Here is a 144,179-nt window from a genome sequence, read left to right on the forward strand (position 1 = left end):
GCAACATTACCCTTTTCTTAATTCTGGTTTCCTGCTGCAGTTCCAGTATGCTCTTTCTGCTGAGTAACAGCAAATACTTTGCACCTTTTAAGTCCGCTTTCTGCTCAGGAGTAGAAAACATGAATGATAGACCTGAGGTTGCTGAAGAGAATCAGGCAGGAATCCTTTATGAAATTTACCCAGTACCATGCCCTGGAAAGCCTTTTGTATTCACAAGATGGCCAATAACAGTTACAAAGAGCAGAGAGAAGAGCTGAACACTGCTCATCCAGAGTAAAGTTGTTCACCGTTTTCCAAGCCCCTCCAGATAATGCTCATAAGGAAAGCATGCTGCATCTTCCAAAGACTGGCATTTGCTCATGGGTAAGGGCATTGGGAAACTGGCATTTTTGATGAAGTGAGATTCCTGAAGGGAGGGATTTATTCCCTGCCATTTCATAACCTCAGTTCCTGCACTAAGTGCAAAGACTGCATAAAACACCAGCTGAGGATGGTTTTCACAGCTTTACATTTGTGCTTCCAACCACTTTGATTTCATGTGTTTCAGGCTGATTATTTTTGTAAAGTGTCAAGTAATATCAACAATCACTAAAGTTATTCTCACTTAATCATTGATTTCACTCACTGGTGAAAGCTCCCCTCACAGGGACCCTTGAAGGGCTGAAGTGAGATGCCTTGTAAGAACATTGTTTCTTTCAAGCATTCTGTTCTTCTGAGCCTCAGTTAATTGTACCCATGTTACTACAGTTGTCCTAACTCAAAGGTAGTTAAGGGTACTCAGTTATTCGCTGGACTGTGAATAAAGCTCATAGCTTTTTCTAAGGTGAAAGCAATTAGCTCGGAAACAAGCAATTTCCGGGTAAGGAGGTAAAAACCCTGTGAAAATAATTGATGATAGGACTACAAGTAGAAACCAGGTCATCTAGTTCTTGGTACTCTACCTAAAGTACGAGATTATTCTTCCTTCTGTGCTTTGAAATGTCATTCCATTAATCAAGTTAAATGTACAGTGGATTAATGATAAGAGTGTGTTCTAGCCAAATTATTTCCCTTTTGAGGTTCTGTCATTGTAAATGACAATATTATTTCAGTAAGCTTTCATATTCTTTGTAACAATAACAAAAATTTTGGACAATATTACAGATATTCATCAGATTCTTTTAATGTAGATCTGATTTACAAATTGTTTGTTTCCTTTCTTCTGTAGATAGATGAATGTATTATTGGTGAATAAATGTTTCCATTATCCAATTAGTTATATAGATAGTCAAATAATGTTTCATTATGTGACCTATTCACATTTTTCCATCAATTGATACTACAATACTCATGAGTAATTATTTTCATTATTCAACTAGGTCTTTAAATGATCAAATAATATTATTAAGTTAAATTCAGTTATTATCAGCAAATGAAGCAATGAGTATTAGAGTATTGTTTTTCATTATTTTCTTCAATGCATTTACCTTTGCCATGAACCTACTTTGAGAAGTTTTCTGTAAAAGTAAGATTTTTTGTACGTTCACACCACATTTCATCTTCAATTTAACAGTAAGATAAATTCAGACCGAGCAATAAACCTAATGGGCTGTAGGACAAGAAAAGTACTGCTGTCCTCACATCTCCACTGTTGGTATGGAGGTTGACCATTTCCTCTGAACCGTGATTCCGCCTGTGGTTTAACATATGTTCTTTTTTCTCCACTGTGAAGAACTGTAGACAACCATCTCAATAAATAAATTCCCAATATTTGTATGTTAGTGATGTTAATGTTACTAGTCGGAATTCATTGTTCAGCCTAAAGGCAGGTTCATTTGTAAGTTAGTCTTCTTTTTTTTCTTTTTTTTTTTTTCCCCCAAGCCAGTTTCCTGGATTTTTCCACCTCTACTTTTATTGGTATATTTTCTTTTCAGTCTGACATGGTGTTCAAAACCTGCTGCTATAAATGTGAAAGAATATTAGTATAGACACAAGAACGCTGCAGTGCACTTGACAGATGGAAAAGGTTTACGGTGAATCTATCATTGCCCTATGGTGGAGAACAACACTATTCATAGATTAATGTTCATTTTATTACAGCCATATCTTACCCTCAATCTGTGTGTAGAACTCTCTCTGAAGTAATTTTGATCTGTGTGCATCAGTCAAGGGTAGTACATGACACTTCGGGCCACATTTTCAAATGTCGGCACTTGGCATCTGGAAATCCTGTATCTTGCTTGCCCAAAATATTTATTTATTTATATGTGCAAATATGGGTGGTTACAGGATGTTTTAGTGAGTGAGACAGTTAAGCTGGTGGGTTTGAAAAATTCACTGATTAACTATTTGAGTTAAGCAGCTAAGTTCAGGCACAGGTTTAAAGCAGGTGTGCCTGATTTAAACCAGTTCTACAATCTTTCCATTCACAACTGCATTGATAGCCATTTCTACTTGGCTATACCATTTCACTAGGACAGTACGATCCTCTAGCTGTTTAGCTCAGGATAATATCTATTGTACAGCAGGTTTTTTTATATATATGCTTATATATATACACCCAGTTAGCAATACCACATTTCTGAACAAAGTATTTGGACCCCATGAAGGCTTACGTTAACAATTATTTCTGAAGAGTTTTGTAAAATTTGAGAATCTGATAATTTGTATTGTTTAGATGCAGGTAACTGCTGTTTATCACCATTGCTGATAACTCAGACCTAAGATAATACTGGTAGAAAAGGGGTCCTGATACAAGTCTGTGATAATCTCATATTTATAGCATACAGCCAAGTGGCATAACAGTTTGCTCCACACTTCCTCAGTATGACCTCTACACTTCGTGAAATCAGCCATGACATAGGATTGTATTCTTCTGAATTGATATTATTAGAAAAGTCCTCTAACTGTTGAGATTTGAGAGAAATAATTTACCATCAATATAATTTCCTGTATCTCCCTTTGTGATGCTATAATGAAGAAGTTATTACAGTTTGGCCCTTCAGCCTATGACAGATTGAATTTTCCATGACTTGATGATGTGACAAAGTCATTGCTAAAGGCAAATATACTTTGTAACTGATAAACTAATGCAAATTAATTTATACTTCAAGTGAACTTTATAAAAAGGCTTCTTAGTTTATTTTTTAACTCAAATTAAAAGCCAGGCAATATCATAATTTAGTGGTCTCAAGAAAGCAATAAGTACAATCTGTGATGTGAAAAGAAGTATTACTGCAGGATTAGGGAAGTTTCAGAACTTTAATCTTTTCTATACTGTTGAACTATGATGATGACCAATGTCCTTTTAAGAAAGAGAACTGGATGCAAAAGTAATTTTCTCTTGTCGTGTTCATACAAAGAATCTGTGAATTATTGCTCTCAACAACAAAATCTGCACCGAGATCGTCAATTCACTTATTTCCTTGCCTTTAGGCCAGAACTCTGGACAAGGGTTTGGTGCTGTCACATATCCTTTTCCATCTCATTTAAGTGATCTGGCCTCTGTTTTGGGAATGCATTTTTATTGTGCTGTTAAGCCCTGTGTCCCCTACATGAATATTTCATATATCTACTAAGTGCTTTTGTTGAATATATTATCCCTTGGTTTTCTTTTTTCTTTTTTTTTTTTTTTTGTCATGCCTGTTGCCACAAATAAAATGGTAATCATGGCCTAAGTATACATGAATAATCCTTTATGGGATGGGAATTTTCAGATGCCAATAATAGCTACTTTGTCAGGTTTTGGCTAGGCTATTGAAAATGTTTAAACAAAATCTGTCCGTCATATTACGTAAGCATTTTTCTATTTATATCTGCCTTTACCAGTCCACAACAAACATAATGAGCAATAAATGAAGCAGTGGCCAAAAGACACGTTTATGACTCATGCAGATGCCAAGGGACCATCCTAATAAGGGCACTGCTTGGCATTTCTGCTAGCAACAGACCAGAGTGTAACTCTTATTTGACAGTATTTTATAAATTTACAGTTAAAGCCCACAGACTTTACTCATCTTAATGTAAAGTAATGTTCAAGCTTCAACTGACTTATTCCACTTAATATGACAGATATCAAGGGGCAGGCAACCCTGGCAGTTCAAACTAATATTTTACATCCAAAGCACAGCATAAACAAGAACAGACTTTGTCCTGTACTGTGGTAAAAGGAAAACATGTGAGTGTGCCCATTTGCTACTGTTCAGACTTCATCCTTTCCATTGGACCTAAACTAAATTAACATTGCACTTGAGCCATACCTTCTTTCTAAGAATTAAGCTTGGCTATAGTAATGGCAAGGATTCATAACATCATTTCACCCATTCTTGTGATGGCTAGAATATTTCCCAACAGTGAATCTGCTGATGGTTTATGCAGATTTCATCTACTGAGCTGAAAATATATGTGCACCTTCCAAAAGAAATTTTGAGATGAGGATGAAAATGGAGCAAAGAGTGAGTTCCTAAAAGGGCAACAAGAGTACCTTATATTGTGTCAGATAGCAGATGGTCCATGATTTTCTGCCTATGCAGAAACCTCCTTCCCAAGTACGCTAACCAAAGGTTTAAAAAGAATGTGCTAGGGAACTTTCAACTCTTCTTTTTCTCCCATTGGCTCACTGGAATAATGAGCCAAATGTACAGGTGCTCCAGGGGATGTTCTCGGACTCTCTGGATGTGGAGAGCCTGACAGATGAGCAGATTTACATAAGCTTTCTATCCTGTTAGATATTTCTTATTTCCTAAGCATAGTTATGTGTCCTTTTACTGTTGGAAACAGTGCCAGTCTCCCTCTTCAGAAGGTGCTGCAGGAACCACTTCACCGTTATTCAAAATCAGGGTACTCTTCTCTGTAAAATGAAAGCTGTATGTGCAAGGCTTAGAAGTAATACAGTGAGCTTGCTAATGTGCAGGTCTGAAATAACCTGTTTCTTGGCTAGACAGAAGAAAGTTATGCTAACCTTCTGAGTCCTCCTCCATCGGTACAGACCAACTTCAGACGAAGTCAGTTATACGGTAATACTTCTGTCTGACAGATAAAGTGCTTTGTGTAAAGTCCACTTGTGCTGATACAAACTGCTCCGTTGTTTCCCCGTACTTCCAATGAGACCAGCCTCCTTTACTCCACATGCAGAAGCCCTTTAGCAAGAAGTTTATGTGAAGCTGTGTGGTAGGATGTGATCTTTTGTTAGACAGGGAATCAGCTAAGCTGGGTTGTTTGCCAGAGAAGAGCCCGTATATTTACCACCATGCACATTTGGAATTTATTGACATCTCTACTTCAGACTGGAGTTTTGCAGCCAGTTTATACTAAAAGCTTGAAGCATGCTGAGTTCAATGGAAGCTTTTTTCACTAAAACCCGAGTCCCCTATCTCAAGCCCTAGGTGTTTATTTGTTCACTTCTCAGAAATAAGCATGATAAAAACTGGTTTTAAGGATGAGGAGAGGCTCCAAATCACCAAATGACATTTTTATCTATATGTTTTATTTTGTATTTATTTTTCAATCATCTGCATATTAACATTTGATTAGCAACTGCTTGTTTGAGAGAGCATATCAGGTTATCTGGCTGGAGATAACAAAGCATGTTTTCCACAGAGGCTTCCAGACTAGAGGCTACACAGATGTGCCTGAGTTAAAAGGATCTCACTGTCTACTTTGAGAAGTGTAGATGGCTTCTGTATTTAGAGAAAACTCATCTGAAGCATCATAAAATAAAATGTACGGAAAATATAATATTCTATAATTAAGATTTCTAATGAATTGCCTTGTTAATCCATACAGTGTATGCATGTTGCAAAATTTTCCTGGCTTAATTAGTGCACTTGCTGATTATGTTTATTTCCTGATGTACACACTGATTAAGCATTGTCCATACAGTGAGGCTTGAAGCGGGATCAGTCTACAAAATAGTACCTAGTCGTTTAAATGGAGACTCAGAATGCAAATAGATCAACTTATGTAAAATTAAATTAGTTCTAATAGAACCCATTTTGACTGAGCAGCTGGTGACACATTATAAACAGAATTCTCTTGTTATGTGGAATAAAGGGCTTCTGCTAACAGATGCTTATATACTTTTAAGCCACAAAAAATATCATATTATGTTTAAGGTCTAAAGTTAATGAAAGAAAACAAGTTCTGAGCTTGTTAGGTAGCGTTTCTGCACCGGGTCTCAGCATTGCTATTTGAATAGTGTGTAAGGTCAGCTAGCTCTTCGCAATGTTCCATGTGGGAACCTAAAAGTGAGTAACTGCTAAATCATTAGTCTCACAGCTAGCACATTAAACTTGTTTTCTTTAACAAGCAGTGGCTATCAGCTGACATTTGAAAAAAAAAAACTATTAAGATGTTGATATTGTCCCCTAAACCCTGAATTATTTTGTTCTTTTAATAGAAAGTGACTACTTTGTCTTTATCATCATTTCAGGCTGGTTATAACACTCAAACTAGCCATTAAGAGTTAGTGGTGTGCTGTTCCTGGTCAATACTTGACAATGAACTGCACTTTCATCCTACGAATGCTGTCAGCCACACTGAAATGTGTTAAAAGTCCCAGTGACAGGCCTTTTCTTAGGGACAGAAGGTCTGGTGGACTCTGTGAAGGAGGTAGGTGTGTTTTAGACTCCTAGATGTACAGTTTATTTGTGGAAAGTTTAAGCCTCCAAGACAAAAAAAATAGAATAATTTCAACAGAACTAAGTAATTAAACAAGTGAGTAAGACATTAAAGGCCTAGATGTGTGTTTTCTGACTTTAATGGATTTAACTCTGATGGTGGATTTATTTGAAGATGACTTTTTGTGAAGAAGACATTATACTGGAACTTATGGGCTCTTTGATTCTCGTTCTGTGTTTGATAGTGATTACCCCACCAACATTTCTGTCCTTAACTGAATACAGCAGCTGCAAATGAATGTATACAGATGCTTTAAACCATTACAAAATTAGCTAAATCTTTAGTAAATTATTTAGGAAAACAATTAATCAAAAGCTCCATTTTTACTCCATTCCTGGTGCATTTGTGATTTTCATTTTGGTTTTCTGTCAATGGCACCTACTAAGCAGAATTAAAAATATCGGTTGATCCATTCCCAGTCTGGCAGTTTTTTCTGGTCTTACTCAATTTTAATTTAATATCAGTGGACTCTATGGAGTTAGAGGTCTACAGAGCTTAAATCATAATATGTTAGGCAACTCTTGCAGAACCTAGATGAGTATAGATAGATGCAAATCATAGTGATTTAAATCTCTAATTCTCACTATCATTTGAATAAATGAGCAATAAATCTTATTCATAGAATTACATTTGTACTTATTTTCTTAATGTAAAGTTGAACTTCGAAGATGTGAATTTTCAACTAGCGTGAATATTATACATTTGCTACTTCTTTTTGACAACCTGAAAGATACACTAACTTCACATTTAAATAGTATCATCTGAATGTACATTTCTTCAATTACCTGTTTTATGCATTTTGTTTGAAAAGGAAAGGTGACTTTTTTAAAATTATTTTTTGTTTTTTATTTAAGGGACTTCATTATTTACCTTCATAATTTGGACCATGTTATTTTTGAATGGAAATGGGAATTCAATGTGGAACATATATAATCAAACATTGCTTTTACATTTACTACCTAAATTATGGTGTAGAAACGCTATAAAAAGTGTTGAAACATTCTGCATATCAAACTGATTTATAAAAAAAATGGTATAATGTGATCCATATGTGTTTTAATGTTTTATGACTAGTAAATGGTCTTTCACATGTTTATTCACACTAGATTTGAAGAGAAAAATAAGTTTTACTGCTTCTTCAAGACCTGATAGATTTTTTTTCCCACTTTGAATGCCCAAAACAGAAAGAAAATATTCTTTCTGGATATGGCATGATTCCAATTTTCTTTGCTAGTAATGTAAAAGCACCCTTTTTCAAGTGTGAAATGCCACATTCTTTTTTTCTGAACAGTATACTTCGACAACAATATTACTGTTTTCAGTAATATTTGAAAAGAATAAGTTTAGCGTGAAAAACAATACCCATGATAAATACATGGTAACAAAATACACTGTTTAGGCAGTAATGTTAGGAGACACTATTGAATCAGGTGTCAAAATGCAGTGTGGATTATCTTTCAGATCTTTTAGGTGCTAAAATATTTTTAAAGTAAATTTTGTCTTCAGATACAGTTCTTTATTCCATCCTTTCAATTAAAAAATGAGAATTAAATTTTTAAACTAATTTCCTCCATAGTCACTTAAGATTTTAATAGAGTCACTTAAGACTTTAATACCATAGAAATGAATTAAAATGCGAGTCTTTTAGAAATACTCGTTGGTATATTATAGTTCTACTCCAAAGAGTTTTTGATCTATGAGGAGAAAAACCCTCTATTGTACAAGTGAAGTTTTTTGCCTAGTGTCCCTGAAAAGGTGAGAGACTTTATACTCAGTAGGTGTGCTTGGAAGTATAGTAGGCTCTTAATTTTACTGCCTTAATGCAAGGCTCTTAAACTTGGAAGGATGCTCTGACTTGTCAGTGTAATGAAAGCATTTAAAAGTTTTAGGTTCCCTAATCATACATATAACAAAAATGCTAGCTTGGTGAGTTTTTGCAGATATTAATAGCAATGGAATAGTAGATAAGAATGGAGTTGAATCTACATCAAAGTTTTGGAGACCAGGGTATATTTCTGGATTTATATGCACTTAAATTTTTGCTCCATGGATGTTCATTTTATCAAATCTCACCTCTTCTGCACTCTCCTCCAGATACTGGAAAAAAAAAAAAAATTGGACTTTTAAATGTTTAAAAACAATCTAAATTTTCATATACATAATCTCATTCTTTTACATAATCTTATTCTTTTACTTGCTGTTGGTCATTTTTCAGCAGCTTTTAATGGTGGTGCTGCATCCAGCCAAAGAAAAAACATTTAATGCTAGTTAAACCTTTGTGCAATAGAAACTGAGGCTAATAATCTCATACCTGGGCACTGGTTATTATGATCACAGTTTACATTCCTGACACTGTCTCTGTGGTCTCCCCCATTTTATGCCCAGAAAAAGGAAAACCAGCCAGCACTCATTCCAGACTGAAATTTAAACAGCCAAGAATCATTCTACCGTTAAGCAAGAAGACAATACAAAGCAAGCAAACTAAATCCAAATATATTTAAATTGCTGCTTTAACCTGCATGGCCTTTTCATATGATTCATGCAAAAAGAAAAAGAAAAAAAACAAAATTAGGATCACAGCTCTGACAAAGTGCAAAGCTTCATATTTTTTTCCCCATTTCTAAAATATGCAGTATCAACTGCAAAATGTCGGTGTGCTAGATCAAAATTAAAACCACATGAAGTGAAATATCAAACTTCATGCTCAAAAGAACTAAGAAAGTTCCCGAGACACAACCTTAATTTAAAGAAGCAAAATTACAAGAAGTCACGCAGAGCAGTATTCTCCTCCTCTCCTTGGAAATGTGCAGCTCTTTATTATGGAAAGGCAGTAGCCCCTCTATAGTTAGGGTTGCAATCAACTTCCATTATAAAGCCCTATTTTAGCCCCCTGTAACTTTGGCTTGAAAAATTGGAATACAAATTGCCATATTTTCTCCAAAAGAAAAGGAGAATAGATGAGGATTTTTTGTTTATTTGGTGAGGTGGGAGGATTAGGTTTTCTTTTTACTTTTTTTGCATGAAATTGAGGAAAAATTGCTTAACAATTACAAAGTTTAAGTCACTAAGAAAAAATTAACCTGATCCAAAATTTTAACTTTTTTTGTTGCTACTACATCTGCCCTCATTAGTTGAACGATTTGCAAATACTTCAGCAAAACAGTGCCATTGCCTTTTCTCTATTAGGCGGGACAGGCCTAATTTTTCTCCTGATGATGACAGTAAGAATAATTTGCTGGTGGCTTGTACAGATGTAGGATTAGGCAATCTGATCAACATTTTCTAAAGCAATTCACATCTGGTAGTGTGGTGTACACCTCAAAGTGCAGTGAAAAGAAGGTGTTGATCTACCTGGAGTTTCTGAGCAAGTGTTTAGTTTCTGGAGCTCTTCACATATTCTTTCTTGAAATTTCCAGCACAGAGGGAATGACTGAGTGTTAAACTAAAAGACTGCTTTTAGAAAGGCCAGAAGAAAACATACACTTAGTTACTGAGAGCTACTGACTGCAATCTAGAGATTGCCTAATGACACTGTGGTGCACACTAGCCACTCCCAGCATTCAGCCTTATTTATCATGCTTGGCTCATTTCCTAGGATTAGGTCCAGAATAGCCTCTGGCCATGTAGGCTGTTCAACAAACTGTGTAAGAAAAGAAAGCAAGTATAGTCTGTGGAAACATACTTTCCTCTTTTTTCAGATAGTTGTTATCCCATGCTGGATCTAAGCATTTTAAATTCTTTATGATTAAAGACCTGGCATTCTTGCAGATCTCATTGATTCACTGAGGGGAAAAAAAAAAAAAAAAAAAAAAAAAAAAAGAAAGGAAAGGGAAAGGGAAGGGAGGGAAAGGGAAAGGGAAAGGGAAAGGGAAGGAAAGGAAAGGAAAGGGAAAAGAAAGGAAAAGAAAGGAAAAGAAAGGAAAGGAAAGGGAAAGGAAAGGGAAAAGAAAAGAAAAAAAGAAAAGAAAAGAAAAGAAAAGAAAAGAAAAGAAAAGAAAAGAAAAGAAAAGAAAAGAGAAGAGAAGAGAAGAGAAGAGAAGAGAAGAGAAGAGAAGAGAAGAGAAGAGAAGAGAAGAGAAGAGAAGAGAAGAGAAGAGAAGAGAAAGGAAAGGAAAAGGAAAGGAAAGGAAAGGAAAGGAAAAGAAGAGAAAGGAAAAAATATTCTTACGGCTTTCCCTTACTTTTGTGTAAACTGTTTAGAAACGGTTTATAGTGCTATTTCTATTCTATTCAAATGATCTTTTCAGTATTAGGGAGAACAAGGGTTTTCTGCCCTGAAGGCTTAATTGTATGTATAAAATGTTGCAGATGTGTGCCTATATGTTTAAATAAAATATGCATTTGTGTATAAATACTTGAAACTGGAGATTATTTTACATATACCTATTTATAAGGGTTTGAATAGCCCAGAGTTTGTTGTACATTGCATTATAATATTAAATATTGTAATTATTTAATGTATTAGTATGGAATTTTTAAATGCTAACAAGATGCATAAGAATGTAAATTTAGATCCAATTGTGATCATATGCTCCCAATATTGCATATACAGGTGAATCTAACTCAGGTTCTTTTCATGTGATGCTTAAGATGTCCATGTGAGATCACCGTGTGTCTTATGGTATAACTTGACTCTTTGAACATACTATAGTAAAGTTATTCAAAGTTTAGGAAGACTGTTGCAATATTGTTAAAAAATAGACTATAAATTTAGAGATTTTAACAAACATTGAAATCTGACAAGGTTTTAAAAATAGAATAGAAAAATCTGCACTAGGAAGATGGTTCTCCTGAGCCAATCAGACTGTTTTCAGTAGGATATATGTATAAAATAAATCCTAAAACTTTAGGAGCAGAAGGAAAAGTATTAATCCTGTGCCAAAATACTTGAGAGTGAAGAAGGAAAAAGATGCCAATATTTTCTCTCTTTATATCCACACAAGATATTTTAAAAGATTCTTTTTTTAACTGGCTGTTTTCATCGTGATAATTAATGTTCAGACCCATTTGAATTTTGCTTTGCCATTCAAAATTCTTAAAACCTGGGAATGCTAAGATCACTGTTTCTACAATGTCATTAGGCTTTTCTTTGGATAATAAGTATGTGCTGCATATAAGGAGAGATGAGAACAGAAAATGATGCGCAGGATTTCCTTGAAGGAAGCAGCTGTCAGGGATCAGGTAAGACATCACTGGCAATAGCTGTTGGAGTTTTGAGAGAGCAGCAGAAGAGGTTCCCTAAGCGCTTTCCAAGACATGGCTTTCAGAATTAAAAAAAACCCAAACAACTCTGAAGAATCATAGGTGGAAGGCTAGGGAGATGTGAGGACAGGAACTTAGGCTAAAAGGCAGGCGTTCAGCAGATGAGTGTTTACCTCTTGACTTCTCTAATTTGGAAAACGGTATGTGAGCAACAGAAACAAAGGCAGGAGCTTGCCTGCGGACACGTCTGTATCAGGGAAGGGAAGTTTCCCAAAGAGAACCTGGAATGTTCCTACTTGGATGGCCATAGGCGGGCTTCAGTGAAAAGGCTGTAGGGAAAGATATGAAAAGAACTGTGGGAAACACAGAGTTTTCACAGCTCAGGATGTTTATACAACTGTGTTGAGTTTTGTACTTCTCAGGACTACATGGATAGCGAGACAACTGAGAATTGTGTTAAGAGTTCCAGGGCTCATTTGCTCTGTTGGAAAGAATGATTTTCCCCGGCAAGATTTAGTCTGATGCTACAAATACTCATGAAGTGTTCAGAGGCTAGCACTGGAGCTGTTAGAGGTGTCACCCCACTCACGATATTCGTGATGGTGTGTGAAAGGTAGGAATGACACATACAGACACAAATACATAAAATAGGCATCAATCAGATCAACAGTTTAGAAATCAAAAGTTCTCTAAAGTAAGGTTGACCTAAACAGAGTCATTCTACTTTTTGAGTCAAGATGTAGAATAACTTGAAAACTACTAAATTGACATGATCTGACATTGTGACTCAAAAGAATTTTTCCGGCTGATCAGCTATCTAAATTGCAAACAAAAATCTGGTACTATCCATGATAGAAAGTTTCTTACCACAACAGCAATATGATTATTGTTTTTTTATTTATGCATTTAATAATACAGTGATTAGGAGAAAGATGTGTTTGAGGGCTTTTTTTAATTAGCAGCAAGAGCTGAGAAAATTTGTTACTCTTAATATTTAGTCTTATTATGGGATTTTTTGGAAAGGCTTAATCCATATTTGACATCACCTACATGTAATTTTCAGTGCTTATTAAATAAATGCTTTCAGTTACTTATTAAGGCTATATATTAAAGTAAATAAGACTGCAAAGAGAAAAATATTTTCATTTCCCAGTTTTAGATCAGCCTGAACTTCATAAAACTGTAACTCAGACCAACAATATTCTAATCTCCCTTTCAGTGAGGAACAATCCCAACAACAAAACCCATTAAGGAGGACTTTTTTTACATCCTTTAAATGGAGAGTTGTCCACAGTCCCTTGAGTATTTTTACAGAAAGCCTAAGAGAACTACTCACCTGCACTAAGAGGCTTTGAGAAAACTCACCTGAAATGTCTGTTTCCAGCTTTCTGTGGTAGAATCTATTGGCAGGAAAGGAGTACTCCAAAATTTGCTGTCTTTCTCTAGGGTACTGTTAAGTAAACATTTAAGAAAATAGATGGCTAGAGAGAAGATGAAATCTTTCTGTTATTTCAGTGAATATAGAGTATTTCATAGAGAACATGCTGAAAACCTTTAACGCTCCCATGAGCCAATACATAATTTTATTTGGATAATCATTTTCTTGTTAATATTAGGTCAGGTATCTTTTCTTCTTCATCCTTTTAATTGCTATAAATTGACACTTTTGAAGTAATATGTTGTACAAACATGGTTAGTACATTTTTGAAATGTCATTTCAAAGTTGAATGCTTAATGACTTGTGGTTTTTCTGCTATGTGTATATCTGGCAGTTTTCCTCAGGACGAGCCTGCTAACATAACTCACTCTAGGCTGATTTATTATTTTTATTCAACCAGGTGCTATATGGGTTTGGCAACTTTGGCAATGCTATTGTCTATAATGATTCTGCACTGGTGCTTGATGATGCCAATGAGTGCAATGAATTTACTGGCACCAGCAGAGAATATTTCATTCCCTTATCTCTTCATGAAGAATCAAGCTTCATCTCCATATTGCTTGTTATCCAGTACGTCTCATGTAATCTCTGATTTCTTTGATAGCTCTCCATTTCTGGAATATTCAGTTATGATTCTGCTTTGCTAATAGCTGTTCTTAGAAAAAGAAATATATCTGTTATACTGAAGATCCTTTACAATATTAATTTCACTGTTTATTTTTCCTCTCATTGGGTCTCTTAAGCATCATAAATAAGTTTTGTCTCTTTAAAATAGATCTGGAATATCATTTGGCAAGATGTAGGAATAGAGAGAGTATGTGTATTTCTGCAGAGGAATGAAAACTTTTTTTTTTTTTTTTTTTTTTTTTTTTTTAAATTGTAGCAGTCTCTTCTTCCTAACTGGGAAGATAAGCTAAATTCAGGTAAAAACATTGAAAGTTTTAGTACTATTTAATAAAATATTAATAGTACTAATTTAAAGTTCTGTGCTGTTTTTGAAGTTTCCCCTGAACTTGAAGAGCAGCCAAATAACTGCTGCACAGTCTGCAAGGAAATTTTCCTTCAGTCTTTGCTGTGGTCTGTCTGGTATATCGCAAAAATTAATTTACAGTTTTGATATGCTCTTTGAAGAGGATTTTATTTATCAAGACTATAACAGACTATAAAAAGTCTTGTACCTCAGCATTCATATTAGATCTGCCCAATTTCTTACCACTACAAGTCTGAATGGTAGATACTGCATGTTGCAGTGCACATTTATTTCATTGGTGTTTCTGCAACAAGTCATTGTTCTCCTATTAGATTTCATTTTTTCCTAAGTGAACAGTTTGAGGATAGTTTAACCCTTTCTTTATCCTTTCCTTGTTATTCTTGTAAACTTTGAACCTTCTGTTCCTTAGAGGGTCAAAATAGGATGACTTTTACAACTGAAAGTTTTGCTAACTTGAAGAACTTACATTCTAAGTACGTATTTTGGATTTTTAAAAATAAATTCTCAACAGAAGCAATCCAGTCTTTGCCAGTCAGTCATTACTTACTGGATTGTAAGCCATGTAAAAAGCAATGTTAAATCTGAACTTACTTAGGATTAATTTAATGACAAAGATTTTTTTCTTACTTATACATCTCAGTGGAATGTAAGAAATACCTTCCAAACCCACTTTTCAGCAAGCAGTTTTTAATATCATGGCTCTACAACCATATAGATAAGTACAAGACAGGAAAAGATAATCTGTATCTACACATTTTACTCATTCCCTCATTCCATGTTCTTCCCATGATGTGAGAGGGTCTGAATAGCTCTGTTAAAAGAGCTGTACCTTTAAGACAAATGAAACAATTCACAACCCAGCACTGTACTTAACACTAGAAAATATAAAGACAGTGACCTAAATGCCAATCTCACTCCATGATCAATTAGGGCCATGCACAGCAGATCAAAAAAAAAAAAAAAAAAAAAAAAAAAAAGACCAGGAAAAAAGCTCCATCTGGTTCAGAAGACAGTGGCCAGTCCCATAAATAACACAAGCTGTCAGGAAAACATCATTCCTATAGTACTCTTTGTATTGGCTTTCTGTCCAACTACAGCTCCACTACAAGGAGTTTCAGAGCTTTGCATAGGCTTGGACCACACTTATCTCTTCAGTTCACCATAACAGCCACATTCATTAGTTATTCCCAAATTAGCACGGTGGAGAAAGAAATGTACAGAAGTAAAGAACATGACCATACACAATTCTAGAATCCTACTGCACAGGCATGCACACACACAGACATATAAAACAACACACACGCGCGCACACACACACACAATACCAAACAAAAACAACAAAAAACCCAAACCCAAACCCCAAAAATAAAAGAAAAAATCCAGGCTTTCATTTTGGCCAAGCTTTTCTGAAACAGGACCCCCCCCATCAGTAACATTACACTTGGAAAACGTAATTGCAAATTCCACGTCATAGTATGAGGTAAAGATGAACAATAAGCTTTACACTTGTTCAAATTTTAAATATTTCTGTTGGTAGCTAATAAGTAGTTAGCAATACTAAAGAGAGAAAAGAAACACTTCTGGTTTTTACTTGGTTAGAACAATTATACATTATTTTCACATTCAGAAGATTTTTTTTTTTGTAGTGGTAAAGGAAAGATCATTCAGTACTGAACATTCGTATTCTGGTAGCATCTGTTACTAGGGCAGAAGGTGAGTGCTGGGTGCTGTACAAACATGTGATAGATAACTAATAGTTCTGGAAGTTTAGAATATTAGTGCACGACAGAAATGTGCCTGCATTTTTTTTTAGATGGAAGCTTTACCTTTGGAGAAATTGATCACTGGAAATGCTAATAGAGAACACGAACAATGTCGAGGTGGTGTTGAGCCCTGCCAAAACAGGAACAGGATCCACAGACCAGCACTGCCTCTGGAGTTTCCTATCACTTGTTTCAAGTGTTGTCTCACCAGCCCAGTTTTCCTCTGGGGGGTGTAATGCCGCTTGATGTCTCCTCTCCGGCTTCAAATTTACGTGCCACTTGTGTTCAAGGTGTGTGGGCTCCAAAAAGAGGAGTGAAAATGACTTTCAACCATCTCATCAATTTTGAGAAATTTTCTTGTGTGAGGGGGTAGCAAGCTTCCTTGATCCAGTGCTGGGGTAAGTCTCTAGCACACAATGGAGCCACCACTTCCCAGAGTGTTTCATCAGCTTTACTTAAACATTCTCCCCTCTTCTGCAGAGGGAGACAAAGGATTCTCCATTTTTCTAAGGTGTCCCCTGAGGAAAAGAACAAAAGACACATATAGTTTCTGTACATGCAGTTTCTTAGTTGAACATACAGTTCATAGCTGAACTTTATTTCTGAGGAATGAAGCCGTTACTCACATGCTCACAATATTAAAGGACCTGAAAGTTGTGACATGAATAGGGTGAAGAGGCTGTGGATATTTTGTTTGCTCAAAGGTACAATGGTGATCCCCAGTCCTTCCTGTCAATCTGTTGAAGATTAATAACAAATTGCTGCATTTATTTCTTCTCCCTGGTTTGCATTTAGAAGATGACACGCAGAAAATTCACTTTGAAACATTTCCTTAAAGGCACATGATAAATCCTTATGGAGAAATTCACAGCCTGAAGAGAGCCTTGTGCTTGGGTTCGATCGTGACAGACAGCAGTGGAAACACAGTGCTTGGTGCTGGGAACTAAGAGACCATTATGTGTGCAACTCACAGTGAGACCATGGCAGAATAAAGCTCCCCCCAGCCCCACCCAGAAGTGTGGCTGCCTTTGTAATTTTAATTGGTCTGTGTTTGTGGAGTGGGGCCTCTATTTACTTATGGCTTGGGGCTTGTGTTTACCAAGCCTGGTGGAGGCCAAGTGTCATATCACTGAAGCTTAGTTCCTGCAAGCTCTCCTGCTATATCTTGAGGCACTTTTCTTTTCAGTATCTGTGCCTGTCTAATTCGCGAGCTTCTGTGAAACAAGCACAGGAGGGTACAAGGCCTACAGGGAGGAATTACACCTAATTACTCAAATAATTGCTAGGCTGTTGCCTTCTTAGTCACTGAAAATAATTTCCAGGTCCCTGGCTTTTATAGATAGTCTTCTAGAGGCAGGAGGACACAGCCCCCTTTTTAACTCAGCCCATTCACTCACAAAATCAGAACACTCGAGCCTGCAAAATTAATAAGCACCACTTCCATTACATATATTTTAGGTTGTTGTTGCCGTGGCGATAAAGTCAGGGACATTGAATCTCCTCTGTTGAGCCATTGTTATCATCCCTGGCCATCTGCTGCAGAGGAGTGATATTCCATCTCATTTGCATGATGACTGATATATGGGAGGTTTGGAAGGACATATGCCACAGCAATCATGTGATGAAAATTAAAGTGAAAGTTTTGGGCCCAGAGCCGAAAAAAATCTGTGTATGCGCATGAGGCTGTTGATGTGCAAATGTGAATCATATTGAGAAGGTTTGAATAGGGAGGTGTGACGTAAAGAGGGGACACAAACGCAGGTGCTTATCTCTAGGCAGTCAAAGGCACTGGATGTCATATCATGGGAACTACCTTTCAAAGACACAGCTTTAGTGAACAGTTCAGCACACAAGGGAGGAGAAACATATAAGTTTTGGAAACAAAAATAAAGTAAGTTTAACAACTTTTTCACACTATTCTGAACCCATTGATGTTTAAGCAACTTGTACTATTAGTAACTTTCTGTCTTTTCTATTGTTTGTGCTCTTATTTTGCAAAAAGCAAAAAATCCTGTCCCTATATCACTGTTAAAAGCTTGAGAGATTTGTATTAAGAAGTTTGAGGGGTTTTAATCTGTGTTTAAAATGCTCTCTGCAAACTTTTCTTTTTGTTTAAACGACACTAATGCTGTTTCTTCCACAATGTATGCTTGGTCATTATCTTAAATGCTATTTTGGGCCTCAATTAAAAAATAGCTACTTGTAACTGCTTTGAGAAAGCTTTCTGAATAAAATGTCATGGTGTAATTGCATTTATACTGCCTCAGTAAAGCCTTTGTTCATATACATTTTAGAATTGTGCAAATTTGCAGCTCTAGCTATTTGATTTGAGGATATGATCACAAGGACACTTTTCCTCTCGTTTTGAAAAGTTATTGAACTTAAATACTACCATTGAAAAAAAGAGAGGGGGAAAAAACGAGACGGGAGAGGGACCAGTGTATTTGTAGGAACTGTTCGATAGATGCAGGTTCAGTTGCAGTTATGTATTACACACCAAAGCTTTCTTATGATGTTTTAGAATGCTTTAAAATCATGTGCAATGTTTTTTAAATGAAGATTGTTGATCAATATATTTAATAGCATTACTTTAAATGAAAGAGTCTTTCAAAGTGTGACATTTCAGTCCTTTAAATTATTTGGTATGCAGAGAGTGAATTGAGAGATTCTGATTAAAAAGCGAACTGTACTTTAGAATGAATGTTTGTGTCAGGAAAATCTTTAGAAAGTTAAATGACAGTAATATCAGGCAAGGTTGAAGAATGAAATGGACCTTCTGGGACAACATTTTGCAGGAGGATGATTTTTATGAAATAGCATTTGATGCTAGAGAAAGTCTGTTTAACACTGATCAGCAATAGCTCTCTCTCTCTCTTTCTCTCTGACTTTCTTTTGTCTTTAACAAAGCACTTAGTTCAGATGTTTGTCTTCCTTCATATGTAAATAGCAAGACAATCTTCTGCAAGATGCTGGGAATTTTTCATTTAATAGATTATAAAAGCACAAATCCCAGATTTTATCCTTAAACTGTATGGAGTGAACTTTGGCAGTTAAGGCTCTTTTTAGTATTCAAAATGACCATTTATTATCTCTTTTGTCAATTAAATTAGTTAAGTTAATTGCGTAGATGTGTCTTCTTTGGTTTGGCTGTGCAATGGTTTTGTAATTCCTGGGGAAAATGACAGCATTTGTGATGAAAGCTTTCTCTGAGACAATAATATATTTCTGCTATAAGGTGGCTAACAGATAATCCAGATTCAGAATGAGGAATTTCTAAATATAGACTTTACCTCCTAACTTCCCAGTTTGAAGCATTTTATTTTTACTTGTAAATATCATCTGCGTATTATAGTACTTTCATGCCTGCAGGCTAAGATTACCAGTCTTCCTTTTTTTCCTCCTCCTTCTAAATATTCAATTACTCAATGGTAATTATTATTATGTGGCCTTCTTGGCTTACTGCATTATTAGATTAATATAGATTTCTTGTGCCAAATTAGCGGAAATCACTGTTATACACAACAACAAATCACTTTTTTTTTAGTTTTATTTACTTTGTTGAATAACAGGAAGACTTTGACATCATTCGGTTTTATTCTTCAGACTTTTAATATGTCTTTGAAAGATGAGCGGGAGAGGGCGTATTTTTGGTTTGCTGCTTTTTTTTTTTTTTTCCCCCCAGGTTTCTAATAAGTAGAAACTTCAGTTAAATTATAATTTAGTTCATTCAGAGATCTATAAATAGGGACATTGTGAATGAAATTACTGTTAAAGTCCCCTGACCTCCGGTTATTGTTTCAGAGGTGTAGAGCAGAGGTAAGAAAAACCGAAAATGAAAGAAAAGGAGCTGTCCAGGGTACTGCAGCTGATTAATATTTCCTGTTACTGTACAGAAAAAATTCTTTACTGAAGTGTCCACAAAACTGCCACCATTTGCTACTGGCTTTTTTCCCCCCTAAAAACTAGATAAACCTTATATTGAAGTTAACTATACAAAAAATTTGAGCATGAAAAACTTATTTCAGAAGCATGTCGTGTTTCTGTGAATTACAAATACAGCTACAGAACACAATGACTTTCAGAAAAAACCTAAATTTTTATGCAAAGGTTTTTGTCAAAGTTACAGACAATAAAACTTTTCCAGTCTAAATTAATCTTTGAATATAACACAAATGGTTTCTATGGTAGTGTCGCAATGTAAACAAAACAAACAAACAAAAAAACCCCAGATCCCAATCTTGCATTACTTGATTGCTTTTGAAATGAATTCTTGTCCTTATATGACCTGAAATGTGCGGTTACAAAGCTATAGAAATCCAAACGATCATATTTGTTTGATATGAAATGAAAAAAATAGTTAAATTGAAAGTTTAACATCATGAAATTCAAAATCCCAAGCGGTATATAAACATTAAAAGAAACTTTGGACTGCTAATCCTAGGAAATGAGTTTTATGGATTGAATTCAACAAGGCTTCAGAAATGGTTCCATCTGCTGCCTAGCAGCTGGTGAAAGGATAAATTTAATTCATTAATTCATTTGGAAAAAAGGATCCAAGTAGTAAAGACTTCATTGCTCATAATGCTCATAGGTGGAAATCAAAACTGAAATTAGGTCCAGTTGATCATCTTTGATAATGAGGAACATTTTCTTTGTTATTGTTATAATGATCTTGATCAGGCAGTTGACAATATATTGACTATATGCTGTTAACCGATATTTTTATGTCTCAAAAACTTGAGAACCATGCTGAAAGCAGAAGTCCTCTTCCGGAAGGAACATCCCTACTTTGGGAGTTACAGATTATGTTGGTTTAAAAAGCTGGAATGTTTCACTAAAACAATATTGCTGCTTTTCTATGAATATTTGCAACTTCTTTCCTATTAAGTCAGTTTAAGTATACAAAATAAGGTACCATTAAAATTAGAAGTCACCATATTAATCCAAAACTAGAATGTCAAGTGTAAAGGGTTTATTACTTTCCTTTACTTTTCTATTAAAGTCACAGGCTTCATCTTTTCTTTCCTGTCTTCACCCATTTTCTTTTCATAATAAGTGCAAAACACTTGTACAAGAGTAACAGCAATATTGAAATATCCAGAGTTTCAAAGGCAAATTAATGGGACAAATGCTTCAATAATAACTTGACATTTAAGTTCTAGATATAAAGTTATCTAGATTATCACAACCTCCAGAAACAGATTAAAAAAAAAAAAAAAAAAAAAAAAAAAAGTGATTGCCTCTGCTTCTTTAATCTAAATCACAAGCAGTGAGTGCAAAGTTATCCAAGGCTTTCGAACCGTGAGATGGTCAAAGGCTCTTGTTCACCTTATGTCAGGCACACAGGTAAACGTGTGCCTTATTACTTTCTGAAGGATACACAGGACTGATGAACCTGTTATCCTGAGACCGGTTAAATATCTGCCAATGCCTATTTTCAATGTTTCTGCTTGCGATGGTGATTTCATGAATGATATTTGGCTTTTCCCATTTCCTCTGTAGCCCATAGCTCACTGTGGTGGGTTTGTTGGATTTACTATAAAGGTTCTGTTCGCACCCTGTGGGTTGGGTTAAGAATTAGGATTTATGCATTTACTTCTACTGTTGCATTGTTTATACAGCTTTGGTTTAGTTTTGATCCCTTTTTTTTTGCCTTTGAGGCTCTTCCACAGTGTCAGCTGCTGACTGATAGTAGGAGAACGGCCTCGTGGTGTGAATGAAAGGGACCTAGCGGTTGGTAAACAGAGATAAGGAATAAATAGAGCACAGGCAAAAGGAGATAGTTCTGTGGGAGCCCAGATTGCCGCCAGTCTGTTCAAGTGAGATGCAGTGCCTGTCCTTTTCCCAGATTAAATTAGTGTGCGAAATCTCCAGTGACCTCCTCCCCTTCTCCCCATACTCTTTAGCCAAGCTGAACAGCCTCTGCTGTAAAGTATTCATTTTATCCAGGGACAAGTTGGACAATAGAACTCTCCCTGTTACTTATGGACAGCTGTCGTGATTCATAGGGCTTTTCAGCATTTCATTTTTCATAAGAGTTAAAAGGATTTTACCTTGTAACTGACGAGAGGTTAGAAATGCAAAGACACCAGCCCTAGGGTTGCCTGTAGTAGGGAAGTTAAATAAATATCACACAACCCCCCCACCACACACACACACACACATATCCCCTCCCCAATGTGTGAAAGGCTGCGTGTTTTGTTAGTGTTGCTCTTCTTATTTAAAGGGGTTTAATTGTGATAACGTGATTACACTGAAGCATGAACTGCATGGAGAAATTAACAAGCAGAGACACAGTGATATGCAGGGCCCCCAAGGTTCCCTAAATTAAAGGTGACCAGTGCAAACCCAGCGAGTGCCCTCTTCCCTTCTTTGCCCTTGCTTTTGCCTACATCTCCTATCACTTTATTACCTGCAAATAACTCCCAGGAAAGAGTAAACCCTCATGAGATACCTCTGTGGTCCCGTAATTTTTTTAGTGATTTACTGCAAATATATTCAGCATTTTGACTGATTAAATAGACCTTCGGCAACCTTGAGGGTCACTGTGTAGAGTATGTACATAGAAAATGCATCAGCCCATTGTACCCTGGCAGCTAATGAGATTGGTCGTTAAGTAAATGACACAAAGCCTACAAAAAAAGCTTAGCAGCTCACTAGAGTATCACAGAGTGTCCCTGCACACCACACAACGACACAAACAGTGGACTAACCTAGCCCACCCCTGCTTTATTCTACATCACTGCTTCCCTGATGTCAGCGTGAGAGGCAGAACAAAGGCTAAAAGGCACACGGTAAGTCAGTCTGACAATTATGCCCTAGGGAGAAAGTAGAGCAAATCTTAGCCTAACCATGGGGTTGAAAGTCCGTTTCTAGACAAGTAGGTCATAATGAAGGGATTTTTCCCCCCCCCCGTCACTTCACGAAGGGGAGAAAAATGTCTCTGGAATCAAGGTTGAGTTTGTTTCTTGTTTGTTTGTTTTCTTTTCTCTCTGTCTGATGTGGCAGCTTACAAAAGTTTCTGGAATTCTGAAAGTAACGTGAAACAGTATGTTTTGTGAACTGGATATTGTAATTATAGTGTGATGAAAGAAATATTCTTTGTAAGAACTGCCTCACAATAAGCACCACCTCAGATGTACATTAACATTTGACGAACTTTACAGACAGAAAGTTTCTTTTTACTTCTCTGTAAAAATCTGCTGAAAATGTGTTATATGTATGAATACAGATTTCAATCCACTAGCCAGCTACTTACACCCCTAAATACCTGGTACAGTTTTTACAACTCTGCAGATATAAATGAAGTTGTTACTACAATTTTGTTAGGTTTTTTTGTTTTGGTTTGGTTTGGTTTTTTTTCAAACAGATTTTTACATGATGTCTCTCTCAGTGTTGTCTTTTATGTGAGCTGAAATTGAAGAGTTGAAGATTTTCTGTTAAATAGTTACACAGTCATTACCTATTTTCTTTGCACAGCAGAAAAATATTCAGCTGGTATCTTAGAATAGCAGTGCCTGTGTATCCAATGATAAAATCTTTTCTAGCAGTGTTTCAGTTTAGTATCTCAGGACCCTTTATTTTGCTGAAAAATGGCAACAGGAAGTTGCCAGAAAGTCTTGTTTGCATTGCTAAAATGTTTCTGTCTGCTTTGCACTTTGGAGGCTCAGGGGATGTTAGGTTCAAACCAACATGATATTATTGCAAGATGCCTGTGTGAATTAAGTAATGCTTCTCGCTCCTGCCCCCCCCCCCCCCAACCACTGAAAATTATATGAACGTGATGTTTTAAGAATGTTTCCTCAAATACAGACAGTTAAAGAAGTGAGCTTTAGCTATCAGCCTGCATTACAGTTGTTTTTTGTTGTTTTCTTTTCTTTTATTTTGGAATAGTTATTTAATTTGGGAAAACACTTGTCAATATATGTGTATTTAGATGTATCAGGATAACCTGTTCGCTTAAAACTCTTCATAGGTCGCAGAAGTCAGTTCACTATGATATGTCGCTTATCCAGGGATGTCTTTTTTACTGCATAGGCAATAAAAGTATCATCACAGCTTATAGAAACTAAGATAAAATGTGATATTTTAACATAAACATTTGGTGATTCCTTGCAAAGGTGTGTGTCTGTGCATGCATATATATGAATCTGCATGTGCATATTTATGTAAAAAGTCTACATACGCAAAAAAATATGTTCGCCCATATAGTATCCCAGTTTATTGAAAATCAGATCCCAGTTTATTGAAACTCAATATATATTAAGTAACAGTTATGTTTGCATTTCCCAATATTTCCAGCTCAGGAAATTTAACAAGGAAGTAAACAAACTCTTGTAAATTTTTCAATTTAATTTTATTTTCCATATTTTTAAGGTGTGTGCATCTTAGCCAATTGTTTTCCTTATGTTATCTCAGAAAATAGGAGATATGCAGGAATCAGAAAACAAGCTTGCTTTCCCAGCTAAGTCCTATAATTCATACCTAATTGCTAGATAAGTAGAGATTTAGTAAGCTACAGAGTTACAATACAGTTCTGCTTTTAACTTTGCTAATTGATATTAAGTTTTCAGTTCATTTTAACAGGTAAGATTTGAGGATATTTTATGTTCAGGTGCATCACTATAGCTTTTAAAAAAGAGCACATCTTACACACAGGCATCTTGCTTTTTACATACCTATGTGAATGAGACTAAATGTTATTTTGTACTTCAGCATTCACCACATTAATGAATAAGTTCAGCTGTCCTTTATCCTATTAAAAGTAGAGAGTGATTTCATAGGGGTAATGCACATGCAGCAGTGCTACAAAAATCATACGGCTACTGTAATCCGACAGGTTGAGCCACAGTAAGTTTCAATAGTTTTTCATAGATTCATTATTTTTTTCTTGTCTGTCATTTCTTTAGTACCCCTAAGAGAAAAGGCAAAGAAAACTTGATTTCTGATAATTAATGTTGTTCATCTGATTTCCCTGAAAAAATATGTAACACACCAGATTTTTAGAAACCACTTTTCAACAGACTTTTTGGACCTCAATTTCCAATATGAGGCACATACCTTTATGCTCCGTTCCAGGGGACGCCAGTGTGGGCTGTGCATGTGGATCTGAAAAACTTCATGGCATTATACAGTTGATTTGAATAATTCTAATTCAGTTTTTTGCATGCTTATAGATTTTCAAGCCAGCAATCCCAAAATATCTGATATTCCTGATAAGCAAGTATCTCCAAGGTCAGTCACAGCCAATCCGCCCAAAGGCCCGGCTCTGTCGCTCCAAAATAAAACCTAGCAAATAACATACAGAGTAAACTTTATATTCTACTACATCCGTATCTATTTGGAGCATCTAGACCAAAATTTATGTGTTACTTAACTGATTAATTTTGGAAGTATACATATATGACTGGGACTGGGTCACTTCTTGTAGTTTATGTGCCCATAGTTGTGGATTATTAAAACTGCATAAGCAGAGTCAGTGCTTCTGAATTTAATTATCTTGAATCACTTCAGACTAAAGATACTGTTTAATTAGTGATAAAAAAGATTGTCTCCCTCTTAACTTCTTTTAGTACTTACATAAAACCTCTTTGGAGGAGAATTGCTCTCATTTATGTTCATGGAAGACTTCAAATAATATTAGCAACTTTTGTCTTTCTAAATTACAGATTTCTGGTTCAGAAAAGGTGATAATCTAACAGTAAAAGTTACTTCATAATGAAAATGGGGCTTACCATCTTCGGTAGGTGAACACTTACAAAAGCATTTGTACATACGAGTGATTCCACTGAGGTGAAGTCAATGGCTCACTTCACTAAAGTAAAGCAGGTGTGTAAGTGTTTTCAAGACAAGAGGTTCATTGATTTGCGTAATAGATTCAGGTAACAGTTGCTAGCTCATTTTTCAGATTTGGCTTCATATGTGAACTTTTCTCTCCATTCAGAAACTTTGGTTAAAAGGAGTTTGCTTTTCATTTGAAGACATGTATTTGAACTCTGCTCCATCAGGTGTTAGATTACAAAAAAATGGTTTAGAACTTTTCCAAAATATCATTTCCAAAATATCATGTGAGCATCGGAGTTCCCGATTTCTTCTTAACAGTGTTTCTTCCGGTGATAGCAAGAATCACTACATCAGTTTCTTAATTCTCAGGGGAAAATTTGACACTTTCATTGCTCCCCCCCGCCCCCCCCCCCCACTTAGAGAACATGTACAGCATCTGGATTGCACAAAAAAGTAGTAATGGCTCCAAAGGCACCGTTATGGACTGTCAGGTCAATAATCCTTATGCTAAGAAGGATTTACATGAAACAGAGTAATGGCTCTGTCATTTCTGAAGTAAAAATCCACTTTTTAATGAGCATCAAAATACTGGTTTGCACGTTTCACACCAGAGATATTATGGTAGTTAAAAAACCCAACACACATACCTTCTTCAAATAAAAGTTCACATTTAAATCTTTGAATAAAATAATGTTAAAACACCATAGGTAGGCAGATACACTATCTCAGAAGGAGACTTTTTTGAAAAGGTACTTATTATTGTTCTCAAATATTTTCTTCTTTGCTATATCAGAAGAGTATAAGGTATTTCCATCATATCTTCAAATAGCATTTTTATTATGCAGTCCAGAAATAGATTTGGCTTAGGGGCCCTTTTGTTTGTTTTGTTTAATTTTTCTACTCTGTGATTTTAACCTACTTCAGGCAGAAGTTTAACACATTCTAACATACACAATCTAGATCTTGTTACAAAAGTTTGAAAGTAAGGACAGTGGTCATAGAAATCCAAGACTGTGATTTCTGTAATAATTTATTTATAGATATAAAAGTCAATTTCTTGTGATTAAAAAAAAAACAAAAACAAAATAATTAATAAATTTCCCACATTTTGTGAAAATATATTTTCTTCGCTAACAATGTGGTTAACTCAGCCTCCATACAAGATATGGAAAGTCACCAAATCCTAAACAGAAAGGACTACCATAGCTCTACAAATGAAGAGACTGAGTGCACATGACATTTTCATTGTATCTCTAACATTTTATAAAATTAAACACCATTTTGAAGTATGAGTCTAATGGGAATCATCCTATATAAAAGCATTAGACATTTAGTGAACAAAGTGCCACTGAACACATAAATCACTCTAAATAACATTGACACTTGGTCTAAAGAAACATATATCTGAGGCTCAAGTGTATGGTCAAGCTACTTTATGGAGAGCCTTCTCATTATTTTTGTGAGAAACAGTACTGTCTACAAAAAGGGTTAAAGAAAATGCATTCTGTTGCATCTGCTTACTAAATCCCTTACTTTAGTAGAAATTCAAATTTTGTAAAGATTATTCGTTTTATTGATGCATATAATTATAATCACAAGCCATCTGCTGATTTGGCAGGCATGGTTAAAATTCTCTAACTCTCATAACCTTTCAAGTACAGTGCCCTTGGGACTCTATTTCACTTTTATATTTTGGAAAACATGTAGGGACAAACAAGAGAGGTCATCTGCCGAAAGTCAGACCTGTAAAACATTAAAAGAATAAAGATCGTGATGACTGCTCTTGTTTTAATAGCAAAGAAAGTATTTTCTATTTTATTTCTGACTTCAGGAAGGATTACACTGGTTTCCATCACGCACTTTGGGAATTTGAATTTTTTCTAGGGATTAAAGCTCTCTCCTAGCACTCCTGGGATCTGGGTTCCAAGTCTAAACTAAAAGAACAAATATTGTTCAGTTTGGTTGTCACAGGTGAATTAAACATATTTGACCTTGGCCTTAATTTTTCGTTTTATGCAATTCCCATTACATTTCTATTTGAAATGTTTTAACTAACACTCTCCTCTTTTTTGTTTTGTTTTGTTGTTTTGGGGTTTTTTTTGGGGGGGGGGGGGGAAACTTGCTCGTACTGAGTTTCACAGAGAGACACCTATCACATATTCACATATTTAGCTTTTTCCAATGAAACTCAGGAGAGCATTTAAATTTTGAGGGCTGTATACGATAAGGCATAAAAAGAGCAGCTAACATTCTTTGCCCCAGTCCATTAGAAATGGATGCCTGTATTTAGATTAGCCTACCATCGAGGTGGTTAGCCACAGTTACAAATGTTTGGGCTTTTTGCTATGAGAAGTCTTGTTCTCCATTTGCTTGTGTCCTTCACCATCTTCAGGCAAGATATTTTTTATGTTTAACAACTCTTCCTTTTTGTTGTTGTTGTGTTACATGTGGTGTTACTCTGCTCCTTGTAGTAGAAAACATCCACAAGGAAAAAAAATCTAGGAGGTGCTCTCTATGTCATAATACAAAAATGGTCGCATTTCACCAAGCTACTCTGAGTTAGGAAAAACGGTGTTTCAGAGAGAAAATACGTGAAGGTGGAAAAACTTGGTGCGGAATGGGATAGTCCGGTGACTTCCTGATATTAGCAGAAGGCAAAGACAACCATCCCTCAAAAGAACTGTCCGGCTTAATGCTGTATTGACGGGTATCTCGCAGGAACAAAAGATGCATCTCTCACTTCTGTTTAATTAGTGTATCTGAAGGCCTGTATACAGCATGCATGCTGCTTTACTCCTTTTGGAGGTTTGATTCTCACCCCACACCCTCATTATGACAAGCAGGAGGGAAATGCACATGTTTGAAAGTGTCTTCACAGCTGAAACTAGGGAAACAGGCCGAGAGTAGCTCTGGTTTATTTCACAACCAATTAAGTATGACATCTGTTGAAACTCAGGAAATAAGTCTCCCTTCCCCCTGTTCATATACTTACTTAAGCTGCCAGTCTTTTGTTTGGATATGGTGAATTTTACTCACAAGACTTTTTTTTCTTTGGAGTAAATACACAAAATAAAGAAAACAAGGCATAAAATTTATTAACTAGCTTTCTCTGAGTGCATGTGAAAAAGCCGTGCTTGGCACTCATAAATCAAGCATATGATTGTGTCAATAATTCTTTGCCTAAACACTCACCTTACATGCTGAAAAAAGGGCATGTTTATGGCAGGCAATGTAGGCACAATAACATTTTCATTTTTAAAAATCTGGCTCTTGTTGTTGGCTCCCTAAGGCCAGCAAAAGTTGTTAGAAAGAATTTGGATTTTAATTTCTTTAATTTTATGGTTTAAAACTTGGCACTGAACAGAAGACATCAAATAGAACAGGGCATGTGGCGTTATGTATGGTTAAAACAAACCAAAAAAAGAAGAAAATGCAGAGCCACTGTCACTGGTGACATGAGGTTTCTCAAGTATACAATAGTTCATATACTAAACCAAGGAAGAAACACATATAAACAGCAAATTTAGACTTAAGAAAACAACTGTATTCAATATCAGATAATAATAGTTCAACCTGAGAGACACTTCCCATTTATCAGACATCAATCCATGTGACGTGTTTACTTATCAGGAAAACTTTTATTCCTTCATAGAATATTGTCCAATCCAAACATTAAAAAGATGGTATTTCAGTCCGTACCAACTGTTAGAGTTCAGTTTCCCTCTGTTGTGCTTAGAATTTGATTGTCTTCATTCTTCCATATCGAGATAGAGAAATATTTGGCATATCGTGCTGACCTTTTTCTTTCTCCGCCTCTTGACAATGAATTCTCCTGTCATTCTGAAGCCACACTGCTCATGTCAAAGCTGTGGCTAAGTCTCCTTTTCTTTAATTTACGCCATCCACTAGTGCTCTCTTTTATTTGTTCGTCAGCTTTGTTTTGTTTGCCAGTTCTTTCCTACAAGGACTGGCACTGCCTCCGTTCCTGGAGGATGGTTCCCTACTTTATTTCTCTTGCTTTTTCATCCCTATTTTAAAATACAGCTCAGAAGCCATGTAGGGTACATGTTATTTAAGCTGTAAGACGCCTCTCAGCGATTGCCATAGATTTCTGGGTTAGGAATCCTCTGGTGAAATGTCCGTCTGCACAGTGGAAGAGTCTAGACCTGAGCCAGTCGTCCAGATTCCCTTTAGAGTCAGTGGAAAGAAAGAGACGTTTCCTGGATGCAACTCATCTCACCCTGAAGTAGATGTATGAAATAAGACGTATTACACATCTACACAGCGGCAGAAATGCCTGCAGGTTGCCTAGAGGCTACTCAGAGACTACGGGAAGCCAGCAGTTACTACCTCAGAAAAATGGATCTGCATTTCAGGCATGTAAAGTTAGGGAGGTGAATCCCGTCTTTCCTGTCCAGTGTACAAACTGGAATTGATTTCTTCTTATATCTTGTCTCTACAGAAACTTACTATTTCTCACAATTTCATATAAGACAGTGATTTGAATAATATGGCATACCTTAGACCAACAGTTTCGTCTTGCATATACACGGCATTGATGAAATTTGATGTGTACTCAGGTATTAATGGAGAGCAGAATAGCAAAACCGAATATTGCTGTGCAGCTCAGAGGACTGGTTTTGCCTCTGAAATGGGATATTTACAAAAGGTAAGGGGGCAATTCCCTGCTTTATTCTTATATTTCCTTTCAGAAAAGCTTTTCTTTTGTCAAAACTAATTCTTAAAAGACAAGAAGAATAGAGCTGTAAAGATTTAACAATATCCATTCATTTCAAAATACAGTAGAGATTTCTACATTAAACCAATTGGATTTTTTTAAACACTGCTGACAGAAGCATTTCCAGACTCAGCTGTACATTTTCTTTCTCCCATTGGTCACTACACGGACTCTGTAGGCACTTTTAGGGGTGCATCTGTGATTTCTCCTCAGGCTTTCAAGACTGTTTCTCAAGCTTCAAAGTAATAGAGGGATAGATTAGATGATGGTTTTGCACTGTTTCTGTGGGTGATTATAGTGATTCAATGTTTCTCACGCTATCATAAAAACTACAAGCAAGCATTCAGTTTAAAATCTCAGTTACTATGCATACTTTGCATAGATTTCAAGTATTTTTTTCCATGTTTGAAGAGATTTGATAACACAAATTTTGATTTTTAGAGGTTTATTTACCATAGTCCTAGCTTTAGCACATAGGTGTGGGATTTTTTTAAGAAAAAAAACTTTATCTTTTAAAGCTCTAGGGACAGGTTCTCCAAGTTTCTTCAGATTGAGACAAAGTGTTTAAATTGTATTTCTACATGGACAACTCAGAATTCCTTCAGGGATCAGAGCTGGATGGAGCTCCACTAAGCTGTGCAAAACTTTACATAGTGGATGGTCCCTATGGAACAGCATGTGGCTATACACTACCCTAATCTACACCACGGGAGACACAGATTATTGGCCTTAGAAGCATGGAGCCATAGGTGTCTCTGACAGTCCTTTGCCTTTTCATACCCTTTCCCTGAGGGGTGGATAGCCACAGTAGTAAACTCTGCTATAAGATTATGCTCAGCTTGATCTAATTTTGTACCAATGAGTTTTACAAAGGGTTGGTGACTATATGTCACTTCCACAGATGAGACTCAAAGTGAATGAAAATCACGCCCAAAATTGTGCGCATTTAAAGTTCATTATGGTATAAATTGACACCACTTCAATAAACATAACACTTCAGACTTATCTAACATTTAACGTTTATCCTGAAAAGCTTGACCTGCTCACATATAATATTCTCAGAGTTTTCTTCTCCACAATCAACATTTTAGTCATTAAAAAGTGTCTTCTTAAATATCCCTACCTCATTTTGAATAGTGTGAGAAAATAAATAGCTTTAGCCCTGAATACTTTGGGCTCAATGTTATTTATAGCAACCACATTAGTAATATCACTTATTTTTATTGTTATTAATGTGTATAATGTGCTACTATGTTGTGATCACAGGGAATAATACTATAAAATTGCAGAAGTGTAAGTTCCTTTCAGTCGATAAGTGCCAGCCTTCAAAAAGCAAGTTCAGCATTGTGGATACCCTTCAGGTCACACAGCTTGCTTCCCTGTTTATTTGTAGGGTTTTCAAATTTATTTGTAGTTGCATGATAATCCCTATCTTTTAAATTTAGAATTTGCATGGCTATTTTGATGATATTTTAAAAGTAAAGAAGTCAAGTTTTTAAGTGGGCACAGTAGAGAAGACATCATAATTTTGGCCCTAAATTTTTCAGAGACACTATTTGGTATGTCTCCTTCCTCTTGAACCTCCAAGAATGATCCCCACAGTAGGACTCTCATCAACACAATGGGCTATTTAGAGAAGCTGTCTCTAAGCATCCCAGCTGCTTCAGTGCTGTACACTGAAGTCTACTTCTAATAGAGAGCTAGGAAGCTCTGTGGCTGACAGAGTTCAAGTTAAGTAGACTATCCCAGGAAAGGGTGAAACTCAGTGTAAGGGTTAAGTTTTCCTATTCACCAAATGGAGAGGATATGTTACCAGTTTTCCTGTCCGTGGATGAAGAAAACATCTTGAGAACTCAGGAAAAGAAAAGCCAGTAACATATGAAGACCTATGAGTGGAAGGAGAATGCCCATGGTATCCTTGAGAATTTTTCATAATACTAAGAGTGAGTGAGATATGTTGTATTGGAAGAAGGAATAATCTCTTGAGCAGAGGGAGGATCTGAGACAAAACAGGCATTACATAGTAATAGTTTTTCCTGGCCTGACCTGAGTGATCAGAAGTTTCTGTGAATCATTAAGCCCAGTTAATGCACTTTCAGGAAATTCACTGTCACATAAAATTCCAAAACCAAGCAGGAGGTTGGTTTTTTTGGTTCTAATAAAGCAATAAATAAATATCTATCTTTTAAAATACAATAACCACAGAGTTCATATTTTCTCATTGCTCGGAGTGTCTGAGATTGTCAATACAGCTTGCACAACTTAAGGTGCCTGAGACAAAGAGGAGTTTCCTTACAGTATTATTCAAAGGAAATGTTCATTTCCCAGGTGATTATTCAAATGGTCCCTTGAAATCCCATGGTGCTTTTGGCTTGATATTTTCAAAAGCAAATTTATCGTATTTTGAGCTGCCAATCCTGCAAGGATAACCTGGACCTGGAAAGCTTAAGTTTCTTCCTCCAGCATCATATTCAGAAGACCATATTCATGCCTTAGATTTGTCAAGTACCGTTACTTCATATGACAGCTAGCAAGGAATTCAGCCTCAAATGATATCTTCATGAACAGGCCTGTTGGAGATACAACTGCAAGTAGTTGGACTTATTCTCACATAACATGTACTCTATGGTGTTCCTTTGGTGTGTGGTGAAAATTTACGTTCTCTGCTAACACCTACAGATCTTACCCCAAGGAAATCTGCTCTGATCAGGGCAGCCTCCGTATAGACAATTTTAGCATAGAATCATGTTTTGAAAACAGTGCCAGCTTAGAGTCCTGCCGTCAGTTACATTTTCTGATTGTTGACCCAAACAGGACTTGAGCTCTGGAAAGTCTGTCACAGGGCCCATCTTTAGCCATAGTCTTTGTGGCCTCCCATGAGAAAGCTGGAGTAACTTCTGGTGACTAGGTGCTTGCTGCTGCTCTGGAGGAGCCCAGGCCCTTACTTTCTTAACAATAAAAGGAATCTAGGTGTGAGTCCCCTCCCTGTTATTAAAGTTAGCCTTTCTAAATACCCCCCCCAAGTTTTATACAGTCCTTAAAGAGAACATATAAAAGTGACGTATGAGGATCACTCTTGATCTTACACGGCTATAAAGAATACCTCCTATTCACCCCAGCTAGAAGATGATGTGTTCTATTTACTTGCTATTGAATTACCTTCTAGAATTATGTAAAAACATTAGCAGGTTACTGAAAGCCTTAAATCATTGTCTCATTAGAGTTTACCATAAAAATAATGCAAACTCTTTCCTCAAGTGCATTAATTTTTGCACTACTATCTGTTCTACTGCTTAAAACAATATTTTATAAAGAAGTTTTCTAGTTCATAGACCAGCAAGCTATAAATAAGTATTGTCACCCAACAATCAGGTAAGACAAGCTGGATAGATACATGAATCTAATCTTAATTGTATAAACTATTATGCAATATTACAAAAAATGAATTTATATTAGTTTTCATGTCCTCCGATTACTAGTCTTGTTGATTAATTCAGTAACCTTGAGAACACAGCATTGGCCTGAAAAATGCAGTTGTCTCCATGAAAAGAGACATGGGAATGGAAGGAGTTTTACGTTGGTTTTTTTTTTTCTTTTAAACTGCTTTGCAAATTTTTTTCACAACAAACCTCACCGATATGTAAACAGGGCTCTAGCTACTGTGTTTGTCCACAGCTAGAGCTACAGATGAACACAGTGTAGTTGTGTGATGACAGGAACAGCTGACTCATTAGTAGAGAGCAGTGAAAGGTAATTAACCCTGGGAAAAGTACAGCTGCCATGCGAGCTGTTCCTTTCTGTAGGATCTGATTAGAAATTAGTGTTAAACCACTGATTCTTTAAAAAAATGTCATTGATAATTCTCTTTCTCTCTCAGGTGTGGCCCCTAAAAGGGGCCTAGGATAGAACTAGTGTACAAAAGGTCTTCTATCTAAACAGGCCTTTTCTGAGAGAAGTACACACCTGTTTGGCTGCTTCTGGACTTTACTTAACCATGGATATTGTCTCAGCTTTGATTGTTTTGAGAACGCTCTCCAAGTCCACGGGCAGTGCAGAGGATGCATCGTCAAAATGATTTAAGGTAGAACATTGTTGTTTGCCATAACAGCGCCTTTCGTGAGGCTGATCGTTTAAAAGTCACAGCTACTACTTCTTGTATCAGGACATACTTCCAACGCAAAATGATGCAGACCTCTTCAAAAGAAAACAAAATTCTGTCTCCTGGGGAAGGTGAGCACAGCATATGAAAGAAGGCTTATGCCCTGAGCGCAAAAGCCACCCTCCAGCCCACCCCTTTTGGTGCACATCTTGGCGTGTGAAGTGCCTGCAGAAGAGGCAGAACCCATGGTTTAAGGTGACATCCAAACAACAAGCCAGCCTATTACATATATATTCAGACACCTGATACAGGCGTACTTATCAAGAATGCCATAACTATCAACTAATATAGCAAAATTCCATTAATTTGCTATTGAAATTTCTAAACTGCTGTTTATTACTTACAGCTGTCATATCCAAAATAGTTTTTAATCATCTTACTTTGTAAGATCTTCTGGCCAGCACTGTATCTTTGTATACCTGTCTGATTAATACCAAGTGTATGGGAGTGCTTTCACATGCAAATGACACGTATTATTGAGGCCCACCAGAGTGTTGTGGTTGCTTTCAATGGAGCCAGGCTTACACTAGGGAGTCTGAAGGGTAGCTGTGCTTAAAGTGATAAAGTTTTAAGACATCTCTTCATAGGATATTTTTTTATCTTGCTCAAGGCAAATTTGCTGCAATAGGATGAATAATGGATTAGTATTATTTTACCAATATAAAGTAATATTACAAAGATATGTTTCTGAGGTGTTATTTTTAACTCAGAATGGTTTAGTGCTACAATGGGCCATTTTCTTATCATGCATCTAATATGCTCACACTGAAAGAAACTCTTCTCTTTCAGTTTCTTTTAAATGAAATACAGTGCTTGCTGGGTACCATATTTGAACTTATCATTACCACAAACACATATATATGTATATACACACAATATTTTTATAGAAATATAGTTATAGATAGGTAGATACAGACATAAATACAGATATAGACAGAGATAGATAGATAGATAGATAGATAGATAGATATACACCTTATTGAGATTTTCAACATTGAGAGCAAAAACATTCAAAGCAAAATGATTAAAGATATTTTCTAGGAGAAAGTTTCCCTTTATAGGAAAACAAGTGAAACAGATTTTTAAGGTAAAGACCTGACATACCAAGAGTACAGTTAGCTCCAGATTGTCTAATATGTTAAGAGAGAACAGAAATATGTTTTAAATTATTTTACGATTCATCATGCATTACTTAGTACCCATTCTTCTCAGAACTGTCCTTTTTTATTTGTACCTTTTTTTTTTCTTTTCTTTTTTTTTTTTTTTTTTTAGTAAAAAGGCTTGAAGAGAAAGAGGAAACATTTTTTTCTTGGGAATTCCAAGTAATAACATACTCTTGAAGTATCAGGTTGAGTTTCAGAGGAAGTAAAAGCATGAGCAGGCTATTAAATTGATGAATGCATGAGGATGAAAATAATATTCGCTACCTTAAAGCATGGCTAGAAATGCAGAAAAGCACTTCACAGCACTCTACATCGTTACCCTCATTTAGCTGAAAGGTTAAGAGACTTGCTGAAGGTCACAGAATAGATCAGTGGCAGAGACAGGAACAGAGTTCCAGAATCCCTTTTTTCCCAATTATTTGCTCAGTCATGGTGTCTTCCATTTTATGTCTGTGACAGAAGACAGGTGTCATTTTAGGAAATAACCTTTGCCCCATTCTAGAATCATAAAAGGCTCCAAAAAGAGAATTTAAACCACCATCTCTGGTGCCACTGACCTCTTAATATAACTTTCAACAGACTGAACACCCTTTTCCTTGCTCCATGCACCTGATCCAAACATTTGCTGAGCAAAACCTTTTCAGACAGGAAGTCTGTCCCAGTGGTCATTTTACATGCACATACTGGTATCTGACAAATGTTAGCAATTTTATTTTTTTTTTTTTTTTTTTGCCTATTCTTTATGAGTTTGATTTTCAAAGTGGTATTTTTTGTTCTTGGTTTGTTTTTTCCTGTGCTCTTCAGCACATTCCCAGGATCTTCAGGGCAGTGCAGTAGTACAAGGAAGCCCCATTATCTTTAGCAGTTAAGGTCATTACAAGTCTTTTAGATGGTGGCAGACTGTACTTCACATGGCACTCTTGAAGTTAATGAACATATGTGATTTGCATGTTGAGGGAAGGCACACTTCTTCCTTTGTGTGACTTTGCCTTTCTTGGGACATGTCTGTCATACTTAATGAAGAGAGCTTGTTTTGCAGAAAGGGGAGGATGAAGGCATAGGATAGCAGAATGGTGGTTATATTTCTTTTTATAAAAATAGTTTGTATTTTTAGGTTCATTGTTCCTTTCGACTCCATGTCAGAGAACATTCAATGAGCTAATTAGCCATGGGTTTTGGCCAGCATAAGAACTGTTATGTCCTAATTCTGGCTATTAAATCAGTCCCCCAAAAATTGGCTGGATCAATCAGAAATAACAGGGAAGGAATATAGTAACCTAGATTAAGCCTGTAAGTATTTGAGAAGTGACCACTTTTACTGAACCTAATCAGCTCCAGCACTTCTGTAGATGTTCAATGCAACTGTAATAGCACCCCCATAAAATTGCCCTTCAAACTCATTGAATCCTAACTAGCTTGCTGGACACCATGTGCAGTACAAGGACTGTAACGGTGATGGCTAAACACCAGGCCTGTAGCAATACCAGAGCTGGACCAGAATCTTCCTGATGTTGAAGGAAGCTGAAACAGAGTAATTAAAACAAGACAATTTCACTGCTCTTAGTTATACTGATGTGTGCGCTGAGGTGTCTCCCGCTGGCCTTAATCCTGTGACTGCTAAGCACCCCTTCGATGAGCAGAGCACGATCATCTTTTGCCAAAGTCAGTAGTGGTCGTGTCCCCCTCCCCTCCAATACCTCACAACAGAGATGACTCCATGCAGGAAAAGTCATCCAGGCTGAAAAAGAGTAAATACATTTTAAAAGAAAACAAACCCTGTGTTCCAGAGTCGATGACATATGCTCTTTGAACTTTCTTTTAAAATTACTCTGAAATCATAAGGTTGTTACGGTGTGGTTTTACTCAAAATAATGCATATCATTGTAACACAAGCCTTGAAGTTAAGTGGCTACTTTAATGAAACATAGTTACCATAGTTACTGCAGGAGAACAGAGAATAACTTTTAGTTCTTTTGAAGCTATGAATTAGTTTAAAAAGAGGAAAAGGAATAAACAAGCATGCAGAAGTTTATTATTCAGTGTTTCATGCCTGATCAACTCGAAAAAAGAAAAAGTCTCCCTAGACTAGGGCATTAACATTTTCCAGCTGAAATCTATAATTGCCCATCAAAAAAGACAAAATCACATTTCAACTCTTCAGTATGTCTGTTTCTGTGTTTTTTTCCTGAGTCAGAGAAGAAACAGATTTTTCCAAAGTTCTGCTTTCAGCATTTTGTTAATAATTGACATTTTACAGCATCTTGGTTGCTAAAGAAAATAATGTCCTAAAGGCAGTAATACACTGATTGCTAAACACAACTCATGAAATCTATGGTCTAGCTCTATTATTCATTATAAACCCTATCTTAAGGCTGATGAGAGGGAAATGAGAATTTATCATAGTGAAGATGTCTTCTAGGACCAGCTTCATTGTTTTTCGGTTTAGCATTGAGATGTGCTCTATCCCTGAAGTGTTAATGGAGGTCACTGCTGTTGCTCTCCTTTACTGTGTCAAAGCAAAGGAGTTCCTACATAGTTGACTATTGAGAAACAAAATTATGTTCTTTCCAGTATATCACCTTCAGCTTATGAGCCTCTAGTGCTGCAGTGATTAACAGGACTTTTACAAAGTTTCTGTGTAGTTACAAGGACAGCTTCAATCTTCTGTCATTTTTTTGCATTAGCTATGATTATGCTTTTACCACCAAAATGCATTTATTTTAAAGGTAACAATACAGACTCAGAGAATAGCTTATGTTTCATCTATATTTATCAGCACTCACTGTACATTTGTGTCTTCATTACCAGGAAATATTAAGGGACATTGTGCCATCTATTCCTGTTTACAGTTTATTATGCAGAGATAGGAAACACTTAGCATGTAAAATGAATGTAGAAATTATTCCTGGATAGAAACACGGACATTTCCCACTCGTTGGCTCTTTCTCCTCCATCACCGGATCAGAGTGTAATTGTCAGTAATCAGGCCTGCTTGCTGCTGATAAAACCACTCTGAATGCTAGCAGCCTTCTTTGTGTGATGACTCAATTATTCCAGAAGTGCCTCATCAAATCTGCCCCATCAGCTGGGCTAATAAATAAGGAGAAGAAACTGGCCCCCCAAAGCAAATTATAAATCCATTTGCATTAACCATTTCGCTGGTCCATGATCTAGGCAGAAATAAGCATGGCAGATTGTGTTAAGCTTATTTGAATATGTTTATAATGTTTACAGCATGCAACCTTTTTTTTTTTTCTTTCTTTTTTTTTTTTCACAAGGTGTTGGAATTATCGGTCATGAATAGCATCTAAATGCAGTTATGTTAATTACAGCAAAGCCTCAGGCATCTTTGAGGGATAGTTTGTTGCTTAAATCAGGTGAAAGTTAAACCCTTCTGCTAGGCAAAATGTGATCTTGCACATGGCGTTGGAATTACTGCCATGTGTAAAAGAGAGGATGAGTGCAAGGGACGTGTCTTTACAGGTACTGGAAGGACAACTGCCTGTGTTACAAGGCTGTCTTGTACTGGTAACATGACCTCCTGCTCATCTCAGGGTAGAACTAAGTAAGATAAAGTTTAGCCTTGTAGTTGGGAAAGAAAATGCAATCGTCGAAGCAACAATAATTCTGTTTCCTGTGTACTCTGCATTTAACAAAACAAGTGTAAAGAGGGGTACTCTGCCCCAAGGAAATTCCTTTCTGAAGCTGAAATGCTATAAAAATGCTGTTTCCAAGTAGACTCCTTCAGATTTCCAAGACTGCCCATGTGTACTGCAGTGAGGGTGTTGAAGTGATGCGTCGGAAGGTCAAATGAAACTAATTTGTTTACTCATGTGCTGAACATTACACATGTGCTTAAGGGTCTCACTGAGGTGACCCATACATTTGTGCAGAACTTAATGTGTAAAGTTATGTACTTCATCCTGTGCACGATAAAGATCTGACTGCAGTCAAGAGCTCAATATATCTTAACTCTCTTGTAATGGCATCTTTTGCTTTCACATATTTTTTTCTCAAATACTAAATATGTTGCAGTATTTTATATTGAGAAAGATAAATCACTGTCACTGTAGAAACACGAAAAATGTTCAAGGATCATAATGGTGAGCACATTAGATTTTGTTTCCTTAGCTGTTACTTCCATTCTGAGTTACCGAATCACAAACTGTTGTGATCATTCATTTTCATATTTGCAGTATATCAACTAGTGATGTCGTAAATGAGAGAAAATCAAATTCATCTGTTGGAAATTATATCCATTATGCTCAAAAAAAAGTTCTTAGAGGTCTTTTACAGATGTAGTACTGTCTTGTGTAGTGCAATTCTGACAGAGAAAACAACCTGAGACTTCTGGTGAGATAATTTTTAACGGTAGAATATGTGTTTTCTCACTGTTAATCCTGAGGAACTCTTTCGTAATCTGACCTGAATTAATGGACTTTTATCCATAGACAATGGGTCAACAAGAATGATTTCTTGAACGGAATTGTCACACGCATCTGATGTTGAGGATCAGGGCCCAAACGGTGATTCACATCAGTATCCCGGTATGACTCAAGGATCTCAGTAGGATGGCACTTCAGAGTCAGTACAAAATCATGTTGCACTGGAAATGGCTATAAACCAAAGAATGAATTGCAAAGGTTCCAGGTGACTTCACTGAACCATTACACTGACAAATCAAGCAACTCATTTATTCCATCTTTGTGGGTTTATAAAGTTTATTATTCTAGTTGAATTGAGATGCTGGATGAAAAGGGTGGAGGTTTTCTTTGTAAGCAGGTAAACTTCACCTTCAGGATTAAAAAAATTCTGTTCAGACATATAGGGAGAAGTGTAGGCATAATTTGCTGTCTGTAAATTCTTTTGAATTCTTTGCTAAAACAGATAAGTGAGTTAATCTATGCTATGAATAGATTGGGCCAAATGGAGACACACAGGGACTTGAGGGGAATGATCCCACCAAAGAGCCTTGGAATAAGTTAGTTCTACCTGATTTCAATCAACAACGATCTTATCATCAAAGTCTCCAATAAATTAGATAGATGTTCTTTATGGGCTCTTGAGGTTGAGATCTTAATTATTCTGGATGGCATTGCAGGTTTTATCTGCACTTCTTGCAAGGCCTCAAAATTTGGCCCATGGTTAATTTTATAATTCATAAAATATACTAAAATAAAGTTTTTCTCAATAACTTATTACACAAGATCTTGATGTTACTGTGAAATCAGCAGTAACTCTTGTTTGCTTCCTGAAGTATCAGATCCCAGCACTTATATTGTAAATATAAGTTGCTTCTTGGAGTGCGGACAGGGGTGACACATAGTTTATATTCCATTAAGGGTATGTCACATCCCATGACACAGCATAATCCTACACACCCTGTTTATAACATGACAGATGCATGACATTGTATTAGACTTCTTATGAAACACCATTATCTTCAAATGTGGGTACTCACCCACGAATCAGCTGTATGGCAGCCAGCACCCTGTTATGTGAAAGAAATAGGAAAATAGCACATTTAAACTTATTAACCAATAACTTCTGTTGTAATTAAACACAGGAGAGGGGTTTAGGCTTTGTGCTTTATATAAAAGTCTTGCTTTTGTCCTACTGTAGCACCCTCTGCTTTACAAAGATAGCTGATGATGTCGCACACAAGGCAGATGGGAGCAAACTAGCAAATGGCACTGTTGCATGGAGTTTTCCAGTACAATTTTAAACCCACCCCACCTCAGCCCTGACCCAGCCCAGACTCCTTTTCTTAAAAGGAGGATTTTCAATGTATTAACTTATTATGTAAAGTTAAATGTGAAAAGTTCTGTATATTTTCCTCTCCTTTGTGCACTTTTCCAAGTGGATCTCAGCTGTGCTGTCTTAACTCTCGGTCCCCGAGGATGAGAGAGACAGCAGATGGGGTTAGGGCAGAGGGCTGATGCTTCTGACAGCAAACGGCCTGGTTGTTGAGTGGAAGCTGTGAGCGTCAGGAAGCTCCTTTTCCCCAGAGAACCAACTAACCACTGAAGAAAGTTGAAAATGAGCCCTTTGAGAAACGCTATTAAAAGTAGTAAAAAATTGCAATTGTGCAGATGATGTGCTGCTGTGTGGTTATTCGGATGCTAATGAGTTTGACATTAGGGAACTCAAAGGGTTTACAGCTACTCCCTTATGTGATTTTGTTCTTTATTGGCAATCTTTGAGAAAATAAATGAAAAATATATTGCTAATAAATACATAACATGATAGGATTTTAGACAAAAAGCTGCTAAGTTTTAGGCTTTAGAAAGGCTCACCATTGTAGCTATTCTCAGGGGTCTTTTGTTTTAGGTTAGTGTGTTTTGAACAAAGAGGAAGAGGTAGGTAGAAAGCTTTAAGACTCCTTTTGGTTTTTTCCATGGGTGTTCAAACAGAATAATGGGGAAAGAGACCTTTGAGGATAAACAACGTCTTTTTCCAGCAACATATTGGCTAGAAAAATGCTTAAAAAAATCTTTTCGGTATTGGGCTGGTTTGTTATGGGTTTTCTCCCTACTTTATCATCTTACCTCTGTTGTCTGTTTTGCTATTTGATAAAAGCTTATTTATTTTAATTAAAAGTTGTAGATGGGATGCAACTAATATTCTATCTATTGGGACTCAAGCAGAAATTAGTCACTCAATAAACTCTAGCTTCCCTGAGAATCTGTTTACAGTAAGTCTTTTCAATTTCAGAAATGTAATATTACAAATTTTACTGACAAAACTTCATCAAATATCATTAAATGGATAAAGTTTCACCTTCAAGTTTCAAAAGTTTATCTGCAAACTTAGTCATAAGTGGAATATGTTCAATGAATAGATCTATTTTACTTAATACACGGGACACTATTTGAAAAGGACCTCTGAAGTTGCAAGTGATAGGAAAATTTTTGCATTTTGGTCACTAGTGGCAGGAGTGATGCTAAAATAAAGCCTTGCCATAATAACTGCTCACAGCCAGATTTTCCCAGGTTGCAAGTGCCTACAACTTTAAGTGTTCAAATGGTTTGGGTATTCATTATTTCCAAATACAAGGCTCTCAGTACTGTACTCTCAGATATAAAGTTCTGCAGCTCTTCTTCCCTCGCTGTTACTGTTGATTTAGTGGGAGTTTCCTCAAAGAAAGGAATAAAAAATGAGCATATCTCTATGTCAAATGTCAAGGGTTCCCTTCAGTTTGTTTATGGTGAGAACACTATCAGTCTGCCAAACTTCAAACTGATATTCAAAAGAAGAAAAAAAGAAAACTGAAGGGTTTTCTGCTATTATTAAAATATTTTAGAATGCTTCCCATTTATTTCACATCATGAGCCATCCTGCTCAGCCAGAGGGGTTCTGATGCAGTAAAAAAAATTGACTAAGGATTTCTGCATATAGAAACTGTGGATTTTTGTCCATGCAAGAAGAAAAACTTTTCTTAGAGCAGGTCTATTTCGTAAGCTGTCAAAAAGGGCATTAACAATATAAAGAAAGTACCATAACAAAAGAAAAATTGCTGTTCTTTCTGCCTTTTGAAGCATCATTGATGCCTCTATACCACATCTTTGAAAAACTGCACAAGAAAAAAATGCACTTGGATTATTTGCCCATTTGATTTAAAGAGTGTCCTGTTTCATCTACTTTTTAGTTAGTACAGTTTTCTGTTTTCTTTTGGGATTTTTTTTTCGTCGGTGGGTTTTTTGTTTGTTTGTTTGTGGTTTTGTTTTGTGTTGGTGTTTTTTTTTGGTCCCGTCCCCCCCCCCCCCCCCCCGAGAATGAATTTCAGGATTATCTGTTAAATCAGGCAAGACATCTTGGGCTGAGTGACGAATTTGGTCCTTTGGAATCTGTACATATTTACACCCAGAAACATGCAAAAGTTGGATAATTTATTTACAAAAATGAATCTGAGTCAATATATATCTCTAGTACTAGAATACTATGTGGTTTCATGTGTAGTGTCTCGTGCTCTAGGACTATTTTTCTCACATAACATCCACTATTTTAAGAACAGCAGTCCAACATTCAGGTATAACAATATTGAACAATTGAAAATGATATAAATCTTTGTAAATACATAGAAATTCTAGTTCTTAAGTTTCAGAAATACACTCTGTTAGCATTACATACTGACAGAAACACAACTATCTTTGAATCCATATGACTCCAGTGGTGAGAATGTATTTCATAATGCACCGCTTAAATTTAATCTGTAAGGGATAGCTTATTTGTGAATTTTATTTTATTTTATTTTTTTTAAATAATGCTTATTGAGGTTTTCTAAACTATATATCAGTTGGGTGGGACAAAAACTTTGGTGTATTTGTAAAAGATCTCAAGGTGTAAAAGTGGTTTTTTTTTCTTTTTGAATATTAACACTTTTTTCCTTCTAAAAAATTATATTTAATACATAGTAGCCCAGGAAATATTGACAAGACATTGAACTATGTCAAAAATATATTCCAGGGAAAAAAGCATCCAGAAAGTAGGATCACACATCAGCTTGTGTTGAGCTGCATTTCAGTATGGTAGACTATATAATTTTTCTCTACATTTAAAAAGCTAGCAGTTGCCCCTTAATTTCATAAAGCTGTGACTCTGCCCTCTAAAGCCTTGGTAAAGCAGACTAATAGAAATACTTGGCACACGTTGGTTACCTAAGGGAATAATAGAACTATTTGCTGTAGTCGTTTGGCAAAAGGACATAAACATATGGCTTTGGTTTATATTCAGCACTGCCAGTTGTGCAAAGTTGCATGGATGAAGTATACAACAGCAGTGACAACTCAGAAATCAGAAGTGAGAATCAAAATAAATCATCCTCATTACAAAGCTATTCAAGCTTGCCTCTGATTTAAGGTTTATCTTGTCGCTGCATATTTTCAAGTAGTGACTTAAATATAAAAATCATCTACTTCTCAAAAATATGTATACCATTTAACCACATAATAAAATGCCAAAATATTGATGATTTATGTGTGTTATAAACATACTTTAAAGTTTGCATTCAGTAGATGTACTTACTTGTTTTAATTCCTGAGAAATGAATACATCTGAACGAATTATTTCCATGTTATTCACTTTCTCCTAGAGAAATCAGGAATAGCATTGTGTAAAGTAAAGCAAAAGTTTTGGGGGAAAAAAAAAAAAAAAAAAAAGAGGAGATGACTCCTTGATTAAGAATAATCAAAATCACAAAACAACGCATATTTTCAGTAATAGTCTTTAAGAACACTTTGTAAACATTTTTTTCTCCTTTCTGGCCATCAGCATGCTATTAAAAAAAAAAAAAAAAAAAAAAAAAAAGAACAAGAAACTTTAATCATGGTAAAAGCAAAGTTCCTGAAAATTTTGTCTTCATATTTTCTATATTTTTACTGCCAGTAACCAGAATATAAAAGCTTTATCTAGAAGTTGCTATGTGTATACTTTGCATTTTCTTCTCACCCTGTATTTCTCACTGTCAGTCTGCCATTAATACTTCATATTAAAAAAAGCTGTCATCGAGTGTCAGAAAGATGCAGTCAGCACAATTATATACAGAAACAACCAAACAGTGCTCCATACTTCTGGACAGGCTGTTGGAATATCTTCTTGGTCTCAGATTTATTTTTAAAAATATTTTCCTTTATGGCAATAGTCCCTTTTAATGTGCTAGATTCTTAAATGAGTTATTGAAAAGAAACATTAAAAAATGAGTACCAAAACCACTGACAAGCTTGCTCTGAGGAAGAGGCACACACAGTTTTGTGTCACCTTTAGGCACAGTACAGCACAGACAGATTTGTGGTGCTTAGCAGCATCTGACTTCAACTCTGAAGTTTGCGGCTTGTGTTTGAGATTTGAGGATGGATTTGTGTGCCTTAAAAATCATTAAGGTTTTTTGTCTGGCTAAGTTTATTAGTCTAGTGACAGATGTAGGTGTAGCCTCTATACAAACTGAAGTAGTTTACAAATTAAAAATAGTAGAGAAAAGCTATTCTTTTCAGTTAAGTTTTGCCCTAGAGAAGCTGTTTGCCAAGTTTCATTTTGAAAATCAGACATAACTTTTAGTTGGCAAATCACACTGAAAAGTCAACTTTTATACCCCTTACCTGTAGATAAACTGGTGATTTCTTTTCCTCTAGCTAGTTACATAAAAGAAAACAGATTGCTGCTCCAGGAGTGTGAAACCCACTCTGGGAAAGTCATGCTTGTACAAAGATTACATCAGAAATTAGGAAGTGCACAGCTCTTACATTAGCTCTTTCCAGGAGGTGCATTTCATTTTTACCTGTGTCAGCAACACTGGCTTCCCCAAGTCATAGTTTATTTCAAAGTAATATGTTGTGAAACTATCTTACCAAGATAGCAGTATCAATTTCGTTTCTGAAATTCAGAATTAAAAATGTACAAGTACACTGAAATATTTTTTGCTATCATTATTATTATTGGTTTTGTTATTATTAACATTTATTGCACATGCTCTATTTTCAGCCATTAGTCATATTCTTGGATCCCATTATAATATCAGTACATGCACATGTGCACAGAGAGACTCCAGGCACACAAAAAACCAAACTCAGAGCCAAATCCTGATTCTCTCACTCAGGGAAGTATTTCCAGGTGCTGCTCTTGAGTTCACTGACTGCAGTGGAATGTTACAAACAGAAGAAGTAATATTTGGCTTCTCCAGCCAGGAACTCTGAAGCTTGCTCAGAAAGTTTGATTGCTCCTATTCCACCAGTAAATTCATCTGGAGAATGATGACTATCCACATAGCAAATTATTCCAGTTTCAGCTAAGCAGAATTTGTACTAGCGTCAGTGACTCCAGTCAGTTTTCTGTGATCTAGTTACTGACTTACCCTTACGTCTCAACAAATATTGAAGGAAAAGTGGAGGGAGGATCATTTTGATATTCCTGCAGTCAGACAGAAAGCATTCATAAACTTAGTGAGATATCTTGGAACATGCTTTCGGAAAATAATTTGACATCAACATCCTCAGTAAATTTCCAAATCACAGGAATATGGCACAACTGAAGCAATTCTAAGGCAGGCATTTATTTCTTAGCCTGATTGCCTAATGATCTGGGACTGCATTGCTGCCATTGCTCTGTCACTGTGTTTCTAACTGTGTATATCTCCCACTCATTCCTTTTGAGTAGGTTAGCTAGTTTCAACTAATTTGGAAAAGAAAATGTTTAGATGGGTTTAAAACCCATCAAGTCAGAGACTCTAGGTATAAGACACAAAAATAAAATGAAATTAATTCCACTATTCACTTGTCACTATTTTTGTGAAGCTTCCCCATCAAAAATATGGGACTGTAACTCCAGATAAAATTTTCCTGGGAAGCACTTAGATATTATCCCGATGGTCCTGATGGCTAAAAAATTGATAGTGAGACATCGTGTGAGGACTTTGTGCAGACATGACCTTTCTATTTATCCCTTATGGCTTCTTGTCTCAAGACAATGTACATTCTGGGAGGGAGGGCTGACCATCCCCAGCTTTCAGACCATGAAGCACCTTCCAGAATCCATCCAATCTTTAGAGTACACAGCAGTAATAAGATATGTCTCTCGAATTAACACCTTGATAACAATTCCCTCTAAAAACTTGGGATGGAATTTCTCACTTAGAATTTAGTTCTTTTGTTGTTTCATGGGTGATTTAAGAGTTTTAATACTTCTTGCTGACCATCTGTGGCTGTAATTTCATGTAAAACAATCACTACATAGATAAAAATCAGAAGTGAGAAACTTTGTTCACTTTTTTCAGTATCAGGCAGTCTCTGAAAGAACTATCAAAATCCAAAGATATTACATTTAAATTTTGAGCAAGAGAAGTCTTATTGCTGACACACTTACTTAAAAGATTTCACAGTTTTATTCAGCTACTTTTGTATAATTTTCAAGTTAATGCATGCGACTTTTTGTAAGTTAAGTAGTTTTTTATGCAACACAGACATGATGATTATTTTAATGTGTGGTATGCACCGGGCTAAATAGTCCTATAAATTTTAGGTTTGAGTTGATTAAACATCTCTCATAGTTTCCAATTATTACAAGGAAAGAAAATCAATAGAAAAATCACCTGCATTGATTTTATTGTTGGTTTTCACTCATTGTGCAGTTTTTAAATATTCATCGCAATGCAACGTGCGATTTAGACCAAAGTAACTGCTGTTCAGTAGAAGCAATGGACACTTTTTGTTTCATAATTAAAAGAGCAGCACTGTGATTGGTGTGGTATTTATTATGAAATGATGACAAAGGAGTACCAGTGGTTTTAATAGTTTTAGCTTACAGGAGCTGTTGTTAATTTTGTCTGTAGAGTTGCAGGTGAAATAATGCACAGTGGATAAATAGTCTATATTGGTTTAACTGAACATAATATATAGTGTGTTCTGGAGTTGTTTGTCTCAATAGACTATAGTAATCAAAAGTAATGAACCTATTATGTGCAGGACCTTGGAGAGCATAGAATGGCAGTAAAAGTGTGGCACATAAAAGGTTTATTAAAGGAAATTAAAGTCCATCATTGCCACACCTGCTCCCCTATTATAAGTCTATGGCAGGTCAGTGCCTTCAATCACAACTCAGCATCAGAGAACAGAGCCATGTTTCCCATTACCATTGCAGTCACATTGCAAAAACTCGTTCTCCAGGTTTTAAGGATAGTAACAAGTAAAGGCTGCCATCAGCCCCGCTACGTAAACACAAACCACTTATGTTCCTTCCCTGCTAATAATCAACATCAGATGTAAATTTAAACAGAGAAAAGATATCATTGTCTGCCTTTGAGATGCATTTCAATCAATTTATGCTTTCATTTCAGATATCGCTAACCTGTGTTCTAGAATTAGACTTCTTCAAGTACACAAATACCCCTTTCAAATGCTTGTGTTCTCTCCTGCAAATAGGTATTTTGATTCCAGTAGCTGTATATAAGGTGTAAACGTAAAAAATGACAAAGAGAAAAAAAAACCTAGGAAAGTAGAGAAATGTTTTTTCTCCCTTAGAAAGGCTGAGTTTACTCTTTTTCTTTCTTAGGTCAAATTTGTCATATTCTGCATGTTCTTTCTGATAAGGCCTTCAAAACATCTCAGTTATCTGAGTCATACAAAGCTAAAAATAAAGCATCCTCAGATCTTCGAACTCTATAAATGGGAAAAAGCACAAACAGAGCTTCCTGCATCTTCCCTCAGTGGGGCAAATCAGTTCTGCTGATCCTGAGAAAGAAAGAGTAAAATAATAGATATGTTCTTCTGATGACATGGGTTTTTATCTGGCGACCTTTAGCAGGGAAAGATGCCAAGCATAGACAACTTCTACTATACACAGAATGCATTTACCTATTGCCCAACACAGTTATATAAATCAGATGCTGGTGTCTGCATTTATTCCTGCATATTGATCTGAGAAGCACATGGGAGTTACTTCGTCTACAATAAGTTTGATCACCACCATTTTGCAAACAGGGAAAGTGAGATTCAAAGCAAAGAGAGATAGTAAGATACTACCATAGACTGAAGAATTCCAGAGTTTCTGATATTTTGCTTAGACAAAAATTCCTTGTGAGAGAGTCTTTCTTACATAAAAATTAAGAGTTACCTTTAGAAAGGAATTTGCCTCCCTGGATACGGTCGTAATTACACTATTGTACAATCTGCAGTATGTCACTGCAGCTCTCCACACCAGAACGTGAAATCTTAATCCCTTTGAATTTCAGGGGTTTGTAATAAAATCCATGGATTGAAAACCTGCCCCTACAATTATGGGTCTGGGCCAGATCCAAGACCAGAAGGTGCATATTTCCAGTGCTGGTTTAGATGTAGCCAAAAGTGTCATGAGAACAGCTGATCTTGAAAGGTCTCTCATATTTTAGTTAGAATCTTACAGTAACAGCTGACTTTTGTGGGGGGTTGGATTTTTAGTTGGTTTGTTTTGTTTGGGTTTTTTAATGTGAAATACAAACCTGGACACTAAACTCTCCCAAAACCTCATACAAATCTGTAACTGTCTCTTTGACCAAAACTTCTGTAAGAAGTAGTTGATTAAGTGGTGAAGTATTTCAAAGTTGTACATGTTCAATTATGCACATTCAAGCAAGAGGTTTTCACATTTTAAGGATGAAGTTGTCAGAAATGCAGGTTTCAACTCAGCTATTAAGATATGCTCCATTTACAACAATAATGCATAGTGCCTGTAGGCATTGTGGCTTTCTGGGACCTTTTCTTCCAGGAGGTGGATGCACTCATACAGCATTGCTGTTTCTAACCTTATGCCTTCAGCTAACACCTGTAGACCTTGTCATTAAACCTTACAGAGTCACTCATAACCATCACTTTATTAAACAAATCTGTGTCATTAAACGTATCTCCTAGGTATTTACTAGATATTCACAGATGGCTTTTTGTCTCTTTGACAAGATTAATAAGGCATGATTATTCTTCTTTCTATTACTGTCTAGCCTTTGGAAATGTAAAAAAAAAAAAAAGCATTGGAGACTTTTTTTTTCTCAATGGCAAAAGGAATGAATTAAAGACTTTGTGTTAATATTACAGATGGATGCAGATGGGGAAAATAAAAAGCTGCGCACACGCTCAAAAGGAACCAAGGGTGAGTTAGCAAGCACATTCCATGACCCTGTGCCCTGCACACCATGAAATATGATAGTTCTTGTGCACAGTCCCTAATGTGCAGTAAGAGAGTGTGTAGCTTCCTTAGGGCTGCTTTTTTAATCAAGGCAGGACACAGACTGCTGGCATTAAGAGGCACGATGTTATTAGCTATGGTTTAAAGAAAAGTAGAAAAAATCTACTGTATGCTATTTTCTTTGAGCTATTTCTCAAAGAAAATAAAGGTTATGCTTTTCATTATGCAAACAAAGATTTTCCATAGGGACTAGAGCTAGACAATATTGAATGGAAGCTTTCAAAATAATGTACAAAACTTTGTCTCAGCCAACTGAATGTTTTTCTGTCTATTGCCATTAATTATCTATGAATTAGCTGCGTAAATGGTCCAGAAGTAAATTTCCTTCAATCAAAAGGTGCAGGTGTATGCGGCAGAGAAGAAGCCTGTGCTTTTTTTAAGTACTGGTTGGAGCTCATGTTTCATTTTGCAAAGTTATGACATAGTTGTATTTCCTAGCTATTCCTCTCTTTTTATAAGGAACAGATGGAAATGCAGTACTGAGAGATAAACAGGCCCTTAATGATCTCAACATCTGGAAAACATGATTGACTAGCAATACAGCCCTTCCAGGAAAATAACTTTTTTATTTTAATTCATAACACTTTTTGTGACTCTTGATAATGAGTGAAAAATGGAGATACGTAAAAATAAATGTCAAAGTTTTGCCTGCCCTGCGAGCATGTTTGCTTATGACTATTTTCAGAGATGCAAAACACCCATCCTTCACTCCCATTTTAATGTGGATTGTGCACTCTCAGGATTGTGCAAAACAGACTAGTTTGATTCATTGTCACAACTCAGTAGTTCTGGATTGTTAATATTGTGCCTTCAGCTTTGAGTTGTGTTCAGAATGAAAAATTAAAGGGGGTTTGGCTTAGTTCTCTAGTTTCAAATGACCAAAGAGGTGAAAAGTGATAGACTTCACTTAGGAAAAGACAGGGGAAAGGGGTGGGAGTGCCACAAAATGCCTGCAGATGAGGGGGTAAGTACAGACAAACCTTTCTAAAAAACATAAATATTCTCATATCAAATCTTTGTAATGTTGTCTGAAATCAATGTAAAATTCATATCTACTTCAAAAGTACCAGAACAGGGCACTTGAAAAAGGTTATTGAATAGGGAAGTTATACACACCTCAGGATTAGAGCATGTCTTCTCTGTTGGTCGGGACTGTGAGTTAAAACTGGCTGGCTGGCACAGCAGACTTTAATTGTAGTTAATATGGGATTCATACCCTTTTCACTCAAAAAGCTAATAACACATTTTTAAAACTTATGTATTTTCTTTCTCTATATTTTTTATACACATGCACACTCATCTATAGGAATTAATAGATCAGGAACATTTTCCCAGAAGTAGAAACAACAAAAGTTGCTTGTTCAATGTGAGTAATCCTTAGAACCACCTGTTGGCTTTGTCAATATGCTGTATATCCTTGTGTGGGCAGGTATTTGTAAACACCAGCCTTTGTCATTCCTAAATTGAATTAAAATTCAGAAAAAACAGAGATTTGACATTCTATTTGCAATAAAAACAAGTGCCTTCTCTTTTATTTTTTCTTACTACTTTTCTTATTATTTTTCTTTTTGCTCCACTGAACATCACACTTCAGGTTTTATGCATCCTAAAGTAACTGTGAGAATTATATGTTCAGTTAACATTGGCCACTAGTAGCTGCAATTCTGTGGTTAGCATAAATAATCACCTGTGCTTTGATAGCTGCTCCTCTGTCATCACAGATAGGCAGGTGCAAGGTTGCAGAAAGCACAAGTCTGGAAGTGTAAACTAATTCATTCTTTCCTGCTTTTATTAACAGTTCAAGTGGACTCTATAGCTCAAGAGCTCAGGTAAGAACTCACGTTGTTAATTTTTTCAGTTTTATTTTCTGATTATAAGTTCATACCAATGGTATTGCTATAAAATAGAGAATCTAGCAAATGATGCATTATGTAGAGATTTAGCATAGATCTGTCAAAGGATACTTGATGCAGATTCACTTTTTAAATATACCAAAACTAAAAGCAAAATTTTAGCATTAATTATGCAAGTGTAATCAGAAGTAATGCAAAGTGGGCAGAATTCTGGTATGCTGTCTTTATCTTCAGCTTGTGTTACAACACACAACAAGAGTCCAGTTTCTGATCAGTCTTCAGTCTTCTTTTTCTGTAATATGTATTATAATATTTTAACATCTGAACATTCTAAGAGATATTAACCCTTATGAGGTTTTGTTGGATGGCTTTTATAAAACTGATAGTCTCTGTATACTAAAGTGAATTCTAAATGCACTAATGGTTCATTCTTCTTCAAGCACTTGCGGAGGTTCCATATTTTATTGAAGTAGCAGAGAGTACTGTTCAAATTCACGTAAAGCATGACAGTCCATTTAAAACCATAAATTCTGCAAGGATATTTCAGATCACCAATAATCTAGTAAAATTTTAGCATGACTACTTTAATCTTACTAATGTGTGTGTGCATTACCTCCCAATAACTGTTCAAGAGCTTAGAACAAATCCTAGAAAGACTGGTAAATTATTCAGTACCAAATCTTAAAAAAAGAACACGTGCCATCAAACTCAAGTTTTCCCAGAACAAGTTCACTCTTCGTGTCCCCCAAGGAAAATATTTACAGGTAGTTGAAAATTCCTAGAGTTATTAATGAAAATTACAAAGGACTGCAGCTGCAATATAAATACTGAGAACATTTTTGCAAAAAACTCCCAGGAGTTTTTCTTAAATTCATTTATTTTGCCTATGCTCACTTTTCTTCACCTGCTAATGAGCTGGTTTCTTAACCACAGCAGACATCTGAAGTATGTGCTTGTGGGTTCATCTATCTAGGGAACAGAAACATCATCATGTGATTTATTGGATCAATCAAAATGCCACTCTCTCTTAAGATAGGACATGACATATTTACAGGAAGTTATTTGCAGTGAGGACATACAATATTTTAAAGTTTTGTTTTATAATAAAACTGAGGAAATTATAAGCTTGTTATAGATATTCCATGAACAGAAGTGGAGGCTAACTTTTTGATAAATTATTCACAGTGAGTCATTCATTCAGCTCTACTGTGAACCTCATTTTTCTGTATGGCTTCAGTTTCCTGAGATTTAGTGCTTCTCCTTTTTCCTCTGTGCATCCCTAATTTATGCACCAGAAGGATGCATTAATCCGAAGAGGCAGCCATCCAAAAATGAGGATGGTCCATGTGTTCCTAAGAGAAAAATGTTTGAAAAATAGAGGATGTGCAAGTTTCTGCAACATCAGGGAAGCTGTAATTTATGCATTATCAATTACTATAGCTTTTCCCAAGCAATTTTGCTTTTCCCTGTGAAATGCATGCTATCTTAGGAACTACTGTGTAACAGATTACTCCCGCTATCAGAGATGTGGACTACGTCCATAAAGAAACACTTTGGTTTAAAACAGCGAGCTAAACAGCCTGCAAAGCCATTGCCCATCCTTAACTTGGTATTTGTAATTTCTACAGTACCAAATTTCATATTAGGTATCTCTGCAGTCAAGTGGCTTTACTGGCATACAAGTCAAGTGATCAACTCTTATGAATATATTTGTTTATGAAAAACTAGAGGAAGAGAGACAAGGGCTTCATTTTGGAAATGTAGCCTACAAACTGCATTCCTATTACTCATACCCATATTATTGTGGAAAAACTATTGAACATCCCTCAAGAATTAAAGGCTAAAATAGTCTTTTTTCTTCCCAGGATACAGATATTGGAACCACTGTCTTTTTTGACCGAGGTTCTAAATGCTGTGTTGGCTGAGAAATTTAAATCCATGCTTAATTAATTTCCCCTTCTCCCCTGGCTTATCCTATCTGACAAAGCACTTTTGCACTCCTTATTGAGTTTCTGTTACAAAGTGCCTTGGGATACTTCTACATGAAAGGCACTACATAAGCTTACATGCTCATATTGTATTGTTATTAGTTTCATAACATTGATTGGTTCTAGAGCATTTGTTAGCCTTTTCTTATTCTGCAAGTTGTGTTTCACAAAAGTAGAGAATGAAATAAATGGAAAGAAAAACAAAGAGCTGCATTCACCAATTAGATTCAATAATGCATCAAAATTTGTCTCTTCCAGATTTCATGGGTTGCATTCTTGCTTTATGGAATTCAATGCTAAAATATCTATTGATTTCAAGAAAGCCAAGATTTCACCTAGGAATCTGGCTAATGGTTTTGCTATCATCCATCTTCTGAGAAACGGGATAACCTTTCTGCATAAAAAGTGTATTTTCATAAAAACTTCGTGTTAGTGACCAAGTTGGGTTTTAATTTTTTTCTGTTTAGTAAAATAACTTAAAATTCTCTTGCACTGCACTGAGTTTTCAGAGGATAGTACTTTTCTTCTAGATACTGAGCACCTCTACACAACTCCTATTTAAGTGTCAAACTTGCACCAATTTCATGTAATTAAACGTCTTAAGGAATCCCAAATTTCAATATCATACAAATAATTTTCTTTATGCATGATTGTTATTAGTACTGCTGTGATATGTGTTCAGATTTATAAAGGGTTTTTATGCTGTATATGCTGTAGTGTTGAAGCATAATATGCTAAACTTAATAAGTCCTTCAAAACAGAACTGTTTTTCCTTCCAGTCTTAATTATTTACTTATGAACAACATGGTTTAATTTTTTATTTAGGCATGTAGTGCTGTGGTGATTTCATTGGTAGCTAAACTACCCACAGGAAGAGATTAATCTTTTATCACAACCTAAACATAACAAACACAACATGTGGTAGAAGTAAGTTCTGAAGCCAGGAGATTTCTGTCCCATACATTCAAGTTTGGGCATAAGAACTCTGTTGTATCTTCTGCAAGAAGCAGAAAGAAGAGGTCTTCTCTTAGATGATTTAGTCATGAACCACTGAAAGGACCAGGACTTTCAGCTGTGTTCAGGATTAGAATGAAAACCAAAGGGAAGTGAGGAATATTGGTGTGATGTATTCTCATTATTGTGTTCTATTTAACAGATGGGATACAGTACGATGAACCATCTGTAGGTTATGGAGTGGCATCTGGGTCAGACTAAGGAAGAGCAAATTGGATCGATCAAAGCATGGGATTACAAAAGCATAGATCAGTTTGGCTAAGTCTATGTCTGAATAGAAAGGGTACCTTTTCAGGGTTAGAAACAGGTGAAACCAAGTCTTTCTGGCTTCTGTCACTAAGGATTAATGAAGACACCACAAAGCTCTGGTGCTTCAAGTCATGGAGAACAGTCCTGCTCCTTGGTAGGAATAGTTACACTTCCCCTTACTCTCTGTAGTGTCGGATCACTTCTTCAAAAGGACCATTTCTTCAAAAGTAAGGAACGTTACTTTTTACCTGGAACTCTTCTTCCAGATGTTGTGAGATATTTTAGATATTCAGATAGGTTGAACTATTCAGTGTGAACATATAGAGATGTGAGTGTCTTGAATATTTTAGCAGAGAGAGAAGTAATAAAGCAGAAATGTCTGAATGTCTCTTTGATAGGAGGAGTAACTGAACACTTCATCCTTAGCTATTGTCTCTTGATTAGGAGGGTGAGAAACCAGACAAGCAACTCTGCAACCAATGGTACTGAAGTATTTCAGATTTATGTTACTAAAATGTATTCCTTAACTTTATACAAAATGTATATGAGGTGTGTCAATATAAGTAACAGTACTGACAACATACTAAAAAGTATTTTGCTAACTGAAGTAGATATTACTTATTCTGTAATACTGAATATTTTACTGGTTTCCTCTAAGTACTGGTAGGTGATATGTATCCAATTACACCCGAACTCTAGTTTCAGACAGTGATGGAATGAAGGTAGACAGTTTGGTAGATAGAAGATGATTTGGCCCCTCAGGAAAAGTTCATGGCGTGAAAGAAACGGGTTGTGTATGCCTAGGTGCCTTTAGAAAGGAATCATTAATTAGTAACTCTTTTTCTGAGGTTCATAAAATAAGCATGTTTTTAAGAAGCATTTGTATGAAAAGAAAGCAGTAGTCTGGCAGATGATCTGAGAAAGAGGTGAAATCATTACTTAGATAATGCAAGAAGTGGGCACATGAAACAAAATCACACAAAAAGGCTCAAAGATGTTCCTCAGTAAGAACTGAGATTATGATTGATTGGTGTAGCTAACACCTTCACAGTACTCATATCCCAAAGCACTACTTAAAAGTGAGACAGAGACTGAGAAAGCTCTCTGATCCTAGACTGCATCTGGAAAAACTGTCAGGTTTGTCCTTAGGGCTTGGCTTCTGCTTCCACAGGAGCTGGTCATAGACGCTGATTTTCTGGAAACTGTTGGGAAAAAGCACGTTTGTCATAATCCTGAATAAGCACTTTTGGAATAGAACTGACGTGGAGTCTTGCATTTCCTGGTGACTCATCTGTCTGCCACTGACAGAGAATGTAGGACCCTCACAGTCCCTAATGTGCTTTGCTGAAACAAAGTGTGTTCCCGAGTCCAAATAGACTTAGCACTAAATGCTAAATGAAGATGGTTAATAATTATAACTACTGCCAGAATATTTATCCTGATTTCATGCAGACATGTCTGAACTTGACAAAAAGTCATTTTTGCAGTTGAAGATGGGGTGTTGGCAGCGTACCTTCCCAGGTCACCTCCCCAGCATTCCCTATGATGGTAACTGGCTGGGACAGAGTTGTGCTACCCTGTCATTTAAATATTTGTCCATGATACCTGAGACAAAGATCTGTGTCATGCTGTTTCTATTGATAACTGATCTTCAGTTAAACAATGGGCATTAATCTTAAGAGTACCTATTCCCAAGGTCTGGTAACAGAGTGATGAGTAAAGAGTATCTGCTGCTTGCTTTCTAGCTTGGGAAAGGAACTTCCTCCCTGCCCTAGCCATTGTGGAAATTGAAATGGTTATGGGGCTTTGAAAATATTAACCTCTGCCTCTTACTCCATGATTTCTGGTATAATCAAGTCTGTCATGTTGTCATCAGTCATACTTTCTTAACTTTCCAATAAATCTTGCTCATTTCTTATTCTTTTCTGACAACACTTTTAGGTTCTTAAGGAATTTAGACTGGCACGTTAGTCAGTACTCTCCTCAAAGAACCTGTGGAAATCTTTTATGATAAGGAAAAATGATTTTGTAATTGATGTTTGATAGAAAACATTTAACAGTCAAGCATAACAAAGACTGAACAATCAATACATGGTGCAGTTTACTGTGAGGCAAAGGCAAGTACATGCTGGTCACAGAACTAATAAAATAATAGTGTTGGAATTCACCTATCTTTATTATTGTATCCTGTATGTCAACCATTCTCATCATAACTAATAAAAAAAAAGCATTAATGTAAATGGTAATGGCAATCAAATTTATAGGTCTGTAGTGTCTAAGTCCCTCCCTTGTTTCCTCCTTCATCTTCCAGTCCCCCTCTAATTAGCCATCAGATAGTGAAATCGACAGTGCTGTCATTCCTCCTCTCCTCTCCTCTCCTCTCCTCTCCTCTCCTCTCCTCTCCTCTCCTCTCCTCTCCTCTCCTCTCCTCTCCTCTCCTCTCCTCTCCTCTCCTCTCCTCTCCTCTCCTCTCCTCTCCTCTCCTCTCCTCTCCTCTCCTCTCCTCTCCTCTCCTCTCCTCTCCTCTCCTCTCCTCTCCTCTCCTCTCCTCTCCTCTCCTCTCCTCTCTTCGCTTTCCTTGAGCTCTGATGAGTTGATGGACCTCAGGCTTTTAGTCCCACATGCTTTCATACTTTAGAAACTGGTTGTTCTTTCAGTTCAGTTTAGCCAGTAAACAAGAAACAGTAAACAAGAAACAAATAAACTCAGAAAGAAATTGTAAATTCAAATGTTTTCCACCTCAAGTTTTCACATTCATGTGAATGGATTAAGGCTTGCATTAAATGTTTGGAACTGGTGTATAGAGAACATTAAAGATCTTTTTTCCATTAAGATGTCATTCTTTGAATGAGATTATAAAAGGTAATAAGAACCTCCAGTCTTAAAACCATTGTCATTGTTTCTGTGAGGAGAAATAATGCCATATAGTTCTGGGTGACCACAAGTACTAACTTCAACATTTTGCAGGTAACTCTGAGATTGACAGTTATTTGACTTAACCATTTAGTGAACTGTTCTGAATAACCACTAAGATGGTTGAAATAGGAACTCCCTCTCATAGTCCTTTTGTGTTGTTGGAGTTGTTAATTATGATGAAGCATTTGCCTAATTCCTGTAGATATTAAGACCTTTTGATCTATGCACTGTGACCTCTACCTGGATTTATTCAGAATATTTAAAAGCTGCATTTCATGTTCAGATTTCAATTTTAGGTTGCTTTAGCTGATACTTTATGTGCAGTTGCTTTCTAGGTGACTTTACAGCTTTCTTCAATAACAAATGCATGACATCAGTTTCTAGCATATTATAGGCCTCTTTTAATGTCTACTATGTTCATTTCTGGCCAACATCTGCAGTCTCAGAGTTACTTTTCTCTTTGTTATTTTATTTTATTCTGATTTTAAAATTTTTGTACTTAAAGCCTCCATTTGATACTAAAAACCCCAAACGAAACAACAATGGTTATTTAGTTTCAATGTATGTTTTTCTGTAGTAGTTTTATAATATATGTCAAATCCACATCACTTTTATTGTGGCTGCTAGACTGGCAGATAGTTATTTCCAGTTTTTTTCTACCTGAGAGCTTGTTGCATCTTAGAATGTTCCTTGCCTTGAACTAAAACTTGTACGTTATTTAATATATTACAGGAGTCATTGTCTTCCCTATCACAAATTCTGTGTTCATCACCACACAGTAAATGTTATCCTCCCTACTCTACACAGAAATTTAGAGTTGCATGTGCCTTAATGCCTTCTGCTGGGTGACAGAATGCATCAGAACATTATATCCCCAAATGGTTGTTTCCTCTTATGGCAGATCTTTTCTCTGTAGATGACCAAAAGCCATATAGAGATTGAAATGCCAACCGGTGACTTCTGCTTCACATATACATTAATCATCAGTTAAATATTATGGCTGGCTGAATTGCTCTGTCTGATATCAAGGGTGGATTCAGCCAAGCAAAAGCAAGCCAAAACAGACTGTGGACAGCCTGGAGATAGCAAGGAAAGGAAAAGAATGCAGCCATGGGACCTCCTGCTATACCAAACGGAGGTACTGGCTCCTGACGATGAATTGCTTACAGTCCCATTGTCTGTTGTCAAAAAACCAACAAAAAAATAAAGCTTATCTTCTTTATGTCTCCTTTAACCAGGCTGTAGTTATCAGTATGCTTTTTATTTAAACATTTACTGGCGTTAGCAGGCTGACTACTCATGTGCAAAGCTTTCTGGATGCAAAGGTTGTGTGGATGATCTGTAGATTTGCCTAGAAACTTAATCCATTCTAAGCCAAATTCTTGGCTTGGGTCCCACTGGAATTTATTGACCTACTGAACCTGGACAGATTGAGTGAGTAAATGGAAAAGAGACTAGGGAGGCTGGATTTGGCCCAGATCTTGGCCGTTCATTCATATTACTGATTTTAAGAACTTCTTGAGCTCCACGCAATAAAAATTGTTTCCCCCAAATTGGCTTTTACTAAAAATAACTTACATGTTAGAAAAGGGTCCAAACATACAACTCTAGCCATATCGTGGTCTTGTTCTATGAGCTATAGAATGACACCATGAAGTAGTCATCCATTTCATTAACATAGTATTTCAATTAGAGGGTATGCAATATTTTTTTATATGATCTGAATATACTCATGATCCTACAACTGAAAACATAAAAACGGATAAGAAAATTTAAATCTGTGCTGTCCTTTTCTGAGTTGCTTTTCCTATGGGGAGAACCCTGCTAAAATAGTAAACTAGAGTTAAAAAAAAAAAAAAAAAAGAAAGAAAGAAAAAAGGAAAAAAGAAAAAGAAAAAAAAAGATGTTTTTTTTTTAAAAAAAAGCCATTTCATGAGCCTATTGCAGTCTGAAATCACGGTCCTTTAGCCTCAGGCATTACAGTGAGCTTGAGGCATGGGTAGATTTCACCATAACTGCATGCCTTTTCCTATGTTATTGCTGACTTACCATTGCTCCACTCTTTTTACGTGCTTCTTTTTATTTGCTCAATCATTTCACAGTCCAGTTGTTCTTTTTGGTCAGGTGGCCTATAACATTGAGTTTACTGTCTGAAACATCTCCAAGCTCAGTACATAATGACTCAACACCATTACACATTTGTCCCCAGCCTCTTCTTACGGGGGCTAATAAATCCTCTTTCACCAACAAGGCTATGGCAGCTCCTTTGCTTTTCTTATATGTCTTTTTTAAATAAAATATATCTTTTAATACCATGCTCCAGCCAGCTTTCAGTTATGATACCGTATTTTCTCAACATTATTATCTGTCCAGTTCTGTTCCTTTTTTCCTAGCTAAACCTTTCATTTGTATATATAGACAGACACTTTAATACCCTCAAGTTACTGAGCTTATTTTGCTCTATATTAGTGTTCATAAATACAAATTTCCCTTTTATCTTTCTTCCTATCTATACGCCATGTGCATTCCTTTCATCTTGGTTCAGCCCTGGACTGAACTTCTCATAACTCTGACATTTTAGAAAAAGAGCATTGCCTGTGTATGGAAGCAAACTTTTCTATTTGTAGAAAGCCCTTTAACCCTGGAATGATTGCTACAGTGCACAGGAAAAGCCCTTGTCCCTTTCACAGATACAACCTGTAAGCCGAGGGTATACTTTTGTTAGAAAGCGGTAAAATGTATTTTTTTGTGTTGTGTGTGGGGTTAAAAAAATACAAAACATTCAGATTGTCTTTAATTATCACTGGAGTAAGTTGTGCTAGTTCTGAACTTCTATTACAGCCAATTCACCAAGTCTAAATGACAGGTTCTTTTTTTAACACATTTTATTGGTTTAAGTTTTTACCATTTTAAGGTTTAAAAATATTGATGGAAAGAAATTACTTTTACGTGATGAATTCTTTCCCAAATGCTTTTTCAGGAATTCCCAGCTGAAGCTCTTTTCCAGATTATTTTTCATCACCTAGGCTGAAATCACTGAAATACAACATACTCAGTCATGGAGTCCAGATGTTATAGATTGTCTAAAAGTTACTGTGGCTTGGCTTACTTTACAAATACAAGAAAACATTAATGTCAATAACCGTGACTCCACATTAGCAATCAGGGCAAATGCATGTTTAGCTTCTTGTCAGTGATGAGAACTCAGTGGTCCTTTCGAGGTCTAGCCTGCAAAATTTCTTCTGTGCACATCAGAGTTCTGTTAACACATGATCTTTTTTTTAATATTTTCACATAAAGCTGTAATTTTTCATCAGCATAATGTTTGAATATATTTTAATGCTTACAGAATAATAGAATTATTTTGGTTGGAAAAGACCTTTAAGATCATCAAGTCCAACCTAGCACTGCCAAATCCACCACTAAACCATGTCCCTAAGCACCACATCTACACATCTTTTGAATATCTCCAGGGATGGTGACTCAACCACTTCCCTGGGCAGCCTGTTCCAATGATTGACAATCCTTTCGGCGAAGAAGTTTTTCCTAATACCCCATCTAAACCTCCCCTGGCACAACTTGAAGCCATTTCCTCTCATCCTGTCGCGTGTTACTTGGGAGAAGAGACCAACACCCACCTGGCCACAACCTTCTTTCAGGGAGTTGTAGAGAGCGATCAGGTCTCCCCTCAGCCTCCTTTTCTCCAGGCTAAACATCCCCAGTTCCCTCAGCCACTCCTCATAAGACTTGTGCTCCAGACCCTTCACCAGCTTTGTTGCCCTTCTCTGGACACGCTCCAGCCCCTCAATGTCTTTCTTGTAGTGAGGGGCCCAAAACTGAACCCAGCACTCGAGGTACAGCCTCACCAGTGCCGAGTCCAGGGGGACGATCACTTCCCTGGTCCTGCTGGCCACACTGTTTCTGATACAAGCCAGGATGCTGTTGGCCGCCTTGGCCACCTGGGCACACTGCTGGCTCATATTCAGCCAGCTGTCAATTAATACTCCCAGCTCCTTTTCTGCCAGGCAGCTTTCCAGCCACTCTTCCCCAAGCCTGTAGCTTGCATGGGTTTGTTGTGACCCAAGTTCAGGACCCAGCACTTAGTCTTGCTGAACCTCATACAGTTGGCCTTGGCCCACTGTATATAAGAATTATTTAAAAGAATTAGAAAGAAAATTCTTTTTTTTTTCCTGATTTAACTCAGTCTTTGATTGCCAATGAACAGTAGCTCATCCCTTGATTAGAATTTTCTCAGTTGCACAGTCTTACTTCTTGAAGTTCTTCAGCTAGTCAGTGTGTTGTCACCTATAAACTGCAAAAGCAAGCAGTTGCTTCTGGACATGTGCAATTTCCTCACATGTGGAAAATTTACAAATCTTTTTCACTTTTACTTTTTTAGGTAGGTAGAATGGTCGTTTCATTTAATCCATGCTCCAGTGTGTTCCACTATTCAGGGAGAAATTAATGGAGATACAAAACATCTGTAAGCATTCTTTCATATCCCACTGAGTAGAACAATATTTGGAAATGGGAAGTACATTGCAGGATGAAGCATCAGAATACAGTGCTGTAAAAATTCTGAGAATGTATGTAGTCCATACAGCAGACAAGATACAAGATATTGTGTTCTAAGAATGAGATTTGGAGGGTACAGAGATGGGATGAAGTCATGAGAGCCTTCTCTTGAGCTGCCATTCTCATTGATGAAAATCATCACATCAAGTATCTTCCTTAAAAAAAAAAAAAAAAAAAAAAGGATTGATCAAGTCCTTCTTTGATACACAAGTAATTTTCTTTATGCCCTTTGAGAGACTTTACTTAGTTTTGCATCTAGCATTTATACGGAATGCAGTAAACTTAATTACTGTTTAGTTGTCATTTTTCCAAAATCATAAACCTTGTAGATTTTATATTCCAGTATCCATGGTCTGAAGTGATGCAATTTACTTTCTTCCTTTTAGAAAATATTTTACTCTGTCTATGTATAAAATCTGACTTATCCATGTCTTTTAAAAGTACCTATCTACTTTTCTGAATCTGATGTGTATATATTTGTATATAGTCAGAATATGTGAATTCTTTCATATTCAGTAAGCAATTCCAAGGCACCACCCTTGGACACCACCCTAGTCCTTGGATGCTGAACAGTTCTTGCAGGCCTGACTGATGCTGTGGATTTTCAGTCTTTCTGTGGAGACTCCAACTTCTGGCTCTGATGAGACACTGTGTTAATACCATCTTTCTGTCTGTTCTCACTTTTAGAGCAACCTGAGGTGAGAACACTATCACTCTCGTTTCCACTGAGCTATAAAATTTACATGCACTCTTTGCAAACAACAATGGTTATTTAAGGAAATGGAACATAAATCTGACTGTCTTAACCTGAAGACAAAGTAAACAACTGAGTCACAGTTACTTTCCACCTTCCTCCCAACCACTGCTGTTCATCTGAAGTTGCTGTAATTAACAGCACTGATTTGGGTTCTCAATTGCAATGATCAACTAACCAACACTCTCTTACTTTGGACTCTGGAATTCCAGCACCTTTCATGAACCTCCAGCGTTCATGGTTGATGTAAACAACAATGTCAATGTCATTTAAACAGACATGTGATCCATAATAGGAGCAAATCATCCCCTTTCTGTATCCAGTGCTAGTAATTTCTCCTGTTCATCATCGGCTTATGAGGAGCTCAGGATTTTTGTGTGATTTTGGGGGATCAGATACTTTCAGCTATTGCCTAAACCTTTGGAAGCCATTGTGCTAGAAAGTTAGACAGAATTCAGTTCATCTGTTTCTTGGAGAACTAGCAGACATAGAAGAGGACTAAGGTGGGGAGACATTCAGAATGTTTGTTCCTTTTAGGTACCTCTGATTCAGTACAATCTTAAAATTCTTAGAAGAAAGCCTGACCATGACAGACATTGACCAGTAAGCTACTGGTCCATCTGTGAATGGCAAGTGTCCCTGAGTCTTTGAAGATCAACTTTTCCCTCCTGTAAGGAAAATGTAGTATTTGACTTACATAGTGTCCTATGGCATCTGCAAGTTTGTGAACAAAGCCTTATCAAGGCATAAAGCAGGAGGCAATGTCTTTACTCACAATATGATTAAGGAGTAGTTAGGCTAACCTTCTCCCTTTAACTACTGGTGTGAAGTTAAATGGTTCTGTAGATCAGAAGATGATGCTTCCTTTAACTGTAATTCAATCATCTAACACTTACTTTTGTAGTATAGTCAAAAGGCAATTCAGGTTAAAAATTTAAAATCATTTTCTCCACAAACTAAAATGTTCCACTAATTATTCTTGCACAAACTGACATGAGGAGCGGGCTCCTTAAATAGCTTTAGACAATAAATGTACATGCTTTGATATTCAAAGAAAGACATTTATTTTCTTTCTTGAAGCTAAGGAGTATACATGAGATGCAGTGTGTTCTGTTCTTATTATTTTATATGGCATCCATTACAGGCATTAGTAAATACCAGTTGCCAGGCTAAATGTACCCCTGGTTTTACCCACTATGGCAATTCTTAGCTCTGTTATCATGCTTTACCAACCACCGGGCTGCTGTGAATAAGAAAAAAATCCCAGAGATCTGGAAGTCTTGCCAATAGATTAACAACAAAAAAATCCTCGCTGGCTACAAAGTGGTTAAAGGTCAGGTTAAAGGCTTGACAAACACATCACTTAAATGAACCAATTACAAAAAAAGACAAGCATGACAATTTTCAGCAGTAGGAAAAGCTTTATGTTGTTAGAACTGCTTAAAACCTCTCTCTTTCTTCTGAGGCATTGTTTGTGGTGGGGCTCAAAGCGCTGTTCTGCCTGTATGCTACCAGTGTCTGCCCACACCATCCAAGATATATTCTGAGAAGAAATAAAGGAAAGAGAAGGACCTATTAAATTTTAAAAAGTTAAAAAAAAAAAAAAAAAGTATTTAGGTGTGAAATACATATGAAAGATTTATCATGTTTTTTTTTTTCCAACACATGCAATCAGGTCTTATATGTCTTAGATTTTAACCTCTTGGTTCACACTATGATAACTGACACAGGACTGGTTTTGGTAACTAAGTCATTGACTGAACAAATAATATAAAAAATCTGCTCATTATAGATAGTACTAAAATGATTTATAATTCATAAACTTTAAGTACAATTAAATTGGGAAAAAAAACATGTATTTCCTTTGGACTCATAACAAAAAGAGCTTCTCCTGTTTTATGAGCCTCAGATTACCAAATAACCTTGACAGCTGAATCAGTGTTCCATGACAACAAGCAGGCCATTGATAAATAGCAACAAAACTATTAGACGTTGAATTTATGAGATGAGTAATAGAGAAGCTAAATTATAGGTTTACCATTTGACAAACTACAGCTTGACAAATCTGTACTAACGTATGTGTGTGTATGTGTGAACATACATTAGCAAAAGAGAGAAATAGAAACTTTTTAAAACAAAGGTGAAATTGACATGCCATGAATGTTACAAAGGCATAAATATATTCTTTTCATAGTAGTTAAATTCCCAAAGTCCATTATCAAATACTTAAGAAATCATGTGTAAGTATTTGGAAAAGCTACCACTTGTGAAGTTGTTTTTCTCGTTTTCTGTTCATTTTTACTTTTAAGCACTGCAAGGTAGAAGAGAAGAGGAATTGCTGGAGCACGGCAGATCTTTAAACTGGCTCTTGCAAACTAATAGATTCCAGTTAAAACTCAAAAACCAGCAGTGTAAAAAGTTACCAGCAAAAGCAAGAGTATATTCTGCTGGAGTTGAAACATATCTTCCTGGCCTATGGAGAACAATTTGCACTTCCTAGCAAAGAAGCAACTGTGTTTTGTCATCTTCCTGTAATCAGCGTGGAAGGCATCAGAAATTATTTTACTTAAAGTTGAATCTCATGTATTCACTTATTTTAAAATGATGGTGTTCTGGTTCACTTAAGATAGAGTTAATTTTCTTCCTAGCAGCTAGTATAGTGCTATGTTTTGGATTTAGGGTAAGAAAGATGTTGATAACACACCAATATTTTAGTTGTTGCCAAGTAGTCAAGGACTTTTCAGCTTCTCAATACTGCCCTGCCAACAAGAAAGTGAGGCATGCCCAAGAAGCTGGGAGGGGTTGCAGCCAGGGCAGCTGATCCAAACTGGCCAAAGGGAAATTCCATACCATATGACGTCATGCTCTGTATATAACTGGGAGTTGGCTTGGAGGCAGCGTGGCTCAGGAACTAGCTGAGCTCCAACTCCAGGTGGTGAGCAATTGTGCTGTGCATCACATGTGTTGATGATGATGATTGTTGTTATTATTATTGTTATCATCATCATCATCTTCCTTTTCTGTCCTGTTAAACTGTCTTTATCTCAACTCACAAGTTTTATCCGTTTCTTTTTTTCTCTCCCCCATCCCACTGTCGGGGGCGGGGGGAGTGAGCAAACAGCTGTGTGGTTGTTTTAGCTGCCTGATGGGTTAAAACATGACAGCTGCCATTCACAAATACGAATTAAGAAACTATTGATTGTATTTTCTTAGAAATAAATTGTGCATATTTGTCCGCACTACATCCATCCCTGATGTCTGTTATATGGGCATCATTTCCAAGGGGACGCTTATACCATTGTGATTCTGACTTTTAATATGATATTCCTGTTGTCTTCTATTCATAAACAGAGAAATAACAGAGAAGACATAATATATTCAACTACAGCAGGTGTTTAGTGTCCAGTATTCCTGATGCCCGTAGCTTTTTAGCTTTCAGAAGATCAAGAATATCCACTGTGTTTAAGATGCATATGGTAGAATTTTAACATTCTCCCTAAAATGCAGATCTTCACATTTCCATGTCCTTCATGTTTGCAATGATAGATTGCCAAAAAGGTGCTTAGCCAAAAATGGGTATTTTTTTTAACAAAAAGCTCAAGTTAGTCATATGCTTTCATCCAAAATAATCAGAACCTGAGCCAATTTAGTGCACATAAGATACCTTGGAAGGATTAATTTATGTTGTTTAGCTTCTAATATGTGTAACCAATAAGAGTTCCCTGCATACATGGATTTTTTGCAAATCTTGCAGCTAAGTCAGTGAGCCAAATACAAAATCCAACACCTAAGGGCATCGTGTAGATTTGTAATGCACCCTGGGGGTGCTTAAGGTCGAGAAACCATTGAGTGGATTACACAGATTCATATATGTAGTTTTTTCATCTCTGACAGATATAACATGAGCACTATTATGCATACTACATAAATTTCTTAGAATGCTGTGTGAGAGAGAACAATGAAATCATGCCAAATCACTTACACAAAAAGTTATTAAAAAAAGATTGACAGTTCAGGCCTGTAGTGAGTTGTTGTATGATGTAACATCTATATGCCATACAGATCAACTGTATGGCAGCAAAGGCTTTGCTAAATATCTGTAGAAGCAAATTAATATGCAGGTCAATATGTGGATTTTACAGGAGTTGAAAGAAGTATATCAAATCTGCTAAAAGTCTTCCTCTGGGTAAGGCCTTTCCCAGGGGACGGCTCACCCTGTTTATCAGACAGATCTAGTTTTAAGTGGCATGAATTGCCCTTTGGAGGAGCCTTTTTCCAGAGTCTATACAGAGACCTGGGAAGAGCTTAAACGAGGCATTTATGGCTGGAGTTAATGAAATGAAATCAACACTTCAGGCCGATATTGAAAGAGTATTGCAAAACGTTCTGAAGGTACAGTGTGTTTCACACAAGTTTTGTGCTGTTGAACTCAAGGTGCGTGATTGGATATCCATACTGATGTAAAGGTAATGGAGCCAAAGGCGCAGGGTGTTGTAGACTAACTGGTGGTGTATTTTCTCCTTAGTTGTTTCTCTGGATTATCAACCCAGACTACAATTTTGTTCATCCTTTCCTGGGTGTATTTATTTTACTGTACAGAAGGGTTTAGATTAGCATATGCTTACTTAGGATTAAGGATATTGGGTTGTGGGATATTTGGTTTTGTTTTCCTCCTCATTCCCCTTCCCCTAAACAGATATTGGCAGAAGTGAAAAGAAATGGGACTTCCCCGAGTCCTGAACTTCGAGTACGAGCTAAAATTAAATATCCACAAAACAAAACTTGCTGAAACTGCAAGTGAATTAATATTTTGTCAGTTCTCACTTTTATATTTAGAATTAAACTAGAGGATGGTGCTGTTTTTTAAACAATTTACTTCTCACTTCTCCCACTTTTTTCTCCATCATTGCCTATGGATCATTGCAGCGCCTACAAATGCTCCATGGCTAAGAAGAGAAAAGCTGAAGAGCAGCTATCAGGCGTTCCTGTCAACAAAAGGAAGTCCCTGCTAATGAAACCCCGTCACTACAGCCCCAGCTTAGAATGCAAAGAAGAAAATGAAGACAGGATGGATTTACAGGAAGAGTTCAGTGTCCTCGAAAGCAGCTCAACTCCAGGTAGTTGTGCAGTGTGGTTCCGCTTGAACCTGAATTCCACAGGAAGGGAGATATGAAGCAGTATTTTCAATAAGGATGCAAAATGTGTTTGACTTCTAACAGAGTTGGAATGGTGTATTTCTGTCTAGGTTTAACCATCATACTTCTAATTGTTTCGTAGAATAACTCCTCCTGGAGTCTCTTAAATGCTTTGTAGGTCATACAGAGAGACAACTACTGCAGCAGGTCAGATATGGAGCAGCATCTGCTTCTCCACTAGCTCTGTCAAAGAACAAGGTTAAGCCCACCACTGAGAAAAAAAAAAAAAAAAAAAATTATGAAGAGCAGATTTTCACTGAAATATATAGAGCTCTTAGGAAGGGAAAAAAAAACCCAAAACCAACCGCTTAGCAAAACATTGTTGACTTTAACATTTAGCAATTTCATGCATGTGGCTGCTACGAGTGTTCTGTTTAACACGATTATTAGACTCAGCACTTTTGTACTTTTTATTCCAACTCTGCTAAGCCAAACATATCCAACAATTTATAGAAACTTCTACAACATGTATGCTGCAAAATATGAAAGAGGATGGGCGGACAGAAAGGTATAGCTACAGTCTGTCTTTATTGCTCTTTCTTTCTAATATATGTTTATATATATTCAAGATGAACAAAGAATATCAAACTAAATTGGCTGTCACATATTGTCCTGCACAAGCTCTTGATCGGGCAAGTGAGAAGAAATCAGTGGAATACATTCTGCATTTGTTTTAAAGGGAAGAGTCATCATTAGATAGCAAAGGTCAAGAAAAAAGCAACGTGATCTGGCCCTGGGAAATTAGTTATTATAGATACTATGAAAACAGAATGAACTTATATTCTGCACAGTTGCTGGTTGTTACAGGAGTTTAAAAGTAATTTGTTTTACACTCAGTTTCGTGTACCAATTTCTTGAATATTTTGGAAGGACAGCATGCTAGATAATCTCATCTAGGCTCCCTCTCCCACAAAAAGTTGGACCAGATAATCTTTCAAGGTCCCTTCCAACCTGGACTGTTTTATGATTCTGTGATGAACTGAATAAACTGATATAAATTAGGAATTTATATCTCTATTCACTCCAAATAGAATTTCCTTAAAACAAAATAAAGTTCCCAAATTTTATATATATGGACACTATAAAACAAACAGAAGAAGGTGGCTGCCTTTCAGACTAGAGAGTCAAATCCTGGTTCTACCAAAATCAGTGGAGGTCTTTGCGTTATTTCTATACAGCAAAGATTTCAGCCAGTTGTCACTCATAAGTCTTCTAGGAGTCTCTTCCAGGGGGTCTGCATCCCATCAGTGTGAAAGCCTAGAAAGGAGCTCTCCCTTCAAACAACGTTAATTAACCAGGTGATACCCAATGTCTCTGTCTTTTGGGTGACATTACTAAGCTAAATTCATTAAGAAAAAAGCTCCATGGTTCTCAGTGCCTCTCCAGCCTGCAAGGAATATTTCCATCTCCTAACACCAGAAATCTGAAGGGAAGCTGTTTGAGTAAGGGTTCTTGTATGGTTTTGTTGTTGGGATTTTTTTTTCAGTTTGTTTGTTTGGGGATTTTGGGGTGTTTTTTTGAGATACATCGATTTTAGCTATTTTTTCTTGTATTGATTCAGCCTGGTTCCTGGCCATCCAGAGCTGCCCACCATCATGTGTTTTTCTTTCCCTTTTGTCTGTCCTCTGCACAGCTTGAAGACCTTGCTGAAGGAAAAGCAATGTGATGGGTGTAAAGGTAGAACTTATGCTATATACAGATGAATCTAAGTTATCTAACTGGTTCTTTTTTCTCTAAGAAAAGGCAAGTGTTGGGCCAGGTCCAGTGATATAAATGTAGGTGAACCTATTTGCACCTAGCCCTTCAGTCAAAAGCAAAAAGTCACCTTAATTCAAAAAGATATATTTCATACCATTGAGATTTCTCCTCTCACACACACACCTGCTTGTGTCAGTGATAATGCAACCTGTCCCTTTTGCATTAATTTTTCCAGCTACAAAACAAATTTAAGCTTAAGCATACAGCTGATCTGGGTATGTAGGTTTATTTGTAATTTCTTAGAGTAATATTGCTCATTTTATTATAAACTCATGATTCTTGTTAGTTGATTGGTTAATGCTTCAGTTCATGGATTGATGCAAGTGTAAACTAAGCTGAGTTTTTATTATTTTTAAAGTAAATTTACAGCCTGTGGAAGTGAAAAGCAAAGCTGGGACAGCTGAACCATTAAGACTGGTTCAACAACAAGTTTTTAAACATTACATTTAAAAATCGCTGATAATTTAAGAAGCAAAAATCTGCTATTATGCATTTGTATTATTTTTTCAACTTTCACACAGAAAAATAACTGAAAAGACCTGTTACTATTAGCAATTTTTGTTTCGTTTGTTTTGTTTTGAAGGGCGGGAGATTTCTTTTAAAACTAGAACTTCTTACTTTTTGAAATGACCCACTGATGGGATTTTGGTTTTTTCCAAATGGCAGAAGAGCAAATAATAATACCCCGTTTGACTAAAGTTAGTTGTAGAGCCAAATCATCATTCTTACTTGCTGAGATGTGAAAAGACAGCAGACTTCTTTATTCAGAATACTGCAATGTGTGTGGTACTAGACCAGCTGCTAAAAAGTTACACTAAGGTTTACAGGCATTTTTTTTTTAAACACAACTTTATGCACACAGTGCACAAGGCCACCTCTCCCTGCATGCGTCCAATTTTCTGAAGAAGAATAAGAATTAATCAATATTTTCTTTTAGCATATAACAAACAGTTGAACCAAACAATTATGTAAACTGGAAATGACCCAAAATGCTAACAGTTTGGCAGCAGTAAAGTGAAATGCATTGTGGTGCACATGTGCATTTTTGTCCCCCTTTTCCCCTCCACAATAATCTGCACTTAATAGGAATATTTTAAACTATGTAGCTAAGCAACAGAGGTAATTGTTGCTTTCTAGAGCTTTTGTTAGGCACTCTAACACAGCCCAAATATGCATAATTAGGTATAATGTCTATAAATCATTATTGTACACATGTGGGTAGTTAAGTGGATTGAGAGAATAGTTCAATGAATTGGACATATTCACTGAAAATGCTTTTTATTTGTTTTCTGTAGTTCATAATACTTTAAAATTATCATAACCCTTTACACTTTCTCTTAATAGCTCACTGTGTTATTGAGAGAAACTTCATTTGCATTTTAGACTATGCTTAATTTATTATTTAAACCTGGAGTTCTTCTGATTCAGGAGAGGACAGACACATCTTATGAAATAGTCTGTGCTTGTTTATTCATCCTCCTTTCTAGGAAGTAAAATGTTAAATTTTTCAGTTTATGTTGAATAGATCCCAACAAAAGAATGTACCCTATAATCAGCATTATTGAAGGGGCTAGTGTTGTGACTAAATTCTTCCCTTCATCCAAAAATGCTTTTAGTTACTATGGCAATATTTACTTGATCCTGGCAAACCAGTGTTGATTTTAGAGAGATAATTACCAGAAAGGAAGATGATGGAGATGTATTTTTGAGTGTCCTTGTCAGAGGAAATGTTTATAAAAAATTAAATGAGATACAAAAGGCATATTGTCTTCCACACCGACAACCTCTCCTACATGCAGCCTCTATTACCTGCTGGCTGCTGCTTTTCTTCTGAAGAAAGATGTTTATAAAGACAGGATGCACTTCAGTGGTGTCTTTAACAAGTCCTTTATGAGTCTGTACATAACAACCATTTCTGTTTGCCTGTGCATGACCTGATCTATCACTTAATGTGGCAATTGCAATGGTGACCAGGAGCTTGCCCTTTGTGCAGTATTGAGGTTTTTTTCTATCAAGGTCTTTCATGGGATCTGGGGTGACTGGAAAAGTAATTAGGGTCTATTTTGGGAAAATATTTGGGAATCTTAGATGAAAGAAAAGTAAAAATAGATCACAGGAATTCTAAAATGTGTGTGTGTGCTTGTATATATATGCATATATTATCTATATTGTGTGTATATACAAAGCATCTATCTATATATGGCACATTATATTTATATGAATGTGTGTATGTTCTAAGATAACATATGTCTTCACCATCAGTGAAAAATGGCAACATATTTATTTCTCATATAGCTTTGGAGCTATAATATAGACATAATCTTAGAAGGGCTTTTCCTGATGCTACAAGCAGTCGTTTCAAACACAGCCTTGGTGAATTCAATCATTTCAGAGTACCTTTGAGTAAAGAAATGGAGATTGGTAAGTAAATATCTTCATATCACTTCTACAAGATACAAAAAGCAGTTACTCTTACATATTGTTCTCTCTTTTTTTTTCTCTTTTTTTTTCTTTTTCATGCAGAGGAAAGTACTCCAAAATCATCTGAGGAAAACCCTCATTCAGGTGGGCAAGAAAATTCCAGTCAAAGAAAAGATAACTACTCCAGCTATCAAGATGCCATGGCCAAATCTTTGATGAACATGGGAAAATTATCAAAAGATGCACCCAGTCAAACAGTGGCAGAAAATCTAAATGATAGCGGCATTCAATCCTTAAAAACAGAAAGTGATGACACTGATGAATGTTACATGATTAACTCAGCTGAAGGAAAGGAAAAAACTGTTATTTCTGACCCAAAATACTGTTCGTCTGAGGAAAATGAAAGTAACTCTGAAATTATGGACAACGAGTGGGACAGCTCCTCAAATTTCTCAGAAGAAACCAGTGTAAAGCCCCATGCAACTCAGAAGTATATTGTAGAGTGTAATCAACCTAGCATCCTGGAAGTCGCAGAAATTAAGAAGGAAGAGGTAGAATTTGGCCCTTGTGAAACACTTTGTGACTCAGAAACAGAGCTAAGAGCCCCCCAGGAGTCTCACCCAGATCCTTTTGAGAAGAGAATTCAGAATCCCTTCCCTGAAAGTGAAGAAGACGACAACGAGTGCCTGTCAGAAACCACAGAAGCGTCAGTTGAGCTGGACAAAACAAAAGGGAACTTGAGTTTGCTAGAACAAGCAATCGCTCTGCAGGCAGAGCAAGGGCATGTGTTCCACAGCACCTACAAGGAACTGGATAGGTTTCTCCTGGAGCATCTAGCAGGGGAAAGGAGACAAACCAAAGTTATTGACATTGGTGGGAGACAGATATTTAGCAACAAACGTAAGGAAGCATTTTTGGCTGTTCTTACTGGCTTAAACATTTATCCTGTGACTGATAGAGGATTCTGAGCTGGGTTTTATAGCAACAGTAAAGAATCTGGAATTTAGCTGGTAATTTTGTTAATTATGTACCTTCACACTAGTGCCTTACATCTAACCAGGTTAAACGCTAGGTACTTGGCTTCCTGCCAAACCACTATGTGAAATGATTGGTAATGGCTACTAAAGGGGCTGTGTAGCTGGCACTGACACTCCTTCTCCTCCTTTTCCTCCTCCTCCACCTCCTCCTCCATAGGGCGCTAATACGTACCTCCTAAATTTCGGCAGCCAAAAGAGAAGGCATTAAAACAGTGCTTAAGGAAAGGTTAGGGTGAAAAATTGGCCTTTTCCAAACATGCCACCTAATTCCTAAGCCATGTGTTTTCTGAGTTCGGGCTACTTCACATATCAACATTACGTTAAGCTACAGCCAGCACTTCTGAGCCAGGAAAGCACAAGCCGTGCTCTTCTGCCTCATTCACCATCAGCAGAATTGCCAGTAAGTTCCAAAATCTTTATAGTTTCTGATGGTTTGTGGCATCCTACAAAGCTGTAGGAACATTGCTCCATTTTCAGTACCGAATCAGGCTTCCAGAAGTGGAGATCTGAAAGATTTGGGTTTGATTTGTTAACTGGGCTGCCTCATGTGAAACACCTCAATTGAGGGTAATTACAGAACATCAGGAGACATCATTTTATAAGCACACTCCCTGCTGTAGTAAGTAACAATACATTCATCTGTCCTTTGACTTTTCCTTTTGGGCTTCCAAATATACTGAGATCATCCCAGCATTGCTGCAATTTCTGCTTTGGATAAATGATTTACTTTGGTATATCTAGTGTTACACTAGAGTAGTCCCTGTGGACATTGCAAATATTATAGTAGTTTAGTTATCCAAAGCATTTAGTGTGTAAGATAACTGACAATGTTTTTTAGGAGTTGCAATTTGGGAAGAATATGCATGCATCTCACCTTTCTGTCTCAAGCAGTCTTTTCATTAGCATGTCTTAAGCTGTGCATGCAAGGTGGTAGTCTACCTCCTTGCTAAACTACGCGAATCTTTATTTGCTGAGATGACTATGGTATATGCAGGAATTTTACAGATACCTTTTCTTATCCTGAGACCAGCTGTGTTCCTGTGTTCACCAGGTTCACATTGGAGTCAATGTGACTTTCTCACAGCACACATAGGAAGGAGCAGTGATGGTAAGCATGGCAGAATTTGGCCCGTCTTGATTTGCCTGATATTATCATTAGGTCTAGTTTGTAGGTGAGTTCAGAGGTAACACTCATGGAGGAACAAGCTTTGTTCAGGTTGTATAAACATCATATGATTTTTGTCAGTGTAGTATTAGGCACATAATTTTTTCACTTTACGTAATTAACTGGGCTTTATTTCTGAAATATCCGCCATCAAACCCATCAGCTCTTAATTTTCTTTCTTGGATGCTACATCAGAAAAACATGGCTTAAATTTATATTTTTTTCATCTTTTTAATGATAAATGTTTCCAATTAGTGGGGAAAGAATTAAATCATATTTCAGGGTCCCTTTTTATTTTCTGTCCACTATTGCAGCACTTTCCATTCGCAGCGATTCTACAAAGCAGGTGGTCTCCTGTTGGTGCTCAGTCTATTTTCTTTCCTCCCTATTTTTTTTTTCCTTTTTTTTTTTTTTTTCTTTCTTTCTTTTGACCTAAAACCACCTTGCCAGGAAGTTTAACCCTCAGCCGTCTCTGGCGATCGTGTCCCTGAGCACGCCCGACCTCACGGTCCAACAAAATGAGCTTGAAGGAGGCAGCTCCCTGTGCTGGCTGCAGCTGTTTTCTCCCCCAGCACCGAATGCTGCTGGCAGCCAATCACAGATGGAGCTAAAACCATCCTCAGCAATTTATGCGGCCACTTCCTCCAGATTTCTCACAAGAGAATTTCTGGACCAGAATTCATTCCTTTCTCGCCCAGACTTTTGATCCTGCATTGGAAATCAAATAAAGGCTTTCTGACCAGTGCTTCTTGCACAATTCTAGGTGCTTGAAACAAAAATTGGGAATGCACTGCGGCCATTACAGAGTGGTAGCTGTAGGGCTGGGCTGAGACCTCGCCTTTGAAAGGGTATCGGCTGCTCCATGTTTTCGCTGTCATTGTGGGCTGCTCCACAAAGCGGCATTGCCATGTGTACCAGAGGGAGCTGCTTGCCTTGCCTCTCAAATGTAAAGTGGCATGTATTCAGTTTCCTAACAAAGAACCCACAGCCTAGAGATCTGCGATATTTAAGGAATGGCTTCTGGTTGAAATGCTTTTTGTTTGTTTGTTTGTTTGTTTCACACCTCAGCTTTTATTTGGTCGTCCCAGCTTCCTGGAGTCTGACATTAACAGAGTAAAAGATTGTTTCTGCTTTTTTTATTTATTCCTTTATAGATCTTGCTGTTGGCTTACGCTGCCAGTTTTCTGGCTTACTGGATTGTGGCTTCTGTCCTGTTTGAGGCTCTGAATGGAATAAATGACACTGCAATCCTAAAGCTATATAGTTTAGCACATAAATGGCATATTGGGAGGGGGGAGCCATTGTTTAAAGGACACACTGTGAAAACCTAAAGTGATGCTTAAATTGCATACGTCTCTTAAAACTTCGTGTAGGAATTACATCTGAAGTACAAAATAGAGAGTATCACGCTGCTAGGATAACTCAGCTGAGTGCAGACAGGGGCTAAAACCAAACAAAATCCTTATCTGATTTCTCTGCAGATTCACCCAGGCCTGAAAAGAGAGAAACCAAATGTCCCATCCCAGGATGTGATGGCACAGGGCACGTGACTGGGCTGTACCCTCACCACCGCAGTCTCTCAGGCTGTCCACATAAAGTTAGAGTGCCACTAGAAAGTGAGTATCATCACCCTACAGTCCAGAATAACAACTGGATCTGGCCCGGTATTGTGGGTAGTGTGTGCTCACGCTGGAAGAAAAACCAACCACTTTTTCTGGGTGAGATTGTAGAATGAGGCTGAGAGAGGAGCCGTCGCACCTGCTTTGCCCCCCAGCTCTTAGTCACAGTCCCACTTCCCACACTTGTGAAGCTCAAGTACTCCTTAGCAGTAGTGTTACAAACGGCAGTAGGCTCCTCAGGTGGCCTGGGAAGAATAAGATGAGAGCCAAACCATCCCCACGCTGCCAGCAGACCTGCACACTTTAGTCTTATGTATCTTCAAGACCTTCACTGCCCGTGCCTTTGCTAAGGCGTGCAGCACAGAAATCACCTGCTTGTTTCAGAGCTGCAACCTGATTTGCAATAATCACACGCCGAGGCTGACGGTTTTGGTTGCCAATAATTGAGAGACCTGGGCATGCTTATTCAGATATGTTTCCAGTCTCCCCCTTACCACCGACCTCAAAAAGGTTACTTCCATCAGTACATCCCAGCGCTGGTCCACAGCACGTCCCTCTTGTACGACTGTATCGTGCTAACTCTTTTATGCCCAGTCTAGCCTGAATTTCCCTGCTTATTTCTAACTGTGCTCATCTGATTACATTGGGGGGGGGGGTGTGTGTGTGTGTAATCCTGTAATGTGATGCAATGAAATGCTGCATAATAAGCCAAAACCTAATGTGAAACTATTTGTTTAAACAATCTAGTTAGTCAGATTGTTTTTTTGTGGTGGCATGCAAAACAACAAATTAAAAGGATACTTGCACTTTACCAACATCCTGTTCTTAACTGTAGCTCTCCCTTTTTCAAAATCTGGTACTAAACTGTATTTATGGAAACATCTGCTGAGTTAAGCAGGCTGCTGCATTGGAAGGCCTTAGCAACATTAACTTTGTGAAAAGTTAAAATTAACAAGTCCTTGTTAATTATCACACTTCCAATCAGATGTGTTCTGTCCTGCTGGCAAAAAAAATAAAATAATAAATATATATATAATATTATATATTTTTTTAATATATATATGTATATATAATTTGGTTCCTGACAGAAGAAACTAATTGCCTGAACAGTCAGCATTTTTGAAGCACTGTGTGCCCAAACGGGTAATGCAGTGCTGAAGTCATGAGGGCAGACGTACAAAGACATATTCTTTTTTACACAGGCATACATCTCAGTCTTAGTAAGGATGATCCAAATTAAAGGGCATAAGAAACATACATACAAGAGGCTGTGACCACTGCTAAGAGTGTAAGCCGCTGCCTGGGAGCATGACCAGTCTAAAGTAGTTTCAGCTCAGCTCAGATATTTAGAAGGTTATCAGGTTTCAAAGGAGACATAGAGCAGATCATCTTAATCAGGTGCAAGGCATAAAAAGCCTTCTTGTACCTGAGAGCTTGCCCTCCCTGAGACAGAGAGGGACTGCAGTTATACGTAGCACAACTGTGTCGCCCAGGGCTCCTATGCCACCCCCCCTTTTCTAGTCAACTGCGTTAGTGGTGTATGAACCAGCGAGCAAAGGGCTTCGTGATGTAACATCCTTGCTATCCTCTGCCTTCGTTCTTCTGAAGTGCCTAGAAACAATGATATCCACGCGGGAAGCCACACTATAACCACATAGGGATGAACTGGCCTTGCTGTGTTGTACGTCCTTCGCTTCTCCTTTTCTTTTACGAACAAAATGTGACAGAATTCAGAATCTGAGTTTGAAGAAGAGATGTTCATATTTTTTACTATATGTATTTTTAATTGATATATGTTATTATCACTATCTTTTTTTCTTATTCCTGTTTAGTTCTTGCCATGCATGAAAATGTTTTAAAGTGCCCCACCCCTGGATGCACTGGAAGAGGACATGTCAACAGCAATCGCAACACACACAGAAGGTAGATCGGAAAAGTTCCTGTCCTCTTAAAATCTAACATGTACGCAGCAGTAAATTGATGGCCACATCTTGGAATTAGATGTTATGTACTACACTGCAGAATGCCTATGAACTGCAAGGGTAGCCTGTATTATTTATAACCAAATACTTGTGTTTCATTTCATTATATAAAAAATGGCTGCAGCACTGATGATGGCAAATTCCACGAGTCTTTTTCACAGATGAGATTTCAAACTACAGTTTCATTACAGTCTTCACAATGAAACACCATGATGTAAAATGAGTAGGAATGAACAAATACATTATTATTGCTACAACTGGAAAACCCAGCAGAAACCAGAGATTCTTCGTTTTGCACCACATGCGTGGCAGTCCTTGGCAGGAACTTCCCATCAAGGCACGTTCCCTTTTAGCGAAACAGGAAATTTTAAGTGGAATCCCTGTAAAAACTAACTCTGTTTATTATCCTCAGGAATGTCATCTTCCTGCTTGGAACACTCCTGTCTGTTTAACTTGCTGCCTGCAGGGAGAAAGTAAAACTGAGAAAAGCCTTCCAGACAGGCAGCTGTGGAATCACAGCTGGGCTGCAGGTGAGGCAGAGAGCCGACGCGCTCTGTCTCCAGCAAGCCACTGCTGTCGGCACAGCTCTTGTCAGTACTGCTTTCTGCTGGAAGCCAGCAAGCCAAAATATGCCATGATAGTGCTTCTGGAAAAATATAATTTCAATCTTACAATCAAACTCGGGACAGTTTTTTCAAAACCAACTTTCTTTGTGGAACTGAATTTTTGTGGGATTTTCTTTTTTGTTGGCAATTGATTGGTTGATTGGTTATTGTATGAGGCCACCAAAATCAAAGATTATCATACTGTGCTACTATCTGTAGTCTTCACTAGAGAGATCACAAGCTCATCTACAAGAATATGCAAGGACCCAGTAAATACTTTTTCATTGTGTTTCCTGTTTTAAATCCCCAGTCATCTTTGCAGCACATCAGCTGTATAAGCGACTCATGAATATGGTAAGAAAACATGTTCTAATCTAATAAAGCAAATATAGAAAAAAAAAAAGAAAGCATAACTTGAAATGACAAAATGTGTTCTTTGGTAACAGTCGCTCACATACCCCTGTTTTTTTTTCCCAAATTCACTTTCCTTTTAATCAGCAGGAGGCTTATATGCATGGTTTAGCTGATAAAGTAAATGTCATTTGTCAAAAAATTTGCTAGTGACTTGCCAGCCACAAAACATCAAAGCTGAACTGTGGAAAACTCCTACATGATTCCGTTTCCAGATATATCACCTCAAATAAACAGATTTCACAGTTTTGCATTAAGGATTGAAAACCAGATGAATCTGGGCTATAATAGCAGCAGCTCCCAGAGATGCCCAGGGCAATAGAGAAGTTTGAAGTTATTGGGTTCCACAGCACGCATTTCCTTTACTTAAGATTTAATTTTAATGTTGGTTTTGTTGTTTTTTTCTTCTTCTTCTTCTTCTTCTTTTCTTCACCTTGCTTTTAAACAGCCTTTCTGGTTGTCCAATTGCTGCAGCTGAAAAGTTGGCGATGTCCCAGGAAAAGAACCAGCTCGAGTCTCCAAAAGCTGGGCAGTGCCATGATCAGACTCACAGGTAGGAGCCCTCACGAACTAGTCTCTCCAAAGCATTTCTGCACAAACTCTGTCAATCACTCCTCAGGTCTTTCACCTATTTCAGATTTAGGTACAGATATAAGTAGATGAACCGCTGCAAAGCTAAATGACTTGAATATATCTCAAAATTAACAAGCAGTGTTCTGCTGGTAGTTGTGCGTGTGACTGACATTAAGGACAACAGACGTATCTTTTGAAAAGCAATCAATCAAATATATTCTACTAGATTCTACTTCAAAACAAATAGCCTAATCCATGGTTCTCAAATGTCTTTCTCCTGTAACCCAAATCTCCGGTCTTGCTGAAATGGTTTCAACATTTTTCAAGAACTCTTCCTTTGTTACAATATTTTGGCCATTGAAACTTGACTAAAGATTTCTTTGACCGTATTGCACTTTTAGCAGTACAGTCCTCATTTATTTTGTGATTCTTTTCAGAGGAATCTTCCAGTGATCCCAAACAGTGTGTGGTATTGGCATTGCAGTTATCTGAAAGGGTTCAGAACTCTGTTCATTCTGTTTCCCTACAGTTGAATAATTCATATTTTCAGTTTCTTTATTTTAAGTTTATTGGTTTAATTAGTTTAATTTATTTTTTATTCAATGGTGTCAAAAAGGGGAAACATTTTTATTGCAATGGTATTTTGTTTGAGAGCTATATGGACCCTACAGACATGCATAATTTGCACATCATTGGCACCAGGACCATTACAACCTATTATATTCAGGTCTATTTGGGGACACTTTAATTTGTGGATTATTGACATGATCAGCTCTAATGGTTCCTTCAGAGCCATTACAGAATATTATGTCCATGTGTCTGCCAACTGCACGTGCCTTAACTCTACATATGAAAAGTCCTTAGGAAATTACTAAAGACAAGTAGTTACTGAACAGTAACTAAATGGAATAACACACCATAAATCATTCTTTCCTCCCAAATAACAGAAGCAATTACTTTGGATCATCTTATATTACATTTATACCATACTCATTCATAGTAAAGTGAGAACAACAGTGATCCATAAAATTACAAGTTCTTTGACTAGAAAAATTCAGAAAATTTTTAGAAATAAAGCATGCTACCATAGTAATCTAGAAGTAATTCACTATCTTTTTTGTAAACAGCCCACACCATCACTAGAGAGTACTAGATTTGTTTATGTCTGCCGCTTTGAACTCGCATGAAGTCAAAGTACTCTTCAAGTACTAGATCAGCCACCATATTTACGTTATTTATTTCTTATATATACCTACCAGGAAGATTTATATGTGGTAACAGCACACTTTCTGATATTGAGATGCAACTGTACCCTGTTTTTCAAGAAAAGGTATTTAAAGATATTCTTTTCTTTCTCATTCATTCTTTCCTTCTCTCTACAGGACAAATTTAGTGAAGCAGCCTGAGGTAGCTCAGTATAATTACAGAACCTCACAGCCAGTCACCTCCTCCAGAGCCACCCTGATGAAAGAACAGGAGAAGTTTGGGAAGGTACCATTTGATTATGCCAGCTTTGATGCACAAGTCTTTGGCAAACGCACAATAGCACCTGTGGCACAAGGACGAAAAACACCCCAGTTCCTTGAATGTAAGCTTGAAATTCCATTCTCTCTTGGAAAATGGGCATAATGTCAATTACTTTTTTTCTTTTTGCTTGTTCTGCTTTCAAATTTCTAGAATTCAAAAAATCTCTGTAGGAAACATCTTTAACCACTTTGTGGCCAGGATGCTAAATATAATCACTAATTTGCTAAATATAGAATACTGGAATGATAAATATAATCACTATAAGGTTTACTTTTTTGATGTTTCTTTTAAAAGAAATTATCATGGGAAAAGAGGAGTAAAAAGGAATGGTTTATGTCTTATCTGTTACCTTCCTCCTTGGCTAAATTGCGATATCCTTATGTGATAGGATGCTGCCATGAAAAGTCCAATGGAATGTGCCTGTACAGAGTATTATGAATTGTAGTACAGAGAAATCCAAGTTAGGTTTTAAAAGGCATTTCAAATACCTTGCAGATGGATCCATACAGGTGGTAGTCCTCCTAGATGATCACCTGCCTCAGCTGCATTACTTCCAGGCCTGGACTGAATTCATTTTGATATCACATATTTCTGTACTACAGCATATTTGTAGTGCAGACAAATCCAATGCATCAAAATGCTATCGAGATTCCCCTGCTTGCATCACTTCCAGATTTGCTGAGGTACTACTCTGTACAAATAAGATACCACAGTGTGAACACTGATTATTTATTGCAGATGATTTTCACAATCTGCATGGGAAATTTCAGCAAGATTCTTCCATTGTATTGACCACTATAGGATACTCTTTAGTTCACAGAAACAAATGATTCTGTTGCCACAAAGCAAAGGAAAAAAAGGGTTTCATTGCACCGTATTTGGGTTCAGAAGAACATAGATTCAAAAAAGTGTGACAAAACAATTTTTAGTTGTTTTTATTTTGTTCATGACAAAAAAATCAGTGAAGGGGGGAAAAAAAAAGGAAAACAAATTGCATCCCACTTATCCCAACAAAGACGAATATTCATAGTGAGGTGAACAGAAAAGCAGAAAATTATACATACGCACACATATAACATAGCATAGGATAGCATAGGATAGCATTATATAACATAACAACATAACATAACATAACATAACATATTTCTAATACTATACAATATTATTTTTTATATATTAAAAAAATTTATATATTTATATATTTATTTGTGTATGTGTCTGAGTACACATACAGAGATATATATGTTTGTAGGTATTGATGTATTTGTGTATATATATAAATACCCCATTTAAAATTGCAAATGAAAAGTAGATATTTATCTGGCCTGGAAAATGTGCTTGTTCAAATGAAAGCAAATATGTGCATTGCCAGCTTCTTGGGTGGCAGATTTTCCAATTTTGTTTGTAAAATTGAATATTCCCTATTAGCTGTCTCTTTGCACAGATGTATGTCTATTTCATAGGTTCATTTCAAGGAAAAAATGATTGAAATGTTTTTATACAAATGCAAATCCATACATATGCAATTTATGTATAATGTATATCAGGGCTGAAGTTTACAGCCTGTTGTTCTTGCAAAGATTGCAGTGTGCAGCTATTATTGTAATGGAAAGGTGAGAGTAAAAGAGCAGGTGAGTGCTTTAACTATGCAGATATACAGAAGTTGGCAATAAGAAGCCGGCGATGTAGCGATTGGTTCAGCATCCTATGTAAATATGTAGCTAGCCAAAAGCCCATCATTAGCCCTCTGTGGATTCTGTACTTATAAACTTGATTTGTCAACAAAACATGCACCCTTCATAGCCTGCTCTTTTATTTTTGTTTCCCATCTTTTAGGGTCGGTAATGGAAAATGCACTTTTTCTGCTCTTTAAATATAATTTGAAGTTAGCTGTAGCAACTGCTAAAAATGTAGACCCTTTTGCTTGCGCTACAATTTTACAGCAGGGTAGATGATAAATCCTTTTTCATTTGCTCTGGAGAAAGGGAGAACTGAATCATGAGGCTTTTATGTATTGCTCTACTGACATGCCTCCAGTACTTAGAAAAACTGAATATGGCATTCAGCTACAGTCAGTGCACACAAACAAGCGTTTCTCTTAGAGCATCCCAAGTTTGAGGAAAGATGAGTTCTTCAATGTCTTGTGTAGGTCTTAGCACTAAAATGCACTCAGCCAAAGCTCTACATCCAAAGGGATCCAGAGCCTTGGGGCTCAGATCTTTATGGAGCGAGCAGATGGCCATACGCAGAAATGTTCTTGGTGTATCTGGGTGTAGGCTGAGAAATTGGATTTTGCTTAGTTTATCTTTGTAGGACACTGTGAGTGCTACAGACAAAAGAAGTGATTATTGCTTCCTAAGAGCTGAAATCATGGTGCTGTGTTTTCCCTGCAACAGTTAATGACATCTCAAGCTTCAAAATCCAGAACAGAGAGCAGAGTTCTTTCTACCTGTTTTAGAGTAAGTGCTGCTGATGGAGCAGAAAACAAAGACTACACACACCACTTTTGTTTGTGAAAGTGCTTTTCTGTTCACCTGTTAGTTTTTCATTCTCAGCTGACCTCTTTGTGTCTAATAAATCTGTGTATTATTCCAAATGATAGCCAATATAAGACAGTGAGCCAAGATAAGTTTTATTCTGAAGGTTCACTGTCATTACTTTTTTTTTTAATTTATTAAAGGCTAGAATTAAATTTCTAAAAAATTCCACAAAATCAGGACTGAATATTCCTAACAGGTAATGTTCCTATCTGATTGCTCTGGTTCATTCAAGAACCTGGTCTTGTTCTCCTTACTCACATAAGCAAATCTTTTTTAAATAACAGACTTATTCATTTAAGTAGGGTAAGCAGTGTTGTTTTAGCTAAGACTGGACAAGTCATTGTGGGGTTTTTTTACACAATAGAGATCCAAGAGGAAGCCTTTATAAGGATACATTTACAATTGCATTTGCCCACCAGCATTGTCAGTTCACAACAGATAACACAGGAATGCTTGTTCAGTCTTTCCTTGGACATCATTGCTTTTAATGCCTGAGTAAAGAATGAGTAAAGTCTTGGTAAAAGTCTCAAATGCGTTGTTGAAAGATGTGTATTTGTTGGGTAAAAATTAAATTATCGTGTTTCTGAAGCCATTTTTACAGCAAACCCTTACTGTCAATAGGAAATGGATTGTTTTAAATGTATTCTTTGAATATTTTAATGTATAAAATTGTAGTCTGAGAAACAAAACTATTAATGGGAAAAATCTCATGTGTGCAATTGCTAATCAAATCTCTCTTCAACAGCAAAGCATTTTTCAAATCCAGTGAAATTTTCTAATCGACTGCCTAGTGCTAGCGCCCACACACAGAGCCCTTGCCATGCCAACTCTTATAGCTACGGTCAATGTAGTGAAGACACCCACATAGCAGCAGCTGCTGCTATCCTGAACCTTTCCACCCGCTGCAGGGAAGCAGCAGAGATCCTCTCCAACAAACCACAGAGTCTGTCTGCCAAGGTAGGGTAGTCCAAGAACCTGGAGGGTGTGCTAGCTACTGAACTGTGCGAATAAACTGTCTTTCATGTTAGTGACTGCATTAAATCCCCAAAAAGGAGGCTTCTGTTTGCATGCTCTTTTGAAGAGAGACAGAGAAAAAATCGGTAACGTAGTGACCAGTTCTGATAAAATAAATAAATAGCAGGAATTCTGTTGTTACTCTTTTCATAACTGAGCCCTAAATACAGGGGGGGAGTTTGGTGGGAGGAAAAAAGAAGGATATTTGAAATCCAGTAACAATCTGTGGTGGATAATGAGTTAGATATGTTTAAAGAGGGAATTTTCCTCCCTCTGAAACCTGCCATAAGTGATCATTTTGGAGGCTGATTTAAAAAAAAAAAAAAAATCATACAATTAATCAAGGTGATATTTTTTCACAGCAATGGAACAGAGCTACACTTATTGAGTCTGTTGTGTTTGGAGCTCATGACAGTTTGACAAGGTGCAGGGGGGGAAATAATAACTGACTTTGGTAAAATTCTCCCTTCTGCTGGCAAGAGAGGAGAATCAGGCCCACAGCGTTTGGAGACAGATAATTTGGGCAAGTCTGTTGTAATGGAAAGCTGCCTAATATCATAGATGTTTGTGTGGCTTTCATGTTTTGGTTTCTGCTCTGCGTTTCCTCACAGATCTTTATGATTTACAAATGGTACTGTGTGAGCTATGAGCCTTATTTGCTGTGCCATTACATAGCATTATACTGCTGATGAAAATAGGCAAGATTTTCTTCTGATGACCGTGGTTGTGGGAGCACTGTTGTTTACCATTTGTATTAAAGTCAGACATGCTCCACCGCAGTGAAACTTTTGAAAGCTCTGTGTAGATGAGAGGCTGTCATTACAAGAAGTTGAGAAGAAACCATTGGGGAGTGAAAAAAGGTGTATTTATCAAAACACAAAGTAGCAGGTGTGTTTCTGCTGTGAGACTCTGAGTCATGATGTGAGCTCCAAAAGACAGATGACATATTTCTCTGCAAGTCAGTATCGCTCTACCTTGTCTATTGTAGCACCAGGCTCAGTCTGGCTAGAGGTGGCTTCCACAGCTGTTGCTTTACAATTTGGTTGGGCCTTCATTCACCATTGCTAAGAGGTTAGCAGTTAGGCTTTTAGGGCAACCACTTATTTTACCATCAGCTAACGCCTTGTTAGGTATTCTAAACCTCTGTCCTTTGCGGAGTGCTATCCCCTACTTTGCTGCCTTTGATTTCCACTTGTGAAGTTTCGGATCTTGAAACCGACATTGTGAGATGCCCCAGAGAAGACTTTTTTAAGGTGTGTCCATATGCATCCCTCATAACACAGACATTATCTGTTCATGGAACCTTTTCCAGATGACAGATCCATCCCTGATACATGCTGCAGAAATCTCCTTCCACCGGTCTTCAATAGAGACTTCTAGCAGGGAAATGGAAACTGATGCCAATGGCTGGATTAAATTGCTGCCGCAGCCTTTGGCTGACCTCAGCCATAGACCTTCTTGCCAGAGAAGAGCAGTAAAGGGACCAGGCATAACCCAAAGATTTTCTCCTCTGTACCTGCTTCACAGTTGCCAAATCATGGGGAAGGTTTGAATGGAAGTGAACATAACAGTAACGATATGGAGGGACACTTGGGGCACATAGCTTACTCCTTTTTCACAGCCAGGAATCCAGCCTAAAAGAAAATCACCTGCATACCTTGCTATCTGCCTGCCTCCACTTTTGCCAGACTTTCTGGAGGGCATACTGCTACAAAACATCTGACACAAGAATCAGAATTAGCTTCTGGCCAGAACACAGGCAAGTAAGCCCCAAATAGATTCGGTCGCCAAAACCACACAAAACCCAATTTTTATTTGGTTTTGGCTATTTATTACTTTTATCATACCGGACTCAAACAAAAAAATGTGGAAATAAATCTGTAGAGTCTCTTCAATGAAGATGCTTTCTTATTTTAAAATATGAGGCAAAAAACAAGTTTAGTTTTAAAAAAGACTACTATCTATTTATCAATGTTTCGGAACAGTTTTGTAGCTGGTATTGGCTGCAAAGGTAAATGTTTAACGGCTAGAATATCTTATATATTTTTAGATGATAAAAAACATCTCTTGAGACCTTATCAGTGCTTGGACTCAAATAATGCTGCGTCAACAGATGACTATAGAGTTAATGATTTCCTTTTTCTACTCAATAGCACACACATTCACCAGATCTGAAAATCCCTGTGTGGGGTGACTGTGTTCAGAGCCCCGTAGTATCAGACCTCTCACCCCTGCCCCTTGCCACATTCCTTTGTTCCTTTCTCTAAGAAAACCTGATTAGCATTGTCCATACTTTAGCAGATCAAAGCTCCTGACTTGTAAAGGTGTTTGCTCTTATACGAGCATCAGGCAGCCTCCCAGCAAGCCAAGCCATGACACTGCAGGTGGGAGGCAGTGTGGTGGTACAGCAAGGACACGTGGGACCACAGAGGATTTCCTGGACTTGCAGGAAACCCTTTGTAAGTAGCGCAATTGTCAGAGCTGCAAAAAAATTGTGCGTCTAAGTTTTAAAAGCAGAACTTGAGCTTCAAACATTTCAAGCAAGTGTCATTTTCTTGTATTCGCTCAAGGCATGCATATGTCACCTTGCTTAAACAGGTGGGGAAAACACCAAAACATTTTTTAGCACAAGTGTATCCCCTAAGTAATTTTTTTTTCTTTCCGTCTCTCAAATTTTATTTCTTGACCTCCAGAATGTTGTCCATTTTTTAGTAAGAGTTGGCTGTTTTACCTTGAATGTTCACCACTTTTCTGTAAATATAGATAACACTTAAATGAAAAAGTGTTTTTTTGACAGCACAGTTCCAAATTTCATTAACTGAATGGATTTTCAAATATATACATCACATTCTCTACATATCAGTTCAAAAGGGACAGTCTAAGGCAAAAAATGAAAGAGAAGGGTAGCAAAGGTAGAGAAATCAGATTACACATTAACAGTACCATTGGTAAGCAAAGCTTCCAACGACATCTAATGTACAAAGGTGATCTGCCAAATATCTCAAGATTAAAATTATTAATTCATATATTAAGCAATTTAAAGAACAAATTTATTTTGAAATGAGCAGTAAAATTGATCCTAAGCTTGCTTTATGAATTATCTGTCAGCTGCAGACAAAAAACTAAGATCATCAGATACCTTGCTGACAGGGTTTTCAAAAATAATTAATACAACATTAATGTTACATTTTCTGAACCATTCAACTTCCGCTTGGGACTGTAGTAAACTGTTCCCCTGCATATAATCCTGATCAGCCAATTCTCATGCAGTCAGTACCTCAAACCAGTCTCCTGGTTGCATTTGATTTAGTTTATGTGGCTTCATTCAACTCCAACTGAAGTCAAAAGAAGGACTCCCCTAGAAGGGGAGTTTCTAGCACAGTGCAAGAGTCTACATCATTGTAACAACCAGGGATCTTCCGTGTTTAACAGCCCTCACTGCATTCATGTCTCACAGAGGTAGCTGCAAGCAATACAGTTTATCTGTATCCTCATCACTACTGCTTGCCAAACATTTTGTTGACTGTTTTGGTGTTTTTCCCACCTGTTTAGACAAAATGGCATATGCGCACTATGCCTTGAAAGAAAACAAAGAATGACACTTGCTACAAATGTTTAAAGTTCAAATTCTGTTTTTGAACAAAATTATGTCATCTCTCCATTCTTGGATATTGATGATGCTGATAATTACATCAATTATTTCAACAATGTAGTTAGTACTCAGCACGTTTATCAGGCAGTCCTTTACTCCAAATACCTTAAAGCCTAAATACAGGATGAAAAATCAGCCAAGAATATCACTAGGTACCATCCTGTTATACTGCTGTGCATATTGCTCCTTGAGTACATTCTTGGCTAGCTTTTTTTAGTTTGTGAATTGCTCTGGGCTGAAATTGTGATTTCATTTTTGTCTCAGATGTTGCTGGGCATTTACAAGTTCTCTTATTTTGACCCAAATTAGTATTTTAATTTCCTGCAGAAGAATTCAATTGCTTAAATTTAAGTCTGAAGAATTGAGGACCAAGTGCGTGTATTTTTATCGGCTGGGAATAGAAAAGATTGTACTCGTTTGGATGGTATTGCATTAAAAATAGCATTCATACACATTGCAAGATACTAGTTTCAGAGTTACTCCCAATAGCAGAACTGAAGAGCTCTTTTGAGCTTCCCAGACTAGACTGAACTGCTAGTGGAAATGCAAAATCATTGATAATGTTGTTTCTTTGGACTTACTTAGTATTAAGTTGTATGGCTGATACCAACCAAAGAATACATAAAATCCCTTATATGTAATGACACAATCTCCCTAAGGTCACAGGTTTGAAATAAGATTCACCCAGACACAATAATTCACTCTTTCTGATCCAGCTATGAGATAAAGCTTAACTTGTAATCGTTACTGGAGACACACTGCAGAGTATTAAATATTGTGAGTGATCAGATGGACCAAAAGCATATGAAAAAATGCAGGAGTAATTTGTCTCACAAGACAACATCCTTTATTGTTCTAGCTGATGCAGTTCAGTTCTAAGGACAAGGCTTAATAATGTACTAGAAAATATTCTGTAATATTTATGTCATAAAATAAAGGAGGCTGAAAAAGCTTGACTTTAAAGTAAAAAGCACTTGAAGAGGATAGAGACCATTTTTTGTTTACGTATTTGTATTAGTCTTCATTTTAAATAGATATTCATAGTAGAGTACTACTTGTACCTTATCTTTTCACTGAATAGATCCTGGAATAAAGAAAATATGCTTCAGTCATTTTTCTCTCATTTTTTTCTTCTGGAATCCTTTCTCCAGCTGCTTGTAAAACCTGTAGGGGTGATTTACACTGTCACTGATGTGGGAGTAGATAAGGAGTAACCTGAATTTAATTACCGTGTGTATCCTCTTACCCTCATTGATTTTTCTTCATTGTTTCAGTGGACCTTTTTCTGCTTTACACCAATGTAAATGTAAATGTAAATGTAAATGAGATTAAAACCAGGGTCCAAAGATTTACACAGCTGCAAACTAATATAAGTTAGGAAATAATAAGATACATTTGCATCTTAGTTTTGCTTAGATTTTTAAGGAAGCATCAGAACAGTTTACATTGTTTTGGTAGCTATATTTTAAATAAGTCATGATAAATGGATAAATATAGGCCTGTTCACACATGCACTAGAGTTGACAGTAATAAGATCTTGCCTCCACTGAGGAGAACACAGCCTTTACAAGTCTGAGCTAAGCATAGTAAGTGCCATTTTCTGTCAGCGTGTCATAGCACTGCTCTAGCATTTTTTGCCATTTGCCATTTTTGTCTTTTTAGTTCCATTTTAAAATTAATGTAAAAATAAATGTGGTAAAACAAGCAAAGGAGACATATTGAGAGGAGGGTGGGATGAGAGTAGGAATGAAAACCGGAGCAGTATCTCCAACTAGCCTCTCTTTTTCCTCTGCCATTTGGAGTTTGCTACGAAGGCAGCAAAGTGATAGCTCTTTTATATCATTCTGAATAAAAAGCCATGCTGTAAACGTGTGATCCATCCTGCGATGGGCAAAAGAGGATATTTTTTCCATGACTATATTTAATTGTTGTGTGCATCTGTGAGCTCACTTAAACCCCATCTGTACGCTACTTCACAAACACACAACCCAGCCTTCCCTGATCAGAATTAGGTACATGTTGGACAACCCAACTTCTACGTGAATTTCAGGAAAGAGCTGAGGAAGCTTTAAATATCCACATTAGTAAATGTTCTGCTTATCAGCTAGAGCTCCTTGTTGCAGCTAATGGTATCTGGCTTTTGGAGACAATATATTTCCTGATATATTTCTATGTCCAGTTTCATCGAGGAGGGGACCTTGATTGTTTTTGGTCCTTTTTGTTGTCGCTGTTGCCTTCTGAGTAGTTGATATTTTGTCAGTGACAGAGAATCTGCACTATTTATGGTTTTTTGCACTATAAAACTACTGCAGCCCAGTCACATGGCTTCCTTTCCTAAGCCATCTGTCACAGAGGTCTGGAATTTTATGTGAATGTTGGTTGTGCAGACTTAACCCAAGTTTTTTTATTATGAAAAATGTCAGCAACTACAATATTTAGCATTTTACTTTACATTGGTCATTAAACTTGATTACTGTAGCTCTGTTTCATTGCTATAGTTACATATCAACTATGAAGCCAAAAAACACTGGGGCGGTCATGGCAGAGCTATATTGTCAGATCCTGGAGTGTGCGCTTGGCACTGATATAGTTAATATCTTGGATTTTTGTAACTAAGGTTTATTAATGCTGGTATAAAAATGTATTTGATATTATACAGATGGCATAAGATGTTGTGGTTACTAAGTTATTATCCAGGATAAGCTGCACTGTCAAATTCAGGGCTTAAAACTATCACAGGAGATTAAACTATTTACTAAAAAGGGGCAGAAAGATATAACCAAAGCGTCTTAGTATGAACATATTAGAAGTGTATTTACTTCCCATAAATATAATAAAACATCTCTCTCTTTAAGCTGTATGATTGAAATTGTGAACTTTGCTATGCAGGAGAAGCAAACATAAGAGGTGCCTGAGTTTCTGAACCGGGGGCAAGCAGATGGCTTGGTAGTGCTTCAGTCTAGGTGGGCATCTGTCTTAGGCCCATGGATACAAAATGGAGTCAGGGCGCCTGAGTGAGGAGAGATCACTGGGCCCTAAATTTTCAACTTCTACCAACATTTTCAGTCTAAAGATTTCTTTAAAGATCCTTAAAAAGATTTAATCAGATGCATTCTACCTTTAAGTAAGTCACCACTGGCAGTGGTAGAAGACAAGGCTGCACTTTCAGCACAGAGGAAGAATTCCCTGTTTCTCTGCAACTATTTTTAAGACCCTCAAGCAAGGATAAGTTTCACTGCCCTATCTTTAACCATTAAATGGTTGACTAATCATCCAGCTCCAGCAATAATTAATAGGAAGAAAGAGAAAGAGACTCTTTTTGCCAGTGTCTCATCTCTTCCTAAGGAAGTAGACTAAGAAAGATGGAAAAACTTGCCCCCTGGACATACCTGTCTCTTTTCTGTTTACAACAGTGCATCTAGGGTAATTCACTTACTCTATGTGTTTACTTTTATATTACTCGAGGTAGGAAGTCTCAGTCTGGGTTTATACAACTGCCTGCTACAGTTATACAGCACCTAACATATCTAGCCTCAAATTCCCAAGTGATATCTGAGCTTTCCAGTGATTCAAATAAAAAAGAGTAGTGATGACAATAACAGGAAGACACAGAGCAGTATTAATTACAGCAGTCTACATGTGTAGATCTATGATGTTGTTATTTATCTCCATAGTCTTCAAACATTTTCCACCTTATTGAGGGCAACACACAGAACTAGACTACCAAGTGCTCCTTGAGAAGCCATCTCGTTCACCTCTTCCCCTTCACTTTAGTAATTGTTGGCAATAGCAAGGACAAGTTTTACACTCATCCCTATATACACAAAATGTCCATATGCAATATTGCAATTTGAGCATGAGGGGAATATTTTTGTTGCTTCCATTAGTAAATTGCACTTTCAGGAGCTTTTCATCAATCCAAGAAGAGAGGTTTGTACTCTTTTTCTGGGGTCAGACAGGGAAAGCTGAGCAGCTGTACAAGAAGCCTCTTCTTGTGACCAGGAGCTGCTCTGAGAGCTTCTCCCAGCCTGGAAAGAGAATTTGGGTCTCTCCCAAACTGCATACTCCCCTGCAATCAGAGGCTACTCTTTAGTGTGCTTCCCAGGTGGCAAAAGCTTTGTTAACCCATGCTGAAGGTCTTCATTAGGGAGAACCTCCTAAAGATCCCCCTGTGGCTACCAGTCTAGTGGTCTCAGTGTAGACCTGTGCCTTACTGGCCTAGTCAAACTATGATTAAGGCAATAGGTTATTTTGAGTTATATACAAAACCCTAGTGATAATTTCTCCTACTGTGCTACTTCCAGGCATATTTCTTCCTCCCTCGTTCTCTTCCCCCATGTTGTAGATGTTGTCATATTTCCAGGGGGGAGGGGAAGGGAGAGTGTGTAATAGTAATGCTGTTGATGACCTAAACAATGCATTAATGCTTTTAACTGTGAATTGGGGTCATAGTTCTCTGTAAGAGTGAAAAGATCAAGAAGATTTAAAGCTAAACTTTTTTTAAATAAAACTAGATTTAGGGTGTATAGGTTATGGTTTAGAGACATCTTATTTAAATTCTACTTACTATGTTTAAGCTGAGATGCAGGGATACCATTACTGAAGCTACTCTTAAGTCTGCCTAAGAGTTGGACATTAACTGGTATAAATCGAAAAGCTGGTTTTAGATTCAGATAAATTTAAATAAAAGCATGCATTTATATTTATCCTTTAAAAGCACCACATGGTTATGTTGCAACCTCACCATGTCCACAGCCAAACATGTCTCTGTTTCCTGTTCCATGTCAGGGAGCTGAGATAGAAGTGGATGAAAATGGCACTCTGGATCTGAGCATGAAAAAGAACCGAAGCCAAGACAAAGTTATGCCTCTCACTTCGTCCAGCACAGCACTTCCCACTCCTTCCTCTTCTCCTTTCAAAACAAGCAGCATCCTCGTAAACGCAGCCTTCTACCAGGCTCTTTGTGAACAGGAAGGCTGGGATGCACCAATCAACTACAGCAAGACCCATATCAGGAAAGAAGAAGAAAAAGAGGTATTTTTTTCAGTTTCTGAGTGACTTCTTCCCTTTGATGAGTGGCCATATGATGGTCTTTGAGATGACCAATCCAGTGCAGTTTAAAGGGAATCAATTCGCACAGGTAGAGGTTTGTGAACACTGAGTTGGTGTTAATGCCCTCTCGGATGTGGCATAAAAAAATCAATACTCACTTTGAAAAATCTTGCTTTCAGACCCCACTTTCAGAGGTTGAAACAACAGCTGTTGATTTCAGTATGGGTTGTGAATGCCCATAAGTCTCTCAGATAAGGAAATCAAAGCTATTCACAATTAGAGAAGTTTGTTGTTTTTTAATTTTCTTCCTAATGGATCAGTCCTGTAGAACATCATACACCCAAATGACCTGGGCATCACTCAAAAAAAACCCCAAAAAATCCAAAAAACCCAAAATAAAAACCCAACATTTTTTTCATGCTGAAACGTAAGGTATTTTTTTCCATACCAACTCTTTGTAATTCTAGATAACTCATTATCTAAGTACTTAAACATATACTTAGACCCTTGCCTGCAATATTCTTTTGGTGGAAACTCTTTTATTTTACATTTAACATACTTCAAGAAATCTCTGTCACTGAGCCTTAGATCTCACAAGTGAGTCTAGTGGTCCAGAAGTCAGTCTGAGAGCATAAACTCAGAAATAAGAAATTCCTTGTTAAGAACTTTTAAGAATTCCTGAAGGTTTTGGTTACAAGTAGCACAATTTCCACCAGCTGTAATATTTTTTTTTATTTTATCCCATAATGATACAGCATAGAAAAACTAAGTGAGTATGTACAGGTGTCTTCCATTTTCAACCTTTCCTAGGAAATGGAAAAGCCCAAAACTGAAAATGCAATTGCAGGAATAAAGGTGAGCAACTAAAATTTCAGCAAATATTTTTATTTAGTAACTTTCCAACTTTTATGGCTAACCTTCCAGATTGCCACTTCCAAGCTGATAATTGTCTTGATTTTTGTTTTGTTTCTGTTTTACTCTTTCATGTTTATTTATCCTATCTTGACAACAAGGCATCATGGTCTCCTTTCTTTGTTTTTCTTTCCTAGTCTTCTATTTTTGCTGGCAAGTTTGGTTTTATTTTTTTTTTCCTCTTAAGCCTGGCTGTCAGAGTATGGATTGCTTGCATTTTTCTTAAATCAGGAAGGGACCATCAGCACCTTTAAAGGCTAATTAGATAAAATCTTGGTAATTAACATAGATGAGCCTGAGTGATAGCTTTCTGAAGCACAAAAAAAGATGTCCCAATTTGGAGTATTTATTCAGCTTCAAATACATTTTCTCCCTCTTTGGTTTTATATATCAAATAATAGCATTTGAACATTATATTTATTACAAAATTACCTTTTGCTCAAATATGAAAACTGTCACTTCAAGAGGACATAGACAGTGGTAAATCTATTTAGGGTTGAGGTTAGGGGATCCAGGCCTCCAATTCTAAAAACACCTGGAAATAAAAGATGTGAAGAAAAAAAATCTGTCAGCACTGCGTAAAGTCATAATGATAGCTCTGAGATAGTTTGCACCACAGTGGATCATTTCTTGGAGGCTGGGTTGTCTTGAAGAGCAGTTTGCAGTCACCTCTGTGGGGCTGATAATGCTCCTCACCTCACCAACGAGAGCACAATCCCTGTATCAGGCTTTTGGAGTGGGTTTGACACGAGGCGGTAGGCTGAGGTCTCGGGCTCTTCCCCGTTCATGCCGCATGTTGTGCTAGCACATCCAGCTTTGAGAGGACCGCCTCGCTGCAGGGGATCAATCGGTGATGCAGACTTGGCAAGGGGCCTCTCCTGCCGCTCCTCCTCCCTGCTGCCACCGAAGCTCAGCGAAAGGGCCACCTCCGCGTCCTCCTCAGTGCCTGCTCGACTTTTGGAAGGCCCCAGTGGGTGGCTGGCTGCTTCCCTCTCCCTTACAGGGAGCTGGAGGCATCAGCAGACTATTTGATAGGACATAAAGATCTGCGTTCAGGAACTCTTGACCCTTGCGCTCGGTGCTTTGACACTGTGCAGAATCAAGGATCTGGCCCCAGACCTCTGCTGTGAGCTTTTGCCATCCCAGGGAGTGCTGACATGTCCAGTGATCTCAGGGCCAGAGGCTCTGTTTTGCACATTGAAGACTGACAGTTATCCTCATGCAAAGAAAATGACTGATTATATCTATTTCTAATTCATTGTTATCTGGTTCATATGCACAACAGTTGCTTAATTTTGGTGGTAATTTCCAGAAAATATTGTCTCTCTCTCTCTCAGCGAAATAGCCTGTCCAGATGCCCCCTTAAAAAAAAATTCTGAATTTGGAAAAAGCTCAAAATCTCTCCAAAAGGAAAGCACCGAGAAATAACTAGAGCTGTCAGTTAGTTCAACTGTCAGTTCTCCAAAGATTTCAGGGCTTAAAAATGTTAAAAGTGCCAGATGCTATTATCTGTTATTCATGTTACCATTATGTTCTGGTCTTTGCTGAAATCAATATAAACTTCCATCTGTACATTAATGGAGTTTCATTGCTTGCTTGCTTTTTGCAGTGTGCATGCGTGAATACACACATGCTTTTTGCAGAAAATAGTAGTGTTTGGACTGATTGGGCTGGTTCTGATTTTCCTTTTAGTCTGGAATTCTTGAGAATTTTAATAGCATTTAGTTATAAATCCATTCAAATGGGAAAGGAAAAATTATGCATATGGTTGGACTTGACTATCTGTGACAATCATCAGCTAACAGACCAAAAAAGTGGGAAGTGCTAAAGGTGTTTTCCCAAAGGACTATCTCTCCCTCTAAAACTAAACCACTGGAGAAGCACACAAGCCAAGGCATGATGCTCTGTGCTCAGTCCTAAATGCTGAGGAACAAAAAATATTTGGTCCTTAGGTCTGACATACTCGTTTCATACAGATGCAGCCCCTTTTGGGCCACATGTACTGATGTAAGGTCCTAGAAAGGCAGAGTTTCAGTATTCTTCTGCCTGCATTCCCCTTGCACAGTCTTCCGTTAGCAGCTTCTATACAACCGAAGTTGTCATGCTGCTTGAATAATACCAAGTGTTCCACAAGGCGCTAAGACAACACTGGAGAAATCACCTGTTTAAATGTACATACGTCTCCCTCATTCCTGGGAGATATACCAATGGAAGTTAACTAGGAAACAAGCTGTATTCCCACTGTGGTCGTTATTAGATTTTTTTCTCTTTTTTTGTCTTCTTCCAAAGAGCAGTTACTATGAAACTGTGTTTGTGTATGCGTGTATGTGTATGTAGCTATTGGTTTAAAAAATTACGAATCTGAATAAGTAAATTCACAAAATTCACAATAAAGATTTGAAAAAAATTGAATTATTTCAAAGATAGATAGAAAATGAAAATAATGCAATTCTAAACCCTCTGGTACCAGTTATACTGGTGGTTGCAGATGTACTCATGTCAACCTTCATCTTGCAGTCTTATTTTTGTTAAATGATTCAGTGAAACATCATTAAATGAAGCTGTGAACTGCAATGCTGTAGTATTTTGTCAAGCCTTGATATACATAATTCTCAATCAGCCCTCTCTGTGCAGCAGGTATCACACAGTGACATGATGAATACCTCACATACACAAGTTTCTGGTCCATCACCAGCAAAAGATCAAGAGATATCTTTCATTTGAGATAAAAACCACAAGCTATATATATGAAAATATTAATAAACCCTGCAGCATGAACAATTGCAGCTACTCTTGTTTGCTGCAGGTGCCTCCTGAGGTACATCACACAGCTCAGGATCCCAGGGGAGTGCCAGAGTGGTCTCACCACCACCCTCTACTCCATGCTCCTCTCAGTTGGCACTTAGACAAGAAGTGGAGGAGGCCGATGTGTACCTGGTCCTGATACAGTCAGGATCCAGTCAAGGCATGCACTAAATTTTTAGAAACACAACATTGGTCCTCAGTTCAGTGATAAAGATGCAGCCTATCAGAGTTAGCTGACAGACAACTGATAAGCCAGCTTTCTTCAACCTCCATTACATTAAATGGAAACCACCTTACCTGTGTGTTTTTGAAGTTATTTTGACATCTGACCCCTTGCAGCTGGCAACAAAGGGTCAGCCATTTTGTTGCTTCTTTTTGGAGCTTTTGATTTTATAGTGATTAACACTGGTGATGATCCCTGTAGGAGATGGCATTTATGTTTATATAAGAAAATCAGGTGAGAATTTCTGGACAGAGAGAGTCAGGAACTAGAATCCCCATTTTGCAGATTGCAGTGGCAAAAACACACCCAGGTGCCACTAGAACCAGGATTTAACTCAATGTTGGAAAACAGTCTTTGAGGTTCCTTGAATCTTGAACAAAGTTGGCATTCATTTTTCCTCTTCTGTTTTTTAGCATTTTCATTTCCATGTTTGGAGGACTTTCAGCTATTTATTATTTCTGTATTAACATTTTAACAGTACCTATCATTGGTTTTCATTTTCTTTATTACTCCTTATCTGAGTTTTCCTTTAGAAGTAAAATTCTAAAAGCCTAAAATATATCAGGGTTTGTTTTTTTTTTTTTTTGCTTTTTTTTTTTTTAATTTAAAATAATTACTGGATAATTACTATGAAAGAGTGTTTAGAAAAGATGAATATATGTATTTTTGCTTACTATATTTGTAGCAGATGAGATTATTCCGAGACAAACTAACCCCACAAATGTGGTTGCAAAAATCAGTAGTAATTGATATAGCAATAATATGGCATAGTTTCTATATGTATGTGTAGTGTGAGTTTCAGTAGGCAGTAGGTAGCCAGTACCAGAAAGCAGAAGGAAGTCATATTGAGGATCCAGTCTCCAAACAGGCAAAGATGAGCTGCCAGAATTGAGGACCATATGGAAGCTTTATCAGAAGAAACACCCCCGCAGAGCTTACAAGTCCCATTAGGCAGAATCTCCATTTTCAGTCCAGATTCTCCTCAGCCCTCCGCTCTGCGTTAACAGCTCTGCAGACATCCCTGCCCCTCTGTCCTGGCACGTGCGTCAGCTGCACAAGCCCAGAGCATCTATGGCACCAACCCCGCGAGTTTAGCAGGAGCTGGGAGCTTCTCCTCTCAACCACAGGCAGCGGTTTCTTCTCCTACAGACGGTAATCTCTGGGCAATACCTACCTGCGTATTGGAACGGAGTCACAAAACTTGAAGGGCTTAACAGAGATTTAGTAATTGATACTATGGGCTTTGAAGAATTCTTGAATGATACAATAGCCACAGAACATCCCTCCAGAAAGGAAATACTTATCTTTCATTAAAATAATAATAGTTGAAGGCATTAGTTCTCAAAACAGTATAAACTAAGCTGTTTTGAAGAGATCAAAGAGGACTTTTCAGAAAACAAAAATGTAATTTCCTTTCAGTACTCCAAATTTCCAAAATGCCTTCCCAAGGGAGTGAATGGTCATGGTCCATACCATCCATCAAGCAGCACTGTAGCAGTGTGACTTTACTCTACAGATAGTAGAAATAAAGAACTACCCTTAGCAGCCTGCAATGAAAAAAATTTCAAAGTGGTTTTGGTTTTATGATTTTTATTTTAACAAGAATCTGCTCTTTGAATAAGATAACAAGTCATTCCATTCTACAGATCTAAAAAGCTTTGCATGTACATGTTTATGTAAAATAGGACTTTTAATCTACAATTTCAATTTTGTAATTCACAGTACAATGGTACTCACTTCAACTGTATACAAAACTCAGCGATGTACTTGCACAGAAAAAACAAGAACATACTTGCCAAAGTCTTGTTTGGCTCTACATATTCAACAACTACTTTTATTTTAGCTGTGTATTTTTCTTTGGCCTTTATCATCATTTTATAAATAGAAACCCTATTTCCCCTACGTATGGCTTAAACCAGCATCTGCCTTCAGAAATACTTTCACAACATTTTTAAAAGTCTACCTATGAGAACCTGAAACTGCAATGTACTAAACTTTCTTCATTTCTCCCCATCGTTTCTTAAGACTTTTTTTTTAATGTTTTCCAAGAGGTTCTCATCTTGCCACAGCAAGTTATTTGTTGAATATATGGAAGGCCTTGAAGAGAGAAACTTTTTGTCACATTCTCATTTAATATTTCAGAAAGATCCAGTGAGCTCTCTGGAAAACATGGAGGAAAAGAAGTATCCAGGAGATGTCTCCATACCAAGTCCTAAACCCAAGCTCCATTCAAGAGATCTCAAAAAGGAACTCATCACGTGAGTCACAAAAAATGCCACGTTTTCCCCTGCCCTGGTAAAGACTGACTACGCCGTTGTTTTGAGTGCTGTTCTGGAGTAGTTTTGCAGGAGCTGAGCAGGGACACTTTGCATGACTGTTCGGTGCAGGTAGTTAGCTCCCTGGTGTGGGTGTGCAACCGGGTAGACATGAGGTTTGGAGCTGAGACAAGCCAGGATAGGCCCGTGGGGCTGGACAGATTCATGCCTAATGTTATACTGGGTAACACTCCTTATTCCTCAGGTAGGTGACAAATGGGCAACAGCTCCTTCTACAAAACACACAGTTTTGTAGTGTGCTACAGACTGGCTGTGCTGATGCTTCCATGATTAAATAAACTTTATTTGGACATTCATTGTTATAGATCCACTGTTGAAAGCTTGCATAGAAGTGCTCGAGATTTCTCAGATAGGAAACATGCAAAGTTCATAAAAAGATGAAACACTAGACAGGAACTGCCCCATGGTTTTCCAATCTGTAGGAAATCTGTGTTTAAGTCCTTCGTCTTCTTCCTTTAAAGCAGAGTTAGTTAGTTGGTCCTGCTGAAAATCCAGTGGATGCACAAATTCACACTCTGGGAGAACAGGCTAATACTCTCTTTTCCCAAGTACAGAGTCTCACTTGCTCTGTCTTAAGTTCCAAAACTTTACTATCTAAAACTGCAAAGAAAATATGTTAAATCTTAAATGTTAAACAGCCTATTTCAGTTTAGAATTGTTCAGTAAAATTGTCCCAACCAGCTCATAACACTAGTCATGTTTTAAAACCTCATCTATGCTCTTCACAAACCCCCTTTGGATTCACATCAACACCATTTTGATATCAATACAGTGTTTTCACTGTAATAGCTAACTAGGACTTAGCAATCATTTATAGCACTTTTCTTTCTGTCCCAAACCAGAGTAGGTCTCTCCAGGCAAGTGCACTCCGTATCGCTTAGTGATGATAGTCCATAATGTATCACTGCAGGCTCACCCATAAATGAATGAGTCGCATCCCGTCACCTTGTGTCCTGCTCCCCAGACTCAGTGGCAATGAAGCAGTTAGATCCGCCTCTGTCTCTAGAATTTACATTTCCCTGGGGCAAGCTGCTGTGAAGAACAATTCTTTCCCCTCATGCTGTGCAGTCTGTATGCTGTCTGCCCACCACATTATATCTGCAGTTGTAGTTCATGACCTAAATTGCTACAGGTCAGGTTTGTTTCGCCTCTTCTGAAACAAATGCATACAAAAATCACGGCGAGTTTATTTGCTGAAGACTAATGGCTTTTCTTTTGTAATATTTATTCCTTTGTGATATTGACCTGTTTTGAGATGTCTGTAAAATACTTTTCTGCTCTCCTAAATAATAATAATACCCAGAGTATTTACTAGGGCAATGATCAGCTTACAGTGGTTTTACTGCATTATTTTCAAAGAGAAATAAGTATCTAAAATGTACCTGTCCTGAAAATTAAATAAGAAATAGTTTTAATTGATCAGAAGACTCTATAGGTAATATAGGGATCAGACTGCATTTCTATGATCCCGTTGAACTCAGAACTTGTACAGAACAATTCAATACAGGTGGCTCCATCATGAGGAAGTTTTTAAAATGACATAAGCACTTGCAGAGAAAAATTTTCTGACATGGTTAGCTCAGTTGCAGTGAACTATTGTGTATGTGCTTTCTATTTTTCCACGTTAATTCTCTTGCTCATAACTGCATTGCTCAGGTTGAAATGGGTCGTGAAAATGAGGTTGATGTCTTCCTAAGGCTTTTTTACAGATTTGAAAAACTTCCTAGCACTCTGCCAGCTCAGAGACAATAGCCAGGTGAGGGTCTCAGTTACCCCTTGTTCATTAGTATGGAGCACTAGCTGAAAGGTTTTGTACGGCTTCTGCTTGCCCTTCTTACCCATGTGCCCAGTGAAAGAAACACAGCCCTTTATAAGGTGACTCTGAAGGGTTGGTGTTACAGTGTTTTAAAATAGTGTCGAAAGTCATACTTAATTTACCTACCCTTCCCCTTCCTTGCACAAATTGCACTTCTTGATATCTTTGCCTTCTTGCAGAGGACTGTATCCCAATTTGATAAATGAGCTCAGTGTTATGACTGAAGAAGGGCTGAGGAAATACAGAAGCTATAGCATCTTTTCCGGCTCAAACATACCTCCATCTCTTGGCATAAAATCAACATATCTCTTCCGCTAAATGTACATCACCTTTGTACCCCTTCTCAGTTCAGCTGAGAAATATCTTGGGAAACTTTTGTGCTCATTCTGAACTTCAGCTGTGTGAGCTTGACGTGCTTTCTGTTTTGTAAGCAACCATTTATCACTTATGTCAGCAAATAAAGATTGGATGTGTTTCCAAAGAAGGCGCCTTAATTTAGTCAGAATTCGAGGAAAATATTTTGTCTATTACTGTTCTCTGGCCTGTATTATACAGGAGGTCAGATCAGAAACCTAGCCCTAACATTTATGAATTGCTGTCAAAATTTGGTACCAGTAATGAAACTGTTCTTTTAAGAAATCCAAGTTGTAACCGAAAAATCTGAGCAAAGTGTAGTCGTTTCACATTACATAGATAAAATAACAAGGTTTTGACTCATTTGCATGGTGGAAATAGGAAAAGTTTTTTTCCATCTATGCTTCAAGTAACAATTGAAAACTGGAAGTGCCATGTAAGTTTGCTAGTTTTCCGCAGTGTCATGATATTGTTGAGATGTGCAATGATGAAAGTGATTGCCCTGAGGATCATTACGTAACTCATTGCAGGGTAGGGTGAGCTATGGGGTGTATTATACTTACTCTAATTTCTCATTGCATCTCCTTTGCATAGCTGTCCTACTCCCGGATGTGATGGCAGCGGTCATGTAACAGGAAACTATGCCTCACACCGCAGGTAAGAAACAACAGGAAGCCTAAAGCAGGAAATAGAGCTACTTGTAGCTATTGTCATCTTTGAATATTGTTATGTTAGCCATGGGTACATATTCAAAAGAAATTTGCAAAAAATTATCTATGTGGAAATGTGGCTGTTTTTTCCTGGTTTTGTTATATTCTGTGAAGGCCTGATGGAGTTAAGCAGCATATGCTTACTCCTGGAGCTGTATGTCTTAGCTGAGACCCATAGATAAGTCTTTTAGTAAAGTTTGCATTTCCCTAAGCATAAAAGCACACTTCTTACAGATGCTGGTGCATGAGATTTTAAATGAGGTTTCTGCAGATATCTCTCAGAATGGCTTTGAACTTCATAGATCTGCTAACATAATCTGAGGATGCTAAATATTTTCCTCAGAATAGCCTACTGTCAACCTAGGGGTTGAGACAATAATTTCCTGCCTTTCCTTTTGGGAGCAGGATGGAAGCAGATTCTGCCTTTTACCAGCGATGTGGACCAGATGCTCTACCTGCCCTTCATGTAGGCAACATAAAGGAGTACTCTGAGTACCACTGCCTCCCCATGCAAAGCTTTACAGGGGCTTAGAAACCTTTGGCCCTAACCGTATATCTTTCCAGTAATTTAAGAACTATGGCCTGATATTGGCTGCTCCTCCTTTGCCAAAAGCAAATATTTGAGGACATCTTTTTTCCCATTATAAGTCATAGAGTGTTTGGAGGTTGCTGTTTTAGGAAAAAACAAACAAACAAACAAACAAAAAAAACCAAACAAAAAAAAGTTCTGTTTTAGTAAAACATTTCACATCGGATTTTTTTCAGTGTTTCTGGGTGCCCATTAGCTGACAAGACATTAAAGTCCCTTATGGCTGCTAACTCTCAGGAGCTTAAGTAAGTATTCATAATAGCACAAATGTTATTGTTATTTATCTTTGATTAATATGTTCCCTACGTTAATGCAGTTGTTTGTTTGAATTGCTCTGACCTATATCAAACCTTTGTCCAAAACTTGAAGTGAATTGGATTGAAAGCTTTTGAGTGAAATAGAGTTTACTTTTCTCCATTTGTCTGTTTTCATTTTTGTACTCCTTCATTTTCATGAATTAACCAGGACCTGGGGGGAAAAATTGTAAACACTAGAAGAGATGCTGCTCTCATAGTATTTCTGAATCAGAAAGAAATAGAAAATATCTAACATGTAAGACTGATCTGGCAAATAACTCAGTCTGATCCAGTTAGAATAAATTAGAACTATTCAGTTACAAATAAATCTAGTCAGAATAAATCTAAAAATGAGACCAGAACTCCTGCAAATCATTTTTTATCATTCACTACCATATACTATGCGTTTAATGTCACTGAAGCAGACATCAAGTCATATGATTTTGTGCTGGCATAATTCTCACCACGAAATGTCACTTACAAAAGGACTGTGCAGGCTCTGCTATATAGACAGATGTATAGGGACATATGAATATTTCAAAAATCTGTAGTCAAGAGAGGCACTGGCAACCAGTCATCTAGTTATTGAATTGGCTTTGTCAATAAGGATGTGGGGAAGAGGAAAGGATAATTAGAGTTCTTTCATAGCTTTCCCTCTGCAACTTGTAAATTGGATCCCATAATAGATGGCTTGGAAAAACTCATGAATGCGTGCAAAAAGGGGAGAATCCTGTGACTGTCCTTTCTGTCCTTTGGGTTCATCCCTAGTCCAGATAGAAGCAAATAAAGTCTGATCACGGCACTGTTATGCTTTTCTAATGGTATTAATAGTAGGAGTGACTACATTTAGGCTTGACTCAGTGTTTAGTCACAAGTTAGTTAGTTTCTTCAGATCAAATGTTAGTGGTCACATCTTCTAGTCTGACAACTTGAGTTATAAACAAAATACTAAACTGATGGCAGCTATGGAGTTGAACCTGCTGGAGATGCAGCAAAATGGCCAAGAAAGGCCATTTATATGGACAACTGTTCAAAGCAATCCCCAAATCCCGTAGGTAAACTGACACGCTGGCAAAATGCTTCAGTTTTCCCATCTTGGAGTCTTAAAGGTATAAATTTAGGTTTAGTTTGATTTAAAAAGAGCAGCACAAGAAGAAAAGAACTGACTTGTGAAAATGCTGACAAATTTGAAATCATTTGCTGAGTCATATATATTTGTCCCTGCTTTTGTTGGCTTTCTGCCATACATAGACACTCACACAAATATTTTGAATAGTTACTCCTCATGCAGCACCCCCCCTCATATTCATGTGTGAATAAGGAAATTTGCATACCAATATGGTTATTTTTCCACTAAAGCTTCTAGAGTTTTGGTCATGCCATAAGGAAAGAGGAGCAACAGCATATGACTTAAATGACAAACTGCACACTGTACGCCTTGTATAATAAGTGAGTTGTGAAAGACAAAGTCAAAGTTCATGAACATTTCACAGACAGAAATATGTTGCATAACGCACTTAGCATTTAATTTCAAATAACTAGAAAAAGAGCAAAAATCAAAATCTGTTCACAGACAATTTGCAAAAGGAAAAAGGGCTAAATAAAATTATTTTCCACAAATGTACCACCTTATTTTAGCTTCTTGCAAACATTGTTCAGGTGAAATTTTAAACAAATCTCTGTTTTTGATAAGTGTTGGCTAAATGAAATCATGCGCCAAAACTGCAATTTTGCCTGCACTGGTATAGCACAGTGATATCAATAGTTAATTTTACTATTGCTATGTGAGCAGAGGGCATAAATGCTTGTAGAATCAGGCCATGAAAGTACCCTCATGTACTTAGGCATGAATATGAAAAAGCTGTGTATTTTTTCCAAATGTTTTTCATGTTTAATTTGCCAGAATCAAGATATGATTTTGGCTTTAATTATGAAACTCTAAGCCAGCAAAGATACAAGGCTTCCATGTGATCTACAGTTCGGAAATAAGGAAGATCTGTTCAGAAAGTGAGCCTCTGAGTTAGATTCAAGAAATTTATCTGAAGATTCTTGCTTGCACAGAGCAATCTGTGGTGGTCAAATTAAAACATACTAAAGTTGATGATGACTCATAGATTTTTAGGGCTATAAGGGTGAATTATGACTGATTATCCTATTTCACCGAAGAGCTGCTTATCAAGCCTTAAATAATTTTATAAGTGTACTTCAGAAAGATATTTACTTACAGTTCAGAATCTTTAAGGAATAGGTAGTCAGTCCTATCCTTAGACAAGTTGTTTCAGTGGTTATAATTTAGGTCAATTTTAAGACATTCTAGCAGTTCTTCTAGATAGGTTTCACACAACACATTGATCTGATCCATATTCCATAGGCAGCCTGACATATTTCAGTCAATAGTGTCCTCAGCTGACCTCTGTGGGTTTGCCTGAACTAAGGTTCTTACCCAACCATCTCTGTGACTTTTCCAGGGTGTAACCGTACCAGAAATGCTCCTAGATCTGCAGCTCAGTGTATCAATTTTAGGTGAAGTTGCAGTTCATTTACCTAAAGACACAGCAACCCTCTTGGAGAAGGGAACAAAATAGCATGAACTCAATGCACAGTTGTAAGAATTTCTGTGTTTAATCACTGGGAGATTTGTTCTTGGAAAACAAACTTGATGAATTGTAAAATAATCTGTAACCGACACCCACTTGAGAGTTGACATCTTCTAGCTTGAGCTCCTGAGGCCTCTGGCTGTCCACTGTAAATCTGGTTTTCTTGGCTCTGCACAGGAATCCAAAACAGAGGATGACTCCCTAACCTGGGGTGCCAGTCCAAACTCATTAGCCAGTTAAAAGCTGATGGAGATCCACAGTATTACTGACTGTAAGGCAACACATTGTTGGTGTATCTTGTGTTGTGGAATTTCACAATCCATACAAAGATATAACCAATATTTGGAAAATCCAACCCAGTGGTAAAGCTTAGGAGTCTTTCTAGTGATGCTTCTTACTACTTTGTCAGTAGTCCACCTGAAATATCATCTTATAATATCATTAGTATTGATAATATCTCAGCCTCAAATCTTTAATGACCTCAAGAATACCTTGGTCTCTAATCTGATAGTGAAATCTGACTGCTGCCAGAAGTGGTAAATACAGATGGGGAGATTTAAATTTAGTTCGGTGTCTTTTTTAAGTCCATAGCTCCATCTGAATGTCTCCCACAAAGAGCTCTTACTGAATTAAAATCCACATCCAGTCTATGCAGACAGCTCTTCCATCTGTGATCATCTGATAAAACAAGTAGCCAAAATTAATACCCATAGTATTTGGCAGGTGTTCTGGATTTACTTGTGAGCATTCACACTCTCCAGACATCTGCCCTTGCTGCCTGCTCCACATGACATTGTGCCCAGTCCTTGTCCCACACTCAGACAGGTCAACATTTAGCTCTACACAGTTGAGCGTATCTGGCACACTGCAACCCACACCTCTACCTTTGCTGTCAGTGTGAGGCATGTCATTCTGCCAAAATATTTTGTTCAGCAAATGTCATCATGAAATGTTTTGACATTATCTTAAAAAAAAAAAAAAGTCTCCCCTTTCTTCAGTTGAAATTATTTGCTGAATTCTACTTGAATCAGTGAATAAATTTGGTCATGTCCAAAGGAAATCACATTTTTGACAAATTAATTGTTCACAGAAAAATAGTTTTAAATAATCTGTGAAGAGATACACCTGCAGGCTCACATATAACAATTATATTTGTATGTGTTTTCCATGGCAGCTTACCAATGACCACATTAAATGACCCATCTCCTCACCTCAGGAAAGGTTTGCTAACAACTGAGACCCTTAAGAGAGTATTGAACAATGCAAGTTTCCTTAATTGTTCAGTACGAGATTATTTGGCACAACTCCTTCTGTAATTCTGATACTCTGTAAAAATCATAGCATTCAAAAGGCCCTTAGGGATGCTTAGCATAAGAACTTTGTGCTGTATAACAGAGAAATATAGAAATGGCTGGCACATCTTCTAAAGGTAAATATTTTGCTTGTGCTTCTTTGTGTGCTGAGGTGTGTTTCTCTTCTTTTAAAACAAAAACAAAAACAAAAAAACAAAAAAACCCAAACAAAACCTAAACAAAAACCCACACAAGAAATACAATACCCTCAAATAGATAAAAAAAATCTGATCTTCTGAGATGGAAGGTGCTACCAGTAAGGTCCTGCTCCAAACCCCACAGAAGTCACTGGCTAGGAGCTACTGACTCTAGCAGGCTTTTGAGCACATTCTTCATGTGCAACCAGCAGCAAGAAGCCCACACTCCCAGACTGCTGGCAAAACCACAGTAACAGGCAGGTTTATTTCCTTGCATTGTATGGACTTTTTAGTATTAAATGTTCATACTTGAAAAAGCTTGTTTGTTGCACACACACACAGAGAAACCCCTTAACTATGAGACATAAACATAATCCAATTGCCAAGCTGAATACCCAATTGAATCTAGTGCTAGAAAGATATGGTCCTGTTGTATACTTACAGTGCTAGAATATACAAATTATTAAATTAAAATTCTAGCTATCATCTATTGATGCCCCAAAGTAAAACTGCTTCTGTGCTTCCATTTCCCTTGAGTAAATACTGGCAAAGTGCTTATTTATATCTGAACCTGAAAACGTCAGAAGAATAGCAAACAAACATATAACAGTAAATTTACAAATAGATCTATATCAAACTGGTTTTGGGGTTGGGTTTTTTTTGTAATGTTGATCCAGTACAAGGAAAAATGTTTGGTGCAAACAATGTTATAAACTAATTATTAAATCTACACATCATATGCAATACATTTCACAATCCTTAGTAAAACTTTCTTATAAAAGAAGGGGAAAAAAAAAGAGCCTGCTCATTTAAAAAAAAAAAAAAATCAGCAAGAATCAGTTTTAATTATTTAACAAAATCTCTGTAGTTCTTTCTTCCAAGAAAAACAAAAGGCAGAAGGTACAGGTTCTTACTGTGTGCCTTTGAAGCCGTATTTTGTAAGCTCCCTGTATTATTCCATAGGTGCCCGACACCTGGCTGCGACGGCTCTGGCCACGTGACGGGGAACTATGCATCCCACAGAAGGTAAAATCCGTTCCATCACATGGGGCTGCAGCGCTCCGGGTTCTCGGCAAGCAGCAGCAGAAAGAGATGGCTTTTATTCTGTGTGCTTCTTTCAGCTTATCTGGTTGTCCTCGTGCCAGGAAAGGAGGTATCAAAGTGACTCCTACCAAGGAAGAAAAAGAAGACCCTGAACTTAAGTGAGTACAAAAGCAGACATCTCCCACCAGTGAAGGGGGGAAAAAAGCCAGTAAGGGCTCAGGACTTGAGGCATCATAGGAGATGCCCCAATTAATATGAGCCACATGAGAATATGGCCTAGAGCTGGAGCTAAACCAAGTGTTTCTGCTTTTAGCAAAGCTGGTGGACTCCATCACCTTGCAGCTTGAACAGTGAGGAAAGATTGCTATATCTGCTTGCATTGGTCCAATTATTTTAAACAGTGCTATGAAAGTGCCGCTTGGTTGGAAAAATTGGCAAAATGAAGGAAAACAAATTATTTCTGCCTGTAGTGAAATATTAACATGTCAACTAATTAAATCAGAGTGACACCTTAAAAATGTGTCCCAGAGAACTTAAATATATGTCTCATGTCTTTCCTCTAAAAATAAACTAAAATTTCACTTAAAGTGAAAACTGGAAACTCAGTAGAGATTCACTACACTCCTGACTTGAACGCACATTCCATTAAAATCAATAAATGATAACTGCCAGAATAACGATATGAAGATCTAGTTGCATACAATGTTGTACTTAATACTTGCTAATGATATATGAGAGGCTGCATAACACTGACAGAGCAGTGCAAAGATGTCCCAAACCTCTCTTTGCAAGTATTTGCATGACATGATACGGGTTTTCCAGGTACAGGAACACACCTCCTGCTTCCTGCCAGAAACCTCAATAGAGAGGAGAGCATTTTGACTTTCCACACACTTGTAGAAGTGTGATTTATTGCCTGTAATAGAATTTCAATTTTCTTTTCTGGTAAAATACTATCTAAATTAATGCTTTAGTTTCTTAGGTTGTATGACTGTATTTTAAATTGCCTAATCTTAAGATCAGCTGAACCCCCCCATAACTCAGCTTGCCGTGAATTGGATGCTCAGGTACAGTGCGCCTCCGGGAACTGAGTCTTACTGCGTCAATGCAAATTGGCACGGGGCAGCTGGAATTATTTTCTCAGACTTTCTTGACACTGTCTTCGCCTGCTCTCTCCAGTGAAAACAGGGGTTTTTTTTGCTGTGTTTCTGTAGATGTCCAGTGATAGGCTGTGATGGCCAAGGTCACATATCAGGTAAATACACTTCTCATCGCACTGCTTCTGGTTGTCCTTTGGCTGCCAAGAGACAGAAGGAGAGTCCTGTCAATGGGTCTTCACTATCCTGGAAACTGAACAAACAAGAGCTGCCACACTGTCCTTTGCCAGGCTGCAACGGGCTGGGTCATGTTAATAATGTTTTTGTCACCCACAGAAGGTATAACTTTGTGTTTTCTCTCTTTATTTTTCCTTTACATTCCACTGTTGAATTGGCAACATGTGAGGTTACAGTCTGAATAAATTGTGCTGAAGGCTTTTAAGTAACAACATAGTTTACATTGCAGCTCAAGTAGTATGATCAGAGTAACTTTCAGGGAGTTAGGATGGACTTGTTACTCTTTTTCCTATGTTCCCATTGCAGTGTGATTTTCCAAGGTCTTTTTTTTCAGATTAGCACAGTTTCTACATGGTTTAAAATATAACAGAGTTCTTTCCTAGGCAACTATAGAGTTGTATCTGTATATCTTTTACGGACAATGCAAGTATCATTGAAATGTCACCAGAAAAGGTTTAGCAAAAGCAATGGCTGCATTCATTTCATTTTTCTACTAGTGGAAAAGCTGTTTTCATAAACTTTGTATTTATATAGCTAGAACCACACAAAAAAGTAAACATGTAGAACCCATATGGGTTACACAAGTTTGAAGTTATAACAATCTTACAAAGAAAACTATCCTCACAAAGCAGGAATCTCACATATAACCAGTAACAATAAACACTACAATTTTATATATCTCTGACAAAGCACTAGTGTAATTTGATCACATTCAATCAATATTACTCAAAGAATCTGGCCATAGAATCTGAATTAATACCTGGCAAATTTTGGTCTTCTGTCTGTAATAGGAATTACGTCTATATTTTGAACCTTCTTTGGTTTCTTTTTAATGCTCTGAACCAACTTCTCCAATTTAAGAATGTCCAAGGTGACTTGAACAAATTCAGTCACAGTCCAGTGTTATCCTAACTCTATCCCATGTTAAAATCTTTTGCATTAGGGCACTACTGTAAATTGGGGCTAATTAAGCAAATAACATAAATAGTATGTTAGCTGGTTACAACTCAAAACTACAGATGATTTCTGTCCTCCATAGTGCTGGATCACACTCAGGATCTTGTTAGTTAAAATGAGGTAGTAAATATAGCTTTGTGATGTGATATGATATCCTTTCCTAGGACATTTGAAATCTAACAAGTAACCAATGGCTTTGAGACATCCTTTCAGCTAGTTATCTGCTCTGGGCAGAGATACTAAACAGCATTTTAGGACTGGAGAACTAGCATCTTTCCCCATATAGCTTTTTTAGCTAAGTCAGTGTGAAGCTAACTTTAACCTACAAAAGCACTTCCCCCCCCCCCCCCCCCCATGTGGAAACACCATGTCTGTTAGGATTTTTGGTTTTAATTTTTACACACCAAAATCAACCATTTTCCTGTGGAACAAAAATTTTCCTTCGCTCCTTACTTGGCTACATGGGAATACAAATCCTTCTGCCAGTTCTTCAGCATATGGGTATTTCTTCTTTGTTATTTATAAAGATAGTATTAAGACAGTGCAATTCATCTTAGCCCTTTAGTGGGCTATAAAAATTGCCTCAGATAATTACCAGTTGATGAAATTGTAAGCTTTGAAATAGCAAAATGTAATTTAATGTGAACAGTGGTTAAAAAGCAAACTGACTATATAATAGAACCATTCAAAAAAAGCTATTACAGTCCATAGGGTATATCCAGAATTATTATTGTATTGATCATTATTATGTATCAACACAATGGTACAATAGTTGTGCACCATGGAAATTATCCCATTAACAATTTATTTATTTTTTTTAAGATAGTAAACTTGCCTTTTTAAAGGACCATACTGCCCCTCTTCTCTGGAGCACAAGACCTCAATAAAAACAATACAGAGTTTTTATTTATAAGCATTGGAACTTCAAGAATTCTGTAAATGCATCTTCACATAACTTAACAGTCACTGCCACTGCTATTTTGACTATTTTGAAATATGCTTAAGAGTTGTTTACTTATAGGTTGAGATTTCTGTGCCAATTTTCAAGCTGGAATATACAGTTAAATGGCTCTTTATGAGTTATGTCATTCCCCGAAGCTATGCTATAATGGAGATACTGATGTGACCTTAGGTACAGAGGTCTGTCCAAGTGCATGATAATATTGCTTGAAAGGATTGTTGCCATTTTCAAGTGGGTGCTAATGTTTTTTTTTCCTATCTGTTTCAGCCTGTCTGGGTGTCCTCTGAATGCACAAGCCATAAAAAAGGGCAAAATTTCGGAAGAATTAATGACTATCAAGCTTAAAGCAAGTGGTGGTAAGGAGATTTGTAAAAGATGATGACATTTATTTAGATAGAAGGGCCCTGACTCCCATTTATACTTGTGCCCCTTTCTGCCATTCTGGCATTAATTCTCACTCCTTTCAGTTGTCTCTAGCAATAACAAATCTTGAATAACAAAAATCTTCGCATGAGAGATTATAAAATTATTCTCATTTACATCATGATAACTTGACTTTGAGGGTATGCTCTCGTCTTGTCTCAGAGCATTTATTTTTTTTTATTTGGAGATGCTTTCAATATTGTTATTACTAATAAATTATTAGTTACAGATCAGGAGGACTTAGCTCTGATGACTAAGGTAAGAAGGGATAAATATTGTGTGCAGAAATTGACTCCTCTCTCTAAATGTTACATGGTTTAGTTCTGTGCAGTACTTGGACAATTTTACTAATCCAAGTGAAAAGGAACAAATACCAAATACTTACGGGGGAAATATGTAGGAGCCTCCTTTCTTATACATGCTTTAGGAAGTTGGGCATTGAGCCAGGATTCAGGGAACTTGGGCTTTACGCCTCCAACTGCTGAGCAAAACGGTTGTGTTACTGTTTGCTTCCATGTGTCCATGTTTTCACTGGGGCAGGGACTGCTGCTTCCAGATTTCCCATGCTGGCTCCCCAGCAGACTCCGTTCAGGGCCCCAGGTTTTAAAGCAGGAACCACAGCGGCACAAATCTCTCGGCAGAGTTGGTCTCAGAGTGATACTAAGCAGAAAGAGGGACATGTACTGCCAGCCGCTGTAGCTGCTCAGTATGTTTCAGGACAAGGCTTTCATTAAAGACCTGAAGTTTTTTTTCTTTGCTATCTGACTTGTGGGGATGTAAAAATCTTCCTTCCTGTTTGTTTTTTTTCTGTACTGCTTGTTAGCGTCCTGAAAATTTGCCTTTTGCTGTTATTTAATTTTTCACTATTCATCACATGTAACTAAGGCTGTGCTTCTTGAAGTTATTCTGCACAGAGATTTGCCCTCAGAACTTCTTGCAAGATCAGAGGCAGGTACAGATGAGCTTACTGAAGTCAGCAATTAAACTAATGGAGATGTTACCCTAGGGTGTTCCCTGCAAAAGAAGGGTTGCTGTTATGTCTCTTCTAAACCAAAACAAAACATTGTAAACACCCCTTCATGTTTTATGATAAACTTTCCTCTTTCTGTGCAATTTTTCCTTTCTGCACCCTCCAGCTTATAGTTGCATGTTGCACTGGAAAAAAAAATAATTGTGAAACAAAAAGGCTCAGAAAACCCCTTCTATGTTTCAGCTTATACAGACGTTTTATAGCTAGGAAACAATTTTGACAGTAAAAGCAAAGTAAGAGGCAATTTAAGGATCAATCATTTGATCAAAAGCTTATTATCTTCCTCTTGTTCAGTAGCAGTTAATGCAGCTTGTTACTCATACATCCATTTACATGTGGAGACTTTAAATCTGATATTGGTATTTTCAACTATTTGTAGGTATTGAGAGTGATGAAGAAATCAGACACTTGGATGAGGAAATAAAAGAACTGAATGAATCCAATCTTAAAATTGAAGCTGACATGATGAAACTTCAAACCCAGGTATGACATCAACATGAAAGCTTTACCTTTTCTTATGCTATGTTTAAGGACAATAAATAAATTAAATGCTGTTTAAATGCTATGTTTAAACACAGCTAGTCTCCTGTGCACTTGTTTTGCCATCACTCTGCGGCACTTAAAAGTACCAAAATCCTACATGCTTTTTTGTAAAGTTTTTGTTTGTTTGTTTTCTATAAATAAGCAGCAGATTCGTGGGTATTGTCTTAAAGATCTGGTGAATGACAAATTCAGGGCAGTTTGGAGCTAATCTTGGCAAGCAGAAAAGTCATATTTACCAAACAGAACATTCATTTTCCTTTGTTGACCAAACCTCTGTTGACCAAACTGTGCAGAATCCCATGACTCTCTTTTTTTAGGGAGGATATTACCTCTTACCAGCACACTCTAGCTCTTAATGTGAGTAGACTTTGTTCTTATGTGTACGTAGGAAAATCTCTCTAGTTCAGTTCACCCACTGTCAGTTACTCAAATAGTTTGAATTTTGCCTCCAGGCAACACCTGGTGAAGAATGGATGCCTTTTGCTAATCTGTGTAGCAAAGGAGTTTGACAGGAGCTATGGAAAAAAGTAATTCTCTTTCATTCTTTTGTACACTGGAGAGATTAAATTTGCTTTAAGATGCTGATAGTGGTTCTATGGAGTGAGCTGAATATGTTCATCCCTACAGAGACTCCTATATGCACCTGGGAGTTCACCTGGGCAGACTGGGTAAAAGCAAGAGCAGAAGCTTGCTCAATATTTTAGGAAATAATTTTAGTTTCAGAAAAAGGTTTCTAAATGAGATCTGGGAACTGAATACAAGTCTAAACTGATCTAAACCAAACCGAGTGTAACCGTACCCCTCTGTATTTATGCCACACTGGAATGCACAGTGTTGATTCATGCTGTTTATGTAATAACCACTGCGTGTATGGTCTAAATAAGGGAGAAGTTCATGCCACCTGTGCTGGATCGAAATGATCCGGCTTCACACTGCAAAGGCTGTGGGGATGTCCATCCCAAATTGCACTGCAGTGACGGGGGGTGGGGGTCAGTGTCTCAGGACACTTATTGCGGTTCTCTCTGGTGATCACTGTGCTGTTTGCACAGGGACCGCCCAATTTATGCAGTCAGATTTCTCCTCCTTGGACTTGCTCCCTGGCGAAGGCAGTCTGACCAGCAAGGCCTGAACTGAACTACAGCTGAAGCAACATGTCACCTCCATGGCTTGCTCTAGCTCCTTTTAATCTAGCCCGGACAGGGGTTAGGCTGCTGTGAGCACCTTCCAGAGGAGAGGTTGTAGTGGATCGCAGGCAGGCAAAAAGGGGTTCCTTCCCTTGGGGTCAGCTTTGATGTGTGACGGTGCGTGAGGAAGGCATTAAAGTGGCCACAGCAAGAGACATTTAAGCAGTGCCGAGATGTGCACCCTAACGAGGAGCGGGTGGGATACCAGCTGTGGACGTGACTCCATCGCTCTGTGCCTTGCGGAGCCATGGCCAGGCACAGGGGTAGCAGCCCTTGGTTCTGCCCTGCCCCGCTGCGGGGACAGGAGCTGGGCAGCAGGGAACCAGGCCCTGCCATTGCTGCCTTCTTTTTTTCAGCACTGCTTTTGACATACAAGCCCTCAGAGCTAAGTATATTCCCAGTGCTCTTATGCTAAAAAGACACAATTTTGCTACCTTTGATGCTTTTTCCTGCTTTTTCCAAAACCCTCGTTTCCATTCTGCTGGTCGGCGATCATCTTTGCGATGATCGTTGAGTGCTCAACCTCTTGATTTCCTCTCCACTCTATTTTTCTCTTATTGTTTCCAGCGCCAGCCCTGTCGCTAATCCCAGCCAGCCCACAGCTCTACCCTCCACCCAGGAGCGGGGCTGGAAAGTAGCACAACAGCTAATACCCGTGCCCTTGCTATTGTGGCCGATCAGCAGGGATGCTGTAAGAGTAGGACAGCAATGTAAACATCAGCCTCTTTCTTCCCTCCACCAGCCCTGCGGCCACACTCTCCATCCCAGCTCCACACTGACCTCCCCCCCCAAGCTCAATTCCCCCCTCCTGTCACGGGGCACCCTCCAGTGCCTCACTGCCACAAGGTTTCTCCGTGAACAAGCAGCAAAGTCCATTGGTTCAGAGCAAATACAACCTCTTCCTTGCTCTGAATATTCTGTGGAGAAGTCATGTCTATCCTTAAAAAAAACATATCTGAATTTCAGATCCATTGTGGCCCCTCTTACAATCACTTGGCTGCCGTTTTGGGTTCAAACTGCACTTACAACGCTGCCAAGGGTCTGTCTGTCTGTGTGTTTGTGTCCACCTGTGTCTTTTAGATCACATCTATGGAGAGCAATTTGAAAACAATAGAAGAAGAGAACAAACTCATAGAGCAGAACAACGAGAGCCTGTTGAAGGAGTTAGCTGGCTTAAGCCAAGCCCTCATCTCCAGCCTCGCTGACATTCAGCTTCCACAGATGGTAAGACCACAGCCAGCAGGTTCGCACCTTCTTTGGGAGTGTTTTGCCAGCACTTGAAGCAGATGAGCAAGCTCAGGGACCAGCAGAAGCACTGGAGCTGCATTAGTAGAGAGCTCTTTTAGCCTAATTTACTTTGCAGAGGTTTTCCCCTCGTCCCTCCCTATCTGAATGTCCACCCTGCACAAAGAGTGAAAACTTCACACCGAGAATCCTTATTTACTCTGCTCCTAGATCGAAACTTCAACCTGTTTCATACAGGCGATTGGTCTGGAGCCAACAGAGCTCTACCTTCTCAAAAACTCCACATCCTTGATGTCTGACTTGCAAACACAGGCCAAATCCACGAAGGTACCTGGGCCTCCAGAGTCGCGGTCCCCTTTCCCAATCTCAAGAGTGCCGCTGGGCAGTTACAGGGATGTCAGCCACAAGCCCAGAGCCAAACAGGCCACAATAAAAAAGCAAGTTACACTGGTGAAAATATATAATAACCCCTTTTTCTTGCTTGGAGACCGTGTGGTTCCCCCAGCACATGCAACTCCCTTCATTTCTAGAACCCCTCCATTAATTTGGATGGCTGCCCTGTTTACGGCTTCTCCCCAGTTGCCATATCGCTGCTTTTCCATGCTTTGGGGTTGGGTGTTTGGGGTTTTTTGGCCTTAATTTTCTCTCCTACAATTATAATCTGTTTTGTCTTCATTTAGGGGCCAATCAGTGAGCAGAATTTCGAAGCATATGTAAATACACTCACAGACATGTACAGCAATCTGGAACGGGACTATTCCCCCGAATGCAAAGCTCTGCTGGAAAGTATCAAACAGGCAGTGAAGGGCATCCATGTGTAGGATGTGAAAGCTGCTGGGCAACAGAAATTACTTAACAGCAGTAAACTCCAGATGGATCTGTTAGGAGTTCATGTACTGCTAAGGGGTGTAGGTTGCCATGCTGCATTTACAATTGCAACATTGCACTAATTTTTTCCCAGCTGACATAAAAAAAAAAAAAAGAATAAAACACAACAGACTATTTGTATTAACAGCAATGCACTCTGTTAGTATATTGTATTTATTTCAGTACAATTCCTTTTTTTTTTCTTCTTTTGCACTCAGTTTTTGTAAAGTGAATGTAAAAAGTGTGTGCGACTATTTTTTATATTTTTTATTTATTTCTAATCAAAGAGTTGTTTTTTTTATCTTTTAACAGCATTTTTGCGGCCTGCCATATTTTTACAAATGTGTTTATTAATTTATTTTCCAATGGGATTTTAAATAGACTGAAAGTTATACTGTAAATTAAAAAAAAAAAAAAACTTGCTGGGTTTGTACAGGAAGAAAAAAAAAACCTATGAAAGTAACAAATGACTGAACCGTGGTTCTAGTTTTATTTTCCTCACATCCTGCTTTTTTATAATGGCTTTGTATCAGAAATGGGTTTGCGGTAACATGAGATGTGAAGATGCATGGAATGAGAAGACAAATGGTGCCCACTAGTGGGGAACTCGGGCTCTTAAAAGCACAGTATGCTGGAAAACAGTGTGTTAAAGAATACGTTAGCAATAATGAAATATAGCAATCAGCAAAGCACTTGACTTGGCTGTGTGATTTAGCCTATGCGAATGATTATTTTAAATGTTTCAAGAGAACTTCAGATTTATTTTACCACTGCAGGTTTTGTTGGATTGTTGTTTTTGTTTTGTTTTGTTTTTCCAGAGGTAGCTCATGGAGGGAAATGACAATTATCTCTAAACAAGAAGGATAATTTGATAGGACTGGTACTTCTTTAGTACGAGACGTTGAGGTTTTAACTGAGTGACCAGTATTGCTATGGATTTGGATTTGAAAAACGCAAACACATCCCAAGCTGAAGGCTTTGTACATAATGAATCGAACACATCTCCCCTGAAATGGCATTTAATACTGGTTGGAACTTAACGGCAGCTGAGAAGGCAGCGGTCTGGAGAGGAATAATACCACTCCAGTGCAACGGTGGTTGCTTGTCTCTTTGAACGAACGGTAGCAGCACCGTGACTGGTTTCTCCCGTCCTTCTTCACTAAGACTAGGCCGATACTGAATTTGTTACCAGTCTTTGGGTAGGGTACCAAGTGCTACTGAGCGTACAGACAGACGGAGGCGCAGAGAGACGAGCGCTTGCGCGGAGGTGCCGGGGTGTGCCTCGGTGCCTGGTTAGCCTGGGCGCGGAACTTCTGAATCCGTCAGAAAGTAGCAGTGGCTATAACAGAGGCAATGTCTATTTCAGGGATTGTAAGTAATTAAGCATTGTTTCAAAAGGTTTTTTTATATTTATTTTTTTTAAGAAGAAGGTATAAACAACCAGCTGAACTGCCTTTTTTGTATGCACACACACCTCATGTGCATATGTGCCTCAGTGTAAATGTATACATGGATCTAGCGTGTGTTTAATTTTTCCGTGCTATAATGAAAGTGTTTATTTTTATTAGCCTCATTTATATTTAGATTGAATATGATGGCATTCACAGGCTTGACATATACAATTATATTATTACTGTTCCTGCACAAAAGTACTATTCAAAAGTGATTCAACTCTCATGCACTGTGGTCACTGTTCTGCATTAGGTGGGGCTTGCTTTTTGTTTGAGAGTTGATTCAACTCTCCGATCTTAGTTTAGACAGGGGAAAATGTATGTTCTTAGGAGCTGTGTTTATTTTTAAATCGATTTTTCAAAAGCTACCATATGTGCTGTCTAATATAAATAGGAGGACACCAAACAAAAATTTGCTATTAAAGTTATTGTTCTTGCTAAAAAAAAAAAAGCGAACATTTGTTATACTTGTTAAATGCATACAAAATGAGTTCACTCGTTACAAAGACTAAAATTTAATTTACTAAATATTTTAACAAATTTGTTATATATTTTATTTAAGTAAAAGAAAATCTCTTACTGACCTATGTATTTATTATTATGATTTACTATGGCTTCAGGTTAATTTATCTGTGTTTGGTTGTTTGCTCAGGATGTTCTGTGAAGTATGTTTGTATTTATTTGCCTCTCTTGTACTTGATGTGTTTTGTAATGTGCACTGATTTTTTTTTCTTTTTGTTTTTCTTTTTTTGTGTTTAAATGCATTGATGAGCTATACTGTAAATTAGACCTTTTGTAAAGAGCAATGATGTATGCATTTTTTAATTTGGAGTAGTTTGTATACTGTTTCTTCATACAATTAATATTTCTTACATCAAAACGACAAAATTGTGTTCTGTGCTGTACATTTGGTGTATGGTAGGAAATAAAATTGATAATGAAACATTGCGGCAAGTTTATTGGGTTTTTTAGCCTCTAGATGCCGACTTGTATTACACTTTCTTAACTGCACCTGGCACTATACAATGTGTCAGATGTTTTACTTGCTTTGTGTACAAAATGTGTCATCCCTGTAAGTAAATTTCTGGTATAAATAATTTAATTAGTGTTTTACTTTGTCAATTTGAAATAAGGAGGAGAAAAATGGAACTGCTTAAGAGGTCCTTTTCATTTCTGAAGGGAAAAAAAATCAAGATAATAATCACTGCATTATTTAATGCATTCTTTTCTTGGCAGTTGTAGACTTCATTTATACTGATAAAGTACAGGATTTGTGCTGACCTTTAACAGCTGCTAAATGATGTTTAAACATAAAAGCCATTGTAAAGTTTCCAGCAATTTGGAACCGCCCACTGTTCCAGTGCAATTTTCTGCTGAGATTTGCAGTGCTTAGACGTTGCACAAATAAAAATCTGCTGGTTTTAGAAAGACAATATTTCCAGTATCTAATGGACTTTCTTTTTTTACTGCTCCTTGTAGCAAAAACAGGCCAATTTTATTTAGGATGAATGCTAGTGGCTTCAGGAGCATTTCTTATCTCAGGTTCCAACTTCCTATGGATAGACCAAGAATAATTTTCATTTAGAAAATAAGGTAAATTTAAAGCCCATTAAGTAGCTGGTAATTATGTATTTGAATAGATATAGTTAGATAAACCAAAATGGACTCTGACGATAGAAAAAGTGATATGTCCTGCATTTAAATAGAGCAGAGGTTCACGATTAGGATCACGACGTGAATCCTGGATACTCACAAATCTTGCCAGGTTTGGAGCTGTAGAGTCAGCAGAGGGCTGGGATGGAGACAGAGCTGTCCTGCCCGGGAAGCTTTGCTCCGCTCCGCTGGGGCTCAGAGCTTCCTTTGCTCTGGGACACTTACGCAAGGACAGCATGAACTGGTTCTTAAGTAATTAACAGTTATTTACGTAATCTTTCTTAATATTTCTTAACGAATATAAAATAATATTTTTTCAGGGTCCTTTAAAATTACTGTTTAACTTTAGCTGTAGACCCTCAGGTCAGCAGACACTTGGGATAGTCTCTTCTCACACATCGCAGATGAAGCAGAAACAGATCTCCCTTAGCAATGGGCCTTCATGCTAAACAGACAAAGACTGAGGACAACATTTTCATTTCGTCTGACTGCCTAAATTCAAATTGCAAATTTAGAAGGCCTTATTGTCAGACAGGCAGCTTCTCACAACTCATTTTTTAAAGATTTATACTAATTCTGATTATCTGCTGTTTATAAGGTCGGGGGAGGGCAGCAGTATGAGCATGTTAGGCTCTACATACACCTAAGAAAACAACGCTGTATGATCAAGTGTTTCCAGCAATCTCAGACACAGACCGCAAGCAAAGAAACACTTTTCCTTGTGGTTTTGGGTAGGAAATATGATAACCACAATTAATAGATAATTATTATTATCTAATATTATTACTGTTCCTGCATTCGTCTTTAAACAGCTTGCTCTGATAATGTTTATTTCAGTGTTGAAATGATGGTCTTTCTCCACTAAAAAGGAATAATGCAAACAGTTCAGCCAGATTCATTGCTAAGCTAACATAAGCCATGGGGCGCGGGGAACACCACCACAAATGAGAAAATCTTGCGTTTGAAATAACCTTTCAAACTATTTCCATCTTCTGAAGTTTCTATTTTTAATAATTGTTCTATATCTATGCCTACAAAAGGAGGAAAAGTGCTTCATTCAGTAAAAATACATAAATTTCATTGATTGATCTTGAATGGAATTGAAGCTTTAAATATCGAGAAGAGGGAAGGGAAGCAAGAACAGTCAACATTTGCTGTCCTGTCAGCTCAGGAAGTCTATCCTATCTCTTAACTGATCACAATGAACGTTTTTGAGTCTATGGTGTGGAAAACAGATTCTGTTTTCTACTGCAACCTTATTTCTATTTACTAATGAAGCACCTCTTCTTTCCTGTTGGCTTAGTGTTTCTATCTAAATATGTCATTGATTTTCCACTCATAGAGCCTTCATCTTATTCATATTGTGCTTTTTTTCTTTTTTTTTTTTTTTTTTAATAAGTCACAGGATTTCTTGATGGGGATTTGTTATGCAATGATGTAGAGTCATGACAGAAGTCATCCCCTTCATTTCCTCCTGTGTTTTTTCAGTGCTGTATATTCAACCTGTCTTGGCATTTCTGCTATGCTTAGGGTTTCTTTATGATTTATGTAGCCGTATAACTTGGATGCTGCTAGAAGATTTGCACCAGATAAAGTCCTTTGTTCATCTCGCTCAGGATACTGTGGGATGATAGGGCTCCATTTAGCTTTTGTGTAATGTAGGACAGTGACCTAGTTTCAGTACCTTTCAGTATCTCGTTCTGGCTTGGTTTTCTTCTGCATCTTTTGCTCTAGTAAGTCTTAGACAGCCAAGCTTACACATAATTTCATCAAGGATTAGTCTGATTTCCTGTCTGACTTCATGGTACAAATTGCTTCAGCTGCATTTCATTGTTAACAAATGTTCCCAGGAACATTGTCCAAGTAAATCTCAGGACTTTTCAACTCTGTGACAACAGTTACTATTTAGGTTGCTGCTGTCTGCTCCTAAAACTGTTACTGCACAAGATTTTTCCAATCCAGCTTTTAGTGCCCATCTCCAGATTTTGGTGTCCAGCTTCACAGCCCTTGAAGGGGTCTGAATTTTAGAAGCTAAATGCACAGTTATTTTTGCCAAGCAAGGCCTTTTCAAAATGCCCTTCTCTGGCCAATCCAAATTACTATCTATTAAGTTTTCATGTTATTACCTCATAGAATAGTTATATATATCTTGTTTACACCTATTTGCATGTGCATCGTAAACATCATAAAATTCCAGGTGGGTACTTGTACCCATCCCAGGTAGTGAAGAGTAGAACATCATTAGTGGTACCCCTAATTTGGGGTACCCTTTTACAAGCCTAATTCGGACCCTTACCCAACTCCTCTTTTACTGTCTGTGCACAGCTTGCTTATACTGCTGACGGAAAATAAAACATGAAGAAAAAACAAAGGACCAAACCTCATTCTTTATTTAACTGAAGATATCATCTGTCCAAACAGTTCCCTGTCATTGCTGCTCAAGCTGGAGCTGGGGCTTAAAGTATCTGGCCTGCAATCTTCTTTAATTACAGTCAAATGTACAATCTCATATGTACCCCCTGCTTATTTCTGTCACAATAAGCAAAATCTGGATTAGGAGCCAGGTTCTATGCTGATTTCAAATTTATTGGGATGGGATTCATTTGATCCTTTAGAAGCAGGATGAGCTTAGTTCCCTTGGGAGGGAATTGCCTAGAACTGGGAGACAGAGTCAGCTTCTTTAATCCTGACGTCTGGTCAAAACGATTTTAGGGAAGGAATGAAGGTTTTAAAAAGCTCATAAAAACCTACTGGGAAAACTTGTGTAAATCGAATTCCTTGAGAGAAAAATGCAGTGCCGTATCCATAGACCGAAGAGCTGAGCTCCATGCACAGATGCGTGTGGCAGAGGCACCACACGTAGAGCATCGCTGCTGAAGGCTGCGAGGGGACATCTTGTGTTTCCCAGCTGGCAGGAGACAAAATAGCAGCTCAGGAAACCCAGCTCTAGGCCCTACTCAGCCTTTTGGGTAACTCTGGGCAAGAGACTTGATTCTAGCTCTGTTTTCACATCTGTGAAACAAGAAGACTCTGAAGTGTATTAGGAATGAGCAACGCCGCTCTTACACAGGAGCATGCAGTGCGTGGGTGTGTGTGTGTACAGCGAGGGAGAAAGAGCCAGAGCACGTGTGTAAGAGCATGTAGTAGCTATTATTATATGACTGGCAGTATACTACCAATTTCACAATAGTAATTGCTGTGTTTGATGAGAGATACCTGCAGTACTGCACCATATATTAAATGCCTTGGTGGCAGTCATTATAATGCTGGTGCAATCACTTTGTCCCCCTGCGCTGGTACCAGCCAAGCCGTTTGGATCTGCTGCCTCTGGTTTAGTTCCTCTACCCATCAGAACTGGGTCCGCTCTGTACGTCACGGGTTCACTAGAAATCCCCACATTTCCTATTTCAAACACTATCAGCTCTTACGCACAGCCCATGATATAGGTTTAGCTTTTTTTTTTTTCCCCCTCCTAAGGCGTTATTACTGTCCTCATTTTATTCCTACTCTTCTTACATTGTTTCCCTTGAAGACATCTTCCAGTTAGTGCTCCTGGTCAGTATGAAACTAAATTTTCAAAGTGTAGAAGCTAAATTTCAAAACAACAGAAGCAAAGGCTATAAAAGCAGAAGCATTTTAATTGAGATAATGGGGCTCCTACAGATTTTGTGAAAAATCAGCTGATTGCTATGAGAGCAAAATTATGATTCACCGTAAGAGGGAAGAGGAGGGAGGCTCAGCTGTCACAGATTCTGTTTGGCAAGGGCTGGCTCCTTATCAGCATGATGTACAACTCAGACTCGCAGCAAGAGTTAGTGCAAGGTTGGCCAGAGAACTGTGCTCTTGTGCCTGGTGCCATGTCAAAGGATGTAAACGACACAAGTCTTATGCGTGAGGATAAATATTTGAGCAAGAAAGCAGGTAGGCAAGCAGTGACTATAGCTCCTGTGTTTATAGTGACAGTGATGGGGTCAGGGGCACAAGCAGAAGTCCACAAGGAGTCCATTGGGTGCTAGGCTATGTCAGCTCCACCTGGTGCAGAACTGGTCCATTTTCCAAACATGGGTCTTTTCCCATTTTGCCAATTGCAATAGCCTCTCCAGCTTGCTGTGGTATCATCACGAGCAGTGTTACTAACCCCGCTTCTCGGGGAGACGCATGCTACCTCTGAGCTCTGACTCACCCCGAGATGGGTTTATATCTGGAAGGATGAAGGTGACTATTTCTCACAGCACCTGCTGGGCAGGCAAAGCCTAGCTGCGGAAACTCCCTGGGGTGTAAAACCCCAACCGCCAGCGTGTCAGCTTTCGCAGGCTGGGATTTTGTAGGGGTGGCTGGTGGCGGGGGAGGAACCAAGGTGCTTGCTACTGCCTTTTCTCCTCTGCCAGTTAGCACCTTTCCGGGCGCTGTGGTCCCCAGCCAGGTAGTGGCTTCCCCCCCTTATTCCTCCTCCCTGCCAAGGCCAGGAGGAATTTTTTTTTCCTTCCCTGCAAGAGGCTTAAATCTGCTTTCACCATCTTGGGAGCATAGCGTGGCTGCAGCCATCGTTGGCTGGGCCTGGCTGCCCTTTTTATTACCAGATTAGAGGACATTGTCGCGATGCGTATGAGGCCTTTCAGATAAGGCGCTGTACAAGTTCCAGCAGGTTCCAAATACGACAGCGTGGCTTTTGCATCCAGCCTACGGGATCAGAGTTTATTTCCCCAATGCAGACAGCTTTGCACTGCCTTCCTGTTAATTAAAGTATTGATTACAATACCGCGCTGTTTACATGCAAGATTTTGCATGGTCTTGGCCATTCACATGCAAATGAACTTGTAAGCCTTTCTGTGCCCTAAAATCTGCTGATGTCAGTCTTCCAATTCTAACTCCACGTTGTAGGACATGTGGCTTTCTATAGCTTAGCTTTGATGGCCCCAAGTCATATTATCTCAATTCTGAGGTTCATTATGATAAATCTTTCACTGGTTTTAAATCAAAAACTTTAATTGTACCGTACTTATTCAGCTTAGGTTTTGGCTCCTGAAGGCAGCAGTTTTAATTGCATCATTTGTATAGTGGCCCAATATGTTTTGGTGTGAAAAGTGCATTATCACGTTTAATTTTGCACTATTTTTCCCATATGTTTTAGTTACACTAAAACTTCAGATGGGAAGTGATGAGGCTTTCCCACTGCTCTCTTATTCTCTCTTCAGTGTTTTTTAATGAGCTAAAACCACACTATTTTCTTTTGTTCTCATCGGTTGAGGTTTGAGGGAGCTGTTTATTTGTAGGGTAATTCTTGTATTTATGTAGAGCAAGGCATTAGACATTTTTATCCTCTACTTATTAACAAGCCAGATGGTACCGGCTGCTACCCACACAATTCCAATTATCAGATGGCAAACTGAAATATACGTGGGGCAAATGAGAAGATGTATATTAAAGAAGCATCACGGAGAATTGGCTTCTCAGAGATGTTGATTCACAAAGGGGTACTAGCAATTAGGGTGTGACAGCCTGCTGCTGAACGTACAGCGTTGGCCTGGGGGCACAAGCGTTCAGCCTCCAAAATTTTCATACTATCTCTCTCTTTCCCCTATGCAATGAATACTTATCTTTGAAATCTGATTCAGGTCTGTCATCCTTTAAATTTCTTGTCCAGTTCAGAGTGAGATGTAATAGCAAAGCCAGGCAGTAAGTGAAGGTATCCCAGAGAGATACAGAAAAGATGAAAATCAGCATGAAGTTTGGGCATCGTCTCTCCTAATACAGCCTCATGCACTGCTGTGCATGCACCCCAGTAACACAGGAATAGCTCTAACACTGAAATGTAGGATCCAGCAAAATTTTGCTATTACAGATCTCAAACTGACCTAGAAATTACAACTTACACATGGATTTTTGCTTAAGGACAACTTTCAACTTCAGTTTTAAATACAAGGAGGTGTGGTCACGCTTATTATGGTTGGTTTCATGGTCTTTTAAAAGCAACTTTTGTAAATTCAGAACCTAGAGCCAGTCCTTACTTAGGGTGAATCCCTACATCAATGACACATGCTAGTAATAAAGAATGAGTGTTTTAATTAAAGGTTTTATAATGCTTTTGGGGTTTTTTTTGCCTAGAAGGCACAACCTCTATAGGAAATGGTTTTTGGGTGAAAATTGTGCTCTCCTGCTTCCTTTATTTTGACACAGAAATTATATACACAAGTTGGCTGGGAAGGTGGTGAATTATGTGGGAAACTTTTTGTGTGACATTTCTATTCCTCTTCCCTTCTGGCTCAAGCTGAAAGCACTAACCCAAATCAAACTGTGGAGAAATTGATGTCTTTGGGTCAGATCAGCTAAAGTAAAAAGTTATTCAAGCTAAAGTAATGGTTTTCTAAAGCCCTTCAGTTGTTCATATGGGCTACTAGGACGTTAATCATCTATGAGAGTGGATTTTGCAAAAGTTGGAATCTGAAGCATTTCAGATTGTCTCTAGTTTCTGTTTATAGTATCCAATCAAGAAAACACCTTCTCTTTCAACAGCTGCTCTCATGATGCCAGGGAAAACGTACTCTCCTTGCAGCTGTTCCCAGCTCTAACATTTATAACCTACAGATCCTGGGGAAGTCTCTTAACAGGATGAGTTTGAAAAACAAATCTTCATGGTTTAAACACCATTAAACACTTCAAACAGTTTACTATGTGCAAATGGTGCATGTGCAGATTCTCACTCCTGTTTATGGAGAAGTGAAAGATTTGTGCAAGCATTTGTCTGCCATTTGTTTACACAAGTGCGTGAATCTGCAACTGTGAAGAAGGTGGTGCTGCTTCTGTCTCACCTTCCATCTGTGAAATGGGGGGGCTAATAATGTTCCTTTCATCTTGCTGCCACCAGTAAACTTGAGCAAGGTCTGCAGTGGTCTCTAGGATGCTCTCAGTGAGATCCTAAGTGTAAACCAGTGATACAGTCATTTACAAAGTCTTGGGGAGTTCAGACAGGCATTTTGTACTGGCTTACCAAAAAAAAAAACAACCCCAAATGCAACATTGTCCAGTGCTTGTTCAATAAATGTTCATTCCAGTGAAAATGGCCCATTGCCTACTTTGTGTTAATGATGTTCCTCAAAAAGGTTAGGCAAAGTAGAGAGATTCAAAATAAACGTCTCCTTGAAGCTCCAAGGTGCAACTGCCAGTCTCTCCCGGTCTACACAATTGTCATGGAGGTTCACTTTTTTGCTTCAGTTCTTTAAAATCCTCAAGGCCAAAGTTTGATTTGATTTCTCAAAGTAAGAAAGCCAACACTGGATCAGATGCTTGAAGATCACTGACATCCAAATTATTGTCAGGCCTGGATTGCAAAGAAGTGATTCAATAGCCGAACATCTGTGCACTCGCTCACGTAGAGTTGCTGTTTCACCCACAAGCAGCTGTAGAGTAGACAGGCAAAATTCTCTACATGGTGATAATTACAGTGTGCATTACAAAGGAGGCATAGTCATAAGAGCATGCAATCAGTTTAGGTTTTTTTAACTTTGGAACAGGGCGACCCTGCTAGATCCAAGGCTAATATACATAAAATAGATTTCTCAGCCAAAATAGAGGAACATTCAGTCAGATCTGAACAAGATTAGGAAATTCACTGACTGAGCAGGAAACTTTTTCTAAGCTCAGTTTTTCCAGTATCAGTTTTGCTTCTACAGAAGCAATGGTTAAGAACTACCCCAGGCACTCAAACTCTTCCAGGGACTGAAATATAATTGATTCTCCATGGATTTGCTTTAATATGCTTTTATTGCTCACTACACGTGCCTGCCTGCTCTATCTTAGGCAGTAGCATTAGCCATTGTATTATCATTACTTACCACCAGGTTAGTGACGACAGCTGAGCATCCTTATCAGAGCTCACGATCTTTTTGTTTCTTATCTTGTGCTCTTTCAGCCTCTTGGTCACATCGTTATATGAACACGATTGCAGCCAGGAAAAAAAAAAAGCTTACAATGAAATCTTTCTCTCACCCAAGGCAAGCAGCTATGCACCACAGAAAGCCTATGAAGTAGAGCGTCAATGAGACAAAATGAGATTTAATTAGTGCATAAGCCTTGTGTGCTTGTGCAGGGCTGCCTTTTTCCTGTATTCTGGATCTATGAGTTCAACTTTCTTCTTCATTGCTAGGAGCTGAAAGGCATTCAAGTATGAAACAGCGCCTTCCTTGGTTTAATTCTGACACTTTGAATTTGTTGTTCAAGGTTAACATTGGAATATGAGTGTGCTAGTGTGACATTTTGGGGATCACTGTCCACGCAGCCAGAAAGCACAGTCTCACCCCAGGTAAACAGAGCAGCTGGGACTATGGCAGGAGTTAATATATCATAAACCAAAAGAATTATGCTAAAGTACTGGAAGATTAAACTATGTCGGAAGTTCAAATCCTGTACCTTCTTGTAAAATGGCTGTATTTTATTATCATCACATGGGTTTCTGGTACAGTAATAACTGCACAGCAAATTCCTTTTCAGAGCAGTAGTTTGGTTCATGTATTTACATGACATATGTGGTAAAGAGAATGGAAATCAAGTTACTAGTGTCTTTTTACCAACAGCAAGTCTTGGTTTTGCACCTGAAATATTCAGCAACTGTATTTTATTCATTATCTAAACAGGTTCCAAAATTTCACAAATTTTTCTCTGAGGGAAGATACTAGGCACAACAAGATTTGTGAGGAAAAAACCTGATAGGTCACTCTATAGAAGCAAACCAGCTGTCAAGGTTTTGCTCATTCCCTTAATAGGTAGATGTGGAAAAGCATTGTTTGGATAGAATGATTGCAAATCTGGGATTGTGGCATTACGCGATGTGCACAGGAGGAAAATAAGGAAATGGAAGGTTTAATTTAAAGGAAAAAATTTAATTTAAAGGAAAACTCATTGGAGAGGGAGAGGGAGCTGAAGAATGGTAATGGGAGCCCCACTCCTGCCCGCAGGCAGGGCCGGGTGGAAGATGTAGGCTGGGCACGGACTAAGGAGAATTGGTCCTTGCTGAGCCTAAATATAATTTTCTGACATACCTGGCACAAAGTTGCACGAGCAGCAGGCAGCTACCGACGATGCTGGGTGCTTAAAGCACAGTATGTCAGGCGTCGACGGCGTTGTGGCCCCCCCGCCGGGAAAAGCCTGTGAGGTGGGTGCAGGCAGCCTCTGGCTCCCGGGAGAGGCAGGCTGGGTTTGCTGGCACGGGCACAGATCTGCAGTGCTCAGGTTTGGCCCGGATGGCGACCCCCTCGCTTACGGCCCACAGAGAATCTTTGGTCCATCGTTGCTCATGCAGACGGACATGTCCCCGAGCGGCACTCGAGACTCTTACAGCAACAGTCCCCAGGGCACCAGGGGGCTTGTAACAACTTATACTAGCTGGGATTCATCCCCTCGTGTCTTAAATCTCACAACAGAGAACAAAAATTCAGCAAGATGCTTCAACGTGTTAGTGTGAGTTGAATACAGTTGTTCTGCTGACCTTAATGGCGCTATTCACACGCTTACAGCAAGGCGTGCGCTGAAGTACGTAGCTGAATCAGCTCTTATGCGTGTACTAAAATATAACAGTGATTTCTGCAATCAAGGCCAGTGCCAAGCTCTGGTACATCCCTGCCTAGAGTCAAGATATTAGACCATTGCTGCTGTGTGTAGTAGCTGGCATTGCAGCTCCTCTTCCCAGGGCTGCTGAAGATGAGCAGGAAGCATCCACACAAATTGGCTCATGCCGCTTCTTTAATAATTCATGTATTTTTGCTCTCTTCTATAGTTAATGAACCTCCCCCACTCTCACCCTCATTCTCTCTCCCTCTCCCATTCAGTCAGTTTGTTGTGGTTTCATGTATCTAATCCATCTGTCACTCGATTATAGCTATCGAGCACCTGTTATGGATTTCTAGAGTTTCATTCAAGCTGTTGACAAGTTATTCACAAATTGGCCCTTGTCACACTGTCATCGTGTGGAGTGCACTTTAGTGAATTCTTTTGGGTACACAAAATAATGAACAGAAGACAGCAAGGCTTGTGAATTAAGCAGTTTCATGTCCCCAATATTTAAAGAACTGTTAACAGATTGGAAGTTTCTTGTTGGTGATATATTTTTCAAGCCCTTTTCTTAAAATATTTTGTCTTCTCCATCCAGACCCTTTTGCATGAATAATCACAACACAACTTGCTTGAGTTGTCAGGGTAAGCTATGTTGATGACGCCTTATTTTATACAGCCTATGTTGCAGCTGTGACAAGTTGATTGTTGCTTCGTCTGCACAATCCTCCTTGCCTACGCTGCTTTGGTACTAGCAGGGAAAGCAGAGAGCTGGCTGTCCCTCATTAGATGCAAAACTCTTCTCCTCAGGTGGTTATTTGTTTTATTCTGCCCTGGAGGACACCAGGCAGAAATCGGGTATTGGAGGCAACAAAGGTAACTATTCAAGAGTGAAGCATCTCCTCAACAAAGCCATAAGGGAAGTTAAGGGTGAAACAGGTCAGCTGTTTCTTGAAAAATTCTCACATTCCTAACAAAATTTCAAAAATCTCAGTACTAGAAGGTCTAGAAATGAACAGGTTTTCACTATTTTTACTTCTGCTTCCATACAATTGTTGCTTACTCCTTAGACTTTTGTCGTGCACTGTTCATGTACCTCTTAGCTTTTGTCTGTACTCTGCTGCTGTTCCCCAAATGCTCTTGACATTATAAACAGTTTTTGCGTGTGTACAAAAGACATTGAAAGTAATGATGTAGTACCAGGATAACAGAAGCTAAAAGAGAATTCTAAAATATTCTCACAGTGCAGCATGTTGGTGGTGTAGAAGAATGCATTTGCAAATAAAGGCAGAGTGATTGATCTGTTTGCAGCAATGAAATGAGTTATTTATGTGCAATTTGGCTCGAAACAAGCAAATGTAGTGCACGCATATCTCTATATTTAAATCTATTTTGCATCAATAAACATATGTACGCTTTTCTAGGGAAGTCTACAAATCCTTTGAATAAGATTCCAGGGCTTCAGTGTTCCTACCTTTGAAGAGGATTTTTTTTCCCCCCAAATTCGAAAGGACAGAAACTAAAGTTTAGCAATTGCCTCGTCCAGATGGGGTGCTAATATAGCACTAGCAAATTACCTGGCAATTGCAAAGGGGCTAAATAACTTCGGATTACTTATTAGATTTTTTTTTTTTTACTGTTTAGGGGTTTGATGTTGTAAAATCCACTTTGCTTTGTGATTTCCTAGGGAGAGATCCAGCCGGTCTGATCATTGCTCTGATAAACCAATAGGTGGCAGGACTTCAAAGCAAACTGTGAAATAATAAAGCCATGTTCCATTTTAACAAAGCTTAAAATAGAAAATGCAGCTGCCTCAATAGTTAATAGCTTAACAGTTAACTCAAAAGTTCTTTTTAGAGTTTTTTGAATATGTTTATAAGTATTCAATGTTCAATCTGTGAACTGCAGTTCAGATACTCACAAAAACTTCCTTTCAATTAAACAAAACAAAGTTTCAGAGGAGTTATGGGCTATGTTTTTAAGGGCATTTAGGTATTAGAGGATACTGACAAGCACCCATGATTTTTAAAGCATGTAAGATTCAGATTCACAGAACTATTTAGTTACTTACGCTGACATGATACTGATCACCTTTAGGGATCTCAGCATAAAGAGGTTACGATAATAAATCCCATTTTCCAAAACCAATGTATTTACCTGAAGCCAGAGCATAAGACAAAGTTATGCACCTGAAGAGGCTTCACTGAGGGTTTTAAAACCACATAACAGTGAAAACATCAGCATAAATCAGTTGTAATACCTTCCCACCTGCTGCTATCCGACGCATTCAAATCAGCCTAATCACAACTTCAGCACCACAGTAATGAGCTGCTCTGAGCCCTGCCTCAAATGGAGGTCCCGCAAGCCCTGACACCAGGGTTTTAGCCTGGATACCAAAACAGTCCTTTCATTAGTGCCTTACCCATCCAGCAGTGTCCTCAGCATGCCTGAGGCATGCTGTCTCCCAGGATCACGGCAAAAAAATAAATGCAGGCCACCTCTAGACGGAAGGAAAGCCTAACTCCAGCCTACATGATGGCTGACAGATAATAAGAATAACAGAATAAGCTCAGCAGAGATGGCCTTCAAGACAGGCAGAGGTTTTTGACAACTAGGGCACAGGCTGCTTAAGTAGTTGACTTGGCTGCAGTGCCCGCGTCCAGCAGAGAGCTCGCAGCCAAGGATCCGAGCAAGGGGAGCCACCTCTAAACTGGCATCACATCAGTTGCTTAGACACATAAGCCCCATTCTTCAGCCTTGCACTGTTGGCTAATTTAGGCAGCTCCCTGCTCAGCTGTTTGCCTTAAAAAGCTGAAAATCCCTTTCTTACAAGCTTAACAATTCCCATATAGGGATCCCAAGCTGCGAACAGGCACTCAAGTTGGTGCTGAAATTCCAAGCTGCGAGCAGCCGAGGAGTTGTGTTGTGCTCCTCTGCCAAACAACGCTGAAAAACATCTAAATAAATCCCTTCAAATCCTAAATCTTGCTGGCCGTGAAGAAACTAGGCTAGGGGGGGCTTAAATTACTTTTGAAAATTATGTAGGATCCTAAGTCACTTATGTGCCTTTGAAAAATTTACCCTTAAAAGGGGGATGCTGGAAAACAATTTCCTTCCCAAGTACCACTGTTAACTTTGTGAAATTATTCCTGAAGTGTGCATGAATAAAATTTATTCATAGAAACAAGGGTATCACCATCTGTCTAAATAAAAAAGAATCACAAACCAGGCCCAAAACCATATTGGTGTTTGGGCTTTTCCAATGAATCACTTTAAAATGAATAGGTTTTCATTGGCTTTATAAAAAAAAAAACCATGTGTTCCTTCTAATTTTTTTTAACATATAAACCCAAAATATTTTCTAAGTTTCTCTGATGAGTGGTCTAGGCATTTGGTTAAATGATCCTGGTAATGAGGATATCTTGGCCCTTTGAATTGTTTTCTTGAGTGATGACCAAAAGAAGTCTCAGGTGGTTTATAACTGTTGTATTGTACCATAAGAACACTCCCAACACCTCAAGTCTTACTTCTGCATGAAAAAATAATAAAGGTTTATAGAAATGATGTGTTTTACCTCCATTTTTGGTGGTGTTAGTCTTTTGTCTTCAATGAGGCGATTTAGGGGTGCTCCTTCCTACTCTGAAATGGTTCAAGAAGTGAATAGTTTTGAGGAAAAAAAGTATCATTCCCAGAAGCAGCTGTTGAAGATCATTTGCAGAACTGGCTAAATTTGGGCTAGATTCAGGTGTTGGTTACAGCACTGAAAAAACAGCACAACTCTCATTTTTATACATGCTTTTGATGTTGGTGTATTTCCATAAGATGCACCTGTGGTGGGACATGAGGCTGAGCAGAACACCTTGTCTTAGAATTGCTTAGTTGCCTGCTCTCTTGAGCAAAAGCAGCCTTTCCATATCAATTCTTTTCCTTCATATGCTTTTATTCTCAGCAGCTCTCAAATATTTTAAAACTGGCCTTTTTTTCTTTAATAATTTGCCCCCCCCCCCCCCCCAGTCATGTTTGTGAATATCCTACATGTATTGTCATCTCTAGCATGCCCCAAACTCTACATCCCAACCTCCACCTCACATCCCACTTTCACGGTGTCTGTTCCCCTTAAAAAGATCATTTTTGACACTTTAGGAAAGCCACCACTGCCAAAGTGATGTTCTCTCTTGCAGCCCACGTGGCTCTCGGAAACCCAACCCAGAGCTGACTCTGACAGAAAAAAAAAAAAAAAAAAAAAAAAAAAAGAAGAAATTTTTTTTTATATCTTCTCCTGCTATGAAGATTTGTTGAGTCTTTCTTGTATACCACCACGTTGAGCACTACTGGTCTAGGTTGTTGTCTCTTCGTGCCACACAGGCAGTCACAGGTCTGAGGTGGCTTTGCGGCAGGCATCTGTGCTATTTCCTCCACTTGACAAGTATTATCTCCTGCCATGTCTTGTTCCATTTGCTTCTCTTGCTACTGAAGAGATGCTCAGTCTCATAAAGGCTGACATGCCCTAAGAAATTCCATGTACTCTTTCTTTTACAGAGCCTGTGCGTGTAGATCTCTGAAGGCATACAGTAGATGTTTGACTTTGTATAGAACAAAGGCTCCCAAATTCATTGTTAGGGAATACCTGGGGGGGGGGGGGGGGGAACCAACAAAACATATCCTACTTGCCTTTTGACATGTACTATAAAAAGACTGAGTTAGTGAGAAATAGCTTATATGCACAAATTAAAAATATGCTGTATATCAGCTTTATTCTTTGCAAAGAGAAAATTGATTTATTTTTGGTGGCATTTCCTTCCCTAGGCCCAGAGAAGACCAAAACTCCAGATTATGCCCAGGTAAGGATTGTGAATGTAAAAATGTGTAAATATTTTTTTCTAGTTAATATTTCCAAAGTTAAAGCTTACATTAACTAATTGCTAAGTCCTACATGTGGGCTACTTGCTCACAAATGTCTATAGAAATATTTAAAATCTTATTAGCATTTAAATGAACCTTGAAATAAATGTTTGCTGTGGTGCTTATTTTACCCTCTTTCATTCAGCTATCAGCCACGGTCTTAGATGGAGAGGTTCCTAGTAATGCAAAAATGTAGCAGCTGAGGACTAGAACTATTTCTATGCAGACAGCAGGGTGGATCACTGCTTACAAATATATGTATTTGTATGTGTGTGCATGTGTATATATATATATTGGTTGAGCAACTATTTCATATATGTATTAGTTATGGTATTTTCATAGCTTTATATAGAAATCTAAATAAATATATTTTGATTTTGATGAAAATTATTTTGATTACCACTGTACCTTAGACAGTTGTCAATAGTTGCACAAATAGGACCAGATGGGAATGGTAAATTCTTGCCTGTTCTGCACGAGGGTGTATAAACAATATCAAAACCCACACAAGAATGATGAATCAGCCTTGTCAGAGGAATTTTGACTCATTAGTGGGCCAGGTATACAGGAGGATGAGTGCCTTTTTCTAACAAAAATTTGGTGTCATTTAAAGCCACTGTATAAAGTATTTATTCTAACTCAGTTGCATAAGAGCACAACATTAAAATCAGTCAGAGAACAGTAAGACTATCTTTCAATGACTTTTCATATCAAAAAGGTGCATTTCTGAATAAATGTCTTTGCAAAAGGCTTTCACTGTCTCTACACATTGACCTTTCAGCAAACATAGGGTGAGTTGCCATTAAAGGTTTTTTAGGACATTATTGGTGAGTGCAATTTTTTTACTTTAATTTTCATGCTACTTTGCTTTTGACTATGCACCAGGGATATTTTTAGATTATTGATGACTGCACCATCTGGCTGTATTCTATTAATACTGATATAACTGAGTTTTGTAAACTCTTTCTCCTTCAGTTCAAACCCTTAGGCAACGTATCCTTCCACAGTTACAGCAGGTGCTCTAGAGAGAATGACCTTGGTTGCATTAAGCAGAGAAAGTGTTTGCTCATGTTTTCAGCAGTATTTCTACCTGTAGTTTCTGACAGTTGGGAATACGGGACTTCAAAGTAAGAGGATGGAAACAGATTTCAAGGTTAATTATCTCATGTCCTCGACTCGTGAATCCATCTGGATTATGCTGTATGCAGAAACTTGGTGGTTGGGGGTTTGGTGGTGGTGTCATGGTCCAAAGACATGCTGAAGGACCTTGCCCAGTATGAGGAGCTGCAAGAGGGCCCTCACCAAGGCAGCGGAAGTTCAGCATCAGGTTTGTCAGTCCAGTGGTGGAGCTGGTCATGGAGAAATTCCCAATTTTTCTGAGTGTGCAGGAATTCCTGCTTGGCCTTTAATAGGTTGACCGGAAAGTAGTGGGGAGGATCTGGTTTGAGTTTTTTTGAAATTCTTTTTCTCTTGGTTTCCTACCATCACCTTAAGAGAAGGATTCAGTGCTCACTGCTTTTCTTTTAACATCCACTTTGGCTGAACCCCCTGCCTAGTTTTTAAGTTCTGGCTGTGTTACATGCTATTTCCAGTGCATCCATCATTTTAAAAAATAAACCATAGTAATTCACAGAATTCACAAAAAACATGGATGAAACTCTTGACAACCTAGTTACACCGAATGCTGCATTTTGTTTTCACTGGTAATAACACAACCATTTAACCATGATTTTACAATCCTTAGAACTGTGACATTTTCCTGACTTTTTTCTGAGAATTAATCCTTGAAAGCAAAAATTTGTTGACAAAACGTGTTTTGATACTGCAGTGCTGAGTATCCATGAACCTAAAAACAAAAGCTAGAGAGTTAGAGAAAGTTAATTGCAAATAGTGAATGTCCTGCTGCTTCTGCAACCCATATGCTAAGGAATATTTTTTTAAAAAATGAATATGCAAAAAAACCCACAGAATTGTTCATGGGAAATTTATTAAGAGAGAAAAAGATGAACTAAAACTTTTTTAAAAGTGCCATGAATGATTTGTCAAGCTCAACTCTGAACAAAAACCAGCATTGTAGTGTTATTATGTCACCTGGATACATGCATGTGTGTCAAGATATCTAGATAGATAGATAGCAACCCTTTTTAGGGAGGGGACAACAGGACTTGAAACAAGGATGTTTCTGCTGTGTGAGGTGCAGAACAAAGTCCATTATCTGAGAGCAGGAGCAGGGCTTTACCAACATTTATTCCACCACAGTGGAGAAACAGTTGGCTAAAAAAATAGTATACCATCTTTGTGTTGGTTATAAGACCCTGACTATAATTCTTATGGAAATCATTTTTATCTTCTCTAAAGGAAAAACATTTTGGAAACTCCCTGTGGGTTTCTCAGACGGTTGGTTCATTGCATGGATTACTCCTGCAGTGTTTTGGGCTCCCACACTCTGGACTGAGTTGTGATTCTATATCTATCTGCATTTCATTCTTTCACTGCCTTTTTCCTTCTCCAACCCACATTTTTCCCCACTGGGAAGTAAATTGTTTCATATTTTTTATTTGAAGCTAAGGCTCCTTAAATGACTTCCATTGAGTTTTTCCAAATCAGGTTCCATTAGCAGAACAAAAATGAAAACAGTTCCTGCTGTGGTGAGCCTTAAGAAATTGGTTGTGTAATGAACCAAGACAATGGGGGACTGACAGTCAATAATTTATTTGGCTTTAGCCCATTTAACAAAGCCAGGATACATATGAAAAAAACCTCACTAACGAATAGACTCCTGCGTCTTTCCTAATGTCAGCAAACAGTCAACCTTATACACCAAGGTAAATAAATATTCACGTTTAAGGACTTTGATAGTATGTGTCCCTCACAATGAAAATACATGGTTAATATTCTTTCTTGGGGGTTAAAGAAGCAAAATTAACTTCAAAGCTACTATTGCCAGCTCTCTGATTTTAGACTAGGGCACAAGCAATAATGGGATGGGGAAGAGCTAAGATGGATATTGCAAAAAGCACAAGGGTTCACAGATTACTAGTATAGTATTGTAATAGCAGAACAGCAGAATACCAGGAACAGTAGACATGCCCAAGAATTTTGAGGGAAAAAATAGTGGCATGGTGCCAGCTGGGATCTTTTGTGCTGGCTCACTGCCAGCATTTTGGGACACCAGTGGGGTCCTGCAGGGCCATGTTGGTGCGTGGTTCCTTTCTCTTCATAGGCAGGCTGACAGGCGCTGTGGAAGCACAGCACCTGCGCAAGGAGCAAGCTCAAATCGTGCACTGCCCTGAAGTGAATAATCCTCCCAGAACATGTGTCGTGATGGACTGTAGTGCTAAGGCAAACCAAAGGCTCTTCAGGAACTGGGCTTGATCCAGTGGGAATTAGGTAGTTCAATGCACCTCATGCTACTAGCTGTAGCACATCACCAGTGACATCAGACACAGGCAGGCTCCACAGACAGCTGCTCTGGTGTGTCTGCACAGGGCTCCCTACAGCACTAGCAAGTAACCCACCTCATTCTGCATGTCTTGCTTGGATGTTCACTCTTCCAGACCTGCAATGCTGTAAAGCACGAGGTGGAACAATAATTCTGTGAGTTACCATCATGGGTCTGTTGCAGCCAGAGAGTAAACCTTACTGAACCATGTGCCTAAATGATGCCATGTGAAGTGGTGAGTACACCTTGTCACTGTGCTGCTTATTGTAGGAAGGTTTCAGGAATCTCACTGAAAATGTTCTGGGGTAACTAAAGTAACCCATTTTAAACAGATGTGACTTCTTAGACAAAAGGTTGTCATTTTCAGAAAGTCTGTCTTTGACAAAGACTTTGACATGCCTCAAACAGTCACTTAAAACCTGGCGTGGCAATGAGACTGAGAAGTGTGGTCTGGGCTTTATGAAATACCACAGTCCTTTTAGCTAACAGATAATCTATTATTAAAGTATTTGATTGTTTTGGGGATTTTTTTGTTTGTGGATTTTTTTTTAATAAATGAGAATATAGTATTGCAAGTGGAGATTAGCATTTGAATAGGAAAGGAATTATATGTGGAAGGGGTGTGTAGACTTTTTGGTCCAGAAGGTTCATACTCAGTACCAAATCAATTATAGCACCATGGAAATTATTCCCATGGGATGTCAGACTATGATATCATAGGTCTGCTTAGCTTTTCTAGGCAGCGAACACTTGCAACTGCCGTAGATTTAGGCAGAGCAGAAAGCCTGCAGCATTTCATGTAACAGGCCCTTTCATTTGCATTTTCCACCCTAAAGTGTAAGCCATTATCTGCTGTGTTTTGGGTACCAGTTACTGGATTCCTACTTCAAAATCTGGGGAGACTCAGATCTTAACATTCAAAGCCAGTCCTTAATTACCTCACAGGCAAGGAGGAGAGAAGTGAGCTGCAACAAAAATTACCTGGTTTATACTTTTCAATCGTTTTTAATTTGAGTGTAAGAAGTGACTTTTTCAATTTTTCAAGTTTGCAAGTTTTTTTCATGAAGGCAAGATGAAAACATTGACCTGGGGAAAGAGCAGTGAAGTTTCTATGCAGTGAGCTGGTGTGGAGGGAAATTGTGCTTTCTGGTTAGTCCTGTGACACATTTTGCATTGATACCACTTTTGGACAACTAGTCTGGACAGTTGGCCCACAAGGTCTCTATCTTGAAAAAGCAAGTATTCACCTCACTCCCCATTCTCCTTCAAAGTACTACTAGGATAGGTTGTTGAAAAATTAGATAAATCTTTAATAAAATACAGTTATCGCCAGAGAAGCCTATGGTATGCGCTATGGATAGCAGCACATGCTCTTCTCAGGCTGGAGGCTGTGACCTTAAAGAAAGCTGCAGCACTTACTTCTTGGCCACCTATGCCAATTTGGTAGAAACCAGAACCAGCAATCAAAAGTAGGATTGCAAAAGGAAAGCATTTGGGGCCCACCAACCTAGTTTATTGAAACACTTTCTTTTTCCCTAATAAAATTTTTTAGATAAATTTTAAACCCAGCCTCAGAATCTTCTAGTTTGGTAGCTACCTACTGTAAGGGAGAAGATTTATGAGTGGTTTATAAAGTTTTGGATTAATGCTTTGTGGGAAGCCATAAACCAAGCATGTTTCCACTTCCCACCTGTGGTGTGTCTTGGGGCATGCAGAAGGGCATTAGTTTTTTTCCAAGTCCCAATAAGTCACACTCATCTTATTGCCAGGGTTAACTAATGCTGCAAGGTGTGCTCATGCAGCCCTTGTTCACCGCAACCGTATTTTATTCAGATCACTGGACTACTACAGCTTTTTGCAGTGAGCTACTCCACAATCCAATTGGAAAACCTTTTATAAGCAGCCCTTCTCTTCCCTTGCTTCATTTCATTTCACCAGGTTTCATATGTAATTCTTTTGTCTCTAATTGCCCTTTAAAAGTTTACAACCATATTGATTTTTGGAAGAAGTCAGGGAACTATAACAAGTAGAGAGTCTCCAGCATAAATTATGAAAGAATTAGGCTGTAACTGAAATGAAAGCCTAACCAACAGGGAGGAAATTCTTGTTCTTATTAGCCCAATGTATCTTGACCACCTCAACACCTGCCATCTGTAGCAAGACTGGAGGTAAAAGCTTTTATCCTTGTAACGCCAGGGGAGAGGATGGTTCCCTGCATAGAAAGTGTATAGCTGTCACCTACAGAGATGCTCTGACCTCTACGTTTTGGCAGTTTTTACCACCTCCTCCTATTCGCTACATAAAGTGGTCACAGCTGGTTTTGTGGGGATACCCCGCACGCAAGACTTCCCTAAAAAACCCAGTCTGGTAGGCAGAATCACGGTGAAGTTGAGTCAAATTTAATTTTTGGATCCTAACAATAGTCTGGGCAGAAGACACACTGCATTGCACAATTAAAAGCATTTCTGGGGAGTAGAAGCAGAGCTCTAGTTGCCTTGAAAACTTCCAAATCAAACAGGGTTGCAGCTATCAAACATAAATATCTCCAGGATTAGGGAGAACTATTTTAGGTCTCGATTTGGGATTTGGGAATCCTTCATTCTAGCCAAGTCCTTCTGGAGGATTTCCTAAACTCCATAGCAGGTATTTATTTCAACTAATTACAGACAATCTGTTCTGGAGAAAATGAGTATTAGTACAGGACTGAAATGTAATAGAAGACACATCTGAGTGTCTGTGAAACATTCCCATTTCCAAAAAAATCAGAAATTTTTGCTCATTATTTTAAAAGGAACCTGAAGTCATCTGATAATATAAGTAGCCCTTACCCCAAACCTTCAAAAGCCACAAACAGCTGGCTCCTGGCTCTCAGCATCTTGTCTTTTTTGAGAATTTTATATAATTCTTTTTCTGCTGATAACTATCAGCTCACCGAACGAAAACAAGGCAGCCATGAGAGTGCCCGTTTCAAGTGGCTAGAGCAATCATGTGCATCCTGCAAATTTCAGGTTGCAGTGTAGGATCTATAAAAAAACCATCCAACGGATATGAAGGAGTTAGCCTAATCTGGGAGTATTACCCACATCATGACTGGTGCTTCTGTGCAGGTGTGCCTGGATCCAAACTGCCAATATTTTTAAAGTCTCCACTCCATGAAGTTAGAAAAAGTGATTGTGATAAAAATAGAAAGCCTAAAATACCACTTGTTCTTGAAAAAAATTATTGGAAATTATTTTTATATGACTAAAATAATTTATACTAAGGTAAACACTAATTAAGGAAAGACATCTAAAACCCAATTACAGACTACTGTTTTATTAGTCTTGTAGTTATAATGTGCATATTACATGAAATGTCAAAAAATATTAAAGATAACGTTAATGACTACAGCATTATTAAAGATTATTAATGATGAAAGCAGCCTAATAAAACTTCAGGACTTAATTTTAAGGAATCTTTACAAATTTCATCAGATTGCATATCACAATGCATTACATAAAATCCTCTTCAGCTTAGATCATTTACAAGCACAAAAAACTACTTTGAAGGAAGTAAAGCAATGAAGTTTAAAGCACCAGATCTACGAACACTATTAATTGTTTCCTCAGGCAGGCTGGTACTAAAGGCTTCTAATTATCCTTAGGACAACAGTGTACCATAGACTGCAACAAGTAGGGATAAAATACGCAATCTTGTGTCGATGAGCTATAATGTAGTACTTGGGGAAAAAAGTTAACACACCAATGTCGAATGAGAAATATGATAGACATTGGTTTATTACTCACAAACAGAAATTAGTAAAATTAAAGCCATAAATTAAGCCCATTAGTTACCTTCTATGTCCTTTGTAGTGTTCTCCACAGCCAGGAATGAACTTTTTAAGTACCATATAAGGATTATCCATCTGACATAAAACACCAAAATGTAAAGAGCAATCTTCATTTTGCTGTCCAACTTTCATCCTGAATTTCCTCTGTTTAGTAAGCTAAATAGACAGAGTTATTCTGCTATAAGGGGGAAAAAATGTTTATAAAAAGAAATTGTGAAATACCTATATGCTGTAATGCTAGGCTATGGTGTATTTAGTTTACTTTTTCAATGAAAGGCATATCCATGACAGAAGCACAATACTAATAAGCTAAGAACATTCGTATTAGAGTTGCCAAGGATGAATAAAGTTAGGTTTTACCACCAATTTCCTCAACAGTCCTTGACTGATCTGCAAAGTCCTTCCTCCAGAGCTGCATAAAAGTTGTCATCTTACCTTTAAAACAGAGCCTCAGTCATTCAGTCAATTCCCCCCCCCCCCTCTGTTTTAAAAATATCCTGAAAATAACCTTCAGCTTCTTTAAAACATAAAGCTTTGGCATTTTGGAGAAACTGTAATGAGCCAATAAACCCAATTTGGAGGCTGGTTAGTATCGCATAAATTAATTTCCCTGCTAAATGATCAGAGTCACATCCACCTTTTTCACTACCATCTGCCTCACAACAAAGTTGGCACTGTACTCCTTTGAGAGGTGGACTGTAAAAGTGTCATTTAGAAAAGGCTTATTAACAAAATCCTTTCTAAGTTCCAATTTTCCTGTTCCAGAGTAATGATCACAGGCAGCACATATATACCGTTAGGAGGAAGCACTCAAATGTCCATATGGCATGCACTGGAAAAAAAAAAGCAAAGTAAATGGAAAGTGTGTATGGATCTATACAAATATTCACCTCCATTTTTAGGGATTTTCCTAGGTATTTGATCACAACAATTCTGCTAGTTGTTAGTTCTGCCTATGAAGGAACAGTCCCTGCCAGCTGGGGTATTTCCCCTTCTTGCCTCTGGGCTATATAATCAAGCATTTTGCCACACCTATAAAATGGCACTGGAACAAAGCACTTTTCCTGAGCTTGCTTTTAATCCGCCCCTGCCCCCCCCCCGCCACCCTCACTTCTTCTGATGCGTGACAGACATTTGAGGTCACTCA

The 144,179-nt window shown here is 37.8% G+C and overlaps 1 protein-coding gene across 1 annotated transcript; it reads left to right on the forward strand.

Annotated features, from left to right (window-relative positions):
- The first annotated feature begins 50,467 nt into the window (after window positions 1-50,467).
- Window positions 50,468-118,296, forward strand: ST18 (ST18 C2H2C-type zinc finger transcription factor). Its single transcript, XM_075747097.1, has 20 exons — window positions 50,468-50,501; window positions 52,396-52,426; window positions 68,873-69,063; window positions 73,423-74,220; window positions 77,004-77,138; window positions 78,974-79,064; window positions 80,588-80,692; window positions 82,095-82,300; window positions 85,525-85,736; window positions 94,234-94,479; window positions 100,580-100,695; window positions 103,538-103,600; window positions 104,419-104,487; window positions 109,588-109,650; window positions 109,746-109,826; window positions 110,883-111,104; window positions 113,188-113,276; window positions 114,753-114,856; window positions 117,181-117,324; window positions 118,026-118,296. Exons 3-20 carry the CDS (start codon window positions 68,889-68,891, stop codon window positions 118,164-118,166), a joined length of 3,060 nt encoding a protein of 1,019 aa, XP_075603212.1. The 5' UTR covers window positions 50,468-50,501; window positions 52,396-52,426; window positions 68,873-68,888; the 3' UTR covers window positions 118,167-118,296.
- The last annotated feature ends 25,883 nt before the right edge of the window (window positions 118,297-144,179 follow it).

This window comes from Balearica regulorum, chromosome 2, assembly GCF_011004875.1.
Source record: "Balearica regulorum gibbericeps isolate bBalReg1 chromosome 2, bBalReg1.pri, whole genome shotgun sequence".
Taxonomy (NCBI): domain Eukaryota; kingdom Metazoa; phylum Chordata; class Aves; order Gruiformes; family Gruidae; genus Balearica; species Balearica regulorum.

Coding starts and splice junctions, on each gene's coding strand:
- ST18 (XM_075747097.1), top strand. CDS start 68,889: ATGGCTAAGAAGAGAAAAGCTGAAGAGCAGCTATCAGGCGTTCCTGTC. Junction 80,693..82,094: donor TGCCATGATCAGACTCACAG/GTAGGAGCCCTC, acceptor TTCTCTCTACAG/GACAAATTTAGTGAAGCAGC. Junction 109,651..109,745: donor AACTATGCATCCCACAGAAG/GTAAAATCCGTT, acceptor TGCTTCTTTCAG/CTTATCTGGTTGTCCTCGTG.